Source organism: Salvia miltiorrhiza, chromosome 1 (genome assembly GCF_028751815.1).
Source record: "Salvia miltiorrhiza cultivar Shanhuang (shh) chromosome 1, IMPLAD_Smil_shh, whole genome shotgun sequence".
Classification (NCBI taxonomy): domain Eukaryota; kingdom Viridiplantae; phylum Streptophyta; class Magnoliopsida; order Lamiales; family Lamiaceae; genus Salvia; species Salvia miltiorrhiza.
The window spans coordinates 51,450,251-51,592,748 of NC_080387.1; the positions used below are offsets into that span (position 1 = coordinate 51,450,251).

General features: G+C 34.6%; 16 protein-coding genes across 41 annotated transcripts in view; 9 read left to right on the forward strand and 7 right to left on the reverse strand.

Annotated features, from left to right (window-relative positions):
• Positions 1-3,541: 3,541 nt before the first annotated feature.
• LOC130991524 (uncharacterized) lies at positions 3,542-8,376 on the reverse strand. The gene is made up of 7 exons (XM_057915792.1): positions 7,953-8,376; positions 7,392-7,513; positions 6,620-6,709; positions 5,993-6,045; positions 5,451-5,553; positions 4,306-4,470; positions 3,542-3,942 (listed from the first exon to the last, which is right to left on the reverse strand). Exons 1-6 carry the CDS (start codon positions 8,176-8,178, stop codon positions 4,333-4,335), a joined length of 732 nt encoding a protein of 243 aa, XP_057771775.1. The 5' UTR covers positions 8,179-8,376; the 3' UTR covers positions 3,542-3,942; positions 4,306-4,332.
• A 338-nt stretch (positions 8,377-8,714) lies between these two features.
• LOC130991532 (DEAD-box ATP-dependent RNA helicase 20) lies at positions 8,715-12,805 on the forward strand. Its single transcript, XM_057915804.1, has 10 exons — positions 8,715-8,935; positions 9,074-9,348; positions 10,151-10,330; positions 10,435-10,596; positions 10,750-10,904; positions 11,038-11,130; positions 11,273-11,358; positions 11,468-11,694; positions 11,794-12,024; positions 12,573-12,805. Exons 1-10 carry the CDS (start codon positions 8,880-8,882, stop codon positions 12,629-12,631), a joined length of 1,524 nt encoding a protein of 507 aa, XP_057771787.1. The 5' UTR covers positions 8,715-8,879; the 3' UTR covers positions 12,632-12,805.
• A 489-nt stretch (positions 12,806-13,294) lies between these two features.
• LOC130991539 (putative disease resistance protein RGA4) lies at positions 13,295-16,473 on the reverse strand. Its single transcript, XM_057915818.1, has one exon. It carries the CDS (start codon positions 16,429-16,431, stop codon positions 13,450-13,452), a length of 2,982 nt encoding a protein of 993 aa, XP_057771801.1. The 5' UTR covers positions 16,432-16,473; the 3' UTR covers positions 13,295-13,449.
• Positions 16,474-22,422: 5,949 nt separating this feature from the next.
• LOC131009663 (uncharacterized) lies at positions 22,423-23,151 on the reverse strand. The gene has a single exon (XM_057937078.1). The coding sequence runs from the start codon at positions 23,149-23,151 to the stop codon at positions 22,423-22,425; it is 729 nt and encodes a 242-aa protein (XP_057793061.1).
• Positions 23,152-34,455: 11,304 nt separating this feature from the next.
• LOC130991548 (CASP-like protein 1D1) lies at positions 34,456-36,302 on the forward strand. Of its 2 annotated transcripts, none has more exons than XM_057915830.1 (3): positions 34,456-34,597; positions 34,689-34,823; positions 35,892-36,302. In XM_057915830.1, exons 1-3 carry the CDS (start codon positions 34,552-34,554, stop codon positions 35,987-35,989), a joined length of 279 nt encoding a protein of 92 aa, XP_057771813.1. In that variant the 5' UTR covers positions 34,456-34,551; the 3' UTR covers positions 35,990-36,302. The 2 variants fall into 2 exon arrangements, with proteins under 2 accessions (XP_057771813.1, XP_057771821.1); XM_057915838.1 differs by having other exon boundaries at positions 34,480-34,558.
• Positions 36,303-39,653: 3,351 nt separating this feature from the next.
• Positions 39,654-40,599, reverse strand: LOC131009673 (uncharacterized). The gene is made up of 2 exons (XM_057937088.1): positions 40,045-40,599; positions 39,654-39,956 (listed from the first exon to the last, which is right to left on the reverse strand). Exons 1-2 carry the CDS (start codon positions 40,483-40,485, stop codon positions 39,654-39,656), a joined length of 744 nt encoding a protein of 247 aa, XP_057793071.1. The 5' UTR covers positions 40,486-40,599.
• A 1,445-nt stretch (positions 40,600-42,044) lies between these two features.
• Positions 42,045-45,345, forward strand: LOC130991561 (uncharacterized). The gene is made up of 3 exons (XM_057915851.1): positions 42,045-42,241; positions 42,376-42,540; positions 44,779-45,345. Exons 1-3 carry the CDS (start codon positions 42,196-42,198, stop codon positions 45,108-45,110), a joined length of 543 nt encoding a protein of 180 aa, XP_057771834.1. The 5' UTR covers positions 42,045-42,195; the 3' UTR covers positions 45,111-45,345.
• Positions 45,346-49,925: 4,580 nt separating this feature from the next.
• On the forward strand, positions 49,926-56,721 carry LOC130991571 (3-epi-6-deoxocathasterone 23-monooxygenase CYP90D1). The gene is made up of 8 exons (XM_057915862.1): positions 49,926-50,376; positions 50,490-50,814; positions 52,069-52,218; positions 52,472-52,723; positions 53,057-53,149; positions 54,009-54,194; positions 54,425-54,552; positions 56,286-56,721. The coding sequence occupies exons 1-8, from the start codon at positions 50,168-50,170 to the stop codon at positions 56,377-56,379; spliced, it is 1,437 nt and encodes a 478-aa protein (XP_057771845.1). The 5' UTR covers positions 49,926-50,167; the 3' UTR covers positions 56,380-56,721.
• A 7,983-nt stretch (positions 56,722-64,704) lies between these two features.
• On the forward strand, positions 64,705-72,617 carry LOC130991579 (protein FLX-like 3). Of its 11 annotated transcripts, none has more exons than XR_009091171.1 (6): positions 64,705-64,929; positions 66,826-67,366; positions 67,483-67,628; positions 68,125-68,204; positions 68,312-68,463; positions 71,709-72,617. XR_009091171.1 is itself a non-coding variant. In XM_057915932.1 (5 exons), the coding sequence occupies exons 2-5, from the start codon at positions 66,837-66,839 to the stop codon at positions 68,378-68,380; spliced, it is 825 nt and encodes a 274-aa protein (XP_057771915.1). In that variant the 5' UTR covers positions 64,705-64,929; positions 66,832-66,836; the 3' UTR covers positions 68,381-72,617. The 11 variants fall into 11 exon arrangements, 7 of the variants coding, with proteins under 7 accessions (XP_057771915.1, XP_057771855.1, XP_057771862.1 ...); XR_009091165.1 differs by having other exon boundaries at positions 64,726-64,929; positions 68,312-69,963; XR_009091168.1 differs by having other exon boundaries at positions 64,726-64,929; positions 66,837-67,366.
• A 2,859-nt stretch (positions 72,618-75,476) lies between these two features.
• Positions 75,477-78,003, forward strand: LOC130991633 (thioredoxin-like 2, chloroplastic). Its single transcript, XM_057915950.1, has 4 exons — positions 75,477-75,792; positions 76,353-76,538; positions 77,124-77,288; positions 77,688-78,003. The coding sequence occupies exons 1-4, from the start codon at positions 75,616-75,618 to the stop codon at positions 77,805-77,807; spliced, it is 648 nt and encodes a 215-aa protein (XP_057771933.1). The 5' UTR covers positions 75,477-75,615; the 3' UTR covers positions 77,808-78,003.
• A 303-nt stretch (positions 78,004-78,306) lies between these two features.
• Positions 78,307-80,925, reverse strand: LOC130991626 (uncharacterized). The gene is made up of 11 exons (XM_057915940.1): positions 80,793-80,925; positions 80,486-80,569; positions 80,274-80,389; positions 80,067-80,168; positions 79,760-79,873; positions 79,475-79,522; positions 79,314-79,380; positions 79,166-79,219; positions 78,968-79,042; positions 78,819-78,860; positions 78,307-78,478 (listed from the first exon to the last, which is right to left on the reverse strand). Exons 1-11 carry the CDS (start codon positions 80,883-80,885, stop codon positions 78,395-78,397), a joined length of 879 nt encoding a protein of 292 aa, XP_057771923.1. The 5' UTR covers positions 80,886-80,925; the 3' UTR covers positions 78,307-78,394.
• Positions 80,926-85,261: 4,336 nt separating this feature from the next.
• On the reverse strand, positions 85,262-88,147 carry LOC130991639 (phospholipase D alpha 4). Its single transcript, XM_057915964.1, has 4 exons — positions 87,885-88,147; positions 87,242-87,796; positions 85,942-87,145; positions 85,262-85,845 (listed from the first exon to the last, which is right to left on the reverse strand). The coding sequence occupies exons 1-4, from the start codon at positions 87,969-87,971 to the stop codon at positions 85,427-85,429; spliced, it is 2,265 nt and encodes a 754-aa protein (XP_057771947.1). The 5' UTR covers positions 87,972-88,147; the 3' UTR covers positions 85,262-85,426.
• Positions 88,148-99,147: 11,000 nt separating this feature from the next.
• On the forward strand, positions 99,148-100,102 carry LOC130991647 (PRA1 family protein F2). Its single transcript, XM_057915976.1, has one exon. It carries the CDS (start codon positions 99,312-99,314, stop codon positions 99,873-99,875), a length of 564 nt encoding a protein of 187 aa, XP_057771959.1. The 5' UTR covers positions 99,148-99,311; the 3' UTR covers positions 99,876-100,102.
• A 5,679-nt stretch (positions 100,103-105,781) lies between these two features.
• LOC130991687 (uncharacterized) lies at positions 105,782-108,656 on the forward strand. Of its 2 annotated transcripts, XM_057916041.1 has the most exons (10): positions 105,782-106,137; positions 106,285-106,347; positions 106,839-106,920; positions 107,049-107,123; positions 107,431-107,503; positions 107,638-107,683; positions 107,774-107,874; positions 108,053-108,122; positions 108,253-108,335; positions 108,422-108,656. In XM_057916041.1, exons 1-10 carry the CDS (start codon positions 105,931-105,933, stop codon positions 108,450-108,452), a joined length of 831 nt encoding a protein of 276 aa, XP_057772024.1. In that variant the 5' UTR covers positions 105,782-105,930; the 3' UTR covers positions 108,453-108,656. The 2 variants fall into 2 exon arrangements, with proteins under 2 accessions (XP_057772024.1, XP_057772033.1); XM_057916050.1 differs by lacking the exons at positions 107,638-107,683; positions 107,774-107,874 and having other exon boundaries at positions 105,799-106,137.
• A 42-nt stretch (positions 108,657-108,698) lies between these two features.
• LOC130991653 (inactive protein kinase SELMODRAFT_444075) lies at positions 108,699-113,910 on the reverse strand. Of its 6 annotated transcripts, none has more exons than XM_057916019.1 (11): positions 113,772-113,910; positions 112,846-113,315; positions 112,255-112,532; positions 111,291-111,445; positions 111,106-111,200; positions 109,987-111,005; positions 109,727-109,887; positions 109,569-109,645; positions 109,346-109,493; positions 109,107-109,256; positions 108,699-109,025 (listed from the first exon to the last, which is right to left on the reverse strand). In XM_057916019.1, exons 3-11 carry the CDS (start codon positions 112,436-112,438, stop codon positions 108,864-108,866), a joined length of 2,151 nt encoding a protein of 716 aa, XP_057772002.1. In that variant the 5' UTR covers positions 112,439-112,532; positions 112,846-113,315; positions 113,772-113,910; the 3' UTR covers positions 108,699-108,863. The 6 variants fall into 6 exon arrangements, with proteins under 6 accessions (XP_057772002.1, XP_057771970.1, XP_057771994.1 ...); XM_057915987.1 differs by having other exon boundaries at positions 113,708-113,895; XM_057916011.1 differs by having other exon boundaries at positions 113,544-113,858.
• Positions 113,911-142,450: 28,540 nt separating this feature from the next.
• The window catches only part of LOC130991701 (pentatricopeptide repeat-containing protein At1g10270-like), a 3,525-nt gene continuing 3,477 nt past the window's right edge, over positions 142,451-142,498 (forward strand). For all 9 annotated transcript variants that reach the window (XM_057916117.1, XM_057916092.1, XM_057916125.1 and 6 more), the window contains exon 1: positions 142,451-142,498. This exon is cut by the window's right edge and continues 2,042 nt beyond it. The gene's annotated coding sequence lies outside the window, so the exon portion shown is untranslated.

Here is a 142,498-nt window from a genome sequence, read left to right on the forward strand (position 1 = left end):
AGCAGGATTCGAACCCTTGGCAAATTGTTATTCATGTGGTACATTGATCTGTTCATTAAAATTATAGATCTGTTCATTTTTATTTAACGAATTCTCTATTCTCCACAATATTTAGCTTCTCTGTTGAACCCTTATATATATATATATATATATATATATATATATATATATAGGAGTGCTACAGTGAAAATACTTCTTAAAATATAAATATAAACATTTTTTAATGTACGAATTTTATCCAACAGGATTACGAATTCATCTAACATGGTTACGAATTGTGAATTTTTTTTTGCTACATCTGGGATTCGAACCCAGGACCACGAATTCATCCAGCAAGGTTACGAATCAACCGTAGATCTTGATGATCTAAGAGCTGAAAATTGTTTATATTTTATATTTTAAAAAGTGTTTTTATTTTAGTCCTCCCCTGTATATATTGGTTGAAGGGGAAGCGTGGTGCTTCATCGTCTTATTGCAATTTAAGAAATAAAATTATAGTATTCATTACTTAAAAATGAAATTTAAGAAATAAAATGGTATTTTTTTAGTTAAAGAAATTTCCCAATTCAATGTATTATAGTCATCTCAAGTTGTACTCCATCCATTTAATCCTAAAAGCAACATATCACACAAATTACCTTGCATAAATTTTTTACTCTCCATCCTCGTTTCTTGTGTTGGTTGAGGAGTAGCCAAATCCAAAAAAATATCTTTACAACTAAGCAAATTGGTAATTATCCAGCTAATAGCTACCTTTTTTTTCTTGGGCCAAATTGAAAAATCCAAACAGCCTAAAACCCCACATTGCTGTCACGTTTAATGCAGTAATACAAAGTTTTTTTTGTCAACAAAAAATTATTTATCTTTTTTTTTCCCTTAAAAAGGAGATATCAAATGAGTGATGAGGAAAATTGAAGGTTGAATGTATGAGATGTTTATATCATTATATGTTTGTTATGGACAGAAAAAGGAGCCAACCAATTGCACTTTCAAGGTTTTTGTGTGATCAAATTATCGACTCCAAAATCGTATTTGATCTCCTCTTGCAGTTAATTACCGGATTATCACCAAACGATTTTTTTTTTTAAATCACAAATATATTGCCTATTAAAAGTAACTACTCAATATGTGGAATTTTTAAATGCACTCCATATTTTGAAATAAAGAATCTCGTCTGAATATTAAGAATCCTATGTAGAATCACTCAAATATAAGTACATAACAGTACCCACAATTTGAGGATAAGTTGTAACTTGTATGAATATATTAAAAAAAGGGAGAAGTAGCAAATATCACCCTATAATATAATCCCTTTGTTGAAATAAATAGCTAATTAATACTCTATAATTACTTTGATAATTAATGGAATTAAATGATATATTTGGAATCTATATGTTGAGTAGATTAATTTGGTATATTTACTTATTCAAATCTATTAAGAATTGAATTAAGAATTGAATGAATAATTAATGCCCAAAGATAGTCATTTGTAAATGGAAATGTGGTGTGCCATCCTGCATTGGAAAAATAAGAAAGTTGTAAGCTATTTATAAAGCACTCTCTACCATAAAGGAACAATCAAGTGTGCTCCTCTATGGTGGACCTTATGGTGCACCCAAGTGGGTTTCGACTTAGCATTTTAAGGTTAAAACTCAAATAACTCAAATTCCTACGAGGAAGGTGAGTTCGAGGCCGAGTACGTGGCAATTACTGTAGATCTGCAAGCAAATAGCGGAAGTAATTTCTCCTTACGGTTCAATATTTTATTATTTTCTATTTCTCAAGCGGATCCCACTCTATTTATCAATATAATAGGAAGACTGAACTTCATTTATTTAATATTTTTAATGAATTTTCATTTCGGTTGATATAATCCCGAAAAATATTGTTTCAAACTTTATAGAAATATGCAAGTTTCGCGTCTTCATTTTTTATTGCTTCATTTAGTTCTATTTTTTTCCCCATCATGTTTCACTGAATTTTGCTATATTAATGAAGAATTTTTTTATTTTTCTTTAATTTATTATACTTATATAATGGCTGCCAGTAAGAAATATAATACCTCAATTGAAACTTTAAGAACTATGGATCTTAAATGTATTTTACTCTTTTTATCCTTCAATTGACAACTTATATCTGTGGAGTGGGATCCGCTTGAGAAATAGAAAACAAAAAAATGAAAAATATTGGACGAAGTTAAATGACCATCAAAAATAGGGGGGATTTTGCATTTTTTAAGAGATGTTGAGGGGCTAACAACTCAAAATTAAAAGATGAAAAGGTAAATGTGTTAGGGATTATATGATAGGGTGTTATGTTGAGGGGCTAACAACCCAAAATCAAATACCCCATCCGTCCCATAAAATTAGTTCTTTATTTTATTTTGGGATGTCCCTTAAAGATAGTCTATTTTTTTAATTAATGTTATATATATAAAAATATTGTTTTACTAATCTTATTTAATGTTTCACTTAAATGTGAAAATGATGTGTAAATATAATAAATAAGGGTATAAAAAATAAAAATATAATTTATGAATTGATTAATAAAGGAGATTAAATATATTTTTTTATTATGTGTGAAAAGTGAAAGATGAGAGGGAGTAATATATATTGATAATGCCGACATGATCACGTCTCAACCAAAACCAAAATTTTTGCCAAGTACATGACAAAAGAAAATTGTTGATTCAACTCAGTACTGATTAATGCCTACGTATACATGAAAAGACAGAGATAAACCATAGATTTTCTTTGGTGTATTAAACAGCAGAATTGCAAATTTTTCTGAATCAGCAACCACTAATTTTGATGATTACGGTAGCTTGATATTATCATTTTCAATATAAGATAATGCTTGTTTGTTAGTTATTCTTTACTTGTTTTTAAATTCTCATTGATACCAAGAAGAAGTCCATTTAAAATCTTGATTATGTTTTGGGCATGTTGGGAGATGAAAACTGGGCTAAACTTAACCAGAAGTCAAAATAACAAAATGATACGTTCAAAATGAATTTTTAGATAAATTCAGCGGGTTATTGTTTTCTTTTGAAATTAATTCAATGGGCCAATTACACGAACATTTTACATTATTGCCTTTATTTAGTTATTTTAGGCTTGTTATCCATGAATGAAAACCTTCGATAAATTCTTATTTTGCACACGAATTTTAAAATTTGTATTAAAATTACTCATCTATTCATTTTTTCTTATTCTGTTATCTCATTTGAAATGATATTATCTCGCCTATTTTGCTATCTTTGCAAACCAAAATCATTTTAATAATCAACGAATTTGAAAACCTAGGATTCCAAACGGTCACTTCAACACTAAATTTGACCAAAAAATAGACAAGAGAGTAAAATAAGAAAAATTAATACTAATTGAGTACTTTTAATACATATTTTAAAATTAATAAAATTCATTAATTTATATGCAACTAACCCACAAAAAAAAAAAAATTGGCCCTTATTTTAGGCATCTCTAGTTGGGACCCTATTATCCATCAAATAGTAGAAAAAACGTGTGAGCCAATGAGCCAATTATCTGGAATGCAGACACACAAAATCTGCAGCTCGTGAAATTGTTAGTACCACACAATCTGCTAAAGACATACAAACACAAGGTGAATTTAAGATTCCTGTCGTGTCCCGCACATGTCGCATGGATCATTCTAGAACAATATTACAAATCATCTCGATATATGTACAACAGTACAAAGTAATCGCTATCAAGAATATGAAAACTATCGCAACGCCATTTGAGGGAAAGCTCAATCGACCATGTGATTAATGAAGAAGCTTAATCTTCCATTTTTGTCACATATTTAGGAACCAATGCAAGGGAACAGTAATCACATATTCAATAGTCCAACTTTACTTTCCCTCTCTCATTGGCCTTTTGATGCAATGCAGCTTTTGTTTTACGCATCTCCATGAGCAACCTGCAAGGAGCAACTAGGATTCACTCGGAGAACATGGGGTGCGTAGAACTTAGCATCCTAGGGGCTGTATATTTTAGTGATGTATTCGATATTCGACAGAAATGGCATTACATTTATTCTAGGTATGAAAAGCAGGCCAATTGAGATAAGGTGGTTTGATGTGAAACTGCAACAAATTTAATTTCTCTGGTATCGACTATTTAGTAATTCCAGTTGTAGCATATTAAGGGCTATATATTTTAGTGATGTATTCGTTATTCGACAGTGATGGCATTAAGTTTATTCTAGGTATGAAAAGAAGGCCAACTGAGATAACTAAGGTGTTTTGATGTGAAACTGCAACACATTTAATTTCTCTGGTACCTCAGGGGAGTTCCTTTCTCGAGAAAGTCATTTCTTGGGAAGATCGGCGTTGGAGTTAACTTTTTCTTTCCCTTGTTCTAACTGGGTAGAAGTATCAGTAGAAAAGCCTATTCTTTCCATGATCTCATCTAGCCGTTGAACATTTGTAAGATACAAGTAACCTACCTGCAACAGGAATTATAGTATTATACACCACATTACTACTCAATGCAACAAAACTTCTTGCAATTTGCATTAAGCTTCTCAACATCTAAGGAATGCATGCAAAATTAAAGCAACAACAAATAAAAAGAGAAAACCTAATGAAAAGATCAATCATCCAATAAGATAAGGTAATTCAGTAGTAGTAGGATATTGATAACACTGCTAAGTCTGCTATGCATGGATCGGCAGCAGGTGAAATACAGAATCTTGAAGGTTCCATGGTTTAGCTAGTTGTAGAATCTGAAGTAGGATTATTTCAAGTAGTCTTTCAAAGGAGAAAGTAGTACGAAACCATTTGAGGGTCCTTCTGTGAATTAAGAAAGATATAAAGCAGTAGAGCTGTGCCGACATGACCAAAACTGATGGTGCTATGTTTATACTCTCAGGCATTTATAGAAGTGGTGAAATAGTCATATGGGTTTCCTAATCATTGGCAGCAGCTGGAAAAATCTCACTCAAAGCAGTGCAATACTCCTGTATATGATCTTTCGCAACAGGCAGAAAAGAAATTAACAATAACATGAAGCAACGAACTCCATATTTTGGTGAAAGGAAAAAGTCTCCTATCTAACTAACAGTAAGCTTCAAAACAGGATGGAACAACCAATGTCCATTGGAAATTGACATTATCAGAGAAAAATGAATGTTTATTATATATCAGTGTGGAAGTGCAAATTGACATAGTGTATGGTACATACTAACATGTGCATAATCAGTATAGCTTGATCTCATATGAGCAAAGAATGACAACAACACAGTGTGAGGAAAACACTGGAAAACCAAATGCAGAAGACCACATATTCCCACTCTTCTGCGTGATAATGATGCTTCAGGATTTATTATATTCAAAGATAGTGCAGGCAAAACAGTCAAAATACTGGGAAACTAAATGCAAGAGATACTTTAGGCTTTAACCAAACTAGAAGATAAAAGAAAATTACAAGTGTCTCCAATGAAGATGCTCTGTTGTAAACTGCCACACCTGCTCTCTTCTTCGTCCTTGTTTTGGAGGAACCAATATTTTTCCCCCAACGCAGCACATCCCTGCATGTTAGATGCTTGTTTAGATCATTAAATATGCTAGCAGATTCTATAAACATCAATATTTCACACGAAAGAGGGTACTGAAGGGCTGCACATGCAGGTGATGAAATTGTAAGGTCAGAATTAGGAGGAACTACATAATCTAGCATAAATATGAGGGACTCAAAAAGGTTTAACACACAAATAGTGAACATACAGGACAAACCATATACCTCTTAAAGCAAATAAAGTTCTTCTATTATATGGAGAGAGACCATGGGCCCATAAGAGGGAATACTTGAAATACACGCGTATACTAAAGCTGAATGGCTCTAAAAATATTTTAAAAACAAGTCATACAATTTTGTATAGTATCGAAACCCTTGCTTGCAGAAAAAAAATATAAAATAAAATTAAGCAAATGCAAGGAGCGAAGAAGGAAACTAAACACGCCACAAACCTCTCCTCCTGTGATAAGAAGTTATCACTCGTAAGTTTCTGGAGCATTGCATCCTGAAACATAGCAGCAACATATTCATTTTTGCAGAAAACTCATAAAGTTCACATAATGAGCATAAGATAAATGTTTGTGTACTAACACATTTTCCAGTTTTGATACCTTACAACACACTTACATGGCTATGAAAGAGGATGCTTCAATGTTTGGTTACATGTCATTGTGATTCTATAACAATCCCTTTAATAAGAGAATGAATCGTTCCGTGGAAATATCTAAAAGGAATGTATGTAACCAGGGGCCATAAACAGATTAACCCCATGTGTACATAGAAGAAACATGAAAGAATCATATATAGGCTTCACTGAACGATCATTACAAATTGTTATATCTATATAGTCAAAATGGTGTGATTGATGGAAATTGAACTTTGAACAAATATGATGTATCTTAAAAGATATATAAGGTTTAGTAGCCAAGCTCTAGAGACTCAGCTTCTTCTGAAGCTCCCAGAACTGATACTTTATTGCCAAGTTAGCTAGCATCATCAGTGGAACTGAAACTTTAAATCTAGAAGCATGTAGCCAAAGCAAATATCTTCATGCCTTCAAAAAAGCAACCAACAAATACCTGGGCCTCACAACGTACTACAGCCATCACCCGGTCATTGTATTCTTCAATATTCAGCGGAGGAAACAAAAAGTGCCTGCGAGCATAGAGCTGTACCCAACCGATAAAGCACCACCATCAAAATCCCAAAATTAATGCACCATTAGAATATGGTATCATGATATTCTTGAACAAAATCAAAAGATAAGATACAATAAGGTAGCATAAGGGTTGGAAATTCGAACATGAGGATACTATGAAAGGATTTCAAATAACCCCAAGTATGTTCAGCAGAATCATAAAAAGGTTAATATGTCAATGTGGAAGCTGAAAGATATTAAATCATCGTATGTTGAAGTTATTCTAATAAGTTCATCTCACAGTATGTTGCATACTTCACCAGTGTCTAATATACTTCATGTAATCAAAACCACAAATGTATAAACACAAAAAATTACCTATCCTCACCTCTCACTTAGATTACTATAAACACAAGTACAGAACCTAGTAGGCAAGTCAATCTCAACCTATAAATAGACATCCCATTATCTGAATCTCCACCCTGAAATCAATTAATTCTGTCTACATCTTCAAATCCCATTTCACTATACAGAAATGTGTCGAGTCAACTCAAACAAGAAATCTCCTATGTACTTGCATATTTGGAAACGGATGTGACTTTACTTCTATATTCTAGAATACCAATCTGCACATCAAACAGCTCCACAGAGAAGCGCACGAAACATTTTGACCAATACTCAATTGAGAAAAGATGAAATGAGTGAATACATACCTCGTAGATGCAGTCGCCTAAGTAAGCTAGTGATGCAGGATTGAAAGTGGAACGAGGCTTCTCCACTCGAGGTGGTTTGGGCGTCCATGTCTCATACCCCATATATGATTCACTAGATCCATCTATATCAATAACATACAATTTAAAATAAACTGTTAAAATTAGTGAAGCAAAATTATCTAGCACGCAGATGAAAAATTCCACCAATTCAGTGAAATCACTAAAAGGCATATTAAAAAGAAGAAGTTCTACCTATGTGCATGTAATAAGACACCCCGAAGCAGTAAACATAGCCTAACCATGAATATGACTGTCATTAACGTCTATAAAAACGAAATATCTTCAACCGCTAATACATTAATCACAGAAGAAAATACTTCCAAATTCCACCCCACAACCCTCTCTTAAAGATACTCATCTTTAAAGGCGTAGCTGAAAACTACATTCGCATACAAATTACGGTACCTGAGCAGCTGAGCTACAACTCAACCACATCAACAACGATGAATCCATTAACTAAACACGGATAATTCCGTTTAATTAAAAGGATCGATTAACTACCTTGAGTAGTAGTTTTTGAGATGTTGCGTTTGAGGAGATCTGAAATTGATATTTTGGCGATTTTTTTCACGAGCGTGGGGGTTGAAGTGGATGGTGATGCCGCCGTCAAAGCTTCGGGTTTCTTCGGATAAGTGCGCTGGCGGTTGTATGGAAGACGCTGTTCAGTGTCCACGGAGGAAGCTCTAATGGCGGATGATAGTGAAAATATGGGTAGCGCCACCGCCATCGTATTACGCCGGCGATTTATCTCCTGCTAGTGGTTTTTGCTGCAGGGTACTAGTAGTGGTGAGGTTTTAGGCGAGCTCGAAACCTTTAAATTATTTTTCAAGTTTTCATTTAATTTTCGAACTAGCCAGCATTATTTTTGGGGAAAATAAAAACAGTTTTTAGTTCTCAATAATGAGTTACATATCATTATCATTATGGTTTAAAATTTCTGATTTTGGGAAAAATAACCGTGACTATTCTTATTTTTATTTTTGACTTGGGAGAGTTGTGGAGGAAGAGCAGTAAGATTTGAACCGGAGAATTTCATTATTCACGCACGGAAAGTCGCACCGACAAAAAAATAACCGTGACTCTTAAAAAACTGATTATGGTTCAAAGTTGAAATCCTATGCCTCTTACGCCCCAAATCAAATTAAATTGAAACGTATTATGAATTAGCTAATAATTTTGGACTAAAATTATTTTTCCGCAAATTACTCAAAGGTCTGGGGTACGAATGCAAATATTCATGTCTCTAGGGACTTAAACTGAAAACTGAAATTTCCAATAGCAAAATCTGAGGGCGGTGAGAGGAATACTCCATCCACACTCTCAACTTTTCTGAGTCTTCTCCTATTGCAATTCCTAAATTTCGCTCCTCAAAACCCTAATTTCAAATTTCCCTAATCTCACAGGAAGACTTCGAGCTGTACGTGCACCATGAGCCGCTACGACAGCCGCTCCGCTGACCCCGGCTCCTACCGTGACCGCCGCGGGTAACAATACGTTTTTGATGTTTTTGCTTAATTTAATTCAATCGTATTTGTTTACTTTAATCTCTAATTTATTTCGAGCTCAAATGGACTGTGAAGCTAGTGGCGTATTGATTGTATGCTCGTTATGTGTGATTTTAGGGATTCGGGGTTCGGTTATAAGAGAGAATACGAGAGCAGTTATCGGTCCTCGTCCTCGGCGAAGAAAGACTCCGATGGCGGGGCGGAGGCTGCGCCACGGAAGTCGGAGTTGGATGGTCTGACGCCGTTTGAGAAGAATTTTTACGTGGAGTCTCAGTCAATTGCTGCTATGTCGGAAAGTGACGTGGAAGAGTATAGGCGGCGGCGGGAGATAACTGTTGAAGGGAAGGATGTGCCGAAGCCCGTTAAGAGTTTTAACGATGTCGGTTTTCCAGGTATGCATTTTTATGTGAGCCACTCATTTGATATTCTCTGGTGCGCAGTCAATCTGTTTTGTTGGCCTGGCGCTATAGGCAGTCTAGTAACACTTTAGTGTCTTGAATGTAATTTATTTCTGTTGATACTTTAACTGCTTTTGGGAGCTTAGAGTAGCCAGTTGTGGAATGATTTGGGGGTTGTTCAGAGCCAAATACTGCTACACTTACATATGTATCTTCTCACACCCCATGTATGTACAAGCTGTGCACATTTCTGTCTTTGTTTTGTGGATTTGAGAACCAGCGAAGTAGAGTTATTGTGAGATGAGCAGGAGAAATTGAATAGGTTATACAGAATGTGCTTGGTCCTTCAATTTGTGATTTTACTATTTGAATCTGGTTTACCATTGAAGTTTTATTTATTTATCCCTTCACAAGATTGACGAGGATTTTAGATCTATGATATAAGGTATCTTGGCAGATAAATATTTTTAGTTCATAGCTCCAGTATTGTTCTCCCTGAGGTGCTGATGCTGTTGAAATTCTTAAGAATGCCATCATTTAGGGTCAAAGTTAGTGGCCTTTGTTCCTCTTGCTATGGTCTTTTGTATAGTTTGACAACTACAAACTGCATAATAAATGTTCTTTCATGCATTTTTTTTTTCTCATTATGTGGTATGACATTTTTCTCTCTTAAGAGAAAATTTTCAGTTTCTGGAGTTCTTTAAGGAAATGTTCTAGGTTCATGGTTGGCTAATCTTAATTAGTGCTTACTATTGTGTTCCCTTCATAGATTGAGCTATTTGTTTGTGTGAAACAGAATATGTCCTGCAAGAAATTGAAAAGGCTGGATTTACTGAACCTACACCTATTCAAGCTCAAGGTTGGCCTATGGCTTTGAAGGGACGGGATCTTATTGGTATTGCAGAAACAGGGTCCGGGAAGACACTTGCTTATCTCTTACCTGCTATTGTTCATGTTAATGCACAACCATTCTTAGGTATTCCAGGATATTTTGCGCATTAATTAAATGGGATTGTAGTAAGCAACTGTATGTGGTACATATGTGGATGCATGTACTCATCTTATGTGTTTCTTTGATAGCTCCGGGAGATGGTCCAATAGTTTTAGTATTAGCTCCGACTCGCGAACTTGCTGTACAAATACAACAAGAGGCCACTAAATTTGGTGCATCTTCAAAGATTAAGAACACATGCATATATGGAGGGGTCCCTAAGGGACCCCAAGTTCGTGATCTCCAGAAAGGTAGGTGGCGATAAGCTCAACGTGACTTTACTACTGTATCGTGATGTTCATGGATCGGGTATTCCCTTCTGCTTCTTCTTTTTCCTTTTAACTGTGTTTTAGTCCAAAATTCCATAATCAGTAGCCATGATTGTCATCTTTATGTACTTATAGGTGTTGAAGTTGTCATTGCTACACCTGGAAGGTTAATTGATATGTTGGAATCTCACCATACCAATTTGCGAAGGGTAACATATTTGGTCTTGGATGAGGCGGATCGGATGTTAGACATGGGTTTTGAGCCTCAGATTCGAAAAATTGTTGATCAGGTTTGTTCAGTTGTGCTGGAGTTGTCAACTGTATTAATCTGCATGGTATATGTGAATTTGTAATTTAGATGTTCTATGCTCTTATTTCTGAATCTCTGACACAATGGTCTAAGGCTTTCAACTATTTTTGCAGATCCGCCCAGATCGTCAAACTTTGTACTGGAGTGCCACATGGCCAAAGGAGGTTGAGCAACTTGCTCGGAGGTCCCTTTTTAATCCATATAAAGTAAGGCCTATTCTTTATACTCTATGCACTGAAGTTTCAGCATTCCTTGTCTGAGGCAGAGTTCATGTTGTGAGTTCATACCCAGTAAATAATATTTTAATTGTGTTTCTTCTTCTCTACGCTGGGTGGTATATGGTAACAGGTAATTATTGGTTCACCAGATCTGAAAGCCAACCATGCAATTCGCCAGCATGTTGATATTGTATCTGAGAATCAAAAATACAACAAGTATGTTCAAAACTGTGCTCCCTTTATCTTTCTAATGTTTGAAATTCATGCATCAAGATTTCTTACAGATGCTTGTGTTGGGTATGCTTTAATTGTATTACAAATTCAGATTAGTGAAACTGCTGGAGGACATTATGGATGGTAGCCGGATTTTGATTTTTATGGACACTAAGAAAGGGTGTGATCAGATTACTAGGCAGCTCCGTATGGATGGTTGGCCAGCACTATCTATTCATGGAGATAAAAGTCAAGCAGAGAGAGATTGGGTTTTGTCAGAATTCAGGGCAGGGAAGAGTCCCATAATGACTGCTACAGACGTCGCAGCTCGCGGTCTAGGTATTTCTCATAAAATTTAGATCACTATAATCTATTTGTAAAGAAAATGTCACATAGAAGATATTGTTGCATGACTCCTAACTCCTTTGCACTTTGCAGATGTCAAGGATGTGAAATATGTGATCAATTATGACTTTCCTGGATCGTTAGAGGATTATGTTCACCGTATTGGTAGAACTGGGAGGGCTGGTGCTAAAGGTACTGCATACACTTTTTTCACTGCTGCTAATGCTAGGTTTGCCAAGGACCTCATTAATATCCTGGAAGAAGCTGGACAGAAGGTCAGTCCTGAGCTGGTATCTATGGGACGCGGTGCACCTCCTCCACCAGGTTAGCTTTTTTCTCTTCCATGTATGCTTAAAAATGCATAAAGCAAATCATCTAATTGCCATTACAAAGTGAGAAAAAACATTGGTTACAAATTCAGCATTTGGCTTGTTTTATGTTCTGGAAACACATGCCTGTAGTTTAGGCGGATATATTTGCAAATAACTAATTCTATATTTGGAGAGTGATTTTGCACATTTCATACATCAAAACATCCCGTGTTCTGTTTTATTGGTGAGTTGCTTAGATCCTCAGCAACCTTTTTGGGGCTGACTTGTAAAATTTCACAAACTGGGTCAGGATTCAGGAAGATAGATGGTTCAGCATTTGGTTGTACTTGAATTTGTAGCCAGTGTTTTTCCTCCCTTTGTAGTGGCAATTAGATGCTTTGATTTATGCATTTGGAGAAGACTTAAGTTTGTATTAGACATGATAAATAGACAGTAAAAAATTGTGTTGCTATTTCTCTAGAATTTGGAGTTGGTATAACTTGGAATTGCATGTTTAGTTCTATTTGGAGTCTTTTTAATAATTTCCCCTTGTGATGATAGCATATGGTGGTTCTCGAGATCGTGGAAGGGGATATGGTGGCGGTCGCTCTTGGAACTAAAGATAACATTGCTCTTAAAAGGTTTCTTAAGAAGACCCTGCAGCAGCTCGTCATGGAACCGTGCTTGTAAACATTTGGTCGTCCTCGTGTAACATTTATCAGAACTCATTCGTGTAGAAGGAAGATTTTTTTAAAACTCTTGCCAATATATATATGTGGGTTATTTTACATCTATATTTGAACAATGGAGTTTCAATATTTTGGATTGTCTGGAGAGCGTTGGAATTTTAGTTGGAGGACGTCTCATAAATTTTGTTTCCACGAAAGTTTTTTTTTTTTTAACCAATGTTTAGAATGTGGTTTTTTAACACAGCTAAATAGTTGCCATTTTTAGCCATTTTGAACAAAAAAGTCCAAATTGCTTATGATTAATGTTCTTTTCTAAATCAAAGTTTTATCATTTCTTTAAAATCGAACTATTCTTTTCCTCACAAAAAAAAATAAAAAAAAAATCGAACTATTCTTCATATTTTTCAGAAATGAATTTAATAAATTGATATTATTTTCAAATCTAGACTGGTCATATTTCTAAAATCTATATCCTGTAGGCCAAAAGGAAAAAGCAGTACGAAGGAAAAAGACTTCAAGAGCACTAAGTCTAGTAAATCTATATACATGTATGTAACAAGACTCACAACCCAAAAGAGCATCAACAATACCATCTCACAAAACACAGTAATTACATTTCTGAATTTTGGGATGTTGAAATCCCACAATTTACATTTCTGTGTAGTGGAAACATAATCATAAAAAGAGTTGTAGAGGGGACAATAGAAAACAACATTTGGAAAGAAAAGCAACACATAAATTTGCATTAGTCAGACGAGAGACGAGATACGAAGTTTGGGATTATATTGGGATAGAGATCTCCAAGCCGAACCTTCCTTGTCGCTGTATCTTTTTACTAGCTCCGATGATTGGTAGTGATTCAAGAATCGCAAAGAGGAAGCCTTACGTAGGAGGCGATGCGGCAGCTTCTTCAAAGCCTCACACCAATTGATACACAAACGCGTGAGACATGGCATGACGGAGACATCAGCAGATTCTTCATCTTCGGCCGTTATGTCCTCCCACTCTTCCCATTCATGGCAGTTATAGAATTCCAGTCGCTTGAGTTGAGGAAAGGCAACAACATGACCAGACGTTGATGAAGAAGATGAAGATTCTATCCCCAAAAACTCCCGTCCCACCACCTTCAATTCCTTCATTCTCTTCAGATAGAGAACTTCCAAGAAAGGTAGTTTTCCCATAGGTGGCAACGAACGCACCTCATTGAATCCAAAGAGATAAATCTGTTTTACTAAGTTGAGGGGTGATGACATCCAATGCGGAAGTCTGGACCCCTTATATCCCCAGATTTTAAGAAGATTCAGCTTGTGATAAGGCTCCAGAGCTTCTATTACCTCCAACCATAATGGCGATGCTGCTGCTGCTGATGATGATGACCGCTCGCTTTCATCCATATCATCTTCGAAATGAAAATGGAGTGTATGAATGTGTATCTTGTTCCTTAATTCAGCTTCTCCAGCATCCGCAACCAGCTCTTCCAAATCACTCATACTAGTGAAGTGGATATTCAGTTTCAGAGATCCAGTGAGACGGTTTAAGTTTTTCAACAATCCCAACTTGTTGTTATAAACACTTCCTCCATGGAACCAATCCAATTTCAATGTGCGGATACCACGCAGCTGACCTACTCCTTCAGGGAAACAATAGCTTGCAGGAATGACCTTTATAAGAAGGTGTTGGAGGTTTTGGAGCCTATGGATCTCTTCGGGAAGTCTATAGAGATCTTTGCAGCCTTCAATATTCAAGATTTGCAATTCAGGCAAACTACACATGCTCTCTGGTAACTCCTTCAATCTTTTGTTGTCACTTAAGTCAAGATGTCTCAAGTGGACCAAATTCTCAATTTCAGCCGTAATCTCTTCTAGCCAGCAGTCTGCTAATAAGAGAGTCTGCAAGAAATAAAGCTTACATAAGCTTTTGAGGTCTTCCTGGGACAATATACCATGGCTTAAATCCAACCATCTTAATTGAATCAACTTTTTCATTCCTTGTGGGGGAGGACGATGCAGTACCTCATTCGATCTAAACACCCTAACACTTGTAAGACAATCACAAAGATCACGAGGAGTTCTCTTGTCCCAGGATAAACTACGATTTCCCTTGACCTGAGAAACCAAAAAAGGATCACAAACTTGGCAACATCTCTTTCTCATTTCAGCTCTCTCATTCTTCTTCATAAGAAATTGAGCAAAATCATGTACTATATCATGCATTTTACACCATTCTACATGCTCCCCCAACTCACCACTTTTCTCAAAGTCTTGAAACAAACAACGCATTGCCAAATTGTTGAAGTGATCTCTCCCTGTAAGTTCCACCGTATTTCCAGTAACAGACCCCAAATAACCTAGTGCCATCCATTGTTCTATCATACTCTCAACATTAATTTTGGAATCTTTAGGATAGACGGCACAATATGAAAAACAACGCTTAAGAGCTGGGGACAATTCATTGTAGCTTAAAAGCAAATGAGGAAAAAGCTCCAATTCTGCCTCCTTCAGTTGCCATATTTCACTCTCCAATATATTTTCCCACTCTTCCAAATTTGTCTTGAATTGCAAAAGACTTCCCAAAACATTTGCAGCAAGAGGCAATCCCTTGCATTTCTTAGCTATTTTCTTCCCAACATCCTCAAAATCTCTACATTCCTCCTCACTCCTTCCTGAAAGGAATATGCGACGCATTAATGACCAACACTCTTCATCACTTAGCTCTTGTGGGCGGTAGATGTCGTCGTCGAAAGTGCCCATCATCTTAGCTACCCTTTCATTTCTCGTTGTCACCAAAATCTTACTACCTGGTGCACCATATTTGAGATTGATTTTGAGGGGTTCCCATTTGTTGTAGTCTTGTGTCCAAACATCATCAAGGACAAGAAGGAACTTCTTATCTGAAATACAATCTCTAAGCTTTTGTAGTACCAATTCCAATTGATTGGTATTTGGAGGAATGGTTTCTATTCCCACACTCTCAACAATTCCTCTTGCAATTGCAGCCACATCAAAGGGATCGGAAACACATATCCAAATTCTTAATTCAAAGCCATCTTCCATGACTTGAGTTTGAATATCGTTAAATACAAGCTGAGCAAGAGTTGACTTTCCAATTCCGCCCATCCCAACTATGGATAGAATTTGGGAATCACCATTAAGCATCAACTTCCTCTGTATATCATTCTTATTCCTCTCTATGTCCTCCCCAATAACTTTCTCGAGTTCAATCGAAGATGTGGTTTGAACTCGCCCAGATTTAGGCATATGATCAATTGAAGGCAGATGCATAACAAAATTAAAATCATCTTTCTCCCTCAAAATCTCGTCAAGTTTAGCCTTCACATTTTGTATTTTTTTGGCAGTATCACGACGAGCAACAACTTTGTTGAAACATAAACATGAAGATGGGGTGTGGGAGCAGCATACCTTTTGCTCAGCAGAAGCAAGAGCAGCATCTCCAGCCATCTTATGTTTGAGAAGAGCATAGTTCCATTCATCCAAAATGCCGTCCACATCATAGGCCGTATCTTCGAGCTTCTTCAACCAATTTTTGACGCTTTCATCCTTCACTCCTCTCTTTTCTGCATCTTCCAATACGGTTTTGATCGTATTGAGCTTCTCAGAAAGATCTAGAAGCTCCTCCTCAACGCCTCTCACCAAATTTACTTGGTAGCGAATCTCATCCTCTATGATAGCTGCAACTCTATTTGCCACGATTGAAATGATAATATCAGCCATTATCACTACTAGTTGCAAATTTCTCACAATCTCTGTTTATATGTTTTGGAAAATAAAGCCTCTTGCAACTCGCATATATAATTGATGTGTTAACTATTATCTATAATAAAATAATTCGGAAAATAAACTACGACGTTTTCAAATACATTCTTTTCTTTTTCTTTTTCTTTTGAGGGGGTTTCAAACACATTCTTATGTAATGTATGTATTTATATACTCTATTTGTCCACGCGAAAAAAAATATACTATATCATTTTAATTCATCCACAAAAAATATACTATCAATTTCATATATCTATTCTTAGTAGGATAAATATCACTTTAAACTTCAAACTATTTTTGCACTATCAATTATATCCTAAACTATCGAAAATAATTTTTTAAATCTTGAATTATCAATTTTGTATCAATTGTATCATTCGTTCATTTTTTTAGCTTTAAAAATTTGACGTGGCTCACCGGATACTACAATATATTTAGAATCATTCTTTTTTTACCTATATTATATAAAACGACGTGATTATATGTATTACTCATTAAAAATTCAAAAGATAAAAAATGGATAAATGGTATAATTGATACAAAATTGATAATTCAAGGTTTAAAAAATTATTTTCAATAGCTCAGAATATAATTAATAGTGCGAAAATAGTTTGGGGTTTAAAGTGATATTTACCCTTCTTAGTAAGTATAGTTTAGTAATTATTTCTTTCGTCCTATTGATAATGATTCATACTTTTCTCACAAACAATTATCGACTCCGCCACTCTCTATTATTTTTATCATATAATCATTATTCATTTTAATAATCGTGACCAAAAATAGGAAATTATACTTAATGAGACGGAGATAATAATATGATCCCTTATTTACCAATATTGTCGCTATTTGACTCATCATTGTATCACATTAACCAATTTTAAATTACAATATTTCACTCACAAATTCACAATACTCAATTAATTTATTAGAATCCATACCATTATAAAGGTGCCTTTTTTTTAACAGAAGAAATTAATTTACTCCCGACCTCTCAGTTTTTAGTATCCATTTGAAAGTGACACAAGTTTTAATAAAGTGGTTGAATGTGAGTGGAATAAGAGTCACACGTTTTATATGAGTGTTAAAGTAATTAAAGTGAGATAAGAGTCTTACCTACTTTATTAAAAATAGAAATGAATACTAAAATGTGAAACAATCAAAAAATGAAATATGAATACTAAAAAACTGGGAAAGAGGGAATATATTTGTGTCATTCCTTAGTTGTAAATTGTTGAATGGCCAAAGTAATGATTCTCTCTCTCTATCTTTTTATATTATAACCCCACAAATCAAATGAGATCATTTGTCCCAAATGTAGTGTGTGTCACTCTTAATTTCTTTATAATTTTTAATTTTTTGTTATTTAATTTTAATTTATTACGCTTTAATATAATATAAAAATAATTAATAAGGGTGGTTCACTCATTCAATTAGGATTTATAATTATTTTTTATATTTATTTGAATTAATTATAGATTATTTGGGTTCATTAATTTAATGTTAGGATATATAATTTTTTTTAATTCTATTTTTTAGTGATAAATATTAATTACACTTCATAATATAATAATAATTTTTATTTTTATAAAAAATAATTATAACTTAAATTAAAGAAATTAAAAGTGGTACACGATGGTACACACTACATTCTAGGACAGAGGATCCCATCTGCCCACAAATACATAGTTCGAGAGAACCTACAACTTATTAAGTTTCAAGGAAAACATCAGGCTAACTATATTGTGCTTCTTATTTGGCCAAAGTCGTGTTTCTCGGCTGCCATTGAGTAAAAATATACTCTCTTCATTCATGAAAAAGTATAGTGTAGTTTGAAGAGCACAAATTTAATAAGTAATTAAAAGATATATACAAAATAAAAAATGATTCATCAAAAATGATTTGTTAAATAATTAATAAATAATTTGTGATATGCACGAGTTTTTTTGTGAATATTAATATTAAGTACGGATGAAGTCATGTATCAAAATAAAAATATCACACTTATTATAAATGGATAATAAAAAAACTATACTCATTTCGTCTCACAAAAATATGAACATTTCTTCATTTTGAATCGTCTCACAAAAACATGAATATTTTCATTTTGGTACATTACCCCACCACAATTCTTTAACTTTTTTATCTCTATTTTTTATAAAGTGGAATCTATTTTTCAATCACAATATACTTTTATCTAATATTTTTTAAAATTCGTGTTACTTATAAATGTTCATATTTTTGTGAGATGGATGAAGTATTATTTATAAATAGAGAGTATTATAGATCCATTGACTAAGAAGCTGTGTAATAGCCGATGTCATCGGTTATATTATGTAAATGAAGCTCTTCTGCAACTATTCAATTGATTAATGTACTGAGTCTAAAGGCAGAATTGTTCAACGCTCGAAGTCGTCGATTACAAGTGGGCTCATCCCTAACTACTAAAAATTGATTAATGATTACGACCAAATTCACTGAACGTGGGGCATCGTGACGGAAAACTCAAAGGCAAAAACACGATTGGGGAATACAAATTACATGTCTTTCGATAAAATAAGAAAAATGCATGTCACAACCAAAAAGAGTGGTGGAACTAGCTGAAATGGAAATTTTATTGAAAAAATAAAGTTCAAAAACCCTTGAAAGCACAGGTGCGAACTAAGGGACGAGCCTCAAAAAAGAAAGCTCAAACAAACAACACTACAAAAAAATATATCGGACACCGACAGAATTACCGACGGAAACTAATCCGTTGGTAATCACCGACGGAACAACGGCGAAATTCCGACGAAGATGTTTTCAAAATTTTACCGATGGATTACCGACGGAAAATAATCCGTCATTAAATAGTATTTATTATTTTAAATTTATTTTTCAATTATTTTTTTAAATTTATCAACGGAATAGCGACGGAAAATAATCTGTCGTTAAATATTATTTATTATTTTTAATTTATTTTTTTAAATTTATCGACGGAATATATTCCGTCTTAAAATATTATTTATTTTTTATTTTAATTTTTTTATTTTTTAATTAATAATCCGTCGGTAATTCCATCGGTAAATATTATTATTATTTTGTTATTTTTATTTTTTTAAAATATTTTTATTATTTTTTAATTAATATTCTAATTTATAATTTATTCTTATTTTTAAATATTGAGAATATTTTAAATTTATTGTTATTTTCAACAATAATATATATTTTTTATTATTTTAAATTCGATTGTATATTTACCGTCATTCTTTCGTCGGCACCACATGTCTTAGATATGACTTCAGCATATTTTAAGGTTATGAATAAATGATACTCCCTCCGTCCACAAATTAATGCCCTACTTGGGTCCTGGCACGGAGACTAAGAAAGCTGAAAAAGGTGATGTGGATGAAATAAAAGGGTAGTGGTTAAGAGATTAGATTACTTTTACTAATTTGATTAGGAGATTGCTTTTTCTTTTAAAATTTATTCTTTATATGAATTATGGATTATTGTTTTTTTTTCTTTATATAAATTCTGATGTGCATTATTTTATTCTTTAATTATGATTATAAAATTAAGAAACAATTCTTCACAATTCATAAACCAAAGCAGTCTGCTACAGAGAGAGGCGGCAGCAGCCACGTGACATCAATTTGGAGGCAAAATCACACTTTTATTGATAAAAAAAGAGGTTGTACAGTACATTTATCCCTCCAAAAATTAGGAGGGAAAAACAAACTTTAAAGAACCACTAACACAACTATAAATACATGCTCTCTGCAGAGAATTAAATTCTCACCAACTACTCCAACTAAACATACAAAATGGCCATTGAAAGGAAAAAAATTGAAGACAATGAAAGAAATAAATTAGCCCAATGGCTTCTTGAGCATAGCATTGGAGGTAAGCTTCACTATGGTGCAAAAAAGGAGGCAGCCCTTCTCTTCAAAGTGGATTTGAAGACAGTGTGGAGAATTTGGAGCCAAGTTTCACATCAGCGAGCTTGTGGTGTACCTGTCCAGGTAAAATCCATAAGAAAATGAAGCACATACAAGAATAAGATGAGTATTGATGTTGAAAAAGTGAAGAATCTATCGGTGCTTCAAAGATCATCAATGAGAGTCATGTCTACAAACCTAGGAGTGTCTAAGTCTATGATTCACAAGTGGGTAAAGCAAAAAAAATTGAAACCACACACTAGTGCTATCAAACCATTTCTTACCTCACTTAATAGCTGTCAAGACTTAGATGGAGCCTAAATCAGTTAAGTTCAGTAAGTGATGGAGGTTTTATAAACTTCCAAACCATGTACAACACCATTCATATTGATGAAAAATGGTTTTACCTTACTAAAACCAAAGATAGGTATTACCTCATGCCGGATGAAGAGGAACCGTATAGAACATGCAAATCAAAGAGGTTCATTGACAAGATTATGTTCATGTGTGTTGTAGCACGTCCTATTATTGACATAGATGGCACAGTTTTATTTGATGGAAAGTTGGGCATCTATCCCTTCACAACAACAGAACCAGCCAAGAGAAATTCAAAGAACAGATTGAAAGGAACCATGGAAGTCAAGCCTATTGCAGCCATTACTAAGGAAGTCATAAAAGCTTCCCTCATTCAAGAGGTAACCTTTATGATTGTTTTTTTATTAGATTATGCTATCAGATGTTGTAACACAGTCATCATCATTTAGCTTTTGCCCTTTGGCAGATGGTCCCCTACTTTAAAGCTAAGTGGCCACAGACAGCAAACAAGAACATCATCATCCAACAAGACAATGCCAAACCCCACATAAAACCTGATGATCCGGACTTTTTAGCGGTTGCAAACACTGATGGATTTAAATTCCAACTTGTGTGCCAGCCTGCTAATTCATCGGATACGAATGTGAATGATCTTAGTTTTTTCAGGGCTATACAGACATTGAAAGATCAGAAACCAGCAAGGGATGTGGAGGAGTTGCTTAAGAATGTGAAAGATGCCTATGATGAATATCCACCTGAGAAGCTAAACAATGTATTTCTGACTTTGCAAGGTTGTTACCACGAAATAATCAAGGCAAATGGTGGGAATAACTACAAGATTCCCCACATGAACAAAGACAGACTCACAAGACAAGGCATGCTACCAGATTGTATTCAGGTTGAAGAAGGGCTGGTGAGGGAAAGCCTAGACTTCCTACAGTTGGAATGTGAAATTCAGAACCTTGGAGATGTCATAGAAGGGATGCAGCAGGTAGGGATTAATGAGTAGAATAGAACAGATGTAGGTCAGGGTTTACAGCTACAAACACAATTAACAATCATTTTGATGTGTTTGAGATGTAAATCTATTTTTTGTTGGTCAATGTATATGTCTTTTGTTACCATGAACACCATGAACAATCATGAACAATGCACAAGTTGAACAATCATTTCACTACATAATTGACAGCATTCACTACACAATTGGCAGCATACACAAGCACAATTGGCAGCACACACAAACACAATTGGCAGCATGCACAAACCCTCAGACTACACAAGTCATCATAGGGCATACACAAGCACAATTGGTAGCATACACAAGCACAATTGGCAGCACATACAAACACAATTGGCAGCATGCACAAACCCTCAGACTACACAAGTCATCATAGGGCATACACAAACCCTCAACATTGGCCAAAACACACATCATAGGGCAGCATACACAAGCACAATTGGTACCCTCAGACTACACAAGTCATCATAGGGCATACACAAACCCTCAACATTGGCCAAAAACACACATCATAGGGCAGCATACAGAGATCATATGCAACTAAGGCATCACCAGCCATCCCCCACCACACAGCCACACAAAGAACGAACATACACATAGATAGGCATCACCAGCCATCCCCCACCACACAGAACACACAAAGAACGAACATACACATAGAAAGGCATCACCAGCCAGCCCCCACCACACAGAACACAATCACCTATTTTGCTTAGCTTTAGTCGCCTCTCTTTCGCGTCTGAAAGTCTCTCTGAGATCGAAGATTCTCTTGTCTTCCTCCCTTTCGCGTCTGAAAGTCTCTCTGAGGTCGGAGATGCGTTTCGCCTTTTCGGAGTCCGGCAGCAACCATGGCGCCGCTTCGGATCCCAAAGGAATCGGCTCAAATTCAGAGAGAGAGAGGTGAGCAGCTTCGAAGTCCGGTAGCAACCACTGCGCCGCTTCGGATCCCAGAGGAATCGGCTGAGATTCAGAGAGAGGGAGGCGAGCAGCTTCGGAGTCCGGCAGCAACCACGGCGCCACTTTGGATCCCGAAGGAATCGGCTCAGATTTAGAGAGAGGGAGGCGAGCAGCTTCAGAGTCCAGCAGCAACCACGGCGCCGCTTCGAATCCCGGAAGAATCGGCTGAGATTCAGAGAGAGGGAGGCGAGCAGCTTCAGAGTCCGGTAGCAACCACGGCGCCGTTTCGGATCCCGGAGGAATCGCCTCAGATTCAGAGAGAGGGAGGCAAGCAGCTTCGGAGTCCGGCAGCAACCACGGCGCCGCTTCGGATCCCGAAGGAATCGGCTGAGATTCAGAGAGAGGGAGGCGGGCAACTTTGGAGTCCGGCAGCAACCACGACGCCACTTCGGAGTACGACGGAATCGGCTCTGATTCGCACACATCCATGTCCGAGAATAGAGTTTCTTCGACAATCGTCTCAGATTCCATCGAGGAAGACGAAGAACTCAATTGAGAGAGATCTAGGGTTTCGAATGGAGAGAGAGAAAGCCTTAGATCTAGGTTAGATAGGAATAATCTAGAACCAAGTAGGGAGAGTAGTAAAAAAAGAGTCTGCGTAATTAACTTAAAAATAAGGAGCAGCTAATTAACCCACATTCTTAATTAGGATGAATTAAATATGGCAAAGGGTAGTAATTAAATGAAACAAGGGAGGGTAAAAGGGTACAAAAAGCAGAGTAGGGCATTAAATTGTGGACAGTTTTTTGAAGGCAAGTAGGGCATTAATTTGTGGACGGAGGGAGTATTGTATATTGAAATAGAGTTTAAATGAATTAATAGGTGATAATTATATCAATAATACGTGTGTTCTGTACTGGTGACCACTCGAAAATAACTTCAAGGTTAAACTTGTTTGACTTAGAGCACAACTAAGATGGGTGACCCATTGGGAAATTCGTCTTAACGTGTTTTTGAGGCATGGATGAGGCTGAGGCTAATAAGATAAGACCTAATTCAATTATGTGTCTGTGTTTTCTCTCAGCCCTACCATTTTGTTGATGTGTATGTAGGCAAGGGTGTCTAAAGATGATTCCCAGTTTATCTAGCAGTGGTTTTAAAGGTCTATATTCGCCACCCCAATCAGATTGTATGGCTTTTATTTTGGTTTGAAATTGTCTTTCTATGAAGGCATTGAAGTGAAGAAAATGAGTGTAAACTTCTGATTTCAGTGTGAGTGGGTGAAACGTGTATAATCATCAATAAAGTGTAAGTAATATTTGAAACCTTGAGTAGAAGCAACTGGACTAGGTCCCCATACATCCGAGTGAACGAGTTGGAATGGAGCAGTAGTTTTAATACTAACAGATGGAAATGACATACAATGTATCTTGCCAACTGCACATGCTTCACAAAATGAAGGTTTTAGAGTAGATACATTTGGATTCATAGCTTTTAAAGCTAGATTTGAGAATGCTACTACATGGATGTCCTAACCTAGAGTGCCAGAGATTGACATCTTTATTTAGAACTAGAAGATAGGCTGCTGCAGTTCTTGACATTTTTATTTAGAGCTAGAAGATAGGCTGCTGCAGTTCTTGACTTGTTTGGGAGAGGAGAGTGATGAGATGTCTGGAGTTTGGCTGATTTGTGAGGAGGAGGTTGAGAGAGATGGTACAGACCTTATTTAAGAGTGCCCTTCAGTAGGATTTGCTTGGTGTGATTGTCCTTAACAAAGCATGAAGATGGGTAAAATTCAAGAAAAACACCATTATCAGCAGTAAGTTTGGAGATACTAAGTAAGCTCTTAGTAATTGCAGGAACTAGTAAGATATTTTTGATATGTAAAGGTTTGGAGGAATGTATTGAATTGAGAGTAGTAGAGCCTATGTGAGAGATAGGGATAGGGGAGGAAAATCGGGTTGCGGGTATCGGGTATACCCTCACCCGTCCCGATACCCGCGCGGGTATCGGGTACCCGATACTCGCAAAATTCGGGTGGAGGGTCGGGTGCGGGTATCGCATCCTAAAAAATTGCGGGTAGAGGGTACCCTCGGGTATACCCGCGGATACCCGCATTACCCGCAAATAACATTATAAAATTAAAATTAAATAATTTTATTAGATTTTACTTTTAGGAATTAACCCCCAAATCCCCAAAACTCCTCCTAGCCCTAATTTTTCGTCTCTTTCTTCCTGGCCTGCTGCGGTGCTGCCTGCCTCTGCTGAGTATTGCCTCTCGACTCTCTCCCTTCTCGACTCCGCCGCCGGCGCCGCTGCCCCGCGCCGGCCCGTCGTCGCCGCTGAGAGAAAGACGTTGCTGAGTCGCTGACTGCTGAGGCACGCTGCATCGCGCCCACCCGTCTCCGCTGCCTCGCGTTCGCACGTCGCCGCCCCTTTGACGCTTTCTTCCTTCGCGCGGTCGCCACCACCGCCCACCGGCGCTGCCCGCCTCTTCCCGTCTCCGGCAAAATTAAGGTAATTCCTCAAATAATTATTCATTTATTCTTTCAAAACAAAACAAAATGTCTAATCCTATTTCTTCTCCTTCTTCTCACATTTCCAGATTTCCAATCTCATTTTCTCCAACTTCACGCATCCAAGGAGATTCGCATCAGATGCGCTCCTCCTTTTCACTACTCAGTGAGTTTACCAATTGGCTATACATTAAAAATTCAATTTTTATCAGTCAATTCTCTGAAATTCCAGTATCTACTATGCTATTGATTGTAAAGTGTAACATTAATTAAAAATATAGAAGATGATTACATCAAGGATCATATGACAATTCATGAAAGATTTATCTTTGAAGGGACAATTGATGAAAGAGTAAGCGCATGTATATTCACATTTGTCGTTGTTTTGTTTTTGAGAGGTATTCACATTAGGCGTTCATATATATTAATATATACATGTTCATAAATCATAATTAAATTTCTTAAGATGGAAGCATCAATGAAATTAAATGGCTGTAATTTTACGAGTAATTTTTAACAATTATCTGTGAAGCTTGAGTTAAGATGCAGTCATGAATATGATCATGGAAATTAAATCGGATTTTGATTGTGCTTGCTGGATTCGTTTATAGATGATAATTTTGATTGTTTATATATTTGCTGAATATGATCATGGAAATTTGCTGAATATGATCATGGAAATTATATATTTGCTGAATATGATCATGGATTCGTTTATATATTTGCTGAATATGATCATGGAAATGGGTAAGTAAATTTCATTATTTTGTTTAATATGCATATGCTTTAATTGTTGATTGGTTTTGTAATATTTATTTATTTTGTATATAGTGTTAGCCCTTCGAGCTGCAGCGACGGGACCCACACAAATAGCTCAGACTCAAAGTGAGAGTGGGATGGTGTCGAGTCAGAGTTGATGGAGATTTTGTCATTTCTACACTATTAATTTCATTTTGAAACTACCTCTAGTACTATTACTTTATTATTGACTTTGTCTTTATTAGACTGTTGGATACTTGGATTGATCTTTCATAGGTATCAACCCTATGAAAGAAAGTCCAGAAGAAGTTCTTGGAAGCCAAGAACTATGTGGACCAGACAGAAGGCACGCTCCTACAAATCATGCCAACGGAGCGGACCATCAAGAAACCGATTCTCAAATCAAAAGAGAATCCCGGCGAGAAAAACTTTCAGGCGTACTCAGGCCAAAACCAATGAAAGTTTTAAAGATTGCAACTGCTGGACGTGCGGAGCAAAGGGGCATATTTCCACCAATTGCCCAGACAACAAGATTAGGAAATTCGAATCCACACCGGATATCGAAGACGCCATCTACCACCAGGAATTGATACCCGTGTATCAGTTCGAAGATATATCCTCTGATGAGAGTATATACGAGCAAGAAGAAGTCTTTAGTTCTGAAGATTCGGAGATGACCGATGGATCAACCGGAGACGAGTCAGACTAAAGAGGAACACGAGGTCCACCACATCCAGAAGGAAGATCAGAATGGATTTACTAGCCATTTTCTGATTCCACAGGAAGAAGTGGTGAAGAAGCTCGTGAAGAAACTCAATAGGGAAACTGGAGAGGTACAAACATACCAAGGGTTTTCCAACGGAAGATTGAATCGAGTTTTAAATAGCTTGATTCCATCCAAGAGGAAGCATCATGTCTATTTTGGTGTCACAAACCGAGAAATGGCGCTTCCAATTGAGATTACAAGTAATCAGGTGGAGATCCAGCTGGTTCCTGCCGAAGATATTATGCAGGATCTTAAGAAAATGAAGCCAGAAGTCGCAAGCACGATGAAATGGATTCATATTGGAGCAATTCAATTGGTGATCAAATCCTCTCTCTCCCCAGGGACAGACCAACCAATTGATGTCGCACTTTGCGACAAAAGGATCAGAGATACTAGAGCATCAGTTCTGGGAGCCTTTTCGGGCAATCTCTATGCCAAGAGGATTATAACCGAGTTCTACCCACAAATCGCTTATAATCTGCAGGATTCATCCTTCAGCCGAGCCCTGACCCTCTATCAGGACTACAAAAAGAAGGAGCTTATGACGGGAGGAAATAGGCCATACTCACTGACTTATCAAGTCTCGTATGCCTTATCAAATTCCCATCACACAGAGTTATTTCTGGGAAAAGAATTTATTGAAATTCCAGAAATATTCAAGGAGGTAGCCAAGGCAGTCAATCCAAACAGAGTGGAGATTCCTCAGATCGGAGAAATCGACATCGATATTGGAGACAAGCAGGTGCTCAACCATACCCAAAGTCTCAGACTGGGAGCACCAAGGCTATCATTCCAAGGAAATAGGCTAACTTCAGGGCCTATAACAAGAAGTTTCTCTCATTCATATGAGAGAAGGGCGATCCAGGAAACACCAGTCTCGGACATGAGAATCAAGCTCAAATGTCCCGAAGGATGGAGACAAGTTTCCACAAGATTTGATACAACAAACAGGGAGAACAAGTTTCCTTGTAGTTCGTTGTATTATTTGGCGAATCCAGGAGACAACCGATACATCGGAACTCTGGAGGTTGGAGGCTTTGAAATTCAGACCGAAGGCCAAGCCGGACAAGAAGCAGACGTCCTTATATTAGGACGAGATTTCCTTGATAAATATAAACCATGGTCATGGAAATCAGGAGGAATGGAGATCACAATTGGACGCCAAAGAGTGATGATCCAATGACAAGTTCATTCTCGATTTACATCTCTGTAGGGATGTTATATGAGAAATTCAAAGCAGAATATTTTGCTGCTTACGTGGATTCAGGAGCAGGAATCTGTACAGCAAAACGAGGAGTCTTTCCAGCAGAAGTGGAAGAAGATCTACCTCGAATTGCAGGAAGGGATTTCTCCAAAAAGATATTGCTTCTATCAAAAGGAGTAAAGCAAACAGAAATATTAATCGGCGGAGCAGGTCAGACACCTTGGTACAAGGTCAAGACTCCACCATTATTTCCATGATACCGGAGCAGATATATTATTCGGAAATAATTTTCTGCAAAGCTTCAAGAGGTACATACAAGACAATGAAGCCAGGAGGCTAGTGTTCACAACTAATTGTGATCACAAGATCATTGTGCAAAGGCTCAAAGGAGCTTTTCATCACTCAATGCCAATCAAATTCCGCAGCAAGCGTGGTGATGATGGCAGACTCCGGAGATCAAAGGAGATTCGGAGAAGTTTTGCTCAAATGCAGAACTGAGGGATTCCCAGATCTCTCCGAGGAAGAAATTCAAATCCTCAAAATATCCCTGATATCACACAAAGATATTAAGGAAGAAGAACAGGTGTCCATTGCCGACGTCAAAAGGAGAATCCAGAAGTGTTACCACGAGGATCCTTTGGCATGGTGGAACAAGAACCAGCTCAGAGCAACCTTGAAAGCTAAAACTGGAAAGGAGCATGAGTTCGTAAGGTTCAGACTTATCCTGATGAACACTCAAGATCAACAGGATATGAGGAGTATAATCAAGGAACACCTTGATTTGAAGCTGATCGAACCAGGGAAGTCGCCTTACAGCAGTCCTGGATTTCTGGTGAGAAATCATGGGGAGATCAAGCGAGGAAAGCCAAGATTGGTCATTAATTATAAGGGGATTAATGACATTCTTGAATTCGATGGATATTTCATCCCAAGTAGAGAACACCTTATCAACTGCATCAAAAGTGCAAGGGTATTCTCAAAGTTCGATTGCAAATCAGGTTTCTACCAGATTCGCATGGAGGAAGGGAGTAAGAAGTTCACAGCCTTCTCAACTCCACAAGGACATTATGTCTGGAATGTCATGCCAATGGGGTTAGCCAACGCGCCTCAGATATTCCAAAGGAAGATGGATAATCTCTTCAAAGATTATTCTTCGTTTATGTTTGTTTATATTGATGACATTCTTATTGCATCAAAGAATATTCATGAACATGTCAGGCATCTGGAGATCTTTGCGGAAGTTTGTCAACAAGAAGGACTAGTGCTGTCTGAAAAGAAGGCAGTCATTGCCACCCAGAAGATGGAGTTTCTGGGGATTGAGATCGATGAAACTGGGATAATTCTACAAGATCATATTGTGGAAAAAGTCCAGGGATTTCCGGAGGATCTCAAAGAGAAGAAGCAGCTCCAAAGTTTTCTCGGAGTTGTCAATTTTGCAGGGATGTTTATCAAAAACCTTGCAGAACACAGAAAGGTCTTCAGTCCACTACTGAAGAAAGATGTTCCATTCATATGGAAGGAGGAACATCGAGAGGGTATGAAGAAGTTGAAAGAGATTTGCAAAAATCTCCCGAAACTTTCAATACCACAAGACAAGGATGACTTGGTCCTCTACACCGACGCGAGTGATTTCTGGTGGGCAGCTGTGCTTACAAAGATCACCCCTTATGGAGAAGAACCTTGCAGATATTGTAGCGGTCTTTTCTCCGACAACGAAGCTGTGCGGTGGCACATCAACGAGAAAGAATTCTTTGCAGTGCGAAAGGCGTTTAAAAAATGGCCGCTTTTCTTACTTGCTAAAAAATTCGTTTTGAAAGTTGATAACACTAACGTTAAAGCTTTCTTAACAAAAAAGATTGAATCTAAACCTGAAAATGCTAGATTGCTTAGATGGCAAGCAGAATGCCAATATTATGATTATGATATTGTCATTTTGAAATCTGATCAGAATGTTCTTGCAGATTTCCTTACAAGGGATGGAGCTCCCTGAAGTGGAGGCCATCGAGGCAAAACAGGCGCAGCTCTTTGAAAGTCTAGAGTTGCTACAACAAGAATGGGAAAAGTGTGTTCTACACACCAAACAAGCGGGAAAGATACAAGCGGCTGACGAAGCCCAAGTATCCAACCAAATCAATGCCTGCTTCATGAAGATGTTCAGTCTTCAGGAAGTACTCAACAAGCCGCTCTTGCGCGTTATCCGAGATAATCGGATTAAAGCAATGCTTTCCGTACAGGGCGGATTACCTGTAGCAGGGGATTCAAGTACCCCTAGCACAAGTCCTGAGGCGATGGTTTCACAGCCAGACCCTCGAGGAAAAGATGTTGTTAAGGGGTCACACCCTGAATCAACATGTCAACCCTCCACCTCTGGGGTAAAAGAGGGAGAGATCAATCTTAGGCCAATGGCAGGCCAAGTTAAGGTTGATACTGATTTTATTGAAATTTCTCCTTCTTGGCAGATGTATCAAGACAGGTGGGAGAAACTTCTCACAAGGAAGGGCATTAATCTGGGAAATTGCCGGGTTGATGTTGCAGGCAAATATCCACGGGTTTGGACGACTCCAGGAGCCAATCCAAACGATGTCAAGGAATGGTATGAGTTTGGGGCGTTGGCCTCAGTTTATACCACCGCTCCAGCCTTCACCGAGATCAAGGGACTACCCAAATGGATCCAGAAAACGGTGTTTGATACATGGGAGAACAACGAGTCCCTCAAAAGGGGAGATGTTCTGGAATTGTACTGTTTCAGTGCAGCACCAGAGCCAGTTGGAAAAGGAATCCGTGAAGCTATCCACTTCATCAAGCTTCGGAGACCTGATACGGGAGCCCTTAACCGGATCAAAGTTCCCGACTTCCAGGCCGCAATCGTCTCAACATTTACGGAGGATCAAATCTCCACTAGACGAGCATGGGGTCTATGGATCTGTCTCACAGAGATGGACAAAATGAAGTCCAGATTCAAGTTCTACCAAAGCTCGGATCTGGGAACGTTCCTAGTTAATACCATGACAGGAACAACGACTCCTTTTGCCGAACAATCTTTCGAGAATAAACGGCAAATGTTGTGGGAAAACAGGATAGCGGGGAGCAAGGAGACTCGTCGCAAGTTTTGCAATATGGCTCATTTGGGCCATTGGATCGAGAAAGTCTGCGATCAATGCTCATCGCAGAAGGAGCCGGAATTCGGCAAAGGATTCTTTCCAAAGCCGGACAAAAGGAGGTTCCGGTCTGATGAACATGATAAGCATCAGACTCCAAAGGGAAGAACACCTCGGGCACCAAAAAAGTAAGGTGGCCGACAAAGCAAAGTGAATCATGTGATTCACAGCAAGGATCGCACCCACAAAAGAAACGACAAAAGTGGGTGGAATGACAAAGGACCACTCACCAAACGCTCCAGGACAAACGTGAGTGGAAGGAAAAGCAGCCGGCCCCTACCAGCATTATTACAAAATGATAAAGCAAGGGCCCAGCACCATGTGGTGACACTAACAAATGTTGGCAATCAAGGCCGACAAAAGAAGGTGGATGTCATATTCAAGAAAGCTGGCCACAAAGATGGAATCCGAGGCCACCAACCGAGCAATTATAGAGGGGATCAAACCTCTATATAAACACAAGTGCTGGAGAGAAGAAGGCATGGAAGAATCAGAACACATTTTCACACACCACTTCCCCTCTCTAGAAAAATTATCTTTGTAATTTTTAATTTTCAAAGTTTTTTCGTTTTAGTTTTAGTTTTTTATTTTATGTACACAAGTATTAGCTACTATGAGTAGCTAAACAAGTTTGTCTCCTCCCTTGGGGAGTATTTTATGAAATAAATTAAATTTTATATAATTCCTCTATAAACACTTTGTTTACGTCCAACTATTCCGGTTGAGTAGAAATATTTTCTTTATTTTTCCAACAAAGTATTGAGTCGACACTTAGTGAAGGAGAAGGGTTGCAACCATCTCTTGCGAGTGTGTGGTTGGTGCGTGCCGGGTGGGCAGACGAGCCGTAAAACGCAACAAGACCGACTCCTGAAGAAGACCAGTCGACAAAGGTATAATGTTGGTTTAAATTTAAGAATTATTTTGAAGTGTTACGGAAGCATGTTGGGCCTGATTAATCTTTAAAACTGAAACTGTTTTATGATGAATATGTAGATGATTTGTTAAGGGGTAGTTTTGGTATTAATTATAAGTTGGATATGGTTGATTTATGTTTTGTGAAAGTGGGTATTTTTGATAGATAAGTTATGAAGGTGGGTATTTTAAATTTTGACCCTTTCTTTTTTTAGTATTTATTATCATATTTTTTAATTATAAAATGTCAAATGTCATTTTCTTATTTGATTGAATAACCGTTATTTTATAACCCAATATTTTATAGTTTTTTATTTAAACTTTTTGTCCTATTCTACGATCGAGCGTGAATAAACATAGTCTCAAGATCAATCCGTACAATGTTCCTAAACCAACTAGAGAAATCACGAGACCACCACATAAGTTGCTCAAAGTAAAGTGCAGATTGCACTAAACAATGTATTACTTTATTCGTCGTACTTCCTAAATCTCCCGAATGTCATTATATAAGAACACTCGATCATCCTTAGGACCAGCCATAACACGGGCAACAAACATATAGTCGATATAAATGGTAATCGGAGCCAGTCCAAACTCCATGCTCATCACGATGTCGTGTTGGGTTATTTTTCTTAGTAATTGACTGTCTAATGTCTTTCTACTTTGTATTCCGTTTTGTTAGAGCATATTTATTCTTCTTAGAAATGTTTCCAAATTATTTATCTATACTCTCTTTTTGAAAGTATTATTTGTCTCTTCTTGACATTGACATATATTATCTTTGTATGTAAATCGGCTAAATATTTTAAAACATATAAACATTGGAAAGAAAATACCTAAATTAATTTTCCATGATTTTTGAATTTTTAAAAATTGTAACTTATTTGATCTATAGGTGCATTCGGGATTATATTATTTTGGTGTGAAACAAAAGGACGAGCTTTGAATACAATATGATGTAGTTTAATATTCTCTCCATTCCGATTATCTTGATTTAATTTTTCTTTGGGAGTAATTTTTCTCTCTTTTATTCACTTTTTCATCTATTACTCATAACACACTAAATATTACTCCCTCCATCTACGAAAGTAATAATTTTCTACAGAATTTGAGCTTAGCTTTAAAAGGCTAAGTCAAAAACCCACCTGAGTGCACCATATGAGCATCAACAACCCTTGCACCCACTCCAGCAATGGTATTGCACTCACTTGGGTGCAATGGATTTTATTTTATTTTTGATATAGTTTTATTCTAGTTTCCATTTTAAATTTACAATAATTGATAAATTAAAATTTCATTGAATTCAAATTCAAATCCTACATCGGCTACTGCCGATTTTTTTTTTTTCTTTCAATTTTCCTTTTTTTTTTGGTTTGAAAAGGGGCGCGTGTAAACACGCCCCCTCCTTCGCTCCCACAGGCTGCTGGTGCGTTCCATCGCCCCACCCCCATTGCACCCACAGGCTGCAACGCCGGCGGGTGCGATAGGCCGGGTTCGATCCGGCCTTCGCACCCAGCGTTGGAGGTGCTCTAAGGTCTACCATAGAAGAGCACACTTGATTGCTTCTTCATGGTAGAGAATACTTTAAAAATAACTTACAACTCTCTTGTTTTCTCAATGTGGGATAGCACCCCACATTTTCATTTACAAATTGTTATCTTTGGGCATTTAATTACTCATTCAATTCTTAATAGATTTGAACAAGTAAATATACTAAATTAATTTACTCAACATGTAGATTCCAAAAATATCATTTAATTTTATTAATTACCAAAGTAATTATGACATTAATTATCTATTTATTCCAACATCCAAAATTTTTATCTCAAAATAATCTGAAAGGATTGAGTATTGTGTTGTATTCTATTAATAAAACTACATCATTTTGAATTTGGGTTAAAAATGTCAAACGACCTTGTATTGGATTTATAGAAATACGTCATTTTATTTATCAATCGGAATAATATAGATCACACGTTCGATTGCCACTTAAATGTCAGCCTCATTAAAATTTGGAGATATTAAATAATAATAATAATAATAATAATAATAATAATAATAATAATAATAATAATCGTAGAGAACTTGTAAAATGAGCTCAGCCCAAATTTTTTTCTTTTCTTTTAGGGTGCGTTCTCTTTGATTGTAAATTTATCATGAGACATTGAATGATAAATAAAATTTCACCTTTTAAATCATTCCTTTCTTTTTTCACATTTTCTACTTGACCCTTACTCATTCCTCATTTATAATACAAATGAGGAATAATATTATTCCTCAAAAAATAGTGTGATAATATTATTCCTCCTTTGTAATATAAAGGAAGAATGAGTAAGGGTGTAGAAAATATGAAAAAAGAAAAGAAAAATTTAAATGGTAAAATTTTATTTATCCTTCATTTTCCCATAATAAATTTACAACAAAAAAGAACTCAACCTTAAACAAAAAAATGAACTAGTATATAAATTTCCCGAGACTAAAAATTGCGGAGCTGTTGACTAGGCGCCACCTGGGTCCTCTGTACGACGTCGTTTTCGATGGCTAAAACCCTCCGCCAAAACCACCCCCATAGCTTCCTTGCTGAGATCTCTGTGAAGAAGAAGAAGAAGAAGAAGAATGGGTGGTAAAGGCCCTCAGCTCTTTGCCCACAAACCGAAAAAATGTATATATATTCAGAAAATCGTTTTGCTTTTTATTTCGATTTTGGTGCTTTATTCTGATCGATCTTATTTTCATTTCCTCATTTGTGATAGCGAAGCTGAAGGCATTTGTGGCTCCTCCTCCTCCGCCGCCGCCGCCTCCTCTACCACCGGATTCGAAGGGGTTCTCCCGCAGCCGCTATTGGGTTCTCGTACCACTCGTGTTGGCCCTCAATTTCTCCATTGGAGGTTTTCCCCTAATTATTTTCCTTTCTAAAAATCTCTGTATCTGCATTTGCTGGTTTTTATATTTACTTAATTTCCTTGTGTGTGTGTGTGTGTGAACGGAGGGCGGTGGCTTTGAAACCTAATCCTTACCCTAAGCTTTGTGAATTAATCTTTGTGATTTTTCGCGCTCTAATTGTTATATCAGTAGGAATGAACATGTGAGATTAGGTTTCTTGAGCTTTTGAGATTGTAATACCTCAGTGAGATGTAGGAAGATAGCTCTGTGTAGAATGTGTAGTGTAGTGTAGTGCATACACCTTAATTGTGTGAATTATATGAATAACTGTTGCTGTGGAAAGTACCTTGTTCATCACATTATCGATGGCAGGCGAATTAAGCTATACAGTAATGCACGATTTAACATGATGTTAATGAGTTGGATCTCCAAAGATTGAAGTGTAGGATTACATCATATTTCCTTCCAAGATGCAAAACTTGAGTCATTTAGCAGTATGACTCATAAGTCATAAGCTTCATAGATTGACAGCTTTTAGTTCATTGTTGTTTTAAAGTTTTCATCCTTGCTTCATGCTTATCATAGCCTTAGATATTTCTACCTATTTTGTCTTTACAATTGTCTTCTTGAAGAGTTATTTTTGTAACTAATTCTCCAGACTCTTGTTTCCTCGCTTAGCATTTGAAATTTGGAAACTTGTAGTTTTGTACTGAAATTGCTCGTCTCAGTCAGAGATTTGGGCCCCAAACTGTTGAGGAGACATTCTATGAGTATACTGTATCACAAACTTTTATGAAGAAATGGTTTGGTATTAATCTTTCCACCTATTTCCAATATGTTAATTAATCTCTGTTGTTTCTGATGCGTGTCCCAACTCCCAAGTATCGGCTTTGCTTACTCCTCTCTGTTTTGGCGTACGTATTGACATTATGAGTTTGTTTTCTCTATTTGTTGGTATATTGAGTCATAGTCTATCTATTTACTGTACCACAAGGAACCAACTCCTAACTTTATTTGTGGAAAGTTTACTATAGTGCCCTGATTGTTGGACTGACTGGAAACATGTTGTGCAGCCTATGTTCTTGTGAAGACTACGTTAAGAGATAAGAGAATATCAGAAGAGGAAATACCCGAGGAACTTACTAGTTCTACATCTACATCTACAACGTAAGTTGTGCAAATGGATGCTAGAGGTGAAGAAGAAGGTGAAGCCTATAGACCCTAGAGATGCTGAAGAGAAAGTGCATTCATGAGGAGAAAGCCATTCTGAAATACTACTTCATATCAAAGATCTCACGAAGACCGTTGAGTAGATTTTCTATTCACCAATAATCTCATTGGTGGTGTTTACATTTTGCAATTTTGAAGTGATACTTTGTTATATTGAGATTGATCTAATATTGTTTAGATTCATCTGTGGAATGCCATGGATAAAATTAAGAAACAATCTTTAATATAGTTTTGACATTTTTTTTTTGGTGGTATTTTATAGGTAATGCATTTTCCTAGTCTCCTTAATGTTTCATGGTTGATTAAGGTGGTTTGATATCAAGAAACATCATTTTAGGCATTGTATTAAAATTATAACAATTTAAAGTCATAATTAAATGGTCAGTGGAATTGTTGGTGATAATATATAGATGTACTTTCTGAAAGAAAAAAAATGGAATACACCTAAAGGAGTAAATGGGAAAAGTGTTCGAATTTATGTGGTAAAGAACATTAATATTTCTGCATCCATATTAGACTGAGTTCATTATACAATGTTTGTATACAAACCTTTATAAATTAATATTCGATAAATCAATTTTCTCTAGATTCTGATCTTAAAACATTCGTCATTGAACAAATTATTAACATTAATTTTCTTGTGATAATGAATTTTTTTGTACGCGTAACTTTATCTAAATATATATTTGTCAAATTTATTTATGCAGAGTATTATTGTATTTTGAAGGGTATCCATTGCCAATGCCAATTCTCAATCATAATAATAATAATAATAATAATAATAATAATAATAATAATAATAATAGTGACAATACATAGTAGTAGCATTTTTGATAAAATAAATAAGTTAAGTATCAATGTTCATAAAAAAATAAGTTTTGTAGCACATTTGACCTAAAGTACATAAGTACAAGTCAATAAAGTGAATGATAGTGACATATTACTTATTTTTTATTTAAAAATAACCAAATAAAACCAAAATCTGATTCTCTCCCTCTCTCTATTCACGTTAAAATTACCAACTATTAAAACCAAATCGGATTCTCTCTCTCTCTCTATTCACGTTAAAATTAATTTCGTGATTTTATGTGATAAAAATCTGATTCTCTCTCTCTCATTTAAAAATAACAAAAATCACGTTAAAATCTGATTTAAAAATAACCAAAATCTGATTTTCTCTCTCTATTCACGTTTATGGCGTGATTTTATGTGATCTTATGGTTGTTGGGTGCATTTACACCAACTCAAAGTCATACACGACTTGTTAAGGAAACAACCTTAAATTCACGAAATTAAATGCTCCGTACACGGTTGCTGTGGGTAGTTAATGAAGGATACCAACCAAATGTTCATTCATCAGACATTTGAACAAGAAAGAAGAAGAAAATCCTCTCAATACACATACACGGCTGGTACACGGTTGCTCATAAATTCAAAAAAAATTCATCGAAAGGCTTATATTACATAAGGTATGTGAAATATATATTTTTTTTTAAATTTCGACTGTACACGGTTAGTGTTCTTGAGTACACGGTTGTACACGGTTTGATTTTTAGTGAATTTTTGTTGTTTATTTCGATAATTATGTTATATATATGACTTATTACATGTTTTGGACTAAAAAACGGCCTCAAAAAACACTCTGTACGTAAATTACCTTATTTTTTAACCCTTAGTGTTCTGCCGTACACGATTAGGGTTTTCCGTACACGGTTGTGTACACGGTTGTACACGGAGGTCGATTTTGCTGTACACGGTTGGGTTTAATGTGATTTTGATGTTATTTTTAGCATGATTGTATATTCAGTTCATGTATTGGGGTACACGGTTTACTGTTTGTGTATTTAAATGTTGTATTTTTGTCGTTTTGAAGCAGATGTCGTTTCAAGCAATCGTTATACGGCACAGTGGTCAGTGGAAATTAACCGAGTATGAAGGCGGCGATGAGGTTGTCGTGTACGTGTCTAAGGAAGAGCTTTGTCATGCGAAGTTGATGCAAGAGTTGCACGATCAATTAAACGAGGATGGACGATCCACTTATATGCTTTTCTACATATCGACCACGGACGAAGGGCGAAAAATAAAAGTGGCTTTGAAGGCCGATTCAGATTTGAACCGGCTGATTTTCGAGCAGAAGAAATATCCCGTTGTTTACGTGATCGAGAAGGGCAAACAATCTGCGGCTCCGGTTTCTCAGAATCAGGAGCGGGTATATTATGAGGGACAACGTTCTACTCTGTTTCCTATCGAGACGGACGTTGGAAGAAGTAGGGACGATTCATCGTCGCAGGAGGAGGAAGACGAGTCCGAGTCTTCGGATGAGGAAGAAGAGGCGATACGACGCAGAGAGATATTGGATTCAGTGTCGACTGAACAGGAAGCGTGGAGACAGACAGGGCCTCAGAATTTCACATCGGATGATCAGCCCGATGTCGAGCCTCGTGTTGGAGTTCAGCAGCTTGAGGCACGTGACTGGGGGATTCCAGTCCTCGATTTTGACGATGCGCCGGCATTAGGTTGGGAGGATTCTAACGTATTGGAGAGCGGGATATTATCAGTGGGGGCTCTATTCCGGTCGAAGGATGATTTGGCAATCGCTGTTGGCCTGTACCATATGGAGAATCACGTGGAGTACGCCGTGCATCGTTCCAGTACGACCCGTTTGTGGTTTGTTTGCAAGCATGGCAACGGTTGTCCGTTCATGCTGCGAGCCGTTCAGAGTGCATCGATCTGGAGAGTGATCAAGGTGGTGATGGATCATACCTGCCACACGGATTTGAATCGCACTGCCCCGAGACAGATTCCGGCGAGGGTTGTTGGAAGATATTTTGCACGGAAATTGGTAGGCGAGGGGGTCGTTTTGAAGCCGAAGGAGATGATGTCAGAGATGCAGCGCTTATTCGGTATTGAGATCAATTACAGCTTCGCTCTCCGTGCAAGAAACATCGCGATTGAGATGACGTATGGTGATTTTGGGAACTCGTATCAGATGCTCCCATCGTATTTGTATATGCTGAGAATGAGTAATCCCGGCACATTATACGACCTTGAGATGAAGGATGATGGCAAGTTCCATCATATGTTTGTTGCACTTGGACAGAGCGTGGCTGCCTTTGAGAAGGGTTACTTGAGGCCGGTCATCGTCGTAGACGGGACCCATCTGAAGGGAAGGAACGGCGGCATTTTGTTCGTCGCTGTTACAAAGGATGGGAACGAAGCAATATTTCCTCTCGCAGTTGGGCTTGGTCCTATCGAGAACGACGAGTCTTGGACTTGGTTCTTCCACAGACTGCGGACTTGCTTTGGTCAGCCGGATGATCTCTTGATTGTGTCTGATCAGCACAAGAGCATCAGAAATGCTGTGGAGTGTGTCTACCCGAACGTCCCTCATGGGTTGTGCTATTACCATATCCAGAAGAATCTCGCGCATTATGGGCAGCATGTAGCTGCAGTCTTCAAAGCAGCGGCATATTCCTATCGATCAGACGATTTTCAAAGGAATTTTTCTGCGCTTCAATTACTGAAAGTCAACGCGCACACACGCCTCGACACTATTGGTGTGGAGAGATGGGCCAGGTCCAAGTGCCCTGTACGACGCACGAGCTTCATGACGTCGAATGCTGCTCAACATGGACAGGCTGCTTCTCACGAGCCCTCTCTGCTCGTGAGCTACTCCTCGGGACAGGGACAGGCTGCTTCTCACGAGTCATCTCTGCTCGTGAGATACTCCTCTGCACAGGGGGAGGCCTAACAGGAGGAGGCGGCTCCGGTACAACTGGCTCTGTCAAGCCGGCATATTTCCCTCCAGGATGGTATCGTACAGAAAAAGGCTCTGGATGCCTCAGGGTCTGCAAATACCATGAATCATTCTCCTCCTCGACCGGTTCGAGTGTCCGGTGACACTCGGCCTGCACAAAGATGAATCGATCATTTCTCATTATTCGTTAATCATAACATAATAAAAGGATTGAAACTGTAAAAAACAACAATAATTACCTCATGAGCATCAAAAAAGTGGGTGAAGTCAGAAGCCGACTTCCAAGTCGTCCAGTTCACCAATCGTGGCATCTGCAACCTCGGGTCACGCATCCCACACGCGCGGCCCAACCTCGGAATGGCCTCGTACGACCAAATCTGTAATGCCCATATGGGCCCATAGAAGTGGTACGTCTTCCTATTACCGGTAATCTCGTTGGGATGCTTCTTCAACACACTCATCCCATGACACAAAATCTGGAATGAGTAAGAGCCCCACGGGAAGTCGGACCATTTCTGATCTTCCTCTACCAGTGCCCACACCCAATCGTGCACGTGTTTATAATCCCGACAGAAGACGAGATCATACGCCACGAGAATATTGCCCACCCTCAAATAATCCTCGGCAATATTGCCCATACTGCGGTTAACGAACCGCTTTCGCAGATCCTTCACTTCCATCTTCTTGCCTTTAAAAACTCGGTGCCATAGACTCTGCTTCCCAACACGGTGATCCACATTAGGATCAAAACGCTGCGGGGATGGCCCGAAACACAACCCCGTCACCAGACAATACTCCACTGCGCCGAATCGAATGTCGTGTCCACCAACGTGGAACCACTTCTCCCACTGACCGAATGCTTCGTCATACAACTCCCGTGCAAGAAGATGGTGCAGTGCGACATTCGCACTATCCTGCCTCTTCAACTGAAGTAAATGCCCAAACGGACCTTCCTTAAATTGTTCAAGACGCTGGTAGTGCGTCAGACAGGTCTCCACTTCCTTCAGTGTCGTGTCCTTTACATAGTGATTGATTCGTCCGGCATAACCTTGCATGCACGGACGTAACCAAACATGCCTCGGAGGCTGCAATTAATTCAAAAAGATGATCAGTATCAAAAAATATCAACCGTGTACAGATTCTAGACCAACCGTGTACAACCGTGTACGATTATAGACCAACCGTGTACAACCGTTTCAGATTATAGACCAACCGTGTACAACCGTGTACAACCGTGTACGGATGAACAAACCGTGTACGGTTGTACACGGTTTGTTCATACACGAAAAATACATCTATACGTTGAAAATACATAATTAGGGCATATTAAATCAATTAATACTAATCGTGTAACATAAATACCTAATCGTGTACAACCGTGTACTGAAGAACCATACACGGTTGTACACGGTTGTTCAAATTACTTTCCAGAATCAAAATTTCGCAAATTACCAACATTATGCCATACATAAACACCTAATAATCAACTATTGTGCACAATTTAACAATACAAAACACATAAATTCAAATTTTAACAAATATAGTTCACGGTTACTTACCGGATTCGGCGTCGGGTATTTTTCCCTCCTCGATGTACTCGGGCGATGGCCTCGTTCTACAGGCTGTTCTTCCTCTCTGGAGTAGTCGGATTCAGTTTCACTCATTGTTAATTGAGAAGATAGAATAATTCACCAAGTTGTTTTTGCTCTATTATGGAGTACACGACTTTGGGGTTTCAATTTTCAAACCACACACGGTACACACACGGTAGGTAGTTTGTAGAAAATAGTGAGAGGCGTGAAATTGGGTGAAATTTTGCTCTCAAATTGGGTGAAATTTGAGCTTGTACAAGAGAGGGAAATGGTGTGCACACACGGTTTCACTTGGAAATTTTCTTGAGCAAAAGAGTGAGAGGCGTGAAAATTCTGTGCATACACGGGAGGCTAGGGTTCGTGTAGAAAGAGAGAGAAAAAGACAATATAGGACAAAATTGATTTTGATAGAAGATTCGAAAATTGACTTACTTTTTCATTTGAAGTGTTGTGGCCGAGATTTTGTGGGGATGTGGACATTTTTAATAATTTTTTTTATTACATATTGAGAGAGAGAAGTGATATATGTGGGGACCATTAGATATTGAGAGAGAATGTGCTATAAAACTTATTTTTTTATGAGCCTTGATACTTAACTTATTTATTTTATAGAAAGTGCTACATAAAAATCTCACCCATAATAATAAGTGAAGGTTTAGTTACCATACGACGTCGTGCTTGGCCCTCCTGTGGAAAGCCACCCAAAACCCAGAACACCGAAAGGAATAATAAGGCAGCGACTTCACCTGAAAACTAAAAAGTAAAGGGGAAACTTGGAGAAGAAGAAGAAGATCAACAATGAGCGACGAAGGCCCCAAGCTCTTTACCCACAAACCTAAAAAATGTCTGTGTTCACAAAATTAACAATAACATCTTCTATCTCTTTTCTTTTTATTTTGATGTGTGACCCGATGGTTGACATTTCTCATCAGCGTAGCGTCGATTACTTCTTATACGTATTCTTTTTTTTTTGTTTAGCGAAGTTGAAGCCATCTGGAATGGCGTCCTCGTCGTCAGCGGGAGCCGCAGCTCCTCCTCCTCCTCCTCCGCCGCCGCCGCCGCTGCCGCCGGTTAAGGAGCCGTTCCTCCAGCGCTTTAAGTTCTATAAGACGCTTGTGTTGGTTCTCAGTTTAACCGTTGGAGGTATGCCTGAATGGTCGCGATGTTCGTATTTGCTATTTTTGCTTTATGATTATTGATGTTTGTTTGAATGGGAATAATTACGCGAAAATTTGAATCTGTGCGCGTTTGAGATTGCGGAAGGTTTCTGAATTCTTCATCATCAGATGCATATTTCCTAACTGTAATACTTGTGTACGGTTTGTATGTTATGGAGCCGAATGAAATTACAACAAACTCTATTTAGAGTTTTGATTGATGACATCTTTTTGCTTGAAATCAATGTAGTGGATTAAAAATCATCATCATGTGCACTGAGTAGGCACGAACAGATGAACTAAGTTGTATCTGTGGACAATATTATTCAATTTCTTGTTATAATAGGATATTGTGTACAAGATGTGAATTTCTTTGATTTTCATGGTGAAATTGATGTCCACTTTGGAGTTGTTAATTGTCAGTTTTTTGCTTCAATGCACTCTTTATGAGTGGAGGTTCTCAGTCCTCGGATACTAGATATTGTCTCTCATGTAGTATCATGGACTGCAGGTGCAGTATATGTAATATTCGTGGTACTTATACCAACTGATACTCATCCTCCAAATTTGTAATAACTACCATTTTCTCTTCTAGAACTGCAATTATATGAAACTATTTTGCATAGTTTGCACAAAAATGATACCAATATTATGGAAAGACATATATTTTCAATTCAACTTGTGTATGCTCTTACTTAGATTTGATGTTTCTCTCAAATTTATAGAGAAAGACTGTGCTATTTTACTATCTTTAGAGCATCTGGTCCTCTTTTGGTGTAAAATAATATTTAACTCACTCTGCCGATTGTGATAATGCTGAACTGCTTATACATTAGGATTAGAGCTGTTGAAAAAATATACATGCTACTTTATCTTTGTAAACATTGTTTTTTTGACTGCTGAGTAGGTCTGCCTTTCACTGTACTCCTCTAGTTACATGTTTCAGTTGTCAAAAGTGAGGAAATGCTGGATTGTGCTGGATGCAATTTCACTTGTTTTTTATAAGGATTAATAGTGACTATATCTCATATTTGGTTAGGACTGTGACTTCCTTCCCCTAGATCGAATTCATTGTTGACAGCTCCACCTGGTGCCAACAATGATATGTTACATAAGAGGTTAGATCGAGATCTGATTTCAGTGTCATCGGCTGAATTGAGCTGATCTATTCCAGTCCTGTATATATGCACTGTGATGTGGAAATAATTAGAATTTCAGAGTGCAATCAGTTGATGTTCTAATAACACATTGCACTCAAAAGTGTCTTGTTGACCAACTATAAGACCCCTGCCATCTCAGCTTACTATTTAGCTTGGAAGTTGGCCAAAAACTTACTTCTTTTAGGTACACGGGATTATTAATAGAATACCCTTTCAGAGATAGCCAGGGAAGGGATAAGGCTATATCTATTGGGTACTGCAATCAGGAGAGTGGTCTTGATGAGCTCAAGTTCCAGTGAACAAGTGGAGAATTATGGATTGGCCCATATCCTCATCAGAGCATTATTCAAGTACATCAATGCAATGCTCGAGTATCGTAGATCAACAACCTTGTTGGTTTTGTGTTATCCTAGGTTTCAGATGTCTTCCTTGCTTCATGTTCACTTAATGCAGTTACTGTTCGTAGAATTGTTACTCTGCCAATGCAAACCCATGATTTCTGCTGCTCACTGTACTATGTTTATGTTTCTTCTTTTCTGTAAAGAGTTAGTTTATTGATAATGCTTTAGCGTCCTACTTGCTCGTTTAGGATCATAAAAAATATTAAAAACTTGCAGCTCTCTTGTAGAAAGTTTGAATTTCAGTCCATGATGGGAAAAACAATCTGGTGGAAGGTGTGGCATTCTACTGTGTGCTCTCTATTAAAAGCGTTTTTATGATGCAACATTTAGGTCCATCAGTTTGTGGACCATCTCGGCATACTTCCCTTCCATTAATGTGAGCAAGTCTCTACTCAAGAATTAGTTTAGCTTTTCCAGTTCCATTTCATTTTGAAAACAGAACATCAACATTGGAAATCATCTTATGATGCTTCAGAAGTTTGTCCCAGTCTATTGGTACATTTGAGTTGTGTCTTCAAATCAGCACGGGATACCACTCTTGAGTGAAAGGAGAACCAAAGATTATGTATTTCGTTCCATTTCCTGTCTGATATCTTTCAGTCCATTTTGCAAAATTTTACATCTATAACAGATGATTCTGACCTATTAATAAACGTTGTGCAGCCTATGCTTTCACGAGGACTGTGTTGAAAGTGGGACCATCACAACAAGAGAAACCTGAGGATCCTACGATTTCTACATCATCATCTTCTACAACCCCTGCCACTGCCACTGCCTCTACCAGTGCTATCACCGAACAGCCGGTTACTCAGCCCACTGTAGAGCCCATTCAACGAACACCAATTCCGGGGGAACAGCAGCGTGAACTGTACAAATGGATGCTAGAGGAGAAGAGGAAAGCGAAGCCAAGAGATGCCGAAGAGAAAAGGCGCATTGATGAGGAGAAAGCCATTCTAAAACAGTTCATCCGAGCCAAGACTCTCCCCACAATCTGAGAAATTTCTGCATCAAGGGATCCTTAATCAGTTCCTTCTCTACACCAAAAACTCGAGGTAAATTGCCTGCGTTTTGTTGGCCTTCAATATTTCTGCATGCAACTTGGGAAGAAATTTGTTCTGCTTAGCATAGTCAGACTTATAAAGTGTTTCTTAATGAAATTTGAATCTGAATGCTTTGGTTGATGATGATTTCATGTTATCAAATGATTCAAATCGTATCATATATTGTCAACGCATGCAGAATGTCAGAAGAAAACCCAATTTTTTCCTTGCTAGCATTTTCAAGTCATACTATTATGTCTGTTCTGGCGCTTTCAAATAAATCCTACTGCATTTTAAAGTATTTCTTGGTTTACATAATTTTTCTTGAGCCACGAGGAATATCTGTGTTGGCCCCATTAAAATCTATACAAATCGAAGATCGGAAAAGTAAGAAAAATAATTGGAAAAAAGCAGAATCTCGTCCTTATTTTCTAGTATGTTTATTTATTTTTGTTTGAGATAAAGTTTTGATAGTATTTAATATTGTGTCTTAAATAATTTAAAAGCCCTGAATTGTTTTGTTTGTTTGAGGTGAGAGTTAAAATGTGATTTGTGCGCGCAATCGGATCCAACTCGGACTCGGTTCTGATCAGACTAAAAATCCTAACTTGACGCATTAGCTTTTATACGTATGAATTGTCATTTTAATTCATCAATTTTATCTCTTTTAATAAGAACTACTATTATTATATTTACACTTTTAATCATAAAAATTGTTGATTTTATTTGAAACTAATTAGAAAACCTTGATCACATGTAGTCTTAAATCTTGATGAGAGGAGTGCACGAGTCCCAATCAAGATGTGGACACCACCAATCCCCTTTAAAGTTCCCACAACATGCAAACTTCCACACGAAACCAACAAACTAACAAAATACACACACTCACATAACTTAATTAATTTATCCTTAAACCTTTAAAATCGTATCCACAGTTAATAATTTCATTCTCCAGATGTTTTAAACTATGATTTTGGCCCAATAGGGGAAATGTTAGAGGCATATCATATTCAAGGGGTTTGTTAGAATGATGGGGTTTGTGCTAAAGTGCCAAATTTGAACTAACACCTTTGAGTATTATAATATTTTGGCAAATTCAAATGATAGAAAAGGAAGGCTGATGTATGGAGATTACTATAGAAATTTCCCCTAAAATAATTTAATACGGAAAAGCAAAGTGAGGATGATTCATTTGTAGGATTTTATTATTTGTAGTTGCTCCAGCAGTCAAAGAAGCCCTTTGAAAGTCATAAAAAGGTCTTATATATAAAATGTATGACAAATTTGGGTTTTCCATATACTTCTTTATCACGATTCAACCCTTTATGTTATAGTTACAGTTATTATCTTATTGATTATGTGACGAGATTCTAATTGGATATACACACACACACAAAGTAGAAGGGGTAATATATATATATATATATATATATATATATATATATATATATATATATAGAAAGACATAATACTAAAGAAGCATTAGTGTATATAAAATTAACAAAAAAAAATATTATTGTATACATAAAGAAGTAATGGTCCATGAGTAGTTTCATCACAATCATTTCCTATATAAAAGGTGTTAATTTTGATGATAATAATATATGTATTATTTTGAACACATTTTAGGCGCTAGGTTTTCTCTTGGACACTTTGATGTGAAAAATAAGAGAATGGATGTAAATTATATTAATGAAAATTTTCGTTTCTATCCGTTCTTTCAAATTCAATGCAGACACATCTCTCAAAAAAAATTAATACACCCATACAAATACACACATAATTAAGATTAGGTTCAAGTAAGAACCACATCTTTTCGTGATAAATGAGAATCATGAACAAACACACATGAGCAAGAGATAATCAGATTGTGAACAATTATAATACATAAAATACATGAACAATAAATAGTCGGATCTTGTATATGTGTTATATTTCACAATCTGACTATCTCTTATTTATGTATTTTATGTGTTTATTGGTGGTTCTCAGTTCTCATAAAAAGATATGAAAAGATATGATTCTCAAGTGATCATTTACCTGTATATATATTCAATAATTTTTTATATGTGAACACTACAAAAAAGAGTTGGAATATCCCATGGCCCATTATCAACTAATAGCTTTGCTTTTGGCCACAATGACAAGAATGGAGACCATTACTCTTAATGACAATAATCAACAATCTTAACTTCTCAATTATTAAAGAGAGGTAGCCGTTCAAGCCACATGCATTCACGGAATAATAAATTTTAATCAACGAAAAAGAATAGAAATTAAATATGTTTTCCTTTTCTCCCTTTTGGATCACACGAACACCAACAAAATAATCAACATACTAACATATATTGACAGACTTATAAATTCTGCAGGTCCCATAAATTCTGCAGGTCCCATAAATTGGTGGCCACCGGTGGCGCCGTGGATCAAAGTGAATACTGATGGTTCAGCGACGGGAACTCCGGGAACTATTGCTGCAGGTGGGGTGTTTAGAGATAACTGGAATGTGGTGCGTGGTTGTTTTCACTTCAAAGGTGGCTCGGGTTTTGCCTTTGAAGCAGAGCTACTGGCAGTTATCTCGGCGATTCAAATTGCTCACAATCGTGGATGACACAGACTTTGGATTGAAGCCGATTCCACCTACGTGATACTCATTCTTAATTCCCGTTCTTTGAATGTGCCTTGGCGTTTTAAGGCGGCTTGGAATAGGATTTTAAAGATGTTAGATGCTTTCTCGCTGCAGGTTTCTCACATCTTTAGAGAAGGAAACAAGGCGGCCGATATAATGGCTAACCAACAACGTTCGGAAGGGTGGTGGCCGCACGAGATTGAGGAGATTAGGGCTGCGGTTCGTCTTGACATGGCTTCGCATAGCCATCTGCGTCAAAAACGGTAGTTGGGGCTGATGGGTGGCTGTTTGGTTCTAACCGCCCGTTTTTTTTTTTTTTTTTTTTTTTGTTTTTTCCCGTGGGGTGAGAGCCGGGATAGTTTGGGGACGATGGTTAGGCCGGAGTTCCGGAAACTTTCCCTTCCGCTCTTCCCTACTTTCGTTTTGTGTTTAGACGAGTACTCTTTTTTCTTTTCACGGTTTTCCCCACTGGGTTTTCAGTGAAAAGGTTTTAATGAGGTTCGGCCCTTAGTCTGCTCCTTCTGTGCTTTCAAGGGTTTTTTTGGTTTTTTCTTTTCTTTTTTATAAAATCGTCATTTAATAATAAATTTGAAGGGATCCTTATGATTAATTTCTGATTTGATGTGATTTTGTGCATGGATGAATCTTTTTTATTTATTTTGGAAACATATAAGTATACTCAGACCTGCCGAATTCTAATTCTATTATATAATAATGCTATTATGTTGAAAAATATATATCTATAGGTTTAGAATAGTATTCCAGTCTTTCTAGAGCTGCATAGGATCAATCCCTAATAGACATTCAACCATTGCAAATTCCTGTTTGTGAACATTAATATCTAGAGTTCAAATTTTACCGTTCTCTCTCCCTTAAGTGTTTTTAAAAAAAAAAGAGTTGCGCATAGGAGCGAAAAGGTTTATAAATTCTAGTCGAATAATATATGAGATTAAAATATGGTTTTAAAATATACTCAAATAAAGTATATATTAATAAAGGGTTAATAGTGTTTTATGTCCCGAACTTTCAACGTTTTCCATAAACTATCCCGAACTTACCCGAACTTTTTGTTTTTTCCACAAAATGTCCCGCTATACAAAATTCAATGACGGAAAGATGATAAAAAAAACCTCAAATTTTCAACGTTTTCCAATGGTTTCTAATATGGTTTTCCAACAATGGCAGTCCCCAAAATATTTCTTTCTGCGAGATAATTCATTTGTTTGTCACCGAATTTTCTATAGTGAGATATTTTATAGAAAAAATTGAAAGTTCAGGATTTTTTAAGAAAAAAATGCAAATTCCGGACATTTTGTAAAAAACATTAAATATTCGGGATATAAAACATTATTAACCCTAAAATAAAATACCGAATTAAAATACTACCTAAATTAGAAAATAGAAAGAGGGAGAAGACAATGGGGTTTATATTGGTCACATGAATGCACGAGGCGGCAGAGGGATTCCCCTCATAAATCCCACTCATATTATATCCACCATTCAATCATTTCTGTAGGGACATTTTTTAACAATAAATTACTTCTTTTTTATGTGTTAAACAAACACTTTCATCATTCCAATCAAGAAAATTATTAAAATAATCATCCCTTCATATATATTGCAATGGCAGTGTATGTGATTATAATTTTAATAATGATGACGAAAGGTTTATCTGCGGGAGAGTTAAAGCCCATTGCAGTTTAATTCACTTGGAATTTTATCAGGACTTAAAAAAAAATTACTTCCAATTTATGATTGATATTAACCATCAACCAATGGCTCAAATTAAAGTCATACATTTTGATATTAATTTCATGTATATTTTCTAAAATTATATTGAATTGGGATGAATCATTCTTGTGTTGGTTTTATTGAACTTAAACTACATTTAAAAATGATCAGAAATATTGTATTTTGTTTAAAATCAGCATGCATATATAAAGTAACAGCCATGCAAATAAATTTGCATAGTATATATACTTAATTTAAAAGAGTACTTATTTATATATAATTTGGTTTGTATGAAATAAGAAAAGTAAATAATAATCAGATTCCCCTATTCAAAAATGAACTAAAAACATTCCCTTCTATAAGCATAGGGTTCTCTTTTGTAGCAAATTAGCTACAGAAGCCGACATTTCTCTCCATACAAAATCACATACTTTCTCGAGGCAATATGTGCTGACTCACATTCATATAATTCAAATTCTTTTCCCTTTTAACTTATTTTTGTCTTCATCAAATCCTCTCTCTCTCTCTCTCTCTCTCATGCAAATACATTTTCTCCGGTGAAAACCTCCCATTTTACTGCTACTCGCAAGTCGCAATATATAAAAAAATCCCACCAAGCCAAAACAAAATCCAAAAAAAAAAGGTTGGAAAAATGGATGTTTTGTTGATTTTTGTAGTGACAGCAGCAATATTTTGCTTGTGCAAAATCAGAAATCTATGGAAGTTGAACAGCACCACCAAATCATCACAGATTCCTTTGGGCAGCTTTGGAATATGGCCTTTTGTCGGAGAAACCATTCACTTCATCTCTTCCGCTTATTCCGACACGCCGGAGAGCTTCGTCGACAAACGCCGCCGCACGTGAGTCGTCTATATATACATACACGCTCATGCATATAAAGATACATATGTACGTGTTTTTAGTAGTTTCTTGTATGTGTATATGATTATTTGAATTCTTTGTTTTTTTTTAGGTATGGGAAGGTTTTCAAATCACATTTATTTGGGAGTCGGACGATAGTGTCGAGTGACGCAGAAGTGAATAAAATAATTCTGCAAAGTGATGCAAGAACATTCATCCCATCTTATCCGAAATCCCTAATGGAATTGATGGGAAAATCTTCGATTTTGGTCATCAATGGAAGTTTGCAGAGGAGAATTCATGGATTGATTGGAAGTTTCTTCAAATCTGCTACCTTAAAATCCCAGATTACTGCGGAGATGGAGAGATATGTGATGGAATCAATGGGGAGATGGAGAGAAGATTGTCCAATCTACATTCAAGATGAAGCCAAAAATGTAAGTCTTAATTTCCAATAAATCTCACCTACACACACTTGGTGTGTTTTTTGTTTTTGGATTTTAGTAATTACAAACTATATATATTCATTTAAATTCAAAGTTTTTATTTTGGTAACGGTAAATGAGAAGTTTTAGGGATTATAAAGTATAATATCATGTATTTTAAATCACATATCTATGATCTCACTCTCACTCTGTGTCTCACTTGTTATTTATTTTTTCAAGTCTAATTTATTATGTTTGGATGTAATTTTAAGATAATTAACTAGAGTTCACTATCTCTCTCAACTAGGGTTTATAATTATTTTATATTTATTTTTGAATTTGTAATTAATAATTTATTATTAGAATTAATTAATCCAAACTTATAATATATAATTTTTAAATCTTTAACAATAAATATTACTACTAGGGTTCATTATGTAATACTCCTTCCTCCCCACTTTAATAGTCTCCTATTTTTTTTTGGGATGTCCCCAAATATAATTCACTAGCTTTTAAAATTTAAATTGCGTTAAAATTTTCTCTTATTAAAATAATCTTATTTAATGTTTGTGAAGATAATATGTGGAACAATAAATAATGATTAAATAAAATGATTACAAATAAGTTACATCTTCCATAAAATATGAATTATATGTGAAAAGAATAATATATATGGACTATCAAAGTGGGATGTTTGGAATAATATTTTTTATTTTTATAATAAAGAATTAGTGAAATAAAGGCACATTACATTATGATAGAGGACCTCATGAGTCATGATCCAATTTTGAATGGGTGTAGCATCTGCAGAATAGATCGGATGACAAAATTAGTAAAACAAACACACAAATTTAAATCTTTGTAAAATATACACATACACACGTGTTGGTGTTTAACTTGGAATAGTTTTGATGGGTGTGTGGGGGTCTGAAAATTTTAGTTCGATGTTTGCATGATTACTTCTCACACACACACAGAGTGGAAAGTTGCAGTAATTTATACACCTTTTTTTAATATGTTGAATGATTAGTGCCGCTTGTACTTTTAATTATTTTTTTTCCCTAGATTATTACCAACTAATTAATTTCATACGACACAATATGTGGGAAATAATTTGAAACCTAGCTAATCATTGGTGTTTTTTACATGAGTTACCTTTGCATGAATTATGTTGTCCACAGATTAAGATAGCTACTTGGGTGCTAATTATGTCTGCTACTGCATGTGAATTTATTTTATATCATTCTTATTTAATTTTTGCTTCAGATTGCATTCCAAGTGCTAGCCAAAGCATTAATTAGTTTGGATCCTGGCATTCAAATGGAGATGCTAAAAAAATATTTTCAAGAATTTATTGCTGGACTTATGTCCGTACCATTAAATTTTCCTGGCACTCAGCTTCACCGATCATTGCAGGCAAGTTATCAATTTTATATATGTTATTACTTCCTCCCTCTGTCCCGCGAAGCTTGAGCATTTTTTTTATATGGCAAAAGTTTTTTTCTTTATTCACTTTTTCACCCACCACACTTAACACATAAAATACTAACTTCTTAAAACTCGTGCCGAAAAAAAATTACTCAAACTTCGCGGGACGGAGGGAGTACATAATATTTTGAAGGAGGGTTTTCTTGATTTTTTTTTTTGTCAATCTTTTATTTTTTGTCAGGCAAAAAGGAGGATGGTAAAGATAATTGATGGGATAATCCAAGAAAAAAGGGATTGCAAGGGTATTAATGAAGGAATAACAAAAGATGTAGTAGATGCATTGTTGAATGATAAGCATGAGGAATTGACAGATGAATTAATAGCAGAAAATATGATAGATTTGATGATTCCTGGAGAGGATTCTGTCCCAGTTCTTATGACTCTTGCCATCAAATACCTCTCAGATTGTCCAGCTGCTATCTCACAATTAACAGTCAGTCTCTCTCTCTCTCCCTATATACACAATTACACACACAAATGATAACTTTTTTTATTGTGAAAATTATGAGAACTACAATAATTTATACGTTAAGAGCAGTAAATTGTATGTGTCATGCAATAAATTAACTTCGTGTATTCAATAAAAATCATGAATTTAATTTATCGCGCAACACGTATAATTTACTGGCACTTGACGTATAAATTAATTAATGCAGTTCTCACGGTAAGAAGCTTCTCCTTTGAACTTTTGTTTATATGTAATATGTTTATGTATGTGTGTAAGTGTAAATTAATATTTGATGGAATGTTTGGTTTATGATGATAGGAGGAGAACATTAAATTGAAGAAGGTCAAGGAGAAACTCAAAGAGCCATTTTCTTGGAATGATTACGTATCATCTTTGCCCTTTACACAAACAGTAAGATTTTTTTTTTTTGAAACCAGTAAGAATTCTAATTATAATTAATATCTCACAATTACAACTTCAAATAAGATCACTTCTTTTTATGTCACACGTGCATATGTTCCATTGACAATTAATTACTTGTGGGCTTCAATTCTCGCCAAACTCGAAAAGTTAGCTTAAATCACGCAATCTACTAAATCTCTTGCATCGTATCATTAATTAATAATAATCTCTTGCTTTATATACATCACTCCCTCCGTCCCACCTTCATAGTCCCTTATTCATTTTTTAGATGTCACATAATATAGTTCACTTTCTAAATTAAATTAGCATTAAATTTCTTTTTTTACCAAAATAACCTTATTTAAATATAGTCAAACATAGAATAAATAAGGGCAAAATTGAATAATTACATACATTTTGTATTTTCCAAGTACTATTTGAATTTTTCAAGCACACTATTTATTGCATTTTCTTAATATGTGTGAAAAAGTGAAGTGTACTATGGAGGTGGGACGGAGGGAGTAATTGATACACTTTCAAACGATGAGACTTCTAGAAAGTGAGTTTAATGCGTGTAGGTTGACCTAACTGTAGAGTAATTAATATTTAATTAACAATAAAGATTTTGGATTAGAGTTCACCGTGCCATGATTTTTAAAATTATTTATTTAATTATTAATTATTAATTTATCAAAAAAGTTAGTTCGATATGATTAGAAGATTGATCAAGTTATCTATCACGAATTGAATTTGCAAATAAAATATTTGATTAAATTAGATTATTTTATCGCATTATCAGTCAAACCAAATTATTTATAATAATTATTTAACTCTGGACTAATTAAGTTTGTGATGGAAAATTAAACAGGTGATTACGGAAACATTAAGGATGGGAAACATAATCACAGGAGTAATGAGAAAAGCCATGAAAGATGTGGAAATAAAGGGGCATTTGATCCCAAAAGGATGGTGTGTTTTTGCATATTTCAGATCAGTGCATTTGGATGATCAATTATATGACTTCCCTTATCACTTCAACCCATGGAGATGGCAAGTAAGATTAATTCTTTTTTTTGTGTGCGTGTGTTGGTCAAGCGGTAATGAGTTAATGCCGGTCAAAAGTCTTGGGTTCGAGTCCCCTGTGGCGCGGCCATTTAATTTCTTTATTTAATATTGTAAATTTATAAAAAAAAAAGATTAATTCTTTTTCATTCCATATCGTATTTCAATAATATTCAAATTCTATATTTAATTTAATTTTAATTATGTAATTTGGGGTGACAGGATAATAATAAGGAAATGAGCAATGGCAATTTCACCCCATTTGGAGGTGGACAGAGATTGTGTCCAGGGCTTGACTTGGCCAGGCTGGAGGCTTCTATTTTCCTACATCATTTTGTTACCCAATTCAGGTACTCATAATTAATTAATGCCTTTTTAATTAAGAGTAATAGTGTTTATAATTTATTTTAGGGTTAAATTGCATATAAACTATTGAACTTTCAAAAAATTATCATTTTATACACTAACTAAAGAAATTGTATTAAAATTATTGAACTGTTAATTTTTTCTCATTTTGATATCTCGCACATTTTTCATTCAAACTGTCATTTCAGCAATAAGTTTTGCCGGAAAATTGGCGAAGTAGCAAAATGAAAAAAAAAATTGAATAATAATTCAAATTTTAAAGTTGGTGTACAAAATTAATAAGAACTACGTAGTTAACTTGTATTTTTATATTCTCGTGTTATTCTTCATGTTTTACTATGAGCAAAGGGGTTCATTTTCCTTAATTTGTGACGTGCGCAAATCATTTAATTGGTTGGAGTATTTACTAATCAAGAAGAACGTTAAGCTTAGTTTATAAATTACTATTAATTGTGATCTTCCTCCATTCTTAGTTGAAGTTTTGAGGCAATTTCACAAATCAAAATCATTAAAAGAAAAACCATGATTCATTTAACGTGTGATTTGATTAAAGTCGTGAAAAAAGAAAGAAAAGATTATGGCTTAAAGGCTTGCACCTTTGTTAGCTGGAAGATATGGCATGATGATTAATTCATTTAGAAAAGCTAATTTTATCAAAACTAGGTAGGGGCCTGGGAACTAAGTTTGAAAAGCAAGTTGTAGTTAATTAAATGATTTATTAGCTGAAAAAATAAAATAAAAATAAAGAAATGAAAAGCAAGAGAAAGAGAAAAATGACACATCAAATAAGTTTCATAAGAAATTAACATTACTAGGTGTTGATTTAATAGAGTGATGCAACCTTTTTTTGTAAATGGTGATGTATGATCATATCTAAATTTTGTTATTTGTATGATTGTTTAAAGGGGCTATGGCAAAAAAATACACGAACTATAGTGAAAATTTAATTTTTCACCCAAGTTTTCAATTAAGTTAAAAAATACGTGAACTTAATTATATTTTAATTGCAATTTTCACGTGAGTTTGACTTCCGGCAAAATTAGAGTTTATCATAACCCCAATCATTTCTTAATTCAATATTTTATGTTTTGTCTTTAGGCAAAATAAGAGCTTATCCTAACAATATAATATTAAGATTTGATTAGGGTGGTTTGAATTAAAAATTGATTTTTTTGAGTCAGATTAAGCTAAATTTCAACGGAAGTTAAAGTCGGATGAAAATTGCAACTAAAATATATGTTCATGTATTTTTTTGATTTAATTAAAAGTTTGGGTGAAATTTGCAATTTTCACCAAATTTCATATATATATATACATATATATGTGTATATATTGCTATAACCTCTTTTTTTTAACTATGGAACCGTCCATTTCTTTTATTTGTGCATATTCTATGTATAATATGTATGCAATCTTTGGGACTCTAATTATTGAAATTTCACATTGATCTTCCTGTAAATTTGATCCTTGAGTAGGTAACTAATTACATTGAAATTTCTAATTTCTGTCGTCCAAAATATGAAAAAAAAAAAAGTTTTCTCTAATAATAATAGGGAACCATGTTGATTGGTATGATTCTATAGCACACACTGTGATTATATATATATGTTTCACAAAAGTCATGCTTTTGAAGACAGCCAACTTGACATTATCACCTTGTATGAATAAATTAATTATTACTACTTTGTTTTAAATTGATTATGTGGATTATTTGCAGATGGGAAGCTGAGGATGATTCCATTGTAAATTTTCCAACGGTGAGGATGAAGAGACGAATGCCAGTTTGGATCAAAAGGAGAAGATACTCTTAACATTTTGAGGTGATTTAATTTCCCACTTAAAAGAAATTTACAGAAAAAAAAAAAAAAATTTGTGACTAGCAGACAAAACTATCAACATAAGAAGCAGACAAGAAGAAAAATTATTTCAAAAATTTGAAAGTTGGTATGAGTGCACACGTGTGGGGCAGTTGGAGGCTGACATAGTTTTGTCTTTCTTTGTGTCCAAGAATATTGTTGTTTTCTTATTCTTCTTGAAAAAAATATATATGGTAGAGGTAGAATATAAATATATATATATAACTTCTAGGAATCCCATGTAAGAATTTTGTATCCTGTATGATATGCTCCTTGTAATTCCATGTTTTGTTTTTATCGATTTTATTATGTATATACACGATATACCAATTAGGTTTTTATTTGAGTTGGGAGCACATATATATTTTTTTTTTCTAAGAGTCACTGGATCATTTTATTTTTCACTTTTGTGTCTGTATAAATGGAATAAAAAGTTGAAGATTGATTCTTTTGTTAGGTAGAGTGGCCATAATTATGATGGCATTTTTCAAGCATAAAGGATTGTTGGCTACTTTTTTGCCTTCCACTTGAATTGTTTTTGGAAAGAAGAGAAGGGGATTTAGACAAACGGATGGGGAAGTCAAAAATGATACATTAGAATTTTCAACTTTTGTTGGGTTTGGATTTTAGTGGTTTAAAAATGATTTTAAGAAGAGTTTTTTTTCTTTGGTAGAAGTAACATTATTTGTTAGTATATTGGTTGTTTAGATATGAGCTCGTGTTGAGTACATTTTACCTTATTGGATTACACCCTGACTCACATCTTGACTCAAATTCGCATCCTGATTCGAACCGTATAAATGACGTTATTCGATTATACAAATGACACTACCTATAATTGACACTATTCAGTTATACAAATGATACTATAACATTATAAATGACATTGTGTATAATTGATACTATTCAATTATACAAATGACACTAACCATGTAAATAACAGTATTCGGTTATACGAATGACACTGTATATAATTGACACTATTCGGTTATACAAATGATACTATAATATTTTAAAATATCATAGTTTCAATTGTATAATCTAATAATGTCATTTATACGACACAATGTCATTTGTATAATCGAATAATATTAATTATAGACAGTGTCATTTGTATAAGTGAATAGTGTCAATTATAGGAAGTGTCATTTGTATAACCAAATAATATCATTTACGCGATTTGAATTAGAATATGGATTCGGGTCAAGGTGCAATCCGATTGTACGGTGCAATCGGTTACGCAAGTTTTTGTGGTTAGATATTGAGTATAGATTCTGATCATTTGTCTAATTTTGATATATGATCTAATTATATATTCATATTGGAATTTGATTATATAAAAATATTTTTTAAATATTTTTATTGAGGGACACTAATTCGCGTAGTGAAGTCGAGGATTTGATTCAAACCCTATAAATGATTAAATAGAAACTTACCATGGGAATAAATGGAAAAAGACAAAGGATAGCAATACTGAAAAGAAATAATAAAATAGAGAAGCAAAAAATCATATTTTTTTATAACAATGTCAGGATTAAAAAAGGAAAAACGAAACCAAAATGTCAGCAATTTTCAAATAAATTATGGAGTAATATTTCCTTGGAAATTTATTTCATGTTATTATCTAGGCATGTTATGTAATTAAATGTTCAATTTGATATCTATTTATTATATGAAAACACAGTTTGTGGCAATTCTGTAAATGAATCTATATCTATTAATTTATATATTATATGAATTTATGAAAACACTTTTTTCAACAGTTAATTTTAGCCGGCAAAAATCATCTCTCCCACGTTCTCTCCCAGCAACTATTTCTCTATCCCTGTCTAACACGGTTTTCTCACAATAACAGTTTTATCTCTCACACGCACAGCACGACACAACACGGTTCTATCAGAATATATCTGAAGCAACGATAAATTCTCAAAAATTAATGCATTTTTCTCCAACTTCTCTCCATCTATTTATGCATAAGGATGCGATTGTTTTCGATTATTGAAGCGGGTAGAAGAGATCAAGAGAAGAAGAGCACGAGACCAGATATGAGAGCGACAACATGAACGATATATCTGGTGATGATCAAGATGCCAAACCGTCAAGGGATAAGAGATCTACCAGTTAAATTCTTTCTCATCTCTCTTTCTATCCTCTTCGACTTTGAATAAGTCATTTAGTTAATGACTTTGTTCCATATCATGTGTTTTTGTTGAATATTCTTCATTGTATACTTCGGCAGCAAGCGGTTGAAATTAGAAAGGATGAAAGTGCTACGGTTATGGAAATTTTTTTGTTTTCTCTTTTTTCTGAAATTCAATAAAGTGGGAGTAGTGTTGCCGATAAGAGTGGTGTTATTCTATATTTGAAAATATTTGGAACTATTGTTTTGGTATTGAAACTCTTCTATTGAATACTGGGATCGAGAAGTATGACTGGAATAATACATTATTATTTTATGATTTGCATATTTATTTCTCTCAATTGTTATTTATATTGTTATCCGTATCATCAAAATATGATTTTGTGTCTTTCTTCTGGTATGTTATTCTAGATTTGGATGTATAACTATAGTTAACAAAGCTGGAGCAAGATAAGGAGGCAAGAGCGATTGGGGCAGAGGTCGATGCATCAGTGAAGTGGAATGTTTGGAGATACACATGTTTCAACACAAGGTAGAAAAGCCTAAACTGTGAACTATGATTAATCTCTACTTTTAGTCGTCTAGCTGTTTAATTTTGACTTAGTGCACATTTATCTGAAAGTCAAAGATCTAGATGTGAATAGTGTTTTGTAAGATTAAGAGAAACACATAACTGAAGAAGCTCATGAATGATTTCTATGACCCTCAATTAGTTGATTTGAACTCAAACAATTGTTTCAATGAATTTAATTGAACCATGTTTCTAGAAAACAAGTTGATAAGGTTTCTTATAGTAGTTTTTTGTACCTTGCAATTTATAAGTGAAGTTCTTGCATGAACATGAGGGAATATTTCTATGTCTGTCCTTTTGATATTTTTTTTTCTTTAAAATGTTCATTGTATGATAAATGAAAACATATATTAGAAAGTGTTGTATGTAGGCACACTATTTATGTAGTTAAACTGTTGTGTTGTGTAATTTTGTATCAAGCAATATCTTCAAGTTGCGAAAGAATTTACTTTAGTGCATATCCTACAAGAAAATGAATATTAGGTGTTGTCGAGGAGGGGAAATTATTATTAATTTGCAAGCAGTCTATTTGAAAATAATAAACAATCGTATAGCTTGAAGAGTTTTCGAGTTTATTACGATCAATCTAGCTGAATTTGGTTTACTGATAGAGAAATTAAGGAAAGTTTGGTAATCAGAGGAGGTTCGATCGAGCATGGGCCTTAACATGTCGGAAGAGGGATGGGAGAAACGTCAGGAGCATGGATCCGTTCATGTCTTCGAAGCTTTTGGTGGTGCTTCTATGCTAAAGGGGAAGTAAATAAAAAGGGCAATGATGTAAGCTCCGAAAGTGACAAAGTAACTAATAAGTAGGGATATGGACGTTGGGGTTGCTATAGCGGAGGACCTCGAAGATGATTGCCTCCATGGAGGTGGTGGAAGGTGGAGGGGACAGTGGTGGACGTAGTCCATGGTTGAGCCGGTGTTGAAGGAGGGTGGCGCCACTAAGATGATGATGGATAGGGAGAGGCAGTGGTGGAGGATGAATTTGCCGAGCTCCACCATGGACACCAGCTGGCCCATTCTTGGAGATGGGTAGAGGACTATCATCTTCAACTTCACTTAATTCATCTCATGCATGCTGCTTATATATCATCTACCTACTAATCAAGATCACTACTGCTCAATGTTTGAAGACAATAATGACCACAATTTCACCTACCTTGGCATATAAACATTGGCGTTTATTAGAATATACCAGAAATATGTTAGTTAGCTTCTTCATTACAGACTCAGTTAGAGTAGCAAACGATTTTAATGAGGTGGCAAGATTAGTTAAAAGATATTTTAACTTAAATGTGGATGCAGTATTGTAGCTCTATAAATAGAGCATTATCAAGATGAATAAAGTAATCTCATTTTCATTCTTTAGTTTATTTTCACAAATGCATGTCTAGCTCATAGCTTAACAGCTCTTTATTCTTAGAACTTTGCAATTTGCAATTTGTAGCACAAAGTGGTGTCGATAGCAATGGCCACAATTTCACCAAAGTAATTATGATTTACATTGCAATTTGTTGCTAGATAGTAGCGTAACCTATCAATTTGCAGCTAAATAGTAGCGCCACCTATTTTATCTTTTCTTTCTCTTAAGTTATATTTTGTTCAAGTTTCCATCTTAGCCTAGAAATTATAGAAATTAGATTTTAAAATATAGTTCGATATGAAGATGCATTTGGAAGAAGCAGAAGAGAAGAGAAGAAGAAGAAAAGCACAAAAAGAAAAAAAGCATTTGGTAGTAGAAGAAGAGGAGCGAAGAAGAAACCGAAGATCAAAAAAGAAGAGTTAAGACACGAGAAAAAGTATTTGGGAGAAGATGCAAAGGAGCAAAGAAGAAGTAGAAGACCATAGAAGAAAATGAAAAAGAAAACCGCAGCCACATTAATCTGGAGAAAAAGAAGATGCGCAAAAATGTCAGAAAAAAACATATGAATTCTTAAATATAATTTTGTATTGTTATTGGGCTAATTAGTTTGAGCCAGGAAACGCGATTTTGTGTTAATAATGAAACTATCCATTTCAATTTGAAGGGGGGGGGGTGGGAAACCCTGTTTTACTATTCTATAATTTAAATAAAGAAAATAAAAGTTTTCATCAAACATGACAGATTAAAATTTTTCCTTTATGATACATAACTAATATTCATTACTATTATTTATACTTACTTTTGATTTCAATGAATTTAGATGTTTATACTCATATTCTTTATTGAGTAATTGATATGAATTATTTTATTTTAAAAAAATCACATTTAATTATATTTTAATTTTAATTATATTTAATATTTATAATTATTTATTTAAAATGTCGTTCAATGTGTTCGCCGTGCATCGCACGGGCGGACGTACTAGTTGTTATGGAAAAAAAGTTGTCTTAAACTTCGTTGCAAATAAATATCAAACAAATTTAAACATTTTTCTTTTAGAAAAAAGGGAAGCTATTATTATTCAAATTAGAAAGAGCAATATAGAAAAGTCAAGAGGAAAAACTTGATTTTCAGATCATTACATCTGAGAAAACAATAGTAAAATGTTATCGAGCTCATGAACGGCTCTAATAGCTTCACGACGAGCATATACTTTATAAAATTCAAAAATCATGATTAAGATTAAATGAAAATGTAAACAAGCCATTTGAGATTAGCTTATATTCGGCTCCATTGTAATTCATGCTAGCTCAATTTAATGGAGATTAGTCAAGCCCAAAGACAAAATATTTATGTACTATTTTAGTAAAAATGATTCGATTCTAACTATTCACAGTGAAGCTTATTGCTCCACTTTTCTTTTGATTTTTTTTTTGTATTTAATTGATAATATTTTCCAGCCCAATTACACAACTCTCAGACAAAATGGTTATGGGCCTGGCCTTGGAATTATGGCCCACACTATTTCGGAATTCTTTTTAATAATAATAATCTCACAAGGAATTTAATTAGCTACTATATAATATATATCATGAATATTAGGGCTAAGTATACTCTATGTAATTAACATTTTTTCAAAAAAATATTTGAAATTCTACATATATTATAGCAAAATAAATCTTATCCTACATGGCATCGTATAATCATTCCATTCTAATTTTCCTCAATTCTCATTCATTCTTATTTATTTATATATTTCTAATCAATTTTTACATTATAGCAAAATAAATCTTATCCTACGTGGTATCGTATAATCAATTAATTCTAATTTTCCTCAATTCTCATTCATTCTTATTTATTTATACATTTCTAATCAATTTTTACATTTAAAAACTATTAAATAATCATATAAATTTATAGATAAATTCTTTACTATTAAATAATAGTATAAAACTATTAGATAAAGTCTGTACTATTAAATAATTGTATAAAACTATTAGATAAATCCAACATATCCATTTAATTATAAATCCCACATATATTATAGCAAAATAAAATCTTATCCTACGTGGCATCGTATAACCACTTCATTCTAATTTTCCTCAATTCTCATTCATTCTTATTTATTTATACATTTCTAATCAATTTTTACATTTAAAAACTATTAAATAATCATATAAATTTATTAGATAAATTCTATACTATTAAATAATCGTATAAAACTATTAGATAAAGTCCGTACTATTAAATAATTGTATAAAACTATTAGATAAATCCAACATATTCATTTAATTATAAATCCTACATATATTATAGCAAAATAAAATATTATCCTACGTGGCATCGTATAATCACTTCATTCTAATTTTCCTTAATTCTCATTCATTCTTATTTATTTATACATTTCTAATCAATTTTTACATTTAAAAATTATTAAATAATCATATAAATTTATAGATATATTCTATACTATTAAATAATCGTATAAAACTATTATATAAAGTCTGTACTATTAAATAATTGTATAAAACTATTAGATAAATCCAACATATTCATTTAATTATAAATCCTACATATATTATAGCAAAATAAAATATTATCCTACGTGGCATCGTATAATCACTTCATTCTAATTTTCCTTAATTCTCATTCATTCTTATTTATTTATACATTTCTAATCAATTTTTACATTTAAAAATTATTAAATAATCATATAAATTTATAGATATATTCTATACTATTAAATAATCGTATAAAACTATTATATAAAGTCTGTACTATTAAATAATTGTATAAAACTATTAGATAAATCCAACATATCCATTTAATTATAAATCCTACGTATCCATTTGATTATCGGAATCCAGCCAAATTAAAACACATTAGCATCTCGAGGGTCCATTCGTCTGTTTTGAAACGTTTGAAATCCTTCCCAACCTCATACCAACTTTTCTTATATATATAAACTCAATGACCAACAAGAACTCATCATGCCTTACAATCCACCTTTTTTTCACCCGAAAAATTGAACTTAATAAAATGATGGCATCCAAAATAGGAATCCTTATACCCACTTAATTGAGATTGTTCCAAGTGTGACTAAAACTTAAATAAAGTATACCAATAAATTAATCCACGAAAAACAATCAATTCAAATGTCAATTAATTTTTTAGAAAAGATATTATTCAACTAAATGTTATAAATAAATAAAATACATGCCTATGCCCAATCTATCTATATATTATAATAGCAAAATAAATCTTATCCTACGTGGCGCCATATAATCACTCTATTTTAATTTTCTTCAATTTTCATTCATTCTTATTTTTTTCTAAATTTTTAATCAATTTCTATATTTAAAAAAGATTTATATTTGTATTTTATTCTATTATATAATATTAGTTTAAGTTTATCACATCATACTCACAAATTAATATATATATATATATATATATATATGATTTCAAATTTGACGATGTTGCTTAAAGTTTGAGACGAGATTATTCTCATAACTTAATTATAGTTTCACAAATTCTAGACAAAATAATACTAACAAGTACGTTATAATCTTCAAGCTCCATATAAGGTGATGCTCAAAATTCAGACGTGGTATTTCAAACTCCAAAGAATATGATTTTCAAAATTTTGACGTTCAAATGTCATATGTGGTATTTAGAGTTTCATATGATTATCTGGTCTTATTAGGTCTATATGAGATGATACTCAGATGACATATGTTTAGTTAAATTATTTATTCTCCGTCAAATTTAAAGAATTTGAACAAACTTAATACTCCCTCCGTCCCCCAAACATCTCCCTAAGAGAGAATGACACGAGTTATAATAAAAGTTAGTTATGTATTTAATAAGTGGAGAATGTGTCCCACAAAAAATGAAATTATAAGAGTGATAGTTAGTGAAAGTGGAGAACGAGTTCCACAAAAAGTGAAATTGTAAGAATAAAAATCTTCAATCCCACATCAACTTTTTATAAACTTCATCAAATGAATATTTATATAAAAATGTATTTCTATTATCACAACCTACATTTAATTGGCTAAAGTGATTAAGATTAATATTATTTCAAATATTGTATTACTAATTTGATTTGATCGTATCAAATTAATTAAAGAAATAATTTGTATATAAACTATTTAATATGCTATAATAATAAAAATAACATAAAATATAACGAATTTCGACGGGTTAGACGCTAGTTGGTTTTAATAGCAAATTTGACACGTTACCCTCTAGTCGACTCTCGGCAGCTGGGATAGTGGAATTCGCATCAAACGCTGTCGTTTTTGCAAACAAACCCAGCTCCTCTCAGAAAATTGTTGTTTCTATCGATTTAGGTTTTTCTTCAACCCTACCGCGCTGTTTGTTTACATCGCTGAGTTCTTTCAATTTATTCTCTCCCGGTTTAAGGTAAGAAAGTTTATTGAATATTATCGTTTTTTCATTAAAAAATTCGGATACATATGGAGGTTTTGAAATTTGTTGTTTATTATTAGTATATGTTTTTGCTATCTTTTTGTGTATGTAATTATATTTTGTTGAATGAGCTTGTCGATGATTCCTGTTTGGAGAATTCATTTGACTGAAATAACTTTCAGATTGTATGCCCTCATGTGATTTTTTTTTTTTGGGGGGGGGGGGGTTGTATTTGATTGTTATCTGATGCTGTCATGTCATTATCCTCGTTTTATTGTTCTTGTATCTTTTGTTATAGTTTCTTTAAGGTGATCCAATATCCGCAATTTCTTGTTTGGTGGGTAAACTTGTGAATTTGACTCTGGGTTCCTTCTATCGTGAATTGATTTGATTACACTTGCTTATATGCACTTGTTTTGCACATGTTTGTGGTTAAATTTTCTGGACTCGTCTATGGGAAATTAAATGCGGGTGATTTGTTGAGTTGGAACTGGTGGTATTTAAATTAAAGGAGGGTTTGCCGGTTAGACGTACACGTGGTCGTCCTACTATTTAAGTTCCTGGATTTACCTGAGGATGTTGTCATGTCGGTAATTTGGTAGTCATCGCCATGATACCAAATGCTCTATATTTGTTTGATGCTGCTGAGTTGATTGAGATTATTTTTAATAGTGATTTGAGATCAGAAAGAAAATATTATTCACAGTACATTGGGCTTACTGCATATAAAAGGAAGAGACAAAATAAAGGACATTAGAGCTATATATTCAGTATGAAAAACTCATCCACTTGATTCTTGATCTTTCAACTTTTTCTCCTGCAGTTCCTTGCTCTCTCTAAACATCTTTCTGTTATCCCTTCATTCCCTATTCCCCTATCAATTTTTTTGTTGCTCCCTGCCATTATTGGCTAAGTAATCACTGTTTATTACGCTATGTTTGTCAGAGTGTCATGTTTTATGCAATGTACTGGAATCCATATTTTCTCATTTGAGAAAAAAAGAAGAAAAAATGGAGTTAGCATCTAATTTTCAAATTTTGCTGGGGGTGATCCATTGAACAGATTGAAGGTGCTCGTTCTGTTTTGACATGTGGATTAATTGGCTGAGGGCCAAGCTTCGACTGGATCCAGTTTTTATAGAGTTCTAGTTTCTCTGTTGGTCTATTTTTGTTTTGATGCGTCGATGAATTGATGAGTAATTCTTTGGTTAGGGTTCATGGGATAAAACTTTATGGAATATACTTTAGAAAACAGCACTTACATGTATACCATTTTTTAGCTTGGTATGCTTTTCAAGAGAATAGAACGTCATTAGCTTTTTGTCTGCAGATACTCAGAGGCAACTCTGTATGTCACACACTCATACATAAGGATATATTGGCACTTCAACAACTTGACCCTTCAAAATTGTACTGGAATTACCTATTGATGCCAATTGGAAATTCAAAGTTGGAGTATACATATGATACTGTTATGTGCATTAAATTGGTCCTTATTAAGGAATGAAAATTTTCTGTGTGGATAGCCTTCTGTATAGTTGATTGGAGGTCTTGAACTTAGTTTGTTCAAAGGGCAGTCACAATCAGAATTTGCAATAGTTAGAACTGAACTCATTAAGAATATAATTTGATGCTATCTTAGCTGGTTTCAATTAACTTCGAACCTTTTTTCTCTAAGAATACCAACATCTTCTATCCATTTAAAGATATTTGTTGGTCCTTCTCATGAGCTAAGAGCGAAAACTCTAACAGCTCTTGAGTGCATTTTAATGGTAGATTTTATCATAATGAAGAAGTTCATACAATGAAACCATTTTTTTAGTGAAGTTTTCCTTATTGTTTCAGTATTATAGATATATTCCTCATATTCTCTTAACTCTTTGTTTTAAAGTTATAGTTTAGATGGCGGGAAGAAACCGAGTTCCTCATGAAGCTTTTGGCCATCGGCGTGCCTATCCACTGGGGGATAATATTCCTCGAGGCCCTTTGACCCGGCCTATACCTCCTCATCCTGCTCTGTTAGAGGAAGAACTTGAAATTCGACATGTTGAGCTTCGAAGGCTTCTAGGTGAAAACCGAAGACTGGTTGAGGATCGAATTGCTTTGGAACGAGAATTAAATTCTGCGAGGGAAGAGTTTCGTCGCATGAATCTAGGCATTACTGATATGCGTGCTGAACAAGATCACCAATCTAGGGAGCTAATCGAAAGGGTTCTGAAGTTGGATGCTGACCTTCGGGCTACTGAGCCTCTGAAAATTGAGGCTGCAAAACTTCGCGATGAGGTTCAGAGATTGAATGCCATTAGGCAGGATCTAACGGTGCAGGTTCAGGCTCTCTCTCAAGAACTTGCAAAGTTTCGGGCTGATAACCAGAAAATTCCTGTTTTAAAGACTGAGATTGACGGTCTGCATCAGGAACTTGTGCGAGCTAGGTTTGCCCTTACCATTTTTAATCTGAAAATCTTGTACCGTGAATAAGCTTGGTTACTTCAGTATGCTCGTCACGCTATCTCCTGTTCTGATTAAGGTAATATCTTCTCACATGCAGAACTGCCGTCGACTTTGAAAAGAATGCAAACATTGAGCTGATGGAACAGAGGCAAGCGATGGAGAAGAACTTGGTCAGCATGGCTCGTGAAGTTGAGAAGCTGCGTTCCGAGCTTGCAAATTCTGGTGCTAGAGCATGGAATGCAGGTTGATACTTTCATCTTTCATTTCACTAAAGGTTCTTCATTCAATGCATAAAAATCCTAAAGAACAAATTTTTAGTATGTTCTCTATCTCCTTTCTTTACTTATGGATAGCCATGTAGTAAGTATAGACTTGCAAAGATCCCCTCCTTTTCTTCTTCCCTTTATCTGTTGGTTTTGGTACATTTCAGCAGTTCGTAATAGAAAAAGGTGCATCTTCTTAGCTTGCACTTTGCAGAAGTTAGTGGTCAGTTGGTCACCGAAGCTAAACCTAGCTGTTATGGTTCTCTTAGGTTGTGGTTCTGGCCTTGTTTTATTGACGATAACTTTGAATTGTTAATAAGTTTTACTGGAAATAAGTAAGTGTTTGTGTGTGTGCATATACTAGCTTTATGTTTTATTAGTTGTTACTTTGCAAAATTTTCTAGTTGTGAGACTTATATTTCTGTCCCTCAGATGCCTTACTTATTATCTTGACTCCATTGTATTTAATTGCTAAGGTGGGGCCTATGGAATGAAGTACAACAACCCTGAAGCCAATTTTCCTGCCCCTTATGATGAAGGATATGGGGTTCGCCAGGTGTGGATGCAACTAAACAGGAACTTCAATCATTTAAGTTGTATTTTTAAGACCTTATTCTATGATGAGTTATCATGTGGTTAACTTTTTATTGTTTGTTACACAAGGGTCCTTCATATGGTTCCAGTTCTGCTTCCTGGGGAGGCCTTGAGAAACCAAGGATGACTCGCCGTTGATATGTGGAGGATTAATGCGTAAGAGCGTCTCTTGCAAGTATTGTTGCTGCCCAATAGAGAAAAGGGCAAAAAACTGTGACTTTGTGCGTATTATACCCTGTTGCTTAATGCTTATATTACTTGTCCTCTTTAAATATCTGTATAGGAGATTAGGGCTTCTATCTTAACTTCTTCCTTTGACTAAAATCATGACTCCTTAGCATGTTTGGAGCTATCTTGACTATCTTCATTCTTTTATATTTGTACTGTTACTCTCGCACCGTGGTTTCAAAGCATCCGTGAAGTTGGTTGTTAAGTTTTGGACAAATGCAGCGCTGTTTAAGCGCTAGAGCTTGAGTTGCTGTGATTGAAGGGTTCCATGGGTTTGGAGGAATCCATATTCTCATTATGGTGAATTTGGGCATAATTGTCAAAAATTTGAAATTAGTTTTTGAATTGATTTTTCAGAAGTTTTTGATGATGGCTTTGTTCTCCAGGTTTAAATCATTTTGATTATGTGAAGTCTTATTTCTACGAATAGCGTATTCAGATTAGAGTAGATAGACCTCTCCTTGACAGGGAATAGTTATTAAATTATAACGGACATTGTGGTGCTTCTTAGGAATTATCTGAGCAAGTGTCATTTAGAACTTAGGTTGTAATTTATGCTTCAAATGGATCCGATTGAGATCAAGTTTCTATTTGAGTGTTCAGGTTTGTATTGTTGTTTCTCGCAACTTATCTTCTTTTGCTTGGATAAGGTTTGCGTGTGAACACAACAATCTTTTGAACATTTGTGGAGGCATCTCTTAGCTGGTGTATCTTTTCCTATGCCTAGAAACATACTGATGAACTAAGTTACTCTTTACACCCTCTGAGTGAAATTTCAATGAGTGAGATGCAGTTGAAGACTGGAAGACTTCGGTGTGGTTCTCTGCGATCCTAGTTGAGTTTTGACTCTTAGATTGTATAATCTTTTCCCCTGAGCTTCTTGTTGGTTGTGGACGATTTTATAAGGACGTGGAAACACTGCAATGAAATTTGGAAGGTTTATATTTAGGTGGTTGTTGCTGTGTGCTGTTGATTTTACTACGAACCGGAAACTCTGATGGTGTATGTTTTTGGTCAGTAGAAGTATGGTGTTTGCAACTTCTACTGATTCTCTTAGTACGTAGATTAATCTTATTTTTAGGGATGATTAGAAAATGCGTCATTGGAATTTGAGAAGTGGGAAACTTAAGGTTTCCCAAGCTATCTTTATGTGATTTCTTGGTGGAATTAGAGTAAAAAAACTCGATATATATTCTTCTAAGGCTCACTTTGGATCTGCATTTTGTCACTATATAGACTATTTTGTTAGGATTAGTAATCAAAAGCTTGTCGTGCTTTCCAGCCTAATTAACATGAAGTAGATTATAGCATCCGTTGAGATGAGAAAATCTCTCAAGGGTTCCTTTATGCTTCCCTGGTGATATATTTATCTAGTAGTAGTTATCTCACGTCCTCAGCGAGCAAGGTCCTCTATGCATCAGAATGATCCAGGAAGGTTGGAAAAACTGATGGTGGTGAGCAGCTGAATGATGGAAGCTGAGTTGACTTTATAGGCAAGTACTGTCCTCCAGCTTATTGGGTACTGCCTCTCCTGATTAGTTTGCAATTTATATGTATTTTTTGTGTTCAGGTGCTTTAAGATGCGAGTACACCCTCCCTCCCCCCCCCCCCCCCAAAAAAAAAAAAAAATCATGCTAATCTTTATTGCTCTTGTTCTGGAACTGCCTTGACCCATGCCAAGTTGTTTCTTTAAGTCTAGTTTCGCTTCTTGCTTAAAATTGTTCATTATGCTGAATATAATCTGACAGAGCGAATCAGATATTTGGTGTTAGCCATGCTATGCAAAGTTTGTGGTTAGTTTACCTCCATTTTTTATTATCAAAATTGGCGACAAGGTTGAGGTGATGCGGGCCAGCAGTCTTGAAATGGAAGGAGGTTACCCATGATTATAATACATAGAAAGTGCTTTCTTATGCATAAGAATGTTTCACTTTGGCTCTGGATATAGTGAGAATGAGAAGATGAGACATGTGAGGAGGGAAGATATTGTTGTTTGAGCTTTTCACCTTAGGCATCTTGATAAGCAGAAAAACACCCTTACCTGCATCCGAGGCAGGTAAGTGTTGTTGTTAGGTAGTAACGCTGAGGTGTACAGAATGGAGTAGCAGTTTTTGGAATATAACCATTTTACATTTTAATTCGAATTACCTAGAGTTCTTCCAGCATCTTATTGGGGCTCTCCAGGAACCTAATGCACTTTATTGCCTGTGATAGTATCTGTATTTTTATGGCATTAGTTGGGCAGGGAATCAGCCATTGGTTTGTGGAATATGAACTGGATAACTGAATCCCATGCGATATCAGCCATTCAACTGGTTGACCAGCTTTATAATAAAAAGGTGGTTATATTCTACTGTACCAACACTGAAATATCCAGAGGCTAGTTATATATGAGCTTGCAACATGCTCAACCAAATGAATTGGTTGGAGGGTCAATTGTTTCACTAGTGAGTATTACCTGCAAGGATCTTCTATTTGGAAACAAGTTTGACTGTTATGGAAATGGGTTGAACATTGTCTCTGAGCGTGTTCTCGATCTAGAGCTGAAAGATTGACTAGTTTAGGTTTCATCCATTTCATCATTATCATTTTTGGATAAGTTGAACAGTACAGTTAGCTCTCTGAGTTGATCTAATATTTGGCTGAAAATACTCTTTTCTGGAAGCTGCTGCGGTTATGTTTTGTCATATTCTGTGATGACAAAGGGAGTGGTTGAGAAGTCCTGACGTTAAATAGCTTATGGTCATCAATAGTTTGCACTGATGCTTTCACTGAGATAAAGGTGCGACATAGGCGATTGAGAGCTGAAGATGAATTTCACAATATTCTCCGTGACAGTTGTACGAGAATGAGTAAGCTGTGATGCAGGTTTTAATGAGAAAGATGCTGGGTATTCTAAGATTTTGATGGAGCCAGGTAGAAGTTTGTTAAGTCGTGCTCCTTTATACTGGAGAGAGAGAGAGAGAGAGAGAGAAGTTTTCTGGTCTTACGCAGTTGGATTCTGTATACTATCTGATAAGAGACTCTTAGTGATGCTATATTGTGTGAGAACCTTCTGTAAATATCTCAGTTGGCACATCTTCATGTAATGTTTCTATTTTCTGTAGATCCTTCACCTTGCCCCATAAAAATTAGAAATAATTCTTTATGCTTCCTCATAAATTATCTTTTTCTCTAGTGTAGTATCTGTTTTTCTTGTTCCTAAGAATTGTTTTAATGTCTTTCGTGGTTCTTGCAGATGAGGAGTCATTACTGCTTATACAAAAACTCTCCAGCATCTGTGGTAAGTGTATCAGGTACAGTAGTTCTCTCTCTTGGCTGTTCTTAAATTTAGGTCTGCAAATGTTCTAAGATTCAGAAATCAGTTTTGAGTTTGGTACTCAAGTAAAAAAAGCTTCACATCATTTCTTTTCAAAAGAGCTTTACGTGCAACTATTTGGTTTTCTCGATTATTTCTTGGGGGGCTGGATCATTTTTCATAGTTTGAGCTTGCTGGAGAAAATGCTTTGGGAGAAGGATTTCATACAAGTAAACTGCATAATAATCATTATAATACTTACAACAGTTTATACATATTATTGATCTCATGATTACAGTAGTCAATTGAATTATAGCCTTTTTTCTAGTAGACACTTGGAAGTGCACTCAAATCAAAGTCTATTTCTCCAGTTGTGAAAGTTTTTCATCTGTTGTCTTTCGTTGTGATATCCTTTATTACTAATTAAGGTTATGTGCATGTGTTTTCTGAGCCGCTTCTACCTTTCTAATCTATTCAATATTGAGAAATCTATCCAAATTTACATTTTGATATTCCTCTCAAATATTTGGGAGACTTCATGGATCAGTATATTGCTAGAACAGTTGCAGTTAGCATGGATTGGTACAATAGCTAAATGATGATATCTTGCTCTTATTTTCTTTTCTTTTTTTGTTGCTGAGACATGATTGATTATTTTGATACTTTCTGACTGCGATCATAGAGAACTCGATTAGCGATGCTCTTGTGTTTCTAGGAAGATGCTTTTTGGGCAATACATGAAACCATTAGATTTGCCTATGTAAGAATAAAATTAGCTGTATGTATGTTGGGATGACTTATGTGTTTTGATTATGATTTATAATGTTCTTGAGCTCTTAAGTTGTTTAAGTCACCATTTTTTTTTCACATTCCATTAGCTCTGTAGTTCTTATCAAATGATTTGTGTTAGAATACTCCATTTCTGTATGATTCGAATATTTATCTTCAATTTGTTAGCAATTGCGTTGGACTGATATATTTTTTATATATATAATTTGAAATTGGTAATCAGTGGGTCCAAGAAACAATTAACAGCTGAATTATGCATTTTGTTGCATTGGAGAATGACCTTGATTTTATCCAACTGCACTTTTTATAGTTTTTTTTCTTTTTAAGATACAAGATACACGCAAATTGGAATTAATCATCAAATAACAAATATCTATTCCAAAATTAAACCAAATATCTAAATAAATATAACCTATTTTCTATACAAAATACATTTCATATGTTGTTGGTGGGACATGAATCAATAATAATTTGGAATAGTCTTTTGGTAACTCAATTTTGACTTTTGGGCTAAGCCTCCTTGATCTGCATTTTTTATAGTTGGAATCAGACAACAAGATTTAATGAAAATATGTTAATTATGGTAATGTTGTACTAAATAAAATAATTGGCTGTTGAGGTACTTCGAAGATTAGATTTTGTAGGCATTATTTGGAATTTATTTATCTTTTGATTAAAATCAAAATTTGCGAGCACAGTTCTATGTAATCCAATCAAAATTCGTGAGAATGAACTCTTTGGATTTAGATTGAATTTTCAGATTAATAATTTGGAAACATTATTTTCATTTGATATGATTTTGAAGTAAGAATTTGGGTAGAAAAAACTTTACCGAAGATGAAGTATAGCTTAGTTTGTAAGATTTTTTTTTTCTTAATTACTAAGTTGAAGGGCCTGAGTCATTACAAAGAAAAATGATGAATCATTATTGATCATCTTTAAAATACACACACACACGTATATACACACATACAAAGTATGTCTTAATGTATTTATAGCTCGAACTTGGACACTTGATAATTACTCAATAAATTTAAAAATAAAATTAGCAAACTTTCGACATGGATTTCTATATACCAAAAAGTACGACTAGGGGTGAGCAAAAAATCCGAAATCGAATAACCGAATCGATCCAAACCGAAATTTTAAAATATGGTTCGGTTTTTCGGTTTGGATCGGTTTATTTTTTCATAAAAATTCAATTTTTCGATTCGGTTCGAATTTTTTTTAAAACCGAACAAAACCGAAAATCGGATTATATTTATATTTATATTATATAAATATATATTTAATATATATATATATATATATGTAATATTTTAATTATAATTTTCTAATATCTAACTTATTGTTTAACCCTAATAATAATATTGTAATTATATGTTCTTGAAATGAATGATGGATAATGATAAAATATATAATATAATTTTGAGTATTTTTTTATTTTATAAAAAAATTGGTTTTCAGGTTTTTCGGTTTTTTTCGGATTAAATCGATTTTTCGGTTCGGTTCGGTTTATTTGGTTAATTCGATTCGGTTCAGTTTTTTTTCAAAATCGAATATAAATTTGGTTTGATTTGATTTTAGCAAAAATCGAACCAAATAACTGAATGCTCACCCCTAACTCCTTTCAATATACTTTCTATATTCTAGCGACAGAAATTTAGAGTGGTCACAACTCTAATGTTCAATCTAACTAATATTTATTTGGTTCATAAATATTATAGTCTTATTTTTTTTTAAATATCACTTTATATTTTAATTTTTATTCGCTTAATAATTACAAAAAAATTAAAGCATTTAACATATCAACTTTAATGGATTCGTAGCTCCACTTAACTTTGTGGGTCTCTTTCTCATTTTATATTCATTTCCTAAAACTTGTGCTCTTTAAATCACACTACAATTTTTGTGGATTGAGAGAATATATTCTATATTTTTTAAAATAAAAAAAGGCTTATTGGCGTCTAAAAAAATTATAATGTTGTAGTAAATTTATCAAAAAATTATTTTTTGTCCAAATTAAAGTTGATATGGTAAATCAGAATGTCTAGTGAATACACACTAAAATTACTACATTATTAAAAATTTATATATTTTTTACTCCTTATAAAGTTACTGTGCAAAATCAAATTACCTCACCTCAAAATTGATATATTTAGCACCAATAACTTCCTCCTCCCCCTCCTCCCTCCCAACACAATAAAAGTACTCTATTATAGGGATGTAAATGAATTGAATTGAATTGAATTGAATCGAATCGAATCGAATCGAATATCATTGGATTCGATGAATATCATAAAAATAATTGCATGTTCGAATCGCTATTCGAATATCTTTCGAATCTTATTAATTATTCGTATATTGATTCACGAATACTCGAACATAATTGAATATTCGTTTCATTTTTTACAAGTGTATTTTAAATAATATAAATCAAATATTCAATTTTAAAAATCCTACTATTGGATTCAACTTCCTACTATTTGATTTGAAGCTAATATATTCAATTTACGATTTTAATAGAGAAAAATTCTAAAATAATATTTCAAATAGAACACATTCGTTTGAATTATATTTGGAATCAAAATATTTTTAAAGTTTTGATTATTGTAATTGTTGTTTATTTTTATCTAAATAAATATTTTTTTGTTTTATATATATATATATATATATATATATATATATATATATATCGAATATTTTCAAATACCGAATCGAATATCGTAATTCTCGAATTATATTATCGAATTAAAAAATATATTTATTTTTGAATTAGAATCATAAATTTTCATATAGAATATACTCCATCAGATTAAAGTTATTTGTTTCATCTCTACTCTATTCTATTGCACCTATTTGCATTTGATTATTGTGCATTTTTCTTGTATCGGGTAGGCGCTGATATAAACAAAGCGGACCTACAATCTTCTACTAATATTATTTCCCTGTCACTATCCTTCATATTTTTCATTTTTTATTTTTTATACCATAGCAATGCGCGAATATTTACGCAACAGAAGAGAAGAATTGTGAGGAAAGAGAGATTGTATACAATATGCTGGGGAAATCTGCCGTCCCACAAAATTCCTATGATACATCAAGAATTTCTCTAGGTTCAAGTCGGATTTATTATCTTCAGCTCCCGGGCGAATGCAAACCAAGTTCAAGAAATGGCGGATTTTCATATTCATTTGCTGCTAAACCTCAAAAAAGAGGAATTTTCTTGTTAAAGGTTAAAAAGATTCCATATTTTCTTGAGGGCCGAGTTTTTTGCCCACTCTTAGATGTTAATGTAGAATATGTTATACTGGTTGAGCTATGTTAGATGGTGATTTTGTGAATCTTCTTGCTTTAAGAAAATATGTTAGATGTTTCTATTCTAATTTGAAAGAGAGTTAGAGTGATGAGTTATAAAGAGATATCAGGGTGAAAATACGAATTAATTTGGAATGATTTTGTGCATCAATTGGAAAGTTCGTTTACAAATTAAGATGCCAAATCTGTGTGTGTTTGAGAGAGAGAGAGAGTAGTGATGGCATTGGTAGGATTAATCAAGATAGAATCATGGAATCAAAGGATGTCTTTACCTTTAAAAAATTGTTATTTGCTAGATATGGAAGAATGTAGGGGTGGAATCAACTTTGTTAATTTGTATTGTGTCTAGTGTTATTAGCCTTCACTGTAAAAAATCGAGTTTCGATTAGTCTCTTTAGATTTGGTCTTCTTGATAGCATCATGTGTGAGGTGGTGCTCTCTGTCTCCCTAGCTAACGCCTCGTGAAAAAATCAACAGGCACATGCTGCTGCTGCTGCTGAAACGAATCAGCCGAGATGGTGGGAAAAGAATGCTGGACCGAATATGATTGACATTAATTCGACACAGGAATTTGTAGACGCGTTGAGTCAGGCTGGAGATAGGTTGGTCATTGTTGAATTCTTTGGTGCGTGGTGTGCTTCTTGTCGAGCTCTATTTCCCAAAGTAAGTATCGAGCTCTACTTAATGATTGCAGTGATATCTCTAAATGAAGTCAAATTAGGTGTTTGTCTGTGATCACAGAAGTAGCCAGTTATGTATGAATCATTAGGTAATGAAATTTCATGCTAGCTCTCGATTCTATTCCTCTTGGCATTTTTGGGGGGAACTTTAGCATTTGCAGTGATTGTGAATCTGTGATATTGTATTGGCACTATTACAGCACAAACTCTTATGTTGTATATTATCACACTAATCTAATTGTGCCCGAATAATGAGGATTAGTTTATGCTCTCAAATAAATGGGACGAACTTTGTTTAAAGATCCCTTGTAGTGTCTAAAATTACCTCTGCAGTGGCCTATATTTTCTCAATATTTGTTGTTTCGATTGTCAAAATACTTGTTTTACCTCTGTTTCTTTGCTTCTGAGTGAGTCGTGTAAGTATATATATCTTGTATGGGATGTTCCTATGCTGTTATATATAGGCCATCGTTGCATTTCTTTTCGTCCACGAAGTTACTTTTCCCTCTCTCTGTGAACTGATAGATATTCAGATTGTTACTACGTCAGCTGATGTCCTCGGGTTTAGATCTGCAGGTTAGCCGACCAACACCCAGAAATTATTTTCCTTAAGGTGAACTTTGATGAGAACAAGCCCCTCTGCAAAAGCCTAAATATAAAGGTTCTTCCGTATTTCCACTTCTATAAGGGAGCTGATGGCCTGGTCGATTCATTTTCATGCTCTCTCGCCAAGGTAAAACCTCACACAGTTCTCTATCTTTATATTTGAATCAACCTTCATTTGGTCATCGTTCTTTGCAATATGATTATATGAAAAAAGAAAATAATGTGTGTGTGTGTGTGTGTATATATATATATATATATATAACATATAAGCGAACTATAAGTCATCACGCCAATGAGTTGGACAAGACCGAATAGAAAAAATCCATAGCTAAATATTTTGTGACCAAATGAATATTTGTCTATTTACACTAGATTTATTCCAAGTTATTGCTTGATCCCTTTTGCCTAGAAAGTATTTTTGGTCGATTTGGACATTAAATGATCAATACTTCTAGCCTTGTTTTCCAAGTTGAGAGTTACTAGTCGTTTCACATGTGTAGTTTCATTTTATTTGAACTATTATCAGCTCCAGAAATTGAAGGATGCCATTGCGACTCATAATAAGGCTCGTCATAGCAATAGCCCCCCGGATTGTAATGGTGGCATTGGTGACGTATCTGTATCTCGCGATGACAAGCAATTATGACTTGAAATTCAAGGTATAGAGCTTTCAAACTTTTTCTATCTATGCAACTTTGTACATAGTTCTCTGTAAAAGAACTGAATATATGCTTTGGACATCCGAATTTCGTGTCTCGTTGACTCTAATCCGATTGCTTCTCGTGCCTTGTAAATGATGTAATGTAGACCTCATTATGATAATACAAGACCCTTTATTTTAATCCTTTGTCTTATTTTACTAGCGATAAAATATGAGATTGAAATACAGTCGATATTCCAAACTGCGTTCTGGTTCTTGATTGAATGAATTGGCCAAGAAGAAATCATCATTTTGGGATCTTTATATCCAGTAGGTTGTCTTCTTGCTTTTTATTGTGCTAGAACTGTCGAGCTTCCGGTCCGGCCCAGCCCTGTCAAATGGAGAAGTCGGGCCGTGCCAATTTTGACACCTCTAGTTAGAAGTTAGAACATGATTTAGTGCAGATTGACCAAGGAATTAGAAAGTAACAAAACAATTCATCATGTTTCATGCTGTGATTCATTTTGGACTACTAGTATTTGTGTAAGAAAGTAATACAGATTTGTTCTTGTTAATTGGAATGGTGTTTGGTTTTACAGTTTCTGAGATTGCTGTTTTTCTGCTTCTTTCATTCTCCTTTCGAACTCCTTCCATTCACAATAACTCCTTGCTCGAGCCTGAAATAAAATTTCACCCCACAAATTTGAGATCCAACTTTCAAGATTCGACCAAGTTTAGCATAACAAATACTAACATCTATTGTAGTAAATCCTTAAAACTTTCATTTTCTTCAATTGGATCATTCAATTCTGCTTATTTTAATCATAATTGACTATTTGAACAATTGGATTGAAAGTTTATTATCCAAATATAAACTTAAAATTAAAACCTATTTATGTGGTATTCCAAGGTAAGTTAATTGAGTTAAATTTTGAACTATAACAATAATATATTTGCCTTCATGTTATGTAGAACTTTATAAAAATAATAAAATAAAAAAGAGGTAGAGAACCGTACCTTTGACCTCTGCCGCTTCTTATTTTTACTTTTGGATTCACCCTATATTTAGGGGGGAAAACATAGTAATTTCAAAGTCTAATTTTTTTTTTTTATTGGAATGTGAATTTCATGAGAGAGAGAGAGAGGGGTTTATTTTAATTAATTACCTGTGTTCCTAGAGTTGGCAAGACTAAATGTTGTATCCATTGTGCATCAACTACTCCTATGTGTTGATGAGGTATCTGTCACATTTCAAGAAAAAAAAAGATTATTTACTCTCTTCTAACTAATACTATAGCAGCAGTAGTTAAATATTTCAAGCATTATCAATTGAAGAAATTATGGAATAAGAATATTTCTTTTACCTCCACACATTTCCAAAATGCAAAATCAAGACCCCACCCGTGGACTAAATCATTCTGATAAACAAGATGATTTGTTAGAAAAATAAAAAATAAACAATTAATGATGGCATAACTCTTCCAGTATATATTCAATTTTAAATATAATAACCTGAATCATTTCCCAAACACAACTCCATGATTTTCTTGAGAACACTGGAGCCATGATCTCAACAAATCTAAAAATTATTCGTTAACAAAAAATCTAGATTCAACTCTTTATTGCTTGATTTATCATAAAAAAGATTCTAAAAACAGTAATAAAATATGTACCCTGCACAAGGGGGTAAAAGTGGGTTGGTACAGTTTTCATGTGCGTTCCTGCAAAAGAAAAAATAAAAATAAAATATAGTTTCCAATTTAATTTGGTCTTAATTAATTAAATTGGGTATAAAAAAGTTATGGTATCCCAATATGTATTTCATTATTATAATGCAACATATATAGAAACAAAACTTGATAGTCAACAAGACTCAAGAGCCAAAAAACAAATCCCTTTTGAATTCTTATTTACTAAGTGTGTGTAGTGAAAAAATAAATTAAAATCCAGATACATACTTGTGAACTTCCACATGATTCCTTTTCATTGTGATCTTGTATATTGGCACTCTTCTTGATGTGATAGCAGGTTGTGATATTTCTAGTTCATGCTTCTTCACAATCTTTATATACCTAAATATCGACACAAATAAAGAATGTGAGATATAATAGCAAAATATAGCAGTATAATATTAGAAAAAATAAATCGTAAGATTTTTCGTCTAAAATTTATATAGATTATAATTAGTTTATATATGACATATATATATGAAATATTATTTAATGTAAGAAAATCAAATCATAGTGTGATTATAATTCAACATACTCTTCACTATTGAAGTGGTCAACACCCAAATCTTCATCCCAAATGAATATATACTCAAATTCAGCCACTACATCTGGATGGAGAAATCTTTTGGCAAACCACCTGTGTATTTTCATAATTATAGTGTGTGTGTGTGTGTGTGTATTATAAATCTTATAAATGAAGATCATAAACAAAATTACTAAAACTCACGATTTATTAATTTACCATTTAGTTTGTTTTAGACCACTGATGTGGATGGCTCTTTGTGACCATTCAAACTGATCCCACTCACTTGTTTTTCCATCATAGTGAAATAACATTATTGCAAAGTCATCAGAGAACTACAAAGTAACTGACACAAATTAATTTTCAAACAATATTATTAACAATAATTAAAAATTATATGGTAAATAATTGTGTCAGAGACACTAATTAACCTTGGAGACTGCTTTGTTCACAACATCTTTTTGTTGAATCCCAACTGCTAATGCCAGCAGATACTTTGGTTTTCTTGCTGTTTCCTACAAAAATCAAGAACGCATTTTCATGAAAATCTAATCGTTGAAGATATTAAATTAAAGAGTTGTGAGCGTATAGGATAACTTCTTATTTTTAACATGAATTTTGAAGGGTGTTAAAAAATACATGAACTTATTAATTATAGCAATTTTACCACGATTTACATCTCCGATCAAATTAAATCTAATGTGGTCATGTGTTCGAATCTCGATGCGAAATACTCACATTTCCAAGAAGGGAAAGATCTGAGGTCCCCTTAGCTAGCCTTTGGGCTAAATCTGCTCCTTTGCATGGATTCGAGGATATATATATTTGCATTTCAAAAAAAGTATGTTTCTTGACACGTTGAGTGTGTGAACTTATGAGAATTCATGCATATCTGTTTTATTTCTTGAAAAATAGTAAGTTATATTTTCCCGTTAAAAATCACCTTACTATTTTTGAAGATAATTTTTTATTTCTAATTAATTTTTTTTATTAATTTCGTCTACTCTAGATTATACAGATATTTTTTTATTATATTTTTTTTTTCTATTGATACAATTTATCATATTTTCATAGTTTTTACCGTGTAGTTCTTATTTAAAATGGAATTGTAGTTCTGTTTAACACTATCTTATATGACCAATATTGCATGTTTATTTATTAAAATGTGTAACAATATATTTTTGTCTAAAATGGTAATAAAATGTTCAGTTAATGTATATACAACATTTAGTTACATGTATATTTAATGAAACACATAATCACATATTTTTGTCTAAAATGATCATAAAATATTTTCAGAGCATATATACAATTCACTTACATGTTTATTTAATGAAATATTTAATCACATATATTTTTTTCTAAAATGATCATAAAATCTTCAGTTAATGTATATACGATATTTAGGAAACCAAAATAAAATTATTAAAATATTAACATTGATTAGATTTATGATTTTATATGGACTTTTAACAAAATTATTTATTTATTCTCTTTCTTTCTTTCTTTCTTTCTTTCTTTCTTTCAGGAACATTCAGTTAACAAGTATAAATTAAATGAACATTTAAGATTAATCAAGCCACTATAGTTGTGTATCAATTATAATTGCATCAAATTAATTATAATATAATCATGACAATATAATTTATAGTATTATTTAATTTTTTATCTCTTAAATATGACTTATAATCGGACCTTTTTTTTTACAAAATTACTTATAATTTCGGTTGGAAAGTTTAATTGTTTGTTGGCCGAATTTGATTGAATTAATTTATTCATTTAATACATAAAAAAATATTTAAAATGTCATGATCCTTGATCATCTATTTTAGGATAATTTTTGCTAGGTTGTATTTGTTATTATTTTATCAAAATATTGGATGAAATTAAAATTCAGGGCAAATTCTGAAATTAGCCAAAGTTTATGTATTTATATTACAACTTTATATAGTTGACAAAAATATCAAAATCCACTAATAATTTGTGGATTTACAGTCAATTAACACCTCAAAAAAATATGTTGTGAAATGCAAATCAGTAAAAAGTAATTAATAGTTCCAAAAACCCTTTCAAGACTAATTGGGAATTTGAAAGAAAAGTATCTAGATATTTTGGTGGAAATTTTAAAGGGGTTATTGCCAGAAAATACATATACTTTGTCAATTTCATGGTTTATAACATGACCTTATAATTTGGCCAAAAAATACATAAATTTTCAATTTAATTGCAATTATAACATGACTTTATAGTCTGACCAGAAAATACACCAAGTTTCAATTTATTCTCAATTATAACATGACCTTGTAATTAATTTAGTATAATAATATCAAGTTTAATACATTAAATATTTTTAATTTTCTTTTCATCTCACAATATACTATATATAAATACATATATATTTACTTTTTAACATAGTTTCTATTATATATGTACCTAATTTTTTTATTGGTCCTAATATTTTATAATTTCATAATTTAAATAAATAAATACTTATTATATATATAATATATTAATAGAATATTAAAATCAAATTTATATATATGCAATGTAGATATATATATATATATATATATATATATATATATATTATGAAATAATTAATCATCTAACTTAATTTTTATAAAAATTAATCAATCAATTAACAATATTTTATACATAACAATTTAATATAAATACAATAAATATTAATACATCTATGATGAAAAATAATCTAAATAAGGTCATGTTATAATTGAGAATAAATTGAAACTTGGTGTATTTTCTTGTCAGACCATAAAGTCATGTTATAATTGCGATTAAATTGAAAATTGATGTATTTTCTGATCAAATTATAAAGTCATGTTATAAACCAGAAAATTGACAAACTACATGTATTTTTTGGCAATAACCCCAATTTTAAATAGATCATAGTAATCATTAGATAAAAAAAGGTTTTGTCAAGTTCTTGGTAATTTATTTGATACACCTCCAACTATAAGATGTTTCATCTTCATTTTAAAGCAACTATCTTCATTCTAAATATAATATTCTAAGATATAATTTTTTTCTATATTAATTAAATAGGTATCACCAAGTATAAGATGGTTTCATCTTTATTTTAACGCTACTATCTTCATTCTAAATATAATATTCTAAAATATTTTTTTCACTGTTTTAATTAAATAGGTATCACTGTCCATCGCACGGGAGTAATACTAGTAAATCTTAATTTCTGAACTTACTTTAGACATGTTTCTTGAATCCAAGTCATCAGCATAGCTGGAATTTGAACTCTCCATAGTTGAATAAAATGTGCTTGTTTGTACCTGAATACAAGAAAATGAGATATCAAATTAACACAAAACTTTCATAATAGATTTTTTTTTTTTTTTTGGAATTTTCAAGAAACCTCATGTATTTCTTTGACAATGGAGCCTATCAAATATCCCATTGGGATGCAAAGAAAGGTTGTCAGCAGCAGCCTTAGATATCCCAACATGTTGCATTCCATAGCTTTCATCTTTGTGGTGATCGACGACTTAATAGAAGCAAATAATGGATGCCTTTGTCTATTATGGGACATTTGAAACATATAAGTTTGGAGGACTATTCAAAAATTTGAACAATCTGAAATAATCAGTCAACAATTTTCAAAAATTTGGTGTTATTTATCAAGCAAATAAGGAAGAAAATCTGATATATAAGGAAAACTATATTGCATGGAAATAGGAAATATGGAAACAGATTTACACTAGATATTGTGTTTATTGATAAGCTCTAAATTTTATTTCCAGTTCTTGATTCAATGAGACATACAATACAATTTGATTCAATGAGACGACGAAAATCCTCGGAGGAAGTTTCGCGAAAGTGAACTGAACGACGACGGAGACGATGGAAATCCTCGGAGGAAGCTTCGCGGACGTGAACTGAACGACGACGGAGACGACGAAAATCCTCGGAGGAAGCTTTGCGGATGTGAACTGAACGATGACGGAGACGACGAAAGTTCGACGTGAACTGAACGACGACGGAAATCTTTGGAGGATTTGGACTCATCAGCACAATTGTTACGATTAGAGTTGTCAAATGGGTCAGGTCGGGCCAGCCTGGCCTAGCCCACTAGGCTTTTGAATTATACCGGGTTGGGCCGGTTCGAGCTGGCCCGAAATATGATTGGGCCTCAAAATAGCAAGCCCAACCCAATCCCTATTGGGCCATCGGGTGGTCGAGTCAAACCCGCCCAATAATTTTTTTTCTTAAATTCTACTCCCTCCGTCCCATTAATAGTGTCTCACTTTCCTTTCTGGGTTGTCCCATTAGTAGTGTTCCATTCCCTTTATGGCAATAATCTCTCTCTCTCTCTATACCTAATATTTAAATAATTTCCACGAACCCACTTTATCTACTTTCTACGCACTCCTTAATTTATGTGCCCAAAAGAAATGGGAAACTGCTAGTGGGACGGGGGAGTATTTTTTTTTTGCTATAAAAATGATAAAAAATAAAAAAATAAATTAAATTTGCTAAAATCAAATCAAATCATCAATTCACAAATATAATTAAAGATAAAATAAAATTTTTAAATCATACTATTGTATGTAAAAACACAACAAAAAATAAATGAAAATCCTATAATAGATGGCTTATTAAATAATACTACAAAGTATTTCAACAAATATAAAGTCCTAATAGTAAATACTATTAAGCAAACTCAAAATATTGTATCCAAATCAAAAAAGCACTCATTTTAAACTATAAAATTAGCAAAATATTCCACACTGCACTAATTAAAGTTTATTCTAAAAAGGGGCAAACTCACAGTCACAGCTAGGGATGTCAATCGGGTCGACCCACTCAGACAAAGAAATATGACAAAGAAATATGACTCAGTTTTAATAACTATAGTATTCATTTGCTTAACATTTTACATTGATTTGTCATATTTATCCTATTTTCTTTTGTTAGTTAATTTTTAATGTTGAATTTGAGTCAATCCTCATGTTAAAGTAAAATTATGAAATATTAATAATGAAAACTAGTTCATTCCTTTTAGAAGATTGAAACATTTTTTTTTAATAGAAGATTGAAACACTTTTTCTTTTGTTAGTTATATGCTTTCAATATACTTCTTGTTGAATTGATTGAATTGCAAAAAAATATTTATTACAGCCTAAAGAGGGTACCTTGCATTGATTATGTAACATAAAAATGGCATATTCACAATCTGATATCTCAATCAAGATAAAAGTTGTACTATATAAATGATTAACCATAAATTCATAATACACATAGATATGCAACAATCTATGAATCATTCATGAACAATTGAAGTCAAATTCTATTAAATGAGATTTTACAGATATTAGTCCTTCCTCCACTGCAGTCATTTTCTATGTAGTGAATACAGATGATAAAACACTCGATCGCCTCCCTCTCACCAGTGTTTTGGTGTCAGGGAAATAGCCATCTATCTCGGCCAAATCCCCGACACAGCCCTTCACAGTCACATTAACAGGATAAGTCACTAAATGAACACCTTTCATATCTTGCACTTCAGCTTGGCTGTAAATCTTCCACATTTTGTCACCTATTGATACCATAGTCTTCACACATTCCAAACTTTGAGGCTCTTTGTAGACTTCTTCGTCTCTCCCAGTGTGCTCATACCACAATGAGAGACGAAAAGCACGAATTCCTCCATTTTTTGGCTGATGTTGATAGCAGCCTATGGCCATCTCAGTGTCCCGTTGCCCATCCATCGATCTTTGGTTCACGTTGGCTGAGCCTATCAGAAGATAAGCATCATCCACTGGGGAAAAGGGATCAAAAATAGGATTAAGATTAGTGATCATATCATAGCCATAGTCATAGTCATAGTCCAAGATTGTTGCAAGAAAATTGTTACCTATCATGAGTTTTGAGTGGACATAAACCATGAACCTCCTATGCTTCTGTGCACTCCAGTAGTGTGTTGCAGGGTGTGGATTGTATGGAGGGACAAACTCCCCTTTCGTCTCGGTTTCACGGTTTGCAAGGCAGAAGAAGTTCAAGTAGTCTCTTGGATGAGAATCCTCGCCACTTTTTTGAATTGCTTCTGCTATGATTCTATACATCATCTTCATGGTCTCTCTAGTCCAATGCAGTATGTCTTGAACCGTCTCACTCTCGGGCACGCCCTCGGGCCACATTGGTATCACTATATACGCGTTGAACCTCTCCCCCGCCTTGATCTTGCTAGCCACCTTGAGAGCAATCTCAATAGGAATCAAGTTCCCACAACCACAATGCTTGTTTTCCTCCCACATATGGCACCCTCCTATGAAGTATTGATTCTCTATGTATATAAACCTATCTGCCCTCCTTATCGCCTCCACATACGCCTCGTGTATGCTCCTCTCGATGCTGAGGTTCTTAGGTAGAGGGCACGCGGAGACATGATCAATGGAGCGAAAAACTTGCACATTCCAACTCCTCTCAGAGGCAGAGGTGGTGGGGTTAGGCTGCTGAGACTGAGACAGTTCTTGAATCGAGCTAACCGGAACTAGTAGAGATGGATCACATTGCTTAGTCCATCTCTGCTCAAAATTTTCAAGCACATCCCTCCCTGCTTGGCCTACAACACAAGCATGCACGTCGTGCCATGGCTCCCTCGGTCCCCCTTTGTGGAGGCTGGCCCCCTGGAGGCTGGTCTGGTAGAAATCATAGCAATGCGACTCCGTGTTGAGGGTCTTGAAGAGGGAATGCTCCTCTGTGTCATACCTCCCATCACAGAGGTCTAATCCACCAAGAAAGCTCATGATCTCGCGGCTTCTTGATGAGTGGTCCACGAGGCTGTCCACTGTTATGGCCTTCTGGTGATGGGCAAACGCGGTGGGAAACTTGTCATGCAGCCTCGGGCATAGCTTGCAGACGACTCTCGTGTGCTTGAAATAAGCAAGTGCATCCTCATCATGAGTCTTCATCACACCTTTGTTCTTGATCAAAGGTAAGGATGTCTCATCATCCCACAGCAAGACCCTCACAGCCACCCCCTCATCTGCCTTGCGTTTCAGCAGCTCCCCGAGCTTCACCCCTCGTGCGTGAGGGACATCCGTTTCAGGATCACGTACCTACAAAATACACAAGAAACAATCATTCATTCATTCAAGAAAAGAAAAGAAAAAAAAGAAAAGAAAAATATACTAGTAATAAGTTTTGAGCCTCACCAAGGCCATTCTAGGATTGAATGACCACCCTGCAATATAGATCAAGTGCTTTGAACCATCAATCGCGTTGTACACGTCCTCCCATAGGCGTCTAGGCCTAGCATCCGAGGGCGGCTGGAACGAGGGGTGGTGGTGAGCATCTTGATACAATGTGACACCACAACTTGATCTCAAAGGAAAAGAAGCATTTTTAAGGCCTTGATATCCACCATTTTCCAATGCTTTCTCCCAAGGTTTTTCATCTTCTGCAGGCTTAAACCATACAATAAACTGCAGCTTGAGCTTCTTCTTCTGCTTCCCACTCTGCCTACTGAGGGGAAAGAACCCATTGATCAAGCTCGACTCGCCTAAAAGCTTATGAGCATGTATCTCGATCTTCCCCAAAACCGAACGCCTCCTTTTTAATGTCAATGTGATAATTGTTTGTGGTGGATGAGCACACAAGATTTGGAAGGTTTGATTCCAAACATGGTCACTTTCATTACTAGTTTTTGCCATTTTTTTGTTGTCAATCTTGATAGTCACATATGAAGACCTTCTACCTAAAGATATACACTGCAAATACACAATGCAATGTTTCATGAAAAAACATCAAAAAAATCATATTTTTTTTTCAAGATTCATGATCAAGACATGAACTCACCTTAAATGGGACAGATGATTTATACATTGTTGCACGAAAGATCGTTACTTCGAGTGTGCCATGAAGAAACCTGCCATTTTCTTCCATCTTCAACCAGTTGAAGATCAACAATGGCCCTTTTGAGATCGCAAAGTGTGTAAGAAGCGAACAAGTTGATGATGGCAATAGCCAATATATAAATGAAAAAAATATGTTAGTGTAATTCAAGAAAGCTCGGAAAACTTGTGAAGCTACATATTAGTAAGTCTTAGAAATAAATCAATGGTGTGTGCTGTTTTGTTTTTGCTTTAAGCTGAAGATTTTCATGAATTATTAAAGTCTCAGTTATCATTGCAAAAGTAATGTGCGATTTAATCAGTCAAGCATAGGCATGATTCCTTTAGATTCTGGTAATTAATTTAAGTTAAATGGACCCCTTCAACGCGTTTCATCAGAAAATTAATTTTAAAGAATGATATGTATATTTCTATAATTGATGAATCTTTTTTATATATATTAAGATATTGAGTGAGTTGCATGCGACTATTTTTTTTAAGGTCAATCATGATCATTCATGTAGATATTTGGACCAGCCTTCGCCGTTACATGTAAAATTTGAGATTAATAATGTATGCATTATTGATAATTGTTGAAATAAACAATCGAATTAGGCTAAAACACAATAAAATAAAAATATAAGATTTCGTGCACCTACGTGGATGTGTTACTTCTTCTGCTAGTATTTTTTATGAAGTTGTGGTGACAATTATTCTCGTTTAATTTATATAAAGATTAATAAGAAGCTTTGTTGTGAACAAGTACGCATAAATAACGTTTATGTTACACCACCAACACCTGTGCTTGGATGCCACTATTTTATATAAAATAAACTTTGTTTAAATATAATTTTCTAGATTTTTACAATTTATTCGTGGAACGAGTCTGAAATCTCGCATTTGAATAATGAACAAAAAAGGAACATAAATAAGATTTATAGCTGTGTATTAATTTTTGTAATAAGTTAATTATACTTTCTATTGTGAATTTTACCGTTTGATACATTGAAACTTACAATACGTATAGCTGTTATGAAATTTTGAATTTACTCGTAAGCGAGTAACAATCCACCCAAAGCGGAGTGTTGTATTTGAAAGCCCAAGAGAGTTAGTTCAATATCTTGTGGGCTTTTTTGATATTTAGAGTTAGACTTCGCCCAACAAGTTTAGATTTTTGGCCCATTGGAAATTTCCAAAATTAAGCAGAACCAACCATTTTTTATTTATTGTTTATGTTTACGTCGCTTTGGAAAAGGAGCTCTCACATTTACATGTAAAAAGAGGAGTATTTTTTTTAATGTCATGAAAATTTACATCCGTGATGTTCGATACACACTAAGTAAATTCATTTTATATAAAAATTTGCAAATTACACATAAAAGATAAATCACACATGAAAACCAAAGGTGGCATGTTCAATTCTATAAAAACACTCTTCTTGCTAGAAGAAGAAAAAAATACCCTAATAATAGAAGCACTTATCGGTTTAAGATTTAACCTTTATCGTTTTCTTTTGCTATAATTGTTCTCATAAATTTATTTCCTTTTGGAAAAAAATACTATAATTAGTAATAATCCATGTACTCCCTCCGTCCCACGAATCTTGACACGTTTTCCTTTTTGGGCCGTCCCACGAGTCTTGACACGTTTCCTTTTTGGGTAATAATTATTACATTCTTTCTCCTGCTTTATCACCTTTATTATATTCTCTCTCATACTTTATCACTTTTATTACCTTCTCTCTCCTACTTTATCAATTTTATACTTTATTAATTACACATTTAAAACACTAATCTACAACTCCTTAATTCCCGTGCCGAACCCAAACGTGTCAAGACTCGCGGGACGGAGGGAGTATTATATTATTGTGAAAGAAACAATTTATTACTCTCTCCGACCCGTGAAGCTTGAGCAAATTCTTTTCGGCACGGGTTTTAAGGACTTGATATTTTGTGTGCTAAATGTGGTAGGTAAAAAGTGAAAAGGTGAATAAAAGAAAAAAAAAATGTCATATAAGGAAAATGCTCAAGCTTCACGAGACAACCCAAAAGAAATATTGCTCAAGCTTTACATAACGGATGAAGTATCAAAAAAACATAATTAATATTTTAAATATAAATATAAATTTATCTAAACTCGATTAAATTTGTGAGCCACAAAATAACAAAATTTAAAACTTTACTTAATAGTAATAAATAAAATAAATTTAAATATAACACTATTCGGCAGGATTCAAATGTGATCACGCCCTACCAATCAAAGGCAGATGGTCATTGGCCAATTTATAATGTTGTGGACACGTGACAATGGCCCTTTCCAGAGCCCCCACAATAATAGCCATTTCAATGAAAGTTAGTACTTGTATTTATTTAAAGATAAGATTTTGTGATAATATAAATTAGTGTATGAAACAAGCCACGTGGTAAAAAATAAGGCCTTCTCATTGGTGGCCTGCCGACTTCACGCAAGTAATGGGCCCACTGATGAGTGCGGTCATATCCAAACTTGGGTCCAACAAGAAAAGGCCCAAAAGCCCATGCCCCATCTGAGGGGGTTAGTTGCAATGTGTTCCTACTTTATATAACCAACCCTGGAGATTGGGTATATTTAATTTTATGTTTTTATTTTTTACCTTTTGTTTTTTGCATTCACCATTTAGGGGTCTCTCTTTTGCTTGGAAACTTTGAAAAAAAAAATCTTTTTTTTTTTATTTTTTTTTTAGATAAATTTTAGCTATTAAAACCTTTCACATCGCTCTTCTTTTTTCAACTGAAAAACGATAGTTTCACTTGTAAAGTTTAACATACCTCTCTTTGATAAAATTAGAGATTTGTAGCTTATTTGATGAGATGCTTGACTAAGAGGGTGTTTGACTGAGTTTATAAGCTCCTTCAAATTATTTGGCAAAATAAATTTCTAAAGAATTTAGAGCATCCACAGTAGGACTCGAGTCACCCCCGAAATCGGGTCCCACTACAGTGGATGATGACTCGATCGGGTCCCGATAGATCAGGTGTACCCCGATAGCCAAAATGTGAGTCAGATCAGGTGTTTACACGCGCCTATTTTAAAAAAAATAAAAAATAAAATCAAATTTTAAAAAATTGGGTTGTTGCTCATTTGACCAACACACTTTTTTTAAAAAAAAACCGGTCATTCGACCGTTTAGGTTTTTTTATTCTTCTTTTTTTATTTTTCTCTGCTATAAATTTTCCTATCTTTTTCTTCTTTTTCACACATCTTCTCTTATCTTCTCCAATATTCTTCTTCTCTATTTCAAACTCTATAAAAAAATGGATCCCCACAATCCCAATTGATACGACTCAAATTGGGTTCCCGACCTCTCCGACAGAGACGATTATCATCCCGATTTGGCGGGTATCAACTTGGAAGAGGAACCTCGTCCAAGCGGCGAGGAGGAGATGCCGGCCGCCGCCCAAGAAAGGAGGGCGGCGGTAGGCTATGGCCTTCAAGGAGAAGGCGCCGGCTCCTATGCCGGAGGAAGGAAGAGCCACTCGGCACACCTACACCCTCGAGGAGACGGACCTTGTTGTCCGTGTTTGGGCAGAGGAGACCAACGATGTCGTCCGGGGTGTCGATCAAAAGGGAGAGGCCTACTGGGCCCGTATTCTAGATCGGGTGAACTTTTTCCTCGTCGTCGCCTTCAAACCCCGCCAAATAAAGGGCCACTTCGCCCGAGTGGCTGCAGAGGTGAAGTTGTGGGAGAATGTTTGGGTGGAGGTTTGCACGAAGTGGCCTTCTGGCCATTCCGACGACATACTCCAACAGAAGGCCCAAGTCATCTTCCAAGATAGGAGCCCCACTTTTGGCCCCTTCAACTACTGGAATGCATGGAGGACTCTCCGAATCAACCAGAGGTTCAAGTCCATGTACCTTGAGGGTGACGTCCATTCCTCCAAGCAGACGAAGATATCGGAGACGGGCGACTTCACCACCTCGGCGTTGGGCGAGTAGATCACGTCTTCCCAGCCAATTGGAAACAAGGCAGCGGCGAAGGGGAAGGGAAAGGCATCGCAAAGCTCGAAGCCCCACCGCAATACACGGAGAGGTTGGATAGATCGGACAATAAGTTGGAAAAAATGATCGGCGAGTACGCCAATAAGAACGAGCTAAAGAGGGAGATCCACGACGATCGGATCTTATTCATGAAGACTTCCGCCATAACTCTGGAGCAGCTAGAATGGCACAAGCAATGGGTGGCGGAGATCCTAGCTCGGTGAAGGGATGGAGACTAGATAGGTTTTAATTATGTAATTTTTAATCATATTTTTTTAGGTTTTAATTAGGTAATTTTAAATTATGTCTTTAAGGTTTTTTTTTAATGTAATTTTTAGGATTTTTAAAATTAATGAAGTTTAGTTTGAAGTAAATTGTGTTATTTAAATGTGTGCAATTAAATTTAAATGAAAAATACAAAAATCAAAACTAAAAAGATCATGTCAACTATCATGTCATCCCACTGCAGCCTCCATGACCCAATGTGGTCCCGGGAATGGATCCTCTGTTGTGCACAGTGCACAAAAACAAGAAGAATGAGTGATTTAGTATTTTTCTTTTTTGTATTTTTTTTAAGTTATGTATTTATTTTCTTCTTGTTTTTGTGCACAGCAGAGGATCCATTCCCATATGGTCCCCCCTCTATCAAGTCAGCTATCAGGTCACCCCCGCTGTGGATGTTCTTATAAGTTATAAAAATAGGAGCTTGTAAGTTCTCCAAAAAATAAGTTCCTCTACCGTTCTGCCCCAACTTATTTTCTCATTATCTTATAAGCAACACTCATTTTACAAAAATAACTAAACTATGATTTTTTATTTTCATCATATATTATTCTAATTTCATTTTTCTTCAATTTTCTCTCACTAACTAAAAATTTACTCTCTGACTTATAAGATCAATTATCCAAACACTTTAACAACTTATAAGCTCTAAAGAAACAATATCTTATAAGCTCTTGAAATATTTTATAAGCTACGAAAACTTATATGATACGAAAGTTTATATGCTCTTTAAAATAAACTTTGGCAAACACCCTCTAAGTACATAAATGAGTAGATGTTAAGGTTTTGGCGGTGTCATTAATTAGAGTGCATTTTGTTTCATTATTGATATTTCGATCTTAAATAAAAGAAATTGATGGAAGTAATAACTGCAATATAGTACCATTATTTCAATTCTACGAGTCGTTTTCATTGATCATTTATACCTTTAATTAACAGCCAAAATTATTTTTCTTCTCGTTTATTTTATTCTTCAACATCTTTTTTCCACGGAGAAAGTTCCATTACCGCCGCTTTAAAAAAAAGACACTAAAGACATTTAGTAAGAAATGGCCTCAAATACAAATTAATTAAAAAACAAGAATCTAAAATAGAGAAGGTCTTTCATGCAATTTCTGCATAATGTGATCATTCACATATTCTAATAAAATATTTAAGTATTATATTGTATTAAAATATATGAGTGGTTCGGACAGTTCAAACATCCACACACATCACACACAGAAGAATTGCGTCCAAAATATTATAGTTAGTCTTATCCATTCTATCTGCATTGTTTTGTTTCCAAGAAAGCAATAACTATTGGTACACATCCGAGAGAAAGATTCATGGGTTCGATATGGTCAATTGAAATATTAATTTAATATTATGTTTCATCTCTAGAAAAAATAGTATAACAATAAGTTAAGCAAATCCCATGAGCAAAAGAGGAGGAGATAACAATGATACCGGCCCCTATATTTTCAATTGATTGCAACATTATATTATGATATATATACATAACTTGTGATATAGCACTCATATGGTCCAACCAACCTGGTCTACACACACAAATTAAATTATTTATGTTTTGGGTTCAAATAATTACTCCTTTTCATCAACAACTCCTTTTCTTCTCCTTTTTTAACATTGAAGCTCATGATTAATTCAATTACTAATTTAAGCATCACGATAGTCACATTCAATATATAAATTTGAGGCTTGTGTTTGAACGTATTTCAATACGTGTCATATGGATAAATAATGTTATAATATAAATATAGTAGAGAGGATAAAAAAGTGTGGTTTTTATCGAGCTTATATATATCCTATCGTTAAATTAATAGCTTGATGTTGGCATGTACTTGCTGAAAATTCCTCAAATATTCATTGCTCAGAATTTATAATTCGTTTTCCAAAACTTACGTTTCATTCGTTTCATTGAATCTAAAGATAAAAAAATATGTATAAATTTTTAACTCAATCAAGTTTTTACGTTTCTCCCTTTCACGTTTTCTCCCTTTTAACATGCCTAATGTTTCGAGCACTTGCGCTGTTTGCCTATTTTTTAGAATCCGACAAATATATTCAACTTTTCAAAATCTATTATACACTTTTGATATATGTATATATATAAAAACAAAAAACAAAAAAAAATAATAGTAGAGATAAAAAGAATAATCAGAAAGTTAACAAATTTTAGGATTAAAATGCATCTAAATTCACCAACTTTAATCAAAATCCACTTTTAACACAAACTTTTAAAATTCTATTTTTATACACCAACTTAGGGACCCTGATCAATTTTAACAACGAATTCATCTCCGGCGATTTAAAAACACACATGGCACTTTGGGTAGGCTCACTACCCTCCCAAAACACATGGAAAGACTAATATATTGGAAGATAAAGGGTAGTGAGCCTAGACGTCAAGTGTCACGTGTGTTTTTAATTTGCCGGAGATGAATTCATTGTTAAAATTGAACAGGGTCCCAAAGTTAGTGTATAAAAATGAATTTTTGAAAACCCGTGTTAAAAAAAGAATTTTGAGTAAAGCTTGTTAATTTACATGTATTTAACCCCAAATTATATAAGGTAATGAATTCAAACTCATAATCTTCAATAACAAGTTAAGCCACTTCGCTATTAGGAGGGTGTTTGGCTGAGCTTATAAGCTCCTTCAAATGTTTGACAAAATAAGTTTTTAAACAACTTATAAGCTCTAAAAATAAGTTCTAAGATCTTATAAACTCCTCTAAAAATAAGCTCAAATTACATCTTCTAAGCTCTTAAAACATCTTATAAGTTGTTAGAGCATATAAGCTCTTTAAAATAAGCTTAACCAAACACTCTCTAAGTCTTTTACTTATTTGACTAAGAGGGTGTTTGGCGGAGCTTATAAACTCTTTAAAACAACTTATAAATTCTAAAAACAAGCTCCAATAGCTTATAAGTTCTCCAACTAAATTCTTCACATTAAATTTATTTTTTTATAATCTTATATGTAATAATTATTTTATAAATATTATTCAACTATAATTTTTTATTTTCATCATACCTCTCAAGCTCATTTCACTTCTATTTGATCTCTCTAACTAAAAATTCTCTCTTTAATTTATAAGTTCAATTATTCAATTATTTTGATAATTTATATTTTTTAAAAAAATTACATCTTATAAATTTTTGAAATATTTTATAAACTCTAAAAATTTATAAATTCTTTAAAATAAACTCAGGCATAGCCCCACCAACGAATGTTTGTTGTGGAAATATTTTGGGAGGGCACCATGAATCAGAATATGTATCAGTTAGGTTTGGAGGAATTCTCACCACATGGGTAATGTAGCATACATCTAGACTCATTGTGTCAAATTTATCACTTTACCATACATATTTAATACTTTAACCACAAATTCTTACAAAAATTTGATTTTGAGGGGTTAAAGACATATTGAGCGCTTCCATGCACATTGACATTGATGTAATGTAGTCGGCAAACAATACAATATAAATTGATTTTGAGGGGTTAAATACTTATTGAGCGCTTCCACATTGATGTAGTGTAGTCGGCAAATATATAGTACAAATATATTACTCCATGTATTAACCATATATACAATATATTACTCCATGTATTAAAGGGTTTTAATGCAAAACCCTTATTTATATAAAAATAGAGAATCTTTCTCATTTATCCATCGTCTATACAGGGCCGTTTCTGACGAAAAATGGGCCCAGGGCGAAACAATAAAAATGGGCCCTCTATTCACCATCATAACAACACAAAAAAACACTTTTTTTAAAGTCATATTATAATATTGGGCAAATTGCATGAAAATACCTCACTTTATACCAAAATTTGGTTTTTTGACAATCTTTTCAATTGTAGCAAAAATTTGAACTACCTTTCAATTTGTTGCAATTGACTTCCGGAGTAATTTTCCGGCCAACTTAATGCTGATGTGGATTCCCGTAAAGTTGATGTGGCATGCCTCGCCGGACGACAAATTGCATGAAAATACCCCACTTTATACCAAAATCTGGTTTTTTGACAATCTTTTTAATTGTAGCAAAAATTTGAACTACCTTTCAATTTGTTGCAATTGACTTCTAGAGTAATTTTCCGGCCAACTTAATGCTGATATGGATTCCCGTAAAGTTGATGTGGCACACCTCGCCGGCTAATCAAACGACAACGTCTCTAATTGCCTTAAGCGATGTCGTTTTCCACGATTTTAAGCAAATTACAATTTCTAGTTTTATATATTTGTCGATTAGGGCTTCAAAAGTCCTCATTTCTTCTCCCAAATTTTCTCATCTCAGTTGAAGTTCTTGTTCCATAAATTCTCATTTGCAGCAAAAATCTTTGAACTGGTGGATTCTTCTTCTCAAACGGGACGGCTGAGCTCATACAATTTTCCTTTACCTCCAAAATTCTGCAGATGCGAAGAACCAGAGCCGTGCATCTTGCAGGCTTCAAATAGTGTGACTAATCCGGAGAGGCGCTACTTCTCATCATGTACAAAAATACCCACATCAAGTATCTTGTACTCTTTAAAATATACTTTTATTTAATTCATATATTTTTTTTTCTTTAGAAAATTTATGGAACAAGAATTTCAACTGAGATGAGAAAATTTCAACTGAGATGAGAAAATTTGGGAGAAGAAATGAGGACATTTGAAGCCCTAATCAACAAATATATAAAACTAGAAATTGTAATTTGCTTAAAATCGTGGAAAACGACATCGTTTAAGGTAATTAGAGACGTTGTCGTTTGATTAGCCGCCGAGGCATGCCACATCAACTTTACGGGAATCCACATCAGCATTAAGTTGGCCGAAAAATTACTCCGAAAGTCAATTGCAACAAATTGAAAGGTAGTTCAAATTTTTGCTACAATTGAAAAGATTGTCAAAAAACCAGATTTTGGTATAAAGTGGGGTATTTTCATGCAATTTGTCGTTTGATTAGCCGGCGAGGCGTGCCACATCAACTTTACGGGAATCCACATCAGCATTAAGTTGGCCGGAAAATTACTCCGGAAGTCAATTGCAACAAATTGAAAGGTGGATCAAATTTTTGCTACAATTGAAAAGATTGTCAAAAAACCAGATTTTGGTATAAAGTGGGGTATTTTCATGCAATTTGCCCTATAATATTTCAGTAAAAAAATATATTACTCGCCTTTTTTACTTGCAAAGTCATCTATAAGAACATTTGTTTCAATATTTTTTAAGATATATTTTTTAATACAAAAAATTGCTAAACTATTTAATCTTTTTTGCCATATCGACGTTTTTAAATATGTCTTCAATAATTTTAACTTCCATAAACTCTTCTCAGCCGAAGCTACTGTTACAGACATTGTTAACAATATTGCAACATTTGGATAACAATTTGTAATTTTCATAAATTCAAGAATTTCAATAGTTGAAGTTATTTTATTTGATAATTTCATTTGTAATATTTTTAATTCAATAAATAAATCATCTAACTCATATAATGAGTAAAAGTAGATTTAAAATTAACACATTAATGTCTTAATTTTTCACTATCCAAAAATTTTAAAGTTTTCGAATCAAATGAAAAACCAAATATATGATCAAATGATTTCATTTCTTTAAATCTATATTTTAAAGAAGTAATCGTTATGTCCACAACAACTACAAAATATTCAAATTCTAAATGACATTTTATTAAAAATATTGGCTCCATATATTCATATTAGATGCAAAACTCTTAGCAATAGTCAAACTTGTACTCCCTCCGTCCCAGCTGAAATGTCTTGTTTCTTTTCGGCACGGAGATTAAGAAATGTGTATAAAGTAGATAAAGTGGGTTGGTGGAAATTATTTAAATATTAAGTACAGAGAGAGAGTGTATTGCCAAAAAAGGAAACAAGACATTTCAAGTGGGACAACCCAAAAAGGAAAACAGGACATTTCAGCTGGGACGGATGGAGTATTAGATATTAGACCTTCTAATTGTTTCATGATAGAGTCAATGCGCATAGTATACACAAAAAATGATATTAGACCTTATAATTTTTGGGGGCCCCAAAATTATTCAGGCTGAAATTTTTTGGGCCTCATTTTTTTTATTCAATGCTAATAGTATACACAAGAAGAAAGTTAGGCCAATAATAATAATAGTACATATAAGAGAATATAAAAAAATTTGGGCCCCCAAAAATGATGGGCCCTGGGCGGTCGCCCATGCTGGCCCGCCCTCAGAGACGGCCCTGCGTCTATATTGAATAGATTATTTAGATTAGTATGAGGCAAAAAAAAAAACTATTTTTTTCAAATATAATAAATATTTTTATTATAAATGCAATAGCGTTTAGTGTAGTCTCATTACATTCTTACGAGAAATGTAATTCTTATTATAATCAAATCCTAAAAATATGTAAATTAAATATTCCATCATATAAATATGTAAACTAAAGAAATAATAAGAAATTAATTAATACACGGCTAGGGATGTTAATTTAGCTCAAAACCGATTGATCGATCCGAATAAATTGAGAACCAAAGGTGGATAGGCGTCGAAATTTTTTAACCCGAAATTGAAAAAGCATGAATGACCCGAACCGAAAATAGCCCGAACCAAATACGACTAATCCGCAAATTGAGTGGGTTGGCTCAATTAAACGAAAAATCTTGCTTATCAAATATCATTACTTTTGATTTAAAATTTGTAATAAAATTTAATATTTATATAGAATGTATTTTTATTTTTTAATATGTCAAATGCAAATTTTTCTTACTTGAAAATTGAAAGATATATAATTATTTGAATTAAATCTTTACATCTTATAAAATTTATAATTAATTATTATATAAGTCAGATGTTTGAAATAACATTTTATTTTAAAATTTCCCATACACGATCAACATTGATTTATTTAGATTATAAAAATAAAAATCCGAGATCCACTTGCGCATATATTCTCCTATCCAAACAAGCCTCATATATCTCAACCGGAATAAATTATTTCCTACATTGCATCCACGCTCCTTCATTTACACCCCTTTCCAATTTTCCCCCTTTTATCAAAAAAACCCTCGCACAGCACAGTTCCCAATTCTCCATCGCCGACGCCGGAGAGATGACGAGCTACGGCACCATCCCGACCTCGTCGTCCCCGCCGGGCACCAACGTGAACCTCGAGTACATCTCGCGCGCCAAGGAGCGCATCAAGGAAGGCCTCGGCGCGCGCCGCCCTTGGCGCGAGATGGTCGACATCCACAGCTTCGGCCTGCCACGGTCCTTCCGCGAGGCGATGGCGCGCGTGAAGACGAACATCGCCTACTTCAGCATGAACTACGTCCTCGTCGCGCTCGTGATCGTGTTCCTCAGCCTCCTCTGGCACCCGATCTCGCTCATCGTCTTCCTCGTGATGATGGCGCTGTGGGTCCTGCTATACTTCCTCCGCGACGAGCCGCTCGTGGTGTTCGGCCGCCTCATCAGCGACAAGGTGGTGCTGATCGTGCTCGCGGTGCTCACGATCTTCGTCCTTCTGTTCACCGGCGCGACGACGGAGATCCTGAGCTCGCTGCTCGTGGCGGTGGTGGTGGTGCTGGTACACGCCGCCCTGAGGAGGACCGACAATTTGGCCCCCGATGAGGAAGCCGCAGGTCTGCTGAGGTCAGCCAGTCCGCCTTCCTCTTGATTTTTTCTTTTTTTTTTTTCGGTTCGTTTTGGTTCGTGTTTACCCTCTTCCGTTCCACTGTTTCTGGTGAATTGAAAAAACCATTGATCGTATCGAATCGTATCAGGTGATGATATCTGTTGTTGTTGACTTTTGGAAAATTTTTGTAATTCTGTTGTATGCGTGAGATGTATTTATTCAATAACTATCTCAATTTATTTTTCTTGATAAAGAGTTTGAGTTCAAAATGTGAAGTGTTATTAATGTTGCGATTGATGTGCATTTCAATCATCTCAATTTAAATTTAGTTGAGTTCTTGTTTTCTACTAGTACTACTTTTCTTTAGTTGCCAAAATCTCGTGCGCCAAATATGTTTGCATCATGAAACTTTCTTTTCTTCTCTGTTTTTTGGAGAGATTTGAATCGTGAAACTTGAGATTTAGGTTTCTAGTTGAACTTCAACTACCGTGAGTGATGATGAGTCCATTCATGGTCAGTATTTTTGTGGTGTAATGAGCCAGTAACACATGAACTGTTAGCAACGTTTAATGTTTAAATGTGTGTAGTTTGATGATGAATTCAAGCTAATTTATCGTTTAGTTTAATCATGGGCAAATTGCATGAAAATACCTCACTTTATACCAAAATTTGGTTTTTTGACAATCTTTTCAATTGTAGCAAAAATTTGAACTACCTTTCAATTTGTTGCAATTGACTTCCGGAGTAATTTTCCGGCCAACTTAATGCTGATGTGGATTCCCGTAAAGTTGATGTGGCACGCCTCGTCGGCTAATCAAACGACAAATTGCATGAAAATACCCCACTTTATACCAAAATCTGGTTTTTTGACAATCTTTTCAATTGTAGCAAAAATTTGAACTACCTTTCAATTTATTGCAATTGACTTCTAGAGTAATTTTTCGGCCAACTTAATGCTGATGTGGATTCCCGTAAAGTTGATGTGGCATGCCTCGCCGGCTAATCAAACGACAACGTCTCTAATTACCTTAAACGATGTCGTTTTCCACGATTTTAAGCAAATTACAATTTCTAGTTTTATATATTTGTTGATTAGGGCTTCAAATGTCCTCATTTCTTCTCCCAAATTTTCTCATCTCAGTTGAAATTCTTGTTCCATAAATTTTCTAAAGAAAAAAAAAACATATGAATTAAATAAAAGTATATTTTAAAGAGTACAAGATACTTGATGTGGGTATTTTTGTACATGATGAGAAATAGCGCATCTCCGGATTAGTCACACTATTTGAAGCCTGCAAGATGCACGGCTCTGGTTCTTCGCATCTGCAGAATTTTGGAGGTAAAGGGAAATTGTATGAGCTCAGTCGTCCCGTTTGAGAAGAAGAATCCACCAGTTCAAAGATTTTTGCTGCAAATGAGAATTTATGGAACAAGAATTTCAACTGAGATGAGAAAATTTGGGAGAAGAAATGAGGACATTTGAAGCCCTAATCGACAAATATATAAAACTAGAAATTGTAATTTGCTTAAAATGTGGAAAACGGCATCGCTTAAGGTAATTAGAGACGTTGTCGTTTGATTAGCCGGCGAGGCGTGCCACATCAACTTTACGGGAATCCACATCAGCATTAAGTTGGCCGGAAAATTACTCTAGAAGTCAATTGCAACAAATTGAAAGGTAGTTCAAATTTTTGCTACAATTAAAAAGATTGTCAAAAAACCAGATTACGGTATAAAGTGGGGTATTTTCACGCAATTTGTCGTCCGGCGAGGCATGCCACATCAACTTTACGGGAATCCACATCAGCATTAAGTTTGCCGGAAAATTACTCCGGAAGTCAATTGCAATAAATTGAAAGGTAGTTCAAATTTTTGCTACAATTGAAAAGATTGTCAAAAAACCAAATTTTGGTATAAAGTGATGTATTTTCATGCAATTTGCCCTTTAATCAATATCTAATCTCTATTTGGTAATATATGTATGTCGGCGTCAAATTTAAGAGGAAAAGAAATTCAATAGAAATTGCGCAAAACCAGTACATATTTTTTTTTTTAAGTTTGAAAAAGATCAAAATTACTGAATGGTAGAATAGTTGGACCAATCTTGCAGCCTCATAAATTACGTGACAAATTTTGCATTTCTTATTGTGTCGACGATCATATATTTATGGTTCACGGTTCGTCTGCCCGTAATGGCTAATAACTTTTGCTAAGGATGCCTTTACTTCAAAATTTTCATTGGAGAGAAAATGAGTGTAATATTTCACCTTGCCTTGAGAAATTTTTTTATCATAATAAACATGTGAAAATGGTGAAAAATATGTGAAAATATATATTTTTTTCTCCTTCTTCGTCAAAGTAAACGCACCCTAAATCAATAATCTAACGTCTGATATCTCAGCTCAAGAATAAACCAAGATATACCAAAAATAAGCAACCTGAGACTTTGAAACTATTAAAGATGTGTTTGATTTGAGGTATAAAAAGAGATAAATTTTATTTATAATCTTATATTTTGTTTGTTTTGATTTAATAAAAAATTTGGATATGTGGTATATATTTTCGAGCAACAATTTTTCTCTTAGAAAATATATAATTGTATACTTAAGACAGGGTGGAATAAGTTTATAACACCTTATAATGCATAAGTATACTACTCCATCATTCAAAATAAACAAGATACTATGTAAAATATGTCCTCACTTTAAGTGATTTATACATTATTATATTATCAATTTATTTAGAGAGATAAAAAGCAAAGACATCCTCAGTAAATGAAGTAATGATTTAAACTGCATTCAACTTGAAACATATATAATATGAACAAATAGTTTTAATCTCTAAAACCTAGCTTAATTTGTTTCAGTTTTTTGTTCACATACTCCTCAAAAATATAAATTGGGTTCGCAATTCTGCTCTCCAGCACCGATATCTTCTCTGTATTTATTCATTTATTATTTATTTAGTGAGGAATCTTCTCTGAATTTTTTGAGATCTGATGTTACAAAATTTTGACTAGCTATTGGGGAAACTCGAAGATATAATAAAATTACTCGACGTGAGCTTCGAAATAAAATGGAAGCCTTTGTTTAAAAAATCAATTTAAATTTATTTCTCATTTCAAGATTAAAATGCTTAGTTAATGTGGTTTTACAGTGTTAGTAGCTTATACGTTTTCCCTGTAATCAATTAATCAAAAGTTCGAATGTTCTAATGTGCATGAATGTATAACTTGAAAAAGATACATTATGATATCATTAGAATATTTTGTGGGCTGATAAATCAACATTAGATATTCAAAAAAGGACAAAACAGTGTGGATTGAAAGATGCATTATGATATCATTAAAATATTTCGTGGGTTAATACTCAACGTCAAAGGTCAGTCTATCATGACGCAGTTATTATATGTTAATTTATCAAAAAATAATTACATGTTAATTTATATATAAAAAGAGAGAGAGAGAGAAACCATGGTAGGCTCGAAAATTGAGTTTAAGAGCATCCACGGTGAGATGACTTGATAGATGATAGGGGGGGACCACAATGAGTCAGGAGGCCACAGTGTGATGACTCGATAGATGACTTGATTTTTTTAGTTTTGATTTTTATATTTTTCATTTAAATTTAATTGCACAAATTTAAATAACACAATTTACTTCAAAATTAAATTGCATTAAATTTAAAATCCTAAAAATTACATTTAAAAAAAACCTAAAGACATAATTTAAAATTACTTAATTAAAATCTAAAAATATAATTAAAAATTACATAATTAAAACCAAAAGATCTCCTTGTTCTTTCAACCAAGCTACGATCTTCGCCACCTGAGCCTTATGGATTTGGAGGGTTTCCGGATCCATGCCATCCGTCTTCATGAATAAGATCCGATCGTTGTGGATCTCCCTCTTCAGCTCGTTCTTCTTGGTGTACTCGTCGATAATTTTTTTTCCAGCTTGTTGTCCGATCTATCCAACCTATCCTTGTATTGCGGTGGAGGCTCCGAGCTTTGCGACGCCTTCCCCTTCGCCGCTCTCGCCGCCGCCTTGTTTCCAATTGGCCGGGAAGACGTGATCTCCTCCCCCGACGCCGAGGTTGTGAAGTCGCCCATCTCCGACATCTTCGTCCTCTTGAAGGAATTGACGTCTCCCTCAAAGTACATGGACTTGAACCTCCGATTGACTCGAAGCATCCTCCATGCATTCCAGTAGTTGAAGGAGCCAGAAGTTAGGTTCCTAGATTGGAAGATAACTTGAGCCTTCTGTTGGATCATGTCGTCGGAATGGCTGGAAGGCCACTTAGTTGTCATCTCCACCCAGATATTTTCCCACAACTTCACATCCGCACTCACTCGGGCGAAGTGTCCCTTGATGCCTTCACATTTTGGTCGACACCCCGGACGACATCGTTGGTCTTCTCTGTCCAAATTCGGACAATAAGGTTTGTCTCCTCGAGGGTGTAGGTGTGCCGAGCGGCCCTTCCTTCCTGTTGCATAGGAGCCGACGCCTTCTCTTTGAAAACCATAGCCTTCCGCCGCCCTCCTTTTTGGGCTTCGACACACTGTGGGCGGGCGGTGCCTCCTCTTCCTCGCCACTTTGACGATGTTCCTCCTCCAAGTTGATATCCGCCAAATCGGGATGATAATCACCTTCGTCGGAAAGGTCGGGAACCCAATTTGGATCGTACCAGTTTGAATTGTATGGATCCATTTTTTTTTATATATAATTTGAGAGAGAATGAGGAAGAAGATAGAAGAAGAATTGTGTTTGAAGATGAAGGAGGAAGAAATATATAAAGAAGAGAGAGAGAGAGAGAAAAAAAAAGGAAAAGGGGGTAGCAACGGTCAAATGACCAAAAATCATTTTTTCTTTTAAGTCGGCAACGGCCGAAAATTCGAAATTCATTTTTTTTTTAATTAGGCTCGTGTGTGACACGTGCCATTTGTTGGAGAGATCATGGCTCACCCGATAAATCGAGGCACACTCAAGCACTCGAGTCATGCGTTGCTATAGTGAGGGACCCGATACCAGTGAATGACTCAAGTTATCCAATCGAGTCACCCACTGTGGGTGTGGGTGTGGGTGCTCTAAGAGCACATATGCTTTTGCTTCAAAGAACAAAGAAACTAATAAAGCTCTCCTTACGATACTAATGGTTACTAGAATCATTTTAAAGCACATTTAGTGCTAAGTTCGGTAAAATGTAAAAGATAAATTTTGGTTACTACGGCAGTGCTAAAAAGGATGACATAAGTGAAAAAGTTATCTAACTTTCAACTCGCATGAGATTTTCAACTAAAGCTCATCCAGCTTGAAGAATTTTATATTTTGAAAAAAAAGTTGTAAAATTGCGCAACGATTAAAAGCTTTACGGAATAATGTGTTCATCTCAATTAAAATCTCTAATTGGGGCGTGATTTCCTTAGACGATTTGACACAAAATCCTTCTTCGATGTGAAGCCCAAATAATAAAAGTCAAGCAACTCGGATAAAGAAATAAGGGGTGATTACGATTAAATACACGATATTTACTCTCAAAAAAATAAAAATACACCATATTTCATCTTACTGTAGTTTGTACATAAACTAAAAATTTTGCCTCCAAACTACACTAACTTTCAATTATTCTGATTTTGCACATGATTTTCAATTACTCTTAATGTTGAGTTGGACGCTCAAAAAATCTACATGATTTAAACGATTGATATACTAAACAATATCGTTATACGTGTAACCACTTCAGCTAGTCATGATGATTAATCTGTCACGATGACATTAATTCGTAAAAAAATGACAATTATATAAAAAAAATCAAAATAATTTAAATCCTTGTATTTAGAAGCATAATTTCAATTCGTGTATAAAATCAAAATTGAGTGCAAATTCGTGTATTTGAGTATAGATTACCTCCAAATAAGAAAAAACTTCCCCAACAAAACGGGCCCAGATTTATTGTTTGCTTAAGCCCAATAATTATTTGCAAAATTAGATCTCCAAACAAGCCCAATTCAACATTAACGTCAACATTCCCGCAAAATCCCACCCACACTCTCTCCGCCGGGAACTGAGATTCTTCGCCGTCGCTTTCTATTTTTCGATATGGCTCATCCACCGCCGTACGAGCCTTTCTACCTGGCTGCGCCGCCTCCGGAATACAATTATGCTCCCGGCGATAGAAACGGAATCAACACTCTCTTCGTCTCCGGTCTCCCCGACGACGTGAAGGCGCGCGAGATTCACAACCTCTTCCGCCGCCGTCCCGGTTTCGAGTCCTGCCAGCTCAAATACACCGGTCGCGGCAATCAGGTTTCACTCTCTTCTGTTCTAACTAACGAGACTTCGAAATTTCTCACTGATTATTGAATAGTTTTATTTTTTACTTTTGTTTTTTCTGGATTAATTCTGTGGATTCTGATGAATTTTCGACCTTCAATTTTTCTCTGGAGCGGACAGGTTGTGGCGTTTGCGACCTTTGTGAATCATCAATCGGCAATGGCAGCCTTGCATTCTCTGAATGTGAGTTTTTAATTTGAATTTTGTTTCTATAAGCCAATTCTGGTCTTCTGCTGCTTATCCGCCTTCTTTTTTTGTGCTTTGTTCGTTTCATTGGCAATAAATTGATAGTGAACTGTTATGTGTTTATCTTAGTTTGTTAGGAATCAGTGAGAGAAAGTCAAGCTCGGCATGAAATAATTGGGGGCCTTTCTTTCTTTTTTTTTTTTTTTTTAAATTTGGCTGTGGAAAATATATTGATGAATTCTATCTTAAAGCTTTCTTCTTCAATCTATTACTGGAATTGCTTTCTTCTAGAGCAGTGGTGTTACCTTGTCTAGCGAGAAAGAAATCTCATCTAATCCGGAGAAAACATTCCAAATCTTTTTTATTTTCTGTTTCATTCCCAAATCTCATCTAATCTGTTTCATTTTCTGTTTTATTTTCTGTTTCATTTGCATACACTTGTAAGTTGATAATTTGGTAAATAGTAACAAGTGGACAAACATCTACAGGGTGTTAAATTTGATCCTCAATCTGGTTCCACTTTGCACATTGAACTGGCGAGATCAAATTCTAGAAGAAAACTTACACCAGGTGAGCTACTTTCTTTATCTTGTTTACCCAAAGGTTATACACATACTTAAGCCTTATTGAGTGATTTTTTATTATGTGATATTTCATACCTGTGCAAGATGGTGACTAGTGCAAATTGCTGTTAACAGGAAGTGGTCCATATGTTGTCATTGATAGAAGAACGAATTCTGAGACTGACGCTAGGGAATCATCTAGCGAGGATGGTAACCATGCTGTGCTCTTCTCTGTTTATTTACATACTCTTTTTCCCTTCTTAAAAAATGGATGGTATCATTGGAATCGGGTGGCAGAGGGGTATATATCCATAGGGAGGAATACTGTTTCATATCCATGAAGAAAGTGTAAATGTACAAGTAATACAGTTGTGAATTTATGTTTAATATTCCCCGATTGCCCCTTTTCCCTGATTTCGTAAATTACTATTGAATTTCCCTGGAATTTTTGTGAGAAAGCTCTCACTTGAGTTACCCCAGTCTTTGTACATTACAAGATTACATTTCTTATTTCCAGGAGATGGTGATTCTGATGACCCAGCCACCAACCCTGATGAGGGGAACCAAGACACTTCAGCAGCTGAGAAAAGGTTAGGTTTGACTTGTTTAACACAGCAGTTATTCCTTGTCATAATCTAATATGTTTATGCCTGGACTTTTTGTGTTCAACTAGCCTTATTAGTTTTTGTTGTTAATCTAATGAGACAAAGCATGGCTTTGACAGCACCGAACCAACAGGCTATGGCAATGATGCTTTTGCTCAAGAGAGTGTAAGTAAATAGGTTACACTTCTGTTTTTCCAAAGCAATTTTCCTTTTTTTTAAACACTCGTGATTGGTTGTGTTGGATGGCTTTCTTAGGAGCAAGGTGAAAAGGCAGCAGATGGTGCATGCTCTACCTTGTTTATTGCTAATTTAGGTCCAACCTGTACTGAAGATGAACTGAAGCAACTTCTTTCGCAGTAAGTTGTTATGACTTGCATTGTTATTTATGAGGACGAACAAAAACATGTCATTTTGAAGTGTTTATATGGGAATCGCAGTCATTGCTTCCTGTTAAAACTGACATTTTAGCAGTTCTTTTCTAGAACCCAAATTGTAAAGTAGGAATATCAGTAGTTTATCTCCCTTTCATTTCAGATACCAAGGATTCAACAGCCTTAAGGTTCGTGCCAGAGGTGGAATGCCAGTTGCATTTGCTGATTTCGAGGTATGGGCCCTTGTCACATGAAAAATGAAGGCTTTCCTTTCTCTTGTTTTAGGACACCCTTGCTACCATTTTTTAATGTGAATTTAGATCTGTTCATCATTTTAATAGTCCAAGCCTCTCCTTCTAACAGGGAGTGGAACGTGCAACCGAGGCAATGAACTCGCTTCAAGGAAGCACGCTGCCATCCTCTGACCGCGGTGGAATGCATATAGAGTACCCACATTAACTTAATCTTTCTCATTCTGTTACTTGTGTTATGCCAACTAAAACTGAAAGCAGACCCTCCTTTTCTTTCTCAGATACGCAAGGTCGAAAATGAGGAAGCCCTAATCTCTACTTTAGATGCAAACTGCCTGCATCATTGGATGCTTAAAATTGTATGACGTAGCTAGAAAATTGTTGTTAATCTGTGTTAATGCATTACTGGAATACTATTTAATTGGCCGTACTGATGCAATGATGAGTTTGCTCATTCATTCCTGCATATCATGTTAAACTATATAACTGTATACTAGTGTTGCCATTCTTGACTATTTGCAGGAATATATAATTGTATAACTTGATTGTAGATGAAGATTGTTTCAAACCAAAATATGTATATATTACTAACCAAGCAATTGGGTATCCATTTCTCAGTGATGATTACAGAAACTTTATACTACCATTGCTATACACAAGGCAAAAAATCTTGATGGCATCAATTTTAAACAACTCGTTGATGCATAAGGTCGTTCGCTGTCTTTAGTTGAGAGAAAGGTTCGAGCTAAGTCGCCCAGACAATTCATTTGGCACGTGGTGTTGATGTTGATCAGACCATATCCTTCCGCTCCGGCTGCCCACATCAAACCCCGGTGTCATCAGCTGACCGGAATCCATCCCATCGCCTTCCAGAATTCGAAGCACCTATTTCAGCGAGACACATAGGGGTTTATTGGTCTGTAACAAACAAGCAAATATCTCAGATTCAATCGCATGTCTTCTTACCTGAGACATACGAGGCCTTGCTTGAGGGTCCCGACGTATGCACAATGATGCAGCATGCAACATACAGTAAACCTCGCCCTCTGAGTAGTTGTTTCTCAGCCTCGGATCTACCAACTCATCGACAGCATAAGCTTCCAATAATGGTCGCGCCTGTAATTGATCAAGGTCAGTCTTGAAACACATTGAAATTGCTAGCTGAGGTATGTAGAAAGCTTAAGATGCAGACGTGGCGGTCTTACCCATTCCGTGAGGCACTGCTGGCCCTTAGGTCTGTTGAGGTCGACTGCTTTGCGCCCAGTGACCAACTCCACCAACACGACACCAAATGAGTAGACGTCCGCTTTTTCTGTGATCTGACCACTCTGAGCGTACTCAGGTGCCAAGTACCTTCATGAAGCACAATATTATACTTCTTCTACATCATGATTGATAATCCCTAGCACACAAGAATGAGTGATTTACCCGAAAGTTCCGATTACTCTGGTTTCGACTCCTGTCTCCCCATCGGGTTGCCATCTAGCTAGACCAAAGTCTCCCACCTACGCAGGCAATATTAGACTACTATCAAGAAAAATCACATATGGAGAGAGAGAGAGAGAGAGAGAGTTTAAGCTTAGTACCAAGGGTTCAAAATCATGAGTAAGGAGAATGTTATTGGGCCGCATGTCTCGGTGCACGATGCAACCAACCCTGCATTCTTCGTGAAGATACCGCAGCCCACGAGCTGCTCCAACTGCGACCTTCTGTCGAGCAGTCCAAGGTAGCGTATTCTGATGGCGTCCTGTATGTTTCCAATGCATACATGTACACAAATGTTATCTATCATAGCAGATATATACAACTTTCCTGCTCTAAGGTAATATAGAAGGCGAAAGCATACCATAAAGATGAGAATCGAGAGATCCGTTGCAGATGTATTCATACACCAATAATCTCCTGCCATCCTCAATGCAGAAGCCAATCAACATAACCACATTCCGGTGCTGAGCGCAACTTAGGACTTCAACTTCCGAGCAGAACTCTTGATCGCCTTGAGAACTCGCCAGCTTGTGCTGCTTGACCGCAATCGTCTGGCCATCGGGGAGGACCCCTCTATGGACAGATCCATAACCGCCCTCAGCTAAGAAGTTTGCTTGTGAAAACCCTCCGGTTGCATGCTCCAGTTCTGCATAAGTGAACCACCTAGGAGGCTTCCCAAATACGGGTGTCTTGTGTTGACATATAGAACACAACGGTGGAGGCCCGAGTGGAGCTGATCTCGACAGTGAAATAGCTTCTCTCAAACTGCCGCTGAAGTCAAGATTCGACCGGTAGCTTGGGGATCGAAAGCCAGCTTCATCGTCATGCTTACACAACTTATCAAGCAGAGCTTTGGTAGCAGGGTTTTGCATACGAGTACTATATCGCCCAGAGCTTTCTCCGATATGATCCATGGACTGACAGCGCGAACTGACAATATCCGCCATCCACGGCTGAAACCTCAAACTCGAAGACGAAGACAGGGTCTCACTTTCAGAATCCGAACTAGATTCATCGATTTCTCGTTCTTGTTTAGTAACGAGCAGTTTCTCTTTCTTAAGGCCATCCTTCACGTCAGTGATGAAGAAAGGCGAGGTTCCAGGATCGGAGCTTGAAACTGACGACGTTCCAGCTTCAGTGGCGGTGAATGTCTCCGGGCTACTTGACGGGGTAACAAGGGGCCCACGAGTGGGATTCAGGCAATCCTTTCTGTTCTCTTTTTTCTCAGAAGACTGGTTATCGTCGGAGCTGACTGCTTCTTGCTCCTTTCTAGCTGTCCCTACCAAATTCAGTCGTAGAACCTTCGGTTGCGAGCGCTTCATGACAACAATGTTGCATTGCAGTTCCTCCATACAACGCTTTTCCTCATTTTTAAGATGTCTGCATATGATTTTAAAATGTTTCAAAATCACACGAGTAAAAGTAGATAGCCTTTAACAGTATTCGGAGCTTCATAGAGATTGATGGTGGTGAAAATTACTTGTCCAAGACAACCCAATTTGCTTGGTTTTTCTTCGCCTCTGCAGCGACTGCTCCACATGGCGTCCCAGAGACGAGCTTTATCTTCACATTGATCTGCGATTTTAATCAGAAAAACTTGTGTTCATCACTGTTTCCATGCAAGTTACCAATAGATATAAAAGTGCAAATTCCCAACCTACTTACTTTATTTGGATCATAAACATCATGAAGCTGAAGAATCATTTGAGAGCAATAATCTGTGATATCAGATTTCAGTTCTGCATTTGTACCAGAGTTTGATCTCCTGTGACCACTAGCACAATCTCCAGCGAATCTCGGGAAGCCCCATAATTTCCTACCTGATTCACGATGGTCGAATGAGATGCCAAGAAAGGAGGAAATAATGAAGAAACCTAATTCAGCACTAGGAAAAAAACATGTACAGCAGCTAAGGAGGTAAAAAATTACTGTAAAAAAAAATTACAACCTAAATATCGAGGGCCAGCTCCGACACCCTGACATGCGACTCTAACTTCTAACGTGGGAGAAATTTTGAAAGGTTTAGGGACGGGACGGGATGTAACGGACTTACTATACGAGTTGTGTATTAATCATTTCAACAAAGTGTGAACGAGTACGACATAGAAGTTGGAGGAGCCCAGTTCATCAAAGTCCCAGTGTCACTTGCAGGAACCCACCATGTGGAGTCAGAAGCAAGACATAGACATTAAATCAAACAATAGACAAAAACCTGCAGAACTCTAGAGACATGACATGTATGAAGAATAAATGCTAGTTCTTCTTGCAAGAGCATCTAGCTCGGGTTTCCGGATTGAGTTACAAGTCCAGCCCCACTAATTTTCCCCTAAAATGATTAATTGTCAAGGAGCAACAATCATAATTATACAAACCAAGATTTGAATTCAGCATTATAGGGCTTAAAAACACTCTGAAATCGCGAAAGCCGTAAACAGTTATGGTAATTGGTAAGTAATGAATCTCAAGGAAGCAAAATGCCCTCCATGTAAACAATAAACCTAAAGTTTACACATTATTGCAGCTTAGACATGAACTGAGACCAAGAAAGAAAAAACATAATGAACTGCAAGAATTCAAGAGTCCATGTAAAAAGGAGACAAGAAATCAAACACATGTAAGAAATTATTACCAGAACTATGTGAAGATATGACTACAAGAAGAGTAATGCAATCCCCAGGCTGAACAACATGAGTCAGAGCCCAAACCAGAGCAGTCTTAGGAATCTCTTTAGCTGCCTTAACAGCCACCACAACCTTCTCAGCCATGGCAGAACCCTTTTCAACCTTTTCCCCTTTCTTCAACTCTCTACTCATCTTCACAACATATACAGAAATCCTTCCCAACAAAAGCTTCTTCTGTCTCTCTCAAAGGACAGCCACAAACTTCAAGCACTATGTGAATGTCTGTCTACAAATGAAAACAATAACAAGAAACATTAGGTGCATTATTAGGCCTCTCTGTGCCCCACCACCACTAAAAGTTGTGATGAAACTCATGCATCTACAGCTGACTTGTTCACTGTTCTCTCCCAACCCCCCCAAGGAAAAAAAATGCCCTTTTCAATCAAGAATCAATGCTTCCAACATATATAAAGCCCCTTATTTTTTTCTCCCCCAGCAATTATTATTTCTTTTCTTTTTCAGTCAAAGCACTGATATCTTCAAACAATTTGGTTTTTAACCAGAGTGTGAATGTAACATGCAGGTTCCAGAAGTGGTACCAAGACAGCTATGTGAATGGATCTGCAGGGAGAGTTCTTTTCAAGCTGAAGACTTCACTGTTTCGCACATGATTCTCTGCCTACACCACAAACGACACAACAAATACAACCCCATTTCCCTTTTTTCACCTCCACATTGCAAACATACGCTGGCTTTCAAATCAGACAGAGTCAAATTTGGCTTAAATCTTGAAATTTGGCACAGAAAGATTCAGGCGAAAACAGCACCTTCTTCTCTGCTCTTCTCCCCTCCAATCTTTAATTATTGGAATGCCAGAATGCTCAGATTTCTATAACAACTCAAGAAAACTTCACCCTCACTAAAACACCGCCTTTTCACTTAAAATAACATAAAATAATAGCCATGTCCATCCAGAATTCCCATGACTCGTCAAGAAAAAATTGCTGAAGTGACTTGAGAGTTGAGTTCCTGTGCTAGATAGGACTTCTCAATCTACCATTATCCCTTCCTGCAAAATCCCACAAACCCAATCAGCACATCCAAGAAAAACCACACAACACACACTATACAGATAGATTCGGATGAAAATGGGAAAACGGTATATGATTTTTTTTTTGTTGTGTTGTATATACCCTATCATCATGATTGTTGCCCCTTCTTTCACATCAAAGCAGCTAAACAACACAACAGGCCAAAATCAAAGATAACGATTTCACGAGAAAGAGAGAGATGTTACATGAGATGAGCATTCAGGTTGAACAACCTCACCAACTCAAATCCCAACCGATGTAAAAAGAAATCCCAGATCACGAAATTAAAAAAGATTAATTTTTTTTCGAGAAAAAGCTTGACTCCTTATTTAGTGTAAGGGTGGTGGGAGAAGAGCAATGATGCACTTACATTTGTAACAGCGACAGGTAAATGTTTATACAGAAAAATACAATGCAAAAGAGACGATGCTCACAAAATCTGTGCAGATGTAAATAGGGGGTACTCTAATTATCTCTCAACTCTCTCTCCCTCTCTCTCTTCGGTGATTTTTACTGCTTCAGACAATGTCGCCGTCGAGGTTTTTGGGCTGTCGAGATTGCCCTGGTTTTTGCGTTTTAACTACAGTTTTGACCTTTTTTCTCTCCTCTACAAATTTCCTTTTTTTTGAAAAATGTAACTACTTTTTCGAGATTTCTTTTCTTTTCTTATTTTCCTTTTTTTTTCAACCAGTATTTTCAAATTTAAATATTATTTTGAGTCTTTGATTCTAATTCTACAAATATTGCTCAATTTACTAAAATTGTTTAAAGAGGAAAGATATAGTATAAATTTTATCACACATCTAAAAGTACGATATTGACAAAAAAAAAATTGTTCCAAATCTCATTATATCTTGTGAAAAAACTACAACATTAGCTAGAGAGCATAGGAGATTTTTTTTTCTGATAAATTATATAAGTAAAAAAAATATTTAAAGTGTAATCGAACTCAAGGCCCCAGGTCTTAAGCATTAACTATCAATCATTAGATCAACACACGCATATGCCTGAGAAATTTTCTTCGAAGTGGAGAGCTTAATATAAAAATAGGGTTGGAATTATATTGATTATTACCACACAATATGGTAAACATGTCATGGGCATATTAATCATATAACAATATCATGTAAATTGTCGATCTCGTTTTATTATGTTTTTTTTTTTTTGAAAGCGTTTTATTATGTTGATGTATGGTCATGGTCATGTATATAGCACATTAATCGAATAGTCCCCCCTCCCCCAAAAAAAGGAACGTATCAAATCTAAGTGTTCTATTAAGAAAATTTTGTTCCTAAATAAGTTTCTCATGTCATAATTTCATGATAGAATGATGCATAACTTTCCATTTTGCCTTTTTATTAATGATAAAACCTTTATGTTTTCAATTACTTGCTTTCTTGCCTCAAAAAAAAAATCCTCGCTTTCTTAGTATTTACATTTAAAATAAATGATGAAAGTATACGTCGATTTATTCGAGATTATTTTTTTATCTCTTATCTTGTATATGGTATGCGCTATCATATGATAGTATAATTTATAGTATTAAAAAATAATTTACTTCTTCCGTTCCATTAAAATGTCTTGTATCGTAAGAATATACTACATATATCAAGAAAACGGTTAATTGTCCCTTTTCACCCCTATTTACTTTTAATATGACACTTAAATAACTGTGGGAGTACAAATCAAATTCACTTCTTAAATTAGGAGCAAAGTTTATTTCTTAATATGAAAATTAAAAGGCTGTGGGAGTATAAATCAAATTCACTTGTTAAAATTTTGGGCAACTTAATTTATGGTTTTTGCATTATTCTAAAAAGGTGTGCATTTTTTAATCATATAGGCATTATACTGTAATTTGACCTTACAGTCATGCAAGTGTGAATGTGTGGGTCACCTTTTATACAAAAGATTTAGCTATGATGATGTTACAGAAATAATTTGATTTTTCTCAGGCACAGAAATTTGAACATCAAGCACACTTTGCATTGCAAATTACTCTTTATTCACATAATTATAAAATTATTAAAGTCCTTGGCGAGGACTTAATTAGACAAAAAAACGATAAATCTATCGCTCAATTTCGTTAAAATTGTGGCATTAGTAATTTATGCATCATATATATCAATTTTATCGTTTTTATTATTGGGCCCCCTTTAAATTTACAATTTCTTGAGTCTCTATGTTTATGGCTAATAATTATAGAATATTCTTCTCCAATAAAATTAAAAAAGAAAAAAAAAATGTGTGTGCGATGTTTGTAAAGAGAAATAAATGTAGAGCAGTACATAATAGAACATTTATTTTGACTTCAAGAAACTTTTTTTTCAGCTTGCTGCAATAAGAATTACTAACTTCTATTTGCAAATTATATAAATACACGATTAAATTAGACAAAGACTTGTTGTATTATTAGTATGACGCAATAAGATAGGATAGAACATGGATGGACGTGGACGTAGTGGTCGGCAATTACGTCAAGTAACAAATCATGTATTATCTATTTGGTCAAAAAAAAACAAATCATATTATATATATATAGGGAGAGGTTCAAGAAAGAACCATTAAATAAAAGAAGAACGAAGAACCATTTTCTGGAGAGAACTACATTATTTGTGAGAACCATCAAATCTAATGCATTCATTGTAAAAATTAATGCATTCGCTGTTAAAATTAATGCACTCAAAAAAATAAAAAAAATTGCTCCCTTCAGGATTCGAACCCAGGATCTGCATTCATCCAACAAGATGATACATCCACCGTAGATCTTGATGATCGAATGGCTAAAAATGGTTCTCCGTTCTTTTTTTATTTATGGTTCTTTCCTGAACCTCTCCCTATATATATATATAGGGCGTGGTTCTAAAGAGAGCTACATTATTTGTGAGAACGGGAGAACCATCAAATCTAATGCATTCACTGTAAAAATTAATGCATTCGCTGTTAAAATTAATGCACTAAAAAAATTTAAAAAAATTGCTCCCTTCAGGATTCGAACCTAGGATCTGCATTCATCCAACAAGATGATACATCCACCGTAGATCTTGATGATCGAATGGCTGAAAATGGTTCTTCGTTCTTTTTTTATTTATGGTTCTTTCTTGAACCTCTCCCTATATATATATATATATAGGGAGAGGTTCAAGAAATAACCATAAATAAAAAAAGAACGATATATATATATATATATATATATATATATATCCAATTTTTAAAGCTGTTTTTTAGTGTTAAAATTTCTCTCATGTCCTCTTACTCCTATTTTAAATCATCAAATTAGATTTATAAAAATATTCAATATATGTTTTAAACATGATTTGATATATTTTAAATAAAAAACATTGATAAGATATTTAATTTGATATAAATATAAAAAAACAAATCTGAAACCAAGAAATTAGGATCGGGTTTATGGTTACATTCATCATGTTTTCTTTGTTTTCTTTTATTTCTTTGTTTCATTTTCTTTTTATATTTTTATTTGTGTTTAATTTTATGCTTTCTATTTACACGATTTTTTAATTATAATATAATTTTTAATGCAACTAAAGTGTAGCAACAACTTATATATATGGATGAATAGTAAATTATATTTCATTCGCTCCACTTATAATGTCACATATTTTTTTTAGCTTGTTCCATTTATAATGGCACTTTATAAAAATATTATGTAATCTCTATCCATTTTACACATATAAAATAAGTGATCTTTTTACTCGGATAAAATTCTTTGTCCGGCAATTTAGCATGTACCACCATATTCCACTCTTATTGCTTAATTTTGCTTAATTTTAATCAACCTAGTGAGCATACTAGCTGGCCATGCATATATGTGAATTTATTCATCGTGTCCTAATATAAAAATAGTAAATAATTACAAAAACAAATAAATCATAATCACGTGATAATTTGGTTATGCGTTGCATTGCCCAATCACATAGTGACACAATAGTGATATATAAAGTAATTGATAGATGATAATTCCCAAATTATGAAATATCCAACATTCTCTCATGCCACAAGACAAGTACTGAATTCGAATTTTCAATTTTTAAATTATCAAAGAAATAGAATCAATTTTTATAGTATTTTCCCCATCTCGAAATTAATTAAAAGGGTAATATAGGTTGCATCTTCACGTGGTGGTAATAAAAATTTTACATTATTTAACTGCTCTCACACTCAGACTTCAATAATTCAAATTTTTTTGTTTTTTTGAAAGTAACCATTCAAACCTTAAAGCATATATAACGGCAGAGGGGAAAGTTAATAAAGCGATTCCAATATAAATTTTAAGTTTGAAATAATAAATAGATCAATCACACCACGGTCATACCTCCTTTTATGAGCAACGTTATCATAGTTTACTTAAATATGGGTACGTTGATGTGTCTTAATTATGATGTTCACAAATTATACATACAATTTTCGGAGTATTTGGTAAATTCACAAGTATTTAGCGAGCTAAGTTCTTTGAATAATAAATATTATATATATATATATATATATATATATATATATATATATATGTTTTGTTCATTAGTATTATATGTCTTATTCATTGTCCTAGTGTTTCACGAAAAATATGGGGTCTCACTGGAGCGCGCCCCTATATATATATATATATATATATATATATATATATATATATATATATATAGGGTGCGGTTATAGTGAGAACCACACTTATCGTGAGAACATAAGAACCATTAAAATCAATGCATCTACTATATAAATTAATGCATTCGCTATTAAATTTAATGCATCCGAAAATAATAAATTTTTTGCTCCCTTCAGGATTCGAACCCATGATCTGCATTCATCTACCAAGATGATGCATCCACCGTAGATCTTGATGATCGAATGGCTTAAAATGGTTCTCTGTTCTAATTTTATTTAATGGTTCTTATTTGAACCTCTCCCTATATATATATATATACTTGTATCACCGTTTTTCAACAGGTTTTAAAACATATTTATAACTTGTATTTTCACTTTAAAAACTCTCGATTAAAAAAAATTATGTCTTGTATTACAAAGCCGTCAATTCGATGATAGAATAATAAGTCACCTTGTCAAATTTTGTATTATTCAATATGAAATTTCGAAACAAACTCTAAACTATATGAATTCATCTACGAAACAAGGGAGGTAACTCGTTATTCAATCGTCGGATTATGTAAGGCAGAACATAAATTAAACCTTTTCTAAAATTGATTTAATGAGCATAAGTTGGGGACATTCAATAAAAAATACTCCCTCCGTCCCCAAAATAAGTTCCTCTTTGGGGACGGCACGAGTTTTAAGGAAAAGTGGTAAAGTGTATTGATAGTGAAAAAAAAAAATACTATGTTATACTCCCTCCGTCCCGTTAATAATGGCACGTTTTCCTTTTTGGGTTGTCCCGTAATTGATGGCACGTTTCCTATTTTGGCAAAAATAAGGGAGTGATTAATGTTAATTAAAAGCCTAATTAAACCTATTTAATTAAAATCAAACCCCTCTCACTTTAATTCTCTCTCTCTCTCTTCCTTTTTCAAAAACTCTCTCTCTCTCGCTCCCGATGACTCTCTCTCTCTCTCTCTCTCATGCTCACCCTCGCCGCCTCTCCACCTCCACGGCGGCGGCGCGGCGACTCCGCGTCCACCCACCTCCTCCGCAACTTCTCTCTTTCTCCTCTGTGCGTCACCTCCATTTCCGTCAGATCTCATCGTCTCCTCCACCTCGCCGTCTCCTCCATCTTCACTGTCATCTCGCCTCTCTCTCGCTCCAGTCGCCTCCGCCATCACCTCCTCCACCGTAGCGCCACCTCCTGTACTGCGCCGCCTCCAACGTAGCGCCTCCACCTTCGCGTCGCCTTTCCCCCCAAGCTTCCCTCTCCAGAAAAACCTATCGACAGCCCCCATCCACCCCCCTCTGCCTCCGCCTCTTTCCTTATCAGATCTGTGCCTCCAAGAAGACGACCGCTCGTCGATGCAGCCCGCGTCGCCCTCCGCCTCCACCTTCCACCGCCTTCATTTCTCGCCACTCTTTGTGCGGCGAGATTTGAGATCAGTTTGTGGTGAAGAAATTTACAGATTAGGAGACAATTTCTTTAATTTCTTGTAAATGTTTTCGCCCATTTCTTGTTGTTGGAGGCAATTTCTTGGATTTCTGTTTTTTTTTTTTTGTAAATCAATTTCTTGGATTTCTGTCACTGGTTCTTTGTTGGCTGTTCAAAGGATGGTGTGTAGGGGTAGATGGAGACGACAAGCACAGATAAGGGGGGAAGGGACGGCGCCAGCTCCGGCGCCGGCCTCGCCGGTGACGACGGCAGTATATTTTTGGAGAAACAAATGCCTCCTTTGTTAACAATATTTAAGATTCATTAAACATGTGAGACATACTCTAATACAACTCTCCTTAATACCCGTGTCGAAAAGAAACGAGCCATTAATAACGGGACGGAGGGAGTAATTAGTATTGGGATTGGTGAAAATGTGAAAAAAGTATTACTCCCTCCGTCCACGAAATGAGTACCCATTTGTGGACGGCACGAGTTTTAAGAAATGTATGGAGTGTAGTGTGAATAGTTTAAGGGTCCCACTTTTTGAGTGTATTAATTAAAGAGATGTGTGGGGTACACTTACCAAAAAGGGAAATTGGTACTCATTTCGTGGACGAATGAAAAAGGAAATATGAGTACTCATTTCGTGGACGGAGGGAGTATAATTAGTATTGGGAGTGGTGAAAAACTGAAAAGTAAGAATAAATAAAGGGAAAGGGAAAAAAAGGCCCCCTAGAATAATAAAGCTTCATAATTTTATAGCAAATTTGAGATAGCTACATATATAACTAACATTATTATAAAGTGCAATAAATCATAAATTAATGATAAAATAATTATAGAAATAAAGTAGATTTTTAATATGTTGGGAACAAAATTATCAATAACCTCTTCAAGAATACCCCATGTTTAAAGTATAAAATTGCTAATACATTTAACATTTTTTGAGATATAGTAGAATGCAAATATATGGAGTACTATAATTTTATTGATTTTAATTTTAAAAAACTTCTTTTTACTAAAGTTACAATAACCAGTATAGTCTTTTTTTAGGGGACAATAACCACATTATAATCAACAATATTCTATATGCAATAAAAATATTAAAAAAATAATCTAAATTTTTTAATAGGATTAATAGTAGTGGACTTGTATTTATTTTGGGGCCCCCTAAATTTAGGGGGCCCTAGGCCCTTGCCCCTTTGGCCCTATGCAAGGGCCGGCCCTGTTAGTGGTGAGGTAGTTGTCCAAATATGGAAAAAAAGAAAGAGGAACTTATTTGAGGGACGTCCCAAAAAAGAAAAAAGAGGAACTTATTTGAGGGACGGAGGGAGTATAAAATATTAGAACACAAAATAGATTAACCCTATGATAAAATAGATGTCTAGTTTATCATTACATATTGAGCGCTCGTTTGGTTCAAATAGAGAAATGAAAAGGGAATGAAATCAAATAAAGGGGAGGAATGATAATAATAACTAGTATTACTTTTATTAAGTGTTTGGTTCAATAATGGAAATGAATCACTAGTAAGGGATTCTCTTTCTTTTGATTCTCATCTTTTTTGAGGGATAACAAATTGGGTGATTGTGTTACCCTTAAGCAAGTGTAATGATTAACTCGTTACCTAAACCTAGGGCTGGGAATTTCGGGATCGGGTAATCGGGTACCCGATACCCGACCCGAAAAAATCGGGTATCGGGTACCCTATACCCGAAAAATTCGGGATCGGGGTCGGGGTCGGGGTCGGGTATTTAGGGTGTGAAAAAATCGGGTATCGGGTATACCCGAATTACCCGATTAAAAATAAGGGGGAATTTGAAATTTTAATTTTAATTTTTTAGGGGCCCTAGTTCACTGCCAGTGTCGTCACTCTCAATCTCTCATTCACTCCCTCCCGCCGCTCATTCCCTCCCTCCCGCCGCGGCCGCACCACAAACATGGGCACCTCCTTCCTTGCCTATCACGCGTCCTTTGCACATTTTATGAACAAAAGAATTACCACTAACTCACTCACATCATCCCTGAAACTCCTCTGCTCATCGAAGAAAACCATTTCGCATCAATGGAACATTGCGAATCGAGAATACAGAATCGCAATGAGGGTCGTACTGCTCCAGCCTCCACGCCGGCCACACACGCCTCCGTACCTGAGCGGCGACCCCGTCTGCCTCTTCTCCCACAGCAACAGCGCCGCGCCGCCTCTGAGCTCCGAGCCTCCGACCATTGTCCTCTGCCTCTTCTCCCACCCCTACATTTCTGGATCTGGAAGCATTTTGATTTTTGGGCATCCAAGTCATTAACAGCTCGGGTAAATTCGGGTACCCGATTTAGTAATCGGGTACTATTTTTCACTTATTTTCGGGTTCGGGTACCCGATTTTTTCGGGTAGGGTACCCGAACCCGACCCGATTCCCACCCCTACCTAAACCAAACAACAAGTAGTGGATTTAATTAAATTAATCCCTTTCCGAGCTTCAAAAAAGGCCAACTAAACATGGGCTAAATAAATATCAAATGTATAAAATATGGATAAACTTCTTTTTTTTAGACCGAAGATGTTAATTTTTACTAAGCAAAATCATCCCGTGTAATATCCCTATTGGAAAATCAGTCCATCTCATGAATAGATTATATGTTAAATAAAATATGCTAAATTATGAGCAGCTTTATTAACAGTGTGATATACTCCCTCCGTCTGCGATATCGTTTCCACATTTGTTATTTGGTCCGTCTGCGATATCATTTACACTTTCATTCATAGAAGTAGGGTCCATAAACTTCCACTCACAACAATAGTGAGACCAAAATTCCACTCACAACAAATCCATTACTATCTACTATTATCCACAGTTTTTCTTAAAACTCGCGCCATCCACAATGTGAAAACGATATCGCGGACAGAGGGAATATGTATTTACAACTAATATCTTAGGACTTGTTTGCTACGTGATATGGGATAAGACGAGATATCTTTGACTGTGATATCTATTAATTTATTAAATATCATTATCATAAGATATATAAAAAAGATTTTACACAGAATCCAAAAGATATGGATAATAGATAACAGGTCATTAATTTATAAAAATATTTTGAGTTTTGAAGCAAACAACATATTAAGATGGTATAAGTATCTATCTCACACTTATCATGCATAGCAAACGAGCATGTAAATGGTTAAATAAATTCAATTTGCGCAGGATAACTTAAACAATCCAATTGATCACAAAATCTAATACTCCATAAAATGGACAAAAAATTAATCTTGAATCAAACTACAAAACTTATGGCGTTAAAAAATGGACGTAAATTTGCTGAGAGTTTTGAAAATGTAGCGCGGTTGTGCAAATAAAGTTGAAAATTTTATTGGGAAGATTTGTCTTTACTAGTAAACTATTCAAATAAAAAAGTAAAAAAAGAATATAGATATTGCCTTTATTTATAAGTAAATTTCAGTAAAAAAAACGGCCGGCGCACAATCACTTTATGATTATGGGACTCATACAGTCACGAGAATCAGCTTATCTAAAAAAAAGGGTTTTTCATTTCATTGAGCTTTTATTAGTGTGTCCCACCAATTATTTCTTTTCATTTATTTTTTTCACTAATCTTGTCTTTTTGTTTATATTTAAAAATATTGTCGTTTTGGAACAAACTTACATCTTATTTAATCATGACTTTCAGTATTTTTGTGTCTTTATTGTTCTGAAATTTAATTTTTTTAAAAAGCTGCTGAGAGTTGATTCTTCTCCAATTAAGACAATTTTTCACACTACTGACATGTCAGAGGTTTTGATAATCATAATAATAATAATAATAAAAAGAAGACTATTAGTTTTTTTTTTTCAAATTATTTCTTAATGAATTGTAATGCATGTGGTATTTTCAGTTACTGGAAATTTACATTCAACGTTTGGTTATACTAGAACTTGTATCTGATGCACGAGTATTATACTACAAAATATATAGTGACCCATAGATGGAGATAAATAAATTCATAAAAAATCAAAAAGTACAAAATAATGAATACACCGCACGCATTAGATACTATAATTATAGTATAATCAGGTGGGAAAATACTATATCGATGAGATTGTGGGAAAATACTACATCGACGAGATTGAACTCAAGATCCCTCATAAGTTTTGTCACTTCAATTAGGCCTCGCTAACATCAATTCTTTTAATAAAATTTCCCCCCAATTTATTGTCATTTTTGCAATTAAAGGCAATTGTCTTAGAAGTTATAGAATTAAAGCGAATAGAGAATAAAATCAATAATTCAACATCTCACATTCCCACTTAATGAGATAGGGAAGATGTGAGGGCGAAATAAATTGAGGAGAAAGGAGAGAGAAAAAATGTGGGAAAGTTATTTTTTTTAATTTTTAAATAATCATATGTTATTTATTTAAATCTATTTATTATCACTTTTACATTACATTAAAAAAAATTATCATTAGTTATAATTTTAGATGCATATTGAATTTTTTGTATGAATAAAAAAATATGTGCAATATAAATATCTTATATAGAATAAAGACTATCTCTCAAAATAATGTTATTTTATCATTTATTTTTAAAATTCTTCAATTTTGATTATTTAAAAAAATATTTAATATGCATCTTAAATGAAAGATCACAAGTATTTAATTTTGTGTAAAAATGAATTTGAAATGAATTGAATAAGTTATGATCATTTAAAATTTCAAAGTAAACTTTTTCCTCTTTTTTCTATCCTCTTTTTTATACTAATTTCATTTCATTTTATTTTTATTAGAAAATTAATAAAACATGTGCTATTTGTGTCAACCTTAAATCTAATCAATACATATATATATATATATATATATATATATATATATATATGTGTGTGTGTGTGTATAGATACATAATAATAAATTTTATTTAGAAATAAAAACAAAGAATTTATTCATCAAACAAAACAAAAAATGTCTAAGTAAAAATTTTGAAAAAAATATTACTATTATGCATTATTATTAACAAAAGTCTAGGTAGTGTTATAATTAAGGATATTCTTTTATTTTAGTTGTTGTTGAAAATAATGACCATGCAAGAAAGAGCTATCATAAATTTGCGATAGAATAAATAACATATTTGCACAATATGAATTTCAAAATTTGAAGAAATTCATCAAAATTTACTAAGTTTATAATATGTATGTATATATATATTATAGGGAATAAAATAAAATGATATAATTGTAACAATTTTCCAATAAGAGTTGACATAAAATTATCTATATTTTTGATGAGTAATATATGCAGAGCATAGGAATGGACTTAGACAGAGGCATCGCTCAGGTCAGAGGAACGAGATCAGTCATAGGAACGGGCTCCGTCAGAGGAATGGGCTCGGTCAAAGGAATCACTGAAGTCAGAGGGATGACCTACCCACAAGATAGTCAACGGTAAAAGTGACCTCTTCACCCGGGAAGCGTCAGAGCAGAGGAATCGCTCGTTCGCAGAGGAATCCAAGGCTTCGCGATATGTACATTTCTCTGTCTTTGAACAGAGGAATGAGCAAAGGCAGACGAAATTACCATCGTGCCCCTAACCATGCGGGGAGCATGACTGCTAGGATGAAATTACTATTTTACCCCTCAAATGTACTCTATAAATACTCATGCACCCGTATTATGTATTTTCACGTGTTCTCTATTAATACAACAACAAACTTACTTTCTCTCAGCAATTCGACTTTATTATCTCAATTTTCACGATCAACACTAGGTAAAATTCATAATCTTGATTAGGTGTTGATAAGATGCTTTATCAATTTTATAAATTATATTTAATATTTATACTTATGTGCTAAAAATATCACTTAAATTGTATGATTGGCGTGTAATGCACACGAATAAATGTATTAATTAATATACAATTCAAGATAACTTCGAAAGAATGAGAATGGAATGGTGATTCCTGCGTCCATTTTCAATCCTATGGCCGGTACGGTTTCTGTAATGGGAATCGTCATTCCCGATGCAATGCCTATTCCCATGCATATGAAATTAGTCATTCCTCCCCTCCCACATGGTATTATGTAAAACCATAGATATGAAATTATTTTATAGGGTTAAGTACCTGTCAATGGCGACCCTATCGCGTTTAGCCCCCTACCGTTAGCAGGGAGAGCTGCCCACTACCTCAACGTGGCTTTATCGCACCAATTCCCCCCGCCTTTTAATTAAGTAATATTAATAAATAATAGTAAATAACTTGACTATAAATTTATTATTTCAATCATATACCTTTCCAAATTCATATATATCTTCATTTTTCTCTCTATATCAATAATTTTCTCTCTCTAGCTCATAATTCTTTATCTAACTTATAAGCTCATTTGTTTAAATATTTTAATAATTTATAAGCTCTCGAGATATTAAATCTTATAAACTTTGTAAAAAAAATTATATATTGTAAAATTTATAAGCTCTCCAAAATAAATTTAGCTACTTAACTATTCAAATCAACACGTGACATGAAATAGCTACAATATTGATTTTTTTTATTACTATAAATTTTAAGTTAATGTTCTGAATTATGACAATAAAATATAATAACGCCAGATGGTCTTGCATTAGATAATTATTTTAAATAAATAATAAGAGCATGTGCAAAATGTGATTAATTAGTTAATAATGGCTTTTAGCTTTTGTATTTATCTATTTAGATAACTCCAACACCATGAAAATCGATGAAATAAATTGTTTATGTTTTTAAAGCATTAATTTAGCTTTGTGTGCTATTGTTGATGATATATAAAGCTTGATATATCTAAATAATCTAATTATAAGATGTAACATCTTAGTAATATATCGTATCTACATCTACATTATATATAAAAAGGGAGTTCAACGGTAATAATTTGCCGCCACAATTTAAAGTTTAGTTATTAAAGAGAGAGTTTAGCTTATAATTTAGGAGATTTACGTTCATTTGCAGTTTTCTAATTTATTTTCTTCATTTTTTTTCTCTTTCTTTCTATATATATAGTTTTGTTTCAAACATCTTATAATTTGGCTAATAATAAAATATACAATATATATATATATATATATATATATATATATCAAATTAAAGATCATGACAAAAGCTTTAATTTGATATATCATATGATAAAAATATATTTAAGATGAGAAAGTTATCAAAGTTATAAATTGAAAATTTACATTTTGTATAAATTTAAAATTTACATATCATTACATTTGGTATAAATTGAAAATTTACATTTTTAAATTCAGGATTTTATTGAGTAATTGATGCGAATTATTATATTTTATTTTAAAACATATTTTGTATTTGTTTATGTTTTAGTATTTTTTATTTATGTAAATTTATCGTTTAACTTTAATGTATGTCGTGCATCGCACGAATGGGCGTTTACTAGTTGCGTTTAAATTACAAGTTTTATGTATATTAATATGATATCGCACATGTATACCTGCTGTTAGTTTCTTTTTTCTTTTTTGGAAGCGTTTCTATTTCACCATATTAAATTGCGAGAGTTGTTATACACATCAATCCCATAAATATTACATGTTGCATTTAATGGAATAAGAATTAATCGTGGAGTATTTATCTTCCTTTTAATGGAATTAAATAAAAAAAGTGCAAATGGGTGTGGCGATGGTTGAGAGAGAAAGAGTCACTTTGAGTCAAAATTCATAAGTCTAGATACAAGTCTTTGTTGTGTAAGTATCCGCGTGTGTGGTTTTGGGTAAGTGATTATAGTTAGTAAACTAGATTATTAGTGTGGATAAATATGTGTTACTAATATTGGTTGGTTGGTTGCTATTATGATTAATTAATCATGATTTTTGTATTAATTATCTTGCGTAATCCGAGGGAGGAGGCGGTATTAATTATCCTGCGTAATCTAGATTTTTAACTCAGGACCTTCACATATCGCAGGGCTGTCCGCATAAGTGTTATAGAATACCAAACTCTTTACAACTCTGTATTAACTTAACTAATATGATGTAATGTCACTTTGGTGGCGTGATTTGCTTGACTTAGTTTATGGGTTTGAGGCCTTGAAGGTGAGATTTTCTGCAGTAATCTTTCTTTTTTGATTGGTAATGATAGTCGTGCTAGATTTTGGGAGGACCTGTGGTTTAATAAGGGCATCTATCTTAGAGACAAAATTCCTTCGTTGTATCAGTTATCTTCTCAAAAATATTAGTTGGTTAGAAATGTAGAGGATGTTATTGGTGTGTCTTGGTATTGATCTTCTAGATGGAGGCGTGTTTTTAATGCTAATGATATGCGTGAGTTCTTGGATTTTTTAAATTGTGTTCGTAGATTCAAAATTTTAATTTCTAAACTCTTGGCGTTAGAAAAGATCTCTGGACAGTCTTTTCTCAACTTGTATTACATACGACTCTCTCATTTCAGATGCCTCGACCGAAATTCCAACATCATTACTTCCAAACCTATGGTGGAAATCCATTCCAACAAAGGTGTCTGCTTTTTGTTGGAAACTTCTTCAAGATAGGATTCCTACCAAAGATAATGAAAAAAAACATTGTGTCTGGAGCCCATGATTCATCCTACGTCCTCTGCTCAGGTAGTCCTGAAACAACCCTCCACTTGATGCTTGAGTGTCGATTGCCACTCAAATCTTGAAATTGATGTATACTTGGCTGGACTGTGATCTAATCATATATCATTGGATTTGTGCGATTATTTTGACTACTTCATTATGGAAGGACATGGGAAGACAGAGAAAAATGTATTCAATTTAATTTGGGAATCTAGTGTTTGGAGGATATGGAAGGCGAGAAATGAGTTTATTTTAAAGGAAGTTAATCCGTATATCAATAAGATTGTGAAAGGTATGAATATTAATTCTTGAAGATGGCTCCGTGCAAACTTTATGTGCTCATTTTGCTATTCAGTTACAGATTTGTGCGCCTATCTGAAAGCTTGTATCTGTTACAGTATGTAACATTTTTGTTATTTTGCTTTGTTTAAGGGATGAGTACTTCTTGTACTCTTTATATATATATATATATTTTTTTTTTTTTCTATCTTGATCTTCAAAAAAATGAAATAAAAAAGTGTTTGATGTTATTGTAGGAATATATTTATTCCCTTAAACTTGCCTATTCAATTCAACTAGGAACTAGTATTAACTTATAATATTCGTCTACAAATAAAAACAAAAAACTTATAATATTCGCTTTTTTAGGTTTATATGACTGATATTTATAAACACTTATCTAAAAAGTTTAAATGCAATACTTATATATTGAGATCATATACATATTCCTTGGCTTCATGTTAAAATGTGAACCGCCGACTGGTATTAATTACAATAGTGCTGGAAAAAAATAAATATTTAATGGGACACATCGCTGTAATCAGTCATTTTTAGTAACTAAATTGTTAATTTCCAGATATAGTTTGTTTTTAAAGGACCAGTCACTCCATATATAACTAAACATATATATTGTGTGGGTGTGTTAGTCTAGCGATAGATGATTAATGTCAAAATTTTAAGATTTTGACTTTGAAGCTATCGTGATGCGATTTTTTTTAAATTTTTTTATTTACTTGCGTAAAAAGAAGTATAATAAGCACATGCGTGTGTTAGCCTAGCGATAGGTGATTAATGTCCAATGTCTAAGGTTCTTGACTCAAGTTCACCTTTGTGCTATCTTTGAATTTTTTATTTACTTGTTAATTTGTTAAAAAAAAAAGTATATTGATGATCGTATCAAGTCTTATGGGTCAAGTCAAGAAGCATGTTGCATATATTTTTTAAATATAATTTATTTCACTTATTTAATTTGTAAACTTTAGCACATCAACAAAAATTGCTAAATGCACTTTCAGAGAAAGAAATTTCGACTTATTTAAAACTTTAGGTTCAAAAAAAAAATAGCTAGTCCGACTATTTTGTCTATAAAGTACTCCCTCCGTCCCATAATAAGTGACCACATTTCCTTTTTCGTCTGTCCCATTATAAGTGGCTGCTTTCTAAAAATGACAAAAGTTTACTTTAATTAAGTCAACAATTACTCACTAATTTGGTCAACAATTGTAGGCCACTTTCTAAAAATGCCAAAATTACTTTAATTAAGTCAACAATTACTCACTAATTTGGTCAACAATTGTAGGCCACACTCTATTTTTTTTTTTATCAGAAAAAGGATTTTATAAATCACCAAAAGAGGTACCAGAGGTACCAGAAAATGTTACAACACAAGAGAGTGAATTTCCTGAGTCATCCAAAAGGAAACTTGTTGTCCTTGTCCATCATCCCAAACACTTTACACCAACTCCACATTCTAGCTTTAAGCTCCCCCATCATGCTCTTGATTTCTCCATTCTTGCATTCGAATCTATCTTCATTTCGCCACTATTAAAACATATAACATTCAATTTCTTAATCTCCGTGCCGAAAAGAATGTGGCCACTTATTATGGGACGGAGGGAGTAGTTATTTTTTGGATTTTTTAAAATAAAAATTACAAAATCCTAAAAAAAAAGAAAAAAAAACACAATATGGATAAAAATAGTTAAAATGGAGTAATTAAATCCTTTTTATTTTGAACCAAAAGAAAAGATAAATCGAAACTGTTTTTGTTTGATCAATCTATGACTGGGCAGGACATGAATATATAGATTTATTGGAGGAAAAATGTGGACCCTTATTCCCAATGAATTTAAATGAGAAGAACAAATTTCAAAAATTGGAGTGGCGTAATAAATAGCATTGAAATCAAACCCAACAACAACGCTGCACCACAGAGACACTGCTGCACCTACACACATACTATTATAATTCGCAATTAACTGCTAACCGCGGGCCCACTCACCCTTTTCGACCTCCCTTTAATTCTTTTTCTTATTTTAACGAATAAATAAAGAGTATAAAGCTTAGTTCTGTATTGAAGAGATTTTTAGTTTTCCTTTCTCAATTTTTGAGAGAATGGGATGAAATTTGAATTCAAAACTACAACCTCTGCAATTGAATAACGTTTTCCTTTCATATTCTTTTTAACTAAGAAAGATTAAACATAATTATCAAGCCAAAGAAAAAGGAAGATGGCCTCCTAATATATCCCAAAAGATAAACATATGTATACATGGTGTATAGATAAATGTTGAAATAACATAATTTAATCAAGTACAATTCAATTGATTAAAGGTTTCCGCTTCAATCATTAGGTTAGAAGAATCATCACAAAGATTAAATGATAAATTATTATTGATCTTCAAAAAAAAACTTATAGCACCAATTCAGAATAACAAATCAACTAGTATTATTTGGGAACATATGATTAGATGAGTGCTTCTTTTAATCTCAAAGATTTTCTCATAGAGTTTAGTATTTATTTTGAAAGGTTGTAGTGAGGCTCAACTCGATTATATGAGTTTTCACTTCATAATCATCTTTACCGTTAGAAAATTTGTATGTGTTTTTCTTATTTTCTTTCAACTAATATATACCTTAGTTTGTGGGATCTTATTACATTCCTTGATTCCTACTCCATTTTAGCCCACGTTTGATTGGGTGTTTTTAGAGGTTGAAAAGGGTATCAAGTAATTGAATCCATTACTTGTTGTTTGGTTTGAGTAATGAGATAATCATTATCCTTACTTGAAGGTAACCCAATCACCCAATTTGTTACCCCTCAAAATAGAGGGGAAACAAAAGAAAGGGAATCCCTTACTAATGATTCCTTTCCATTGTTAAACCAAACACTCAATAAAAGTAATGGTTATTGTTACCATTCCACTCCTTTATTTGATTCCATTCTCTTTCCATTTCTCTACTTGAACCAAACGAGCACTAATAGGAGCTATAAATATGACCAATTCTTAAGTTACAAATATGTAGAGTTGAATTTAAAGTTTCAAGTATGTTCTCATTTAAAATTTGAATTGGTGTTTCCAACTAAAAAAATAATAATATTAGACTTTTAATAAATTATCATTTTGCACATTAATGTTAATTTTAGGGTAATGACCAATAATTTTTTAAATTTTACCTACTTTCTCATTTTGCACCCATTCTTCATTTTGCACATAAACTGGTATTTTGCACATAAACTGGTATTTTGCACATAAATACCTAAACTTTATTAATTTTCTAATTTTTGTATCCGACAACAAATTACCCCCAAATCACATTTGACATGGTAATATAATTTTTGACGTGACACATATGTGTCTTGAAATAGTTAAACGACGTACGTCGTTCTCAAATCTCTCTCGACATGAAAATTATTTTTTCCACATTTATGATTCCCTAGTTTCTTCTCCCATTTCCTTGCTCTCAAATCTCTCTTGACATGAAGAAGAGATATTTTGGCGTGGGTAGTTCATCGACAAATTCGTGGAACTCTCCAACGAATCTAAGTACAATTTCTGCAGATGTGAAAAGCATAAAATCTCTGCAGATGTGAAAACATTCTACACGGAGCAGAACCCTTGTTGTCGTCGATGAGCGGTAATTATACAAATTGAGGAAAGAACAATTTGTGTGCCTTATTATCAAATACAAAACGACGTCATTTAACTATTTCAAGACACTTGTGTGCCACGTCAAAAATTATATTGTCACATCAAATCTGGTTTGGGGTAATCCGTCGCCGGGTAGAAAATTAACAAAGTTCAGGTATTCATGCGCATAATAGAAGTGACATTGTATTATATAGTTGGATGAAAACGACGTCATTACAGGCTCAAAATTTGGCAAGAAAATAAACGAGTATGCAAAATAAGAAAAAATAATACTTCCTCCGTCCCACTTATCTTGACACACTTTCCTTTTTAGTTTGTCTCATTTATAATAACACTTTTCAAAAATAGTATGTGGTCCTTACCTTCTCTACACGCATAAAGTAAGTGGACCCTACTCACTTTACACTCTTAATCTGTGTGCTCAAATCAAAAGTGCAAAGATAAGTGGGACAGAGGGAGTAAATAAATAATTTTAATAAACATTTTAAACTTTTGTTTATTTATGTTTTTTTTAGAATTACAAGATGTATCTAATATAATCTACTAGCAACTCGCCGCACGCATGCAAAGCCACTATCCATACAAAGGTGGGAATACTGCCCACATGTAGGTGGAAATTGAATCCAAAATCTCTCACAAAAGAGAGTCTTTGAGTGCCTCAGCTATACTACTTGACTTCATCGGCCTCGTTTATTTATGTTATCTCTAAATTTACATACAATTTTTTAGGGTGTACGTATGGAAATTACTATAATCTAACTATTCAATTCAATGAAGGATCTCTCAAGTGGTGTAGTATTTCGTAAAAATGTTGGATACGTTGTCTAGTAGTATACTAGTAGTATTTTTTATTGTTATTATATCATATCATTATATTGAATGTCATCATAAATTTAAACATAATGTACATGAATTAAATAGCACATGTACATTCACTTGGAATCAAGAAAGTGAGATACCATTAATTTGAAATTTTAAACAGAAGAATAACCTAAAGAAGAATGAATTCAAATAATGAAACGGAATGTACCTTACACCAAATCACTTTAAGCTAATTAAAAAACAATAAATACATTAATCAATTTGGGTAGTCAAAACATTTAACCTCGCTTTTGGAAAAGTCCCAGTTCCCCATAAATACTAATGCAAAACGTTTTCCGTCTGTCAGCTAACGTCGCGCCGTTGCCTGACTTCACTGTCACGTTAAAGCAATCAATGCCTGACGGTGACTTAACGGCGGCTCCCATTCGACGGCTCTCAGCGTGGGCCCCCACGGAACCCCTGCGACGAAGCTCCGGAATTATAATTTTATAAAATCGAGGGCCCTTTTGGTGACTTCGATAAATATTTTTAAACTTTTTTTTTTTTTGAATTTAAAGGATCTGATTTTTGGCACTAAGTTGGACAAGAATTTGGGATTTATCGATTCAGACAAACTTAAGCTAATAAACTGTCGAGAAATAACGTGTTATGTAATTACATCAAATTACTGCCCATAATTACTATAATCACATCTCTTAGAGTTTGTGATTTTTATAATCATAGATAGCTTTTGTATTGGATTATTAGTAGATTATGCCCCCACTAGGTTTTTTATTGTTGTGGTGTTAGTTGACAATAGCTGAGAGGCATACTTTACTGTCTAATCAATAAATTTACCTTTTTTTCTTCTTCTTCATATGTGTATAATAAGAACCTGCAAATATTATAGAAAAATATTTTATATTGAGCACCGTTTGTTATAGATCTTCTTAAGTTATAAATATTGACCGACTTGTGATCTAATTCAAATAAAGAAATTGTGATGAATTAAATATTATTAAAAATACTCAAGCTTGTGTAGATCTAATTCAACGTATCCGTTCAAGTACATGAGTCAAAGGCGTTCGTGCATCGAGTGGGTTTGTCAGAAATCAAGCTCTCACTCTCACTCTCACCGAAGAAGTGAAGATCATGCAAGTCTAATTTCCTATAAAATCAATTTAATAAATATTGAACTTTAGTAAAATATTTTATAAAAAAAGTAATAAAATCAAGAGAGTGTGTGCCGATGAGGCATACAAATGCCAAGAGAGCGAATAGGACTTTTATTGCTTCGTCTCCAAATATTAGAACTAAGATAAGACTTTGCTATATAATAAAGACAAATCATACTAATCTCTATAAAAATACATTTAAATAATTTGAAAAACATTTTTATGTGTATTTGTGGCAAAGCCGTGTATCGAATGACAATTCTGTAAAAATAAATAGTTTTGATATAATTGATCTTTACTATAACAAAATGGGTACACCTCATTTCAGCTCTACAAATTACTTGTGTTGGGTTTACAACTTTTTTGTTTATGCACCCAATATTAAAGAAAGAAAGAAAAAGAGAACAATTTGGAATTGTTATCGAAATTAGAGTACTAACAAGTAACAATGCTCGCGACAACAAAACTATTATCAAGGCTACGGAACATATAATACATTAATTTATTTTTGAATCTTTGCTGGGAGACATTTATAAGATTAAAAGATCTGGAATTCAAGAGCAATAATTGAATTGTATAGTGTTTGATATTTTAAAATTGCGCAAAAATATCGTTGGGATTGGGAGACTTTACAAAAATCCCAAATTTCAATATCATTGGGCCTTGTGGGGCTTTGTCATTATTAAATTTTAAAATACAGCTAGCCCCTTCCTTGTCCCGTAAACCATGGGCCACATTTTACTGGGCCAATATTAATAATCGTTTTTTAAGGAATAAATTATTTACTTATTAGAGTTAATTCAACAAATCATGCAAGTATTTACGAAAATTTCGATGGCATGCTAATTTCCAAGCACCCAGTCAATCAATCAATCAGTTATTTTAAATTAAACATTGAATTTCTCTTATTAAAGCGACCTAGCACCAGCAAATTTGTCACGTTTATTATATATCGGAACCGTTTTTATACTTTTCTAACTCTATGTTATATTTGTCTTCAAAAAAAAAAAAAAAACTCTATGTTATATAATTTCTCAATAATATAGTTTTGTCACCATACCATTTTTGGACATCAACTACTTTCTTTTTCTTTTTAATCTAGAGATTTTCACTAGCCATGCTACTTAAATCAAGTGGTAGCGTAAAGTAGCTATCAAAATTTGACTACTCAATTTTCTACACATGTTATCTATATTAATCAATTTAAAATATCTAACTTCATAAAAAAACATATTAAAATTTACACTTGTAATAAAGAGACGTTGTAAAAAAGCTAAGTGAATTACCATTTTTGGGAGGAAACCCTCAAAGTGAAACAATGCAATTTCTTTGGAGATATTTAGTTTGGTGGATGAGATAAATAAAATTAATAAGATTAATATATTTTCATAATGATAAAATAATTCATTTATAAATAATCGCTCAATCAAATGATTAGAGTTCGATCGAATTATTCATCAGAGACCGAATCATGCAAACCAAACATTTAATTAAATTATACTATTATTTTATCAATAATACTTTCTGACTCAAATTAAACACATTCCTGAAGTAAATGGGGTTGTTTGAGGCAATTCTTTTAATGCAAGAGAGTTTAATTGTTACAAGGGATTGTCATATATTTTATCTAATAATAAACATGATTCATGCACGATGTCGGATCCTAAAATGATTGTGAAACATGATGTGTTTTTTACAATAGGAGTTGGACACTCATGTGAAAGGGACTTATGCAAAATTGATAAAAATACAATCTTAATTTAAATAGAGGTGTAAATGCATAGTAATATCTTGAATTACTTTCAATTTAATTGCTTGAAATAAATGAGGCAAGATAGGCAATAGTCACTCTCTATTTTCCCCAACAAGTTGGAGCAGAAAATGACATTCTCTCCAGTAATTTCCCTACCCATGAGTTCCAATGCCCCCACCACCAAATTATTGCATTGTCAATTGTCAAAATAAAATAATCAGAAACTCCCAACCCTTATCTTGTGGCCCCCACACTCGATCCACTCTATTTTCCCTTTCACAATCTGCAAATTTTGTAACCTTTCTCATTTTTTTAATAAATACTAAAATTCATCATCACCAAAAGTCACCTTTATTTCATCTCGCTTCTACATATAGTTTATTTTGCTCCAACATCACCACTATAGTTGGTTTCAGTAAATTACTTGATTCGATAATAATGAATAAAAATTAAAATTAGACTAGGGACGAATTGATTTTTTTTTTTTTGGTATTAAAATTACAAGAAGTATCTGAATATAATCAATTATGCAATTCGCACGCAAACAGGACCTCAATATCACACAACGGTGGAAAAATTATACTGTATGCAGGCAGAAATACAACACCACTTTAAAGTGAGAAAACATCACCGTACATGGGCATGATTAAACTCAGGGTCTCTCACAAAAGAAAGTTGTTGGATTGGATGCCTCATCTTTGTCATTAGAGTAAAACTTCATTGGCAGGGATGATTTGATTTCAATAGCAATTTTTTACCAAAACAAAGCTAAGGTAGATCTGGTTCAGTTTGGATTATATAAACGAGCCTTTTAATTACAGTGGGAAAAAGGCCAAAGAAAAGGATATGGGCTTCAATCATAAAGATGGGCTTTAACGGGCCGAGTTTGTAATATTCATAGGAACATAAACATCCTTAATTTTAAACACAACCTTCAATTTTCTCATTATAACCCACTATTTAATAAATTATACAAATAAATATGATTGTACTATGATACTATCCTTCTAGCTCCTAACTTAAATTTGCAATATATAATAATAACTTATTATTATACCCCCTAAATCTTAAGAGATACTATAAGTTACGTCTTCTATTTAACAAAGCCGACTCAAAAAACTCTTTGCCCCAAATGTTGTTCTTTAGTTTATACTCCCTTCGTCCGTTATATCGTTTTCATATTGTGGACGGCGCGAGTTTTAAGAAAAGTGGTTGATAGTAGTAGATAATAGTGAATATTATAGTGAGTGGAGTTTGGATCCCACTATTGTTGTGAATGAAAGTTGTGGACCCTACTTCTATAAATGGAAGTAGAAACGATATCGCGCACGGAGGGAGTAAAATTTTCAACATATATAGATATTGCTAGGAAAATAATCCAATTGATCTTCGATCCATCGCCGACTACGCTATTGCTGCGACTAATCGCTATTATTGATTATGTCATATACTCCCTCTTTCTCTGCTACATATAAAACACCATAAATTTTATATTTTTATTAAAATATGTGCCCACCAAAAACATTATACTTTTGGTGTACGAAATGAGTATATGTTTTCTTAGTTAATTATGCTTCGAATAAGAAGCAATAGTGAGAGTCGAGATACACACATGTATTATGTATAGTTTATCGTCTGTTGTTTTGGGCTATCCTTTTGAGTTACCCTTATATATACATACACGTAGGTATATATGTATTTAATTTCAATGTTTTCACCGCCCTATATATGTTAACTCTTTTAATTTTTTTTCTTGAATTTATGGATTAAACAATTTTCTCAAGGAGAATATACATTATTGTGCAATGTGACCGTCCACAATTGAATTGAAGATGAAAGTTATACATGATTTATCTGTTAGAAGATTGTATGTATTATTCTTTTAAATTAATTTCGATAAACTTACTAATTTATTATAAATTTTAAATATGAGCTGCAAGTTAAATAGTGCAATCATAATTATTTTTATATTTTTTTAATATAAGAGATTATAGTGAAAAATTTGTGAACTATATTTAAAGTTACCTTTAAAAATATCCAATGTCCACATTTTCAAATGAAACTTACGAGCCTTAATGAAGGCCCAGTTGTAGCAGTAAGCTCATCTTGAACCGAAGCCCTCCCTTATAAAATAACGTGTCGTAATTATACATTAACCATGATCTTGATTCTACATTAATAGATATTCCCCATGTCCATGAAAATTACGGTCTTAATACTATATTGATACGTTCTTTAAAATTGTAGTATTATTTGTTTGAAAACAAAATTTTCAACTCATTATTTATAAAAATATGTGAGATTTTATCTTCATTCAAACACAATTATTACACTTTTTTCTTAAAATTCATGACATTTTCATTGAACCACAATTTTTAATGGCGTACATAATATTTTACTAGTATTCCTTACATGTGATGCTCAAGTATCATATTTACAAAACTTGTGATATTGCGTATAAGGATATTTGTTACTTGTGTAGCAAATATACTAAAAATTGTAATGTAGTTTATATAAGATGACTAAATTTCATTTGTCAATATGTATATTTTTTATGGAACATTTCTCAGTATTCCACGAGTACGAATAGAAATTACTAGTTCTTTACTTGTAATCCATTAGTTGTTACTTTGTTAGGTGTCTTAGCCCATCTAAAGGCCCAAGCCCGAAAGACGAGCCCTAGATGGTCTCACAACAACACAATTACACAACACTTATTTGATTATATTTAGATGGGAATGAAATGGATTTTTAGAATGGAATGACATGGGGAATGGAATGAAATAAAATTAATATAATAATAATAATTATTATAATAATAATAATTATTATTATTATTATTATAATTACTATTAAAATTATTTTATTATTTTTTCTAATATTATTTGTTATTTTACTATTAATATTATTTATTTATTTATTGTTATTTTTTTCATATTTCTACAATTATTATTATTTATTATATTTATAATATTAAATTATTTTGCTATTATTTATTATAATTACTACTATTAATATTATTTATTTATTTATTTATTTATTATTATTATTTTATTTTTACTATTATTATTTATTATTATTATTAATTTTATTATATTATATTATTATTAAAATTATTTTTATTCATTTATTATTATTTAATTAAGAAAATAAACTTTTATTATAGCGTAATCCCGTATCCGTGAGAATACATAATACCATGGGGGAGGGGAGGAATGGCTAATCTCATATGCATGAGAATAGACATTCCGTCGGGAATGACGATTCCCATTACAAAAATCGTACCAGCCATAGGATTGGGAATGGACGCAAGAATCACCATTCCATTCCTGCATACCAGCCATGCCCTTAATTTCAAGGGTTAGTTACTTGTAAAAAATTGGAGTTTTGGCAAATAAAATCAAGAACTATTTCGAGTTTGCAATTTTAACGTGATTTTTGAAGTGTGTTAAATTGAATCACAATTTTTTTTAATTTTTGTAATTTCGTCCCTCCAATTCTTTTCGGTTACCACAGTGTTGAATTGGAGCTTACGTGGATTAGTAAAGACAACGCCGTTTTTGTGAGGCTTAAATGGCGTCGTTTCGCACAATTTCAATGATTTTTTTCTCCAAATTATAAAGAGATTGTATAATGTGTTTGCACCATAATTTTCAATATTCATCAATTTTATAGAAAATAACGTCGTAACATAAATATTATGTGGCGAACTAATCCATGTAAATTCCAATTCAACAATCCGACGACCAAAAAAAATTGGGGGGACGAAATTGCAAAAATTGAAAAGGTGGTGATTTAATTTGTCGCACTTCAAAAGTTACGTTAAAATTACAAAATCGAAATAGTTCGTGATTTTATTTGCCAAAACCCCTTAAAAATATTACTATTAATAATTTACTTTGAAGGATTAGTCTTTACCGATTAAAATAATAAAATTAATTCTTTATTTATTTTGATGAATTAAATTTTGAGGTATTTCAATATTTTTTATTATTTTTTATCATGTAAGTTATTTTCACTTGATTCTTTTTTAATTAAAATAATGAGATTAGAGGAATTATACTATTTGGGATAAAAATTACTCAAATCATGTAAAGTAAAGTTAGTAAACGCCTCTAAGTTAATTTTTAATCAAAATTATCTATTTTGGCCAATTAATATGTAGACTTTCAAAACAGCCTATCTCTTGAGCCTGGGTTATTACGATAAGTCGCCGAATCAGAGTGAGCGTGACCGCAAGTGTTGGTCGCGACTAGTTTGGAGTGTCCCTATACCACCGAAGGTACGTGTCTTCATGTGGAGAGCTCTGAATAACCTTATTCCGACGGGTGTTAATTTAAAATACCATAGAGTGCCGGTGGATGGTATTTGTGAAAGGTGTAAGAATCGTTGGGAGTTCACGGAACATGGTCTCATTTTCTGCCCTTTATTGAAGCCGGTGTGGAAAACGTCTATTTTTTGGAGATTGATGAAGCAGGGTGAGGGACTACTGCTGATTGATATAGCGGAAATTATGAGGGAGAACTTTACAGAAGATGAGTATGCTCTTTGGTGTATGATTCTCCATAGGATTTGGTGCTTCAATTGTGAGCTTAAGCATGATAAAGCTCAAGCACACCATCTGCCTTCCGTTGATGACTGTCAAGCTGCTTTTGTGAGCTACCAAGCTGCGCGATCTACGCTGTCAGTGGAGAATCTGATGGGCCTGAAGCTTGGCCGAAAGACTTGGTTTCCGCCGCCAACTGGGCGGTTCAGGTGCGACGTGGATGCCCTCTTCGATCCGCAGCAGAGAAGCTATGGTGTGGGGGTTGTGGTGCGTGACCATCTGGGAAAGGTTCGACTGGCAGCTGCAAAATCGACTAAGGTTAGCTCTAACTCTCTGATGATGGAGATTATGGCGGTTGTTGCGGGTATCACGTGGTGTTTTGAGCATGACATCTTTCCTATTGAGATTTACACGGACTCTATGATGGCGGCACGAGTGATGGCGTGCCCGGAAGAGGAGGGATGTTTCTTGCCTGATGATATTTTGGATATTCTTACTGTCGCCCGTTCGTCTATTCTTATTGGTGTTGGACATATGTTTAGGGAGGCGAATATGGTTGCTCATAGTCTTGCGCAATTTGCGCGTTCTTGTCCGCGCCCAGTCTGTTGGGTCACCGATTTTCCTCGCTGGCTTTGCGAGTTGTTTTCTGCTGATTTTCCGTAAGGATATGGTTACGTCTTCTCGTTCAAAAAAAAATATGTAGACTTTCAATCTTTTAGAATTCGACTCAATTAAAACTTCACATACATTTAATTTAATTTGACGTGAATATTAATATTTTATTGGGTGAAATTTTTTATAGGGTTAAGTATCAAATAAGCCCCTATCATAGTGGCCCTTTTCACGTTGGGCTCCCTATAGTCGAAGTTGGGCCAACTAAACCCTCATACTACCTAAAATCGAATAATCGGGCCCTCCGCCCTAACGGCGACTTAACGGCTGTTAACTATTTTAATTTTTTTTTTTAATTTTAACAGAGCTACTGCTCCAAGCCTCCACTTGGGTTTTGACTGACAACCCCCTCCTCCTCACCCTTCTCCCCGCCCTCCTCTCCACCCTCCGCCGCGCCGAAACCCTCTCCCGCCGCGCCTTCTTCGTCAGGGACCTCTTCACCAGGCTCCAGATCGGCGGGATCGAGTTCAAGCGGAAGGCGCTCGATTCGCTGATTCAGCTCTTTTCAAACGACGATAAGTCCGCCGCCGTCGTCGCGAAGGATGAGAACATGAGCTGCCTGGTCTCTCTCTCCTCAATCTGAACGCTTATTTCTCGATTCGAGAGCTCGTCGTCGTCGTCGTCTCGCTGATTTTCTCCGCCGGCGATTTGCCGCGGAAGGGACGATCTGTGAAGTCTCAGCGTCGACGAAGAGTGGACCTTTGTTGGACCAGGCGTTCATGATCTCGTCGTGATCCAGCTTCAGTGACACCCGCTGCGCCGCCGCGGGCCACCGGTCCACGGAGGAGCTCGTCACCTCCTCCTCCTTCACATTCCTCCCCACCACCTCCGAGTACCGCACCCACTTCTCCTCGCCTGAATCCCGATCCCTGCTCCTCAACGCCGTCCGCACCAGCGCAGCCCGCTCCTCGCCGTAGGCGTATGTTAGAGACGCCGCCGACGCCGACAAATAGTCCAGCCTGCTGAGATCGTCAAATTTATTTTTGTGATGGAATCAATTTTAGTTTTGGATCCTGAATTGAATCTAGAGAATTTCAGAAATTCAATCTATGATTCTGGAGAAGAAACTAACGAGCGTAATATAATTCCGATGTTGTTAATTTTAATTTGCGAACCTGGAACTGGTGTTGTTGGTGTGGGAGGAGTTGGAGTCGACGGCGGAGGAGTTGTCGAGGAGGCCAGTGAGAGTGGTGGCGCCGCCGTCCGCAGAGTGGAGGCCAGTGATAGTGGTGGGGCCCACCGCCGATTAAAAAAAGAAAGAAAAAAAAATAAGACGGACGGCGTTTACCAGCCGTTAGGGCCAGGGGCCCAATTATTCAATTTTTTGGACTACAGGGGTTTAGTTGGCCCAACTTCGACTATAGGGAGCCCAACGTGAAAAGGGCCACTATGATAGGGACTTATTTGATACTTAACCCTTTTTTATATAAGTTAACAATGTTTTGGTGTCCACATAATAAAATTATGACGGTCCCATAAAATTAAATATTATTGAAAATTTAATTCGAATTGAATTATATTAAAAAAAATCTAAATATACTTTATGTATTTATATGCAATTAATTATAATTTGAGAAGAAAGTACTATGTAGTAAGAGCAATTTGGAGGTTAATAATCACTTTAACCGCAGAGGGAAAACTCAAAGGAAGGGAAATGAGACGATCA

Excerpts from the sequence above, each read along its gene's own strand:
- LOC130991561 (XM_057915851.1), top strand. The coding sequence starts at position 42,196 with ATGAGCGACGAAGGCCCCAAGCTCTTTACCCACAAACCTAAAAAAT. Across the intron at positions 42,242-42,375 it reads TACCCACAAACCTAAAAAAT|CGAAGTTGAAGCCATCTGGA; the intron begins GTCTGTGTTCAC and ends TTTTTTGTTTAG. Across the intron at positions 42,541-44,778 it reads TCTCAGTTTAACCGTTGGAG|CCTATGCTTTCACGAGGACT; the intron begins GTATGCCTGAAT and ends AACGTTGTGCAG.
- LOC130991626 (XM_057915940.1), bottom strand. The coding sequence starts at position 80,885 with ATGCAAATATATATATCCTCGAATCCATGCAAAGGAGCAGATTTAGCC. Across the intron at positions 79,381-79,474 it reads CTTTTACCCCCTTGTGCAGG|ATTTGTTGAGATCATGGCTC; the intron begins GTACATATTTTA and ends AATAATTTTTAG. Across the intron at positions 79,043-79,165 it reads CATTTTGGAAATGTGTGGAG|ATACCTCATCAACACATAGG; the intron begins GTAAAAGAAATA and ends GAAATGTGACAG.
- LOC130991639 (XM_057915964.1), bottom strand. The coding sequence starts at position 87,971 with ATGGAAGAAAATGGCAGGTTTCTTCATGGCACACTCGAAGTAACGATC. Across the intron at positions 87,797-87,884 it reads AATCATCTGTCCCATTTAAG|TGTATATCTTTAGGTAGAAG; the intron begins GTGAGTTCATGT and ends GTGTATTTGCAG. Across the intron at positions 87,146-87,241 it reads TCAATCCTAGAATGGCCTTG|GTACGTGATCCTGAAACGGA; the intron begins GTGAGGCTCAAA and ends TGTATTTTGTAG.
- LOC130991653 (XM_057916019.1), bottom strand. The coding sequence starts at position 112,438 with ATGAGTAGAGAGTTGAAGAAAGGGGAAAAGGTTGAAAAGGGTTCTGCC. Across the intron at positions 109,888-109,986 it reads TCTCGATTCTCATCTTTATG|GACGCCATCAGAATACGCTA; the intron begins GTATGCTTTCGC and ends GGAAACATACAG. Across the intron at positions 109,646-109,726 it reads CTCATGATTTTGAACCCTTG|GTGGGAGACTTTGGTCTAGC; the intron begins GTACTAAGCTTA and ends TTGCCTGCGTAG.
- LOC131009663 (XM_057937078.1), bottom strand. The coding sequence starts at position 23,151 with ATGGAATCTGAGACGATTGTCGAAGAAACTCTATTCTCGGACATGGAT.
- LOC130991548 (XM_057915830.1), top strand. The coding sequence starts at position 34,552 with ATGGGTGGTAAAGGCCCTCAGCTCTTTGCCCACAAACCGAAAAAAT. Across the intron at positions 34,598-34,688 it reads TGCCCACAAACCGAAAAAAT|CGAAGCTGAAGGCATTTGTG; the intron begins GTATATATATTC and ends CATTTGTGATAG. Across the intron at positions 34,824-35,891 it reads CCTCAATTTCTCCATTGGAG|CCTATGTTCTTGTGAAGACT; the intron begins GTTTTCCCCTAA and ends CATGTTGTGCAG.
- LOC130991687 (XM_057916041.1), top strand. The coding sequence starts at position 105,931 with ATGGCTCATCCACCGCCGTACGAGCCTTTCTACCTGGCTGCGCCGCCT. Across the intron at positions 106,138-106,284 it reads ACACCGGTCGCGGCAATCAG|GTTGTGGCGTTTGCGACCTT; the intron begins GTTTCACTCTCT and ends TGGAGCGGACAG. Across the intron at positions 108,123-108,252 it reads TTGCATTTGCTGATTTCGAG|GGAGTGGAACGTGCAACCGA; the intron begins GTATGGGCCCTT and ends TCCTTCTAACAG.
- LOC130991579 (XM_057915872.1), top strand. The coding sequence starts at position 66,837 with ATGGCGGGAAGAAACCGAGTTCCTCATGAAGCTTTTGGCCATCGGCGT. Across the intron at positions 67,367-67,482 it reads CAGGAACTTGTGCGAGCTAG|AACTGCCGTCGACTTTGAAA; the intron begins GTTTGCCCTTAC and ends TCTCACATGCAG. Across the intron at positions 67,629-68,124 it reads TGCTAGAGCATGGAATGCAG|GTGGGGCCTATGGAATGAAG; the intron begins GTTGATACTTTC and ends TTAATTGCTAAG.
- LOC131009673 (XM_057937088.1), bottom strand. The coding sequence starts at position 40,485 with ATGGAAGTGAAGGATCTGCGAAAGCGGTTCGTTAACCGCAGTATGGGC. Across the intron at positions 39,957-40,044 it reads ACTTTTTTGATGCTCATGAG|GCCGAGTGTCACCGGACACT; the intron begins GTAATTATTGTT and ends ATCTTTGTGCAG.
- LOC130991633 (XM_057915950.1), top strand. The coding sequence starts at position 75,616 with ATGCTGGGGAAATCTGCCGTCCCACAAAATTCCTATGATACATCAAGA. Across the intron at positions 75,793-76,352 it reads GAGGAATTTTCTTGTTAAAG|GCACATGCTGCTGCTGCTGC; the intron begins GTTAAAAAGATT and ends AAAAATCAACAG. Across the intron at positions 76,539-77,123 it reads GTCGAGCTCTATTTCCCAAA|ATCTGCAGGTTAGCCGACCA; the intron begins GTAAGTATCGAG and ends CCTCGGGTTTAG.
- LOC130991571 (XM_057915862.1), top strand. The coding sequence starts at position 50,168 with ATGGATGTTTTGTTGATTTTTGTAGTGACAGCAGCAATATTTTGCTTG. Across the intron at positions 50,377-50,489 it reads GTCGACAAACGCCGCCGCAC|GTATGGGAAGGTTTTCAAAT; the intron begins GTGAGTCGTCTA and ends GTTTTTTTTTAG. Across the intron at positions 50,815-52,068 it reads TTCAAGATGAAGCCAAAAAT|ATTGCATTCCAAGTGCTAGC; the intron begins GTAAGTCTTAAT and ends TTTTTGCTTCAG.
- LOC130991532 (XM_057915804.1), top strand. The coding sequence starts at position 8,880 with ATGAGCCGCTACGACAGCCGCTCCGCTGACCCCGGCTCCTACCGTGAC. Across the intron at positions 8,936-9,073 it reads TCCTACCGTGACCGCCGCGG|GGATTCGGGGTTCGGTTATA; the intron begins GTAACAATACGT and ends GTGTGATTTTAG. Across the intron at positions 11,131-11,272 it reads CCCTTTTTAATCCATATAAA|GTAATTATTGGTTCACCAGA; the intron begins GTAAGGCCTATT and ends ATATGGTAACAG.
- LOC130991647 (XM_057915976.1), top strand. The coding sequence starts at position 99,312 with ATGACGAGCTACGGCACCATCCCGACCTCGTCGTCCCCGCCGGGCACC.
- LOC130991539 (XM_057915818.1), bottom strand. The coding sequence starts at position 16,431 with ATGGCTGATATTATCATTTCAATCGTGGCAAATAGAGTTGCAGCTATC.
- LOC130991524 (XM_057915792.1), bottom strand. The coding sequence starts at position 8,178 with ATGGCGGTGGCGCTACCCATATTTTCACTATCATCCGCCATTAGAGCT. Across the intron at positions 7,514-7,952 it reads CTCAAAAACTACTACTCAAG|ATGGATCTAGTGAATCATAT; the intron begins GTAGTTAATCGA and ends TTATTGATATAG. Across the intron at positions 6,046-6,619 it reads TAGTACGTTGTGAGGCCCAG|GATGCAATGCTCCAGAAACT; the intron begins GTATTTGTTGGT and ends GCTATGTTTCAG.